At 42.0% G+C, this 144,179-nt stretch overlaps 3 protein-coding genes across 3 annotated transcripts; all 3 read left to right on the top strand.

Moving 5' to 3' along the window:
- Positions 1 to 26,084: 26,084 nt before the first annotated feature.
- On the top strand, positions 26,085 to 34,879 carry CCDC112 (coiled-coil domain containing 112). The gene is made up of 10 exons (XM_082301183.1): positions 26,085 to 26,142; positions 26,487 to 26,602; positions 27,757 to 27,878; positions 29,460 to 29,549; positions 30,866 to 30,941; positions 31,528 to 31,918; positions 32,714 to 33,109; positions 33,796 to 33,888; positions 34,502 to 34,620; positions 34,698 to 34,879. Exons 1-10 carry the CDS (start codon positions 26,095 to 26,097, stop codon positions 34,726 to 34,728), a joined length of 1,482 nt encoding a protein of 493 aa, XP_082157309.1. The 5' UTR covers positions 26,085 to 26,094; the 3' UTR covers positions 34,729 to 34,879.
- Positions 34,880 to 35,094: 215 nt separating this feature from the next.
- PGGT1B (protein geranylgeranyltransferase type I subunit beta) lies at positions 35,095 to 70,928 on the top strand (the record flags this gene model as incomplete). The annotated part of the gene is made up of 9 exons (XM_082302019.1): positions 35,095 to 35,231; positions 40,639 to 40,757; positions 48,950 to 49,017; positions 54,728 to 54,879; positions 56,345 to 56,477; positions 62,022 to 62,067; positions 63,774 to 63,958; positions 64,229 to 64,337; positions 66,536 to 70,928. The coding sequence occupies 9 exons, from the start codon at positions 35,095 to 35,097 to the stop codon at positions 66,718 to 66,720; spliced, it is 1,134 nt and encodes a 377-aa protein (XP_082158145.1). The 3' UTR covers positions 66,721 to 70,928.
- Positions 70,929 to 92,928: 22,000 nt separating this feature from the next.
- On the top strand, positions 92,929 to 118,883 carry TRIM36 (tripartite motif containing 36). Its single transcript, XM_082300922.1, has 10 exons — positions 92,929 to 93,051; positions 93,987 to 94,221; positions 101,454 to 101,779; positions 104,980 to 105,126; positions 106,177 to 106,272; positions 107,176 to 107,429; positions 108,081 to 108,205; positions 109,555 to 109,848; positions 110,120 to 110,417; positions 114,069 to 118,883. Exons 1-10 carry the CDS (start codon positions 93,025 to 93,027, stop codon positions 114,421 to 114,423), a joined length of 2,157 nt encoding a protein of 718 aa, XP_082157048.1. The 5' UTR covers positions 92,929 to 93,024; the 3' UTR covers positions 114,424 to 118,883.
- The last annotated feature ends 25,296 nt before the right edge of the window (positions 118,884 to 144,179 follow it).

The raw sequence follows: 144,179 nt of genomic DNA, 5'->3' as shown, positions 1-144,179 counted from the left end.
CATTTACCTCACTACACATCCTATTTGGGTGTCCTGTAATGACAGTGAAGCCCTGGTGGAAAAGGTCAGCAAATAACTGCCCAACTCAGAAAATTCACACATTATAATCAGCACTTCAACTTCCCTCTTCCTCACGCTGTGCACTGTTCATCGCCAGATAAGAACATTTTCAGCTCGCCGCCTCCTGTTCTCTTCCTGCTGTTCTCAAATCAAGAAAAACAGCCTCCCTTTTAATTAATTAAACTTGGTTCCTGTGATGCTGAGCATATCACATTTTATAGTTATCGACGTTAATTTTCTTAGGAAGAAACCTTCAAACTAAAATCAATGCATTGCTCATGCAAGAAGCAGTAAAGTCTCTTTGGACAGTGGGGTGTTTCTGTCTGCAGCCCACACGTCTTTCCAGCTGTGAAAGCTCATTTGGATGCTGAAGACTCTTGAAGGGGTAGTCAGTGAGGAGTGGGGAGAGAAAGGAAAAAAAAACCTCTGCAGAAAGGGCCCTGGAGTTCCTGGTCAATGACAAGGTGAACATGAGTGAGCAGTGCCCTGGCAGCCAGGAGAGCCACCCGTGTCCTGGGGTGCATCAGGCACAGCATCACCAGCCGGGCAAGGGAGGGGATTGTCCCGCTCTGCTCTGCACTGGGGCAGCCTCACCTCGAGTGCTGGGGGCAGGTCTGAGTCCACCATCAGCAAATTTGCAGATGACACCAAGCTGGGTGGGAGCATTGGTCTGCTGGAGGGTAGGAGAGCTCTGCAGAGGGGCCTGGACAGGCTGGAGACAGGGGCCATATCCAACGATATGAGGATGAACAAGACCAGGTGCTGGGTCTTGCACTTTGGCCACAACAACGCCTGCAGCCCCACAGGCTGGGGACAGAGTGGCTGGACAGTGGCCAGGCAGAAAGGGACCTGTGGGCACTACTGGCAGCAGGCTGAACATGAGCCAGCAGTGTGCTCACATGGCCGTGAAGGCCAATGGCATCCTGGCCTGTGTCAGGAGTAGCGTGGCCAGCAGGACCAGGGAAGTCCTTCTTCCCCTGTGCTTGGCACTGGTGAGGCTGCACCTTGAGCTCTCCGTCCAGTGCTGGGCCCCCCAGTTTGGAAGGATGTTGAGATGCTGGAGTGTGTCCAGAGAAGGGCAGCAAGGCTGGTGAGGGGTCTGGAGCACAAGTCCTATGAGGAACAGCTCAGGGAGCTGGGGTTGTTTAGCCTGGAGAAAAGGAGAGTCAGGGGAGACCTTATCACTCTCTACAAGTGCCTGAAAGGAAAGTGCAGCCAGGTGGGGGTCAGTCTCTTCTCCTGGGCAGCCAGTGACAGGATGAGAGGACACAGTCTTAAACTGTGCCAGGGGAGGTTTAGGCTGGACAGTAGAAAAAAAATCTATATAGAAAGAATGGTTGGGCATTGGAATGAACTGCCCGGGGAGGTGGTGGAGTCACTGTCCCTGGAGGTGTTTAAGAAAAGACTGGACGTGCACTCAGTGCCATGCTGTAGTTGATAAGGAGGTGTTAGGTCAGAGGTTGGAGTTGATGATCTCCAAGGTCTTTTCCAATCTAGTTCATTCTGTGATTCTGTGATCATAAAATACAAGATGAGAAATGTTTCTCTTCTGTTATGTGGATTGCCCATCATCTCAGTTCATGCAACCACAGTGCTTGGCTTTTTACTTGGGAAGGTGAGGAACTGTAGGAAGAGTGTGAGAGCACAGGTGATCATGCTCTGCTGCAAGGGTGGCCTGCAGGCATGTCAGGTGAGAATAGCATTTCCTATCCCTCTCATTCATAATGAAGCAGGGGACTAAATAATGACAGAGTAGTTTTCTTCCCTTTTTCTTAAAAGGAGAAAATAAGTGTATATTTCTACTTGTCAGAGATGTGAGCAAAGCTGGAAAATACAACATAAATGCTGCTCTAAATGTCAAAAAAACCCAACCAACCAACTAAACAAAAAACAGCAACTAAAAAGAATCTAAGCTTTATTTTTATTTCTAGATATTTTTTCTAGCTAATTTTATTATTATTCTGGGTCCTGCAATTTATAAACATCTGGGATCAGCATCAGTCACAACACTATGATACCATTCATTCCCTATGAAGTCCTGTGAAGATACTCATGTCAGGGTGGAAAGTGAGGCAACCCTGTTCACATGAAGCTTCTGTCTCTGCTCACAGGGGTGAGGGGTACCAGTTGAGGCACCAGTTGGGGTACCAGTTGAGGAGAGATGTGTCAAGAAGAATGATGTAGAAGGAATCTTGACTCCCTGGCTTCTTCTCTCCTGCTGCCACAGGGACAGCCTTGAAGCAGTACTGATTCTATGTCTTTGCACGGTGCAAAGTTTCCTGCCAGCACCCGCAGGGGCATTTCTGACTGGTTTCCTTCTTGGCTCCCATGTTCAAGAGCTGACAGACTAGTACTTTGTGGGCTGATGGGCTGCACTTCACACTGGGTTCTCACAGCTACACCATCAGATGTGGCAAATGGTTGAAACAGATAAATGACGACATAGCTGAGACCACCCGTGATTCATTTGCCCTTTCTCCTGGCTACAGAAATTAAAGAAACAGCTGAACTAAGTCAAGAAATATTTGGAAATGCCCTGAAAATGAGGGACATAATCTTCAATAGAGGTGAGGCCTCTTACCATATCTTTTTAAAGTGTTCTGGGACACAGAAAGCCATCCCTCAGTGAAATCACTCATCTGGAGACAAGTGCCAGAATGGTCTGTTCTAAAATGAACTCTTGTTGGCCACATCAGGTTGCACCTGATACTCTTCTCAGAAATGCACGACCTCTTCTCTGCAATACAGTAAACACTAACAGGAATTTCTCAGTCACACCATTCCCTGGGTATTACTGTTTTAAGAGCAGAGCTTGCCCAGGAGGAGAATTGGCCCCAGCACAAGCTATAAAGTACATCTTCACAACAAGTAATTTTTGACTCTTTGGTACAGGGATTAAACCAAGCAAATTCCATGGGGTAACTATTAATTTGTTCCTTTTAATTGCACATTTTGGTGTAGCTGATAGGTGTCAGTGTCCACAGCTGCTGGAGCTGGAGCTGTTTCTGGTCTGAATATTGTCCAAGGAAGTCCTATCTATGCAGTGTGGACCCCTGATTTGTTCTTTTGCAAATAAGTTGAACCTAGCCAAGATCAGCAAAAATCCAATCAGTTAGACCCTCCCCCTCCTAGAATCGTTGGATTCACTTTGAACTCATTAAAATTGCAAAGTTTTAATCTATCTCCTTTTGCATTTGCACACCTCCGTAGATGCTACATTTTCTGTCACACCAGGGACATCCAGAAATTAATTGCTTTAATGTGCAAGCAGAGAGTCAGACTGCTACCTCATCACAGCTGTGGTTTCTCTGTAAGACTGCATCTTTCTTAGCGATCTGCATGACACCTCAGTCTGATGGACTGCACACTGCTCCAGCACCACTGTTAGAGGGTTCTGACTTCCCTCCCACTGAAACACAGTGCAATTTTTATGCCTGTGTAGAGACTACATTTATATTCAGATTCATTTAACCTTGTCTTCTGCTCTCTGCTTGAGGAGTGTACACTTATAGGTGTATACACAGGTATGCGTGTGCATTTAGACTGGCTGGAACTGTCTAGACTGAGGACTGGGCAGCTCTACCCTGTCTGCTTTTCACCTAATACATGATACAACAACAAGTCGTGAGGTATTTGGGCAATTTGGACTTCCAGTAGACTGTAGTCTCTCTCTCTGGGATCTGAAAATCCACGGCAAATGAGAACTCTCCCTCAGGCAGCCCATCAGGCTCAGGAGCGTGTGCATGCCATGGGGAAATACCAAAGTGCAACACTTTAAACCAAGGAATACACCTCTCTCTTGAACTGACTATCATGGAGATCTTATATTTGTTCTTGTTTCCTTTTGTCCCTGACTCTAAAAATAAGCCATGGAAACTTTACACACAGTTTCTGTGCCACATCATGGCCCCTTTCCATTATGCCTGAGGGTTTGTCCGTGTCTGGTTATTCATTGAAACAGCAGCTCTGGATAATGACACTGGCTTTATATCTATATATCTATCTAAAAGCATGTAACAGAACTGAAAAGCATTACATGGCTTTTGCTTGGATACACAAGCAGATCCAAAGGGCCAGTTACCCATACCACTTGCCTAAAAATTTCTTCTCATTTCACTCATATTGTGAGTGCCCTCCTGCAATGGAAAGCTCCAGACAGAACCATTTTTCCTAGCACTTCAGCAGTTCTCATTTCTGGGCAACAGTAGATAAACGGTAGTGAATATATGAGGGGACATTTTCCTTTTGTGGTTCTTTTGAGATTACTGGATAGTATTTTAGTATTTTCCCTACAGTACATCTCAGTTTTTGCTTAATCACCTCATTACTATATCCTTCTTTTTACAGGCAGGCATAAACTAGCAAGCTGTGGGAAAATATGTCCAGTTTCAAGCTGTCTGCAATCAGCATCTCATTTTGATAGAAGATCCAGGGTTTTGAAGACAAAAAATTATCTGTGATTCATCTTTGTGATTTTAATAGGCCAAAATTACACCCACAGATGAAAACCCTGTTAAGAACTAGGGTGCTTGAGACTAGGGTCTATATTTTGCAGTGAGTTCCATTTTGACATTTAAAATATTTTTGCACTGGCTTGTCTGAGCAAGATAGTCCCTTGGACAAGTAAAATGATACAGATAATTTGGTTTAACTTTCACAAGAGGAGTTGCTTATGTGTTTTCTCTGTTTCCTTGGATACTAGAGATTTCATGTCACAGTTCAGCCACACATGCATTTTCTATTCCATTACAGCACCTGGAAGATGCATGAAAAATTCCCATAAATTGTTAAGACATGAACAAGACTGCAGGAGTAACCTCAAGCAGGAACATCCTGGTCAGGATCAGGTAGAAGTGGAAAGGGAAAGCAGAAAGCTTGTTATCTCCACAGGCTTCTTAATGGTGCTCCTGCTTTTCTAAGAAGTCAGGACTTGCATGGGAATATTCTCTTCCCTTCCCATTCTGAAGCTGAAGTTGCTTTTGCTTTGGGAATGCATCTGATTAAGCTCAAAAGATAATGAATTAGACCATGTGCATAGTTTGGACAGAAAGCCAATCCAGTGCATTTTAAAACCAGTTTTCATAAGCCTTTGCACAATCGTGTATGACCCTGATCAAAACCTCCACCCTCAAAGCTACACTTAGGTGCACAGCTCAATTTACTAATCTTAATAACCATTCCACAGACAAATTCAAATTCTTTCCATTCAGTTATGAATATTTGCCTAGCAATTTTAAGCATTTTGCAAGTCATAAATATTTTCATAGGAGTGGACAGATTACTGACTAGCTCCAAGGGCACTGATATTATTAACAGAAAAGCTGGTTTAAATAGTCTTATAAAATCTGACCAGACAACTTTTAATGAGACTCCTTTAGTCTGGATAAAAGGGCAGGGAAGACCTAGAAAAACCTGGTGAGTCACTCTAATTTGTCGTGGTGGTTTCTTTGTGTTTAGTAAACCTAGATGGACTTTTCCCATCAATGTATTGAGTTATTTTGAAAATCCAAATTTTTTTATCATTTACCTAAAAAAAACCCCTTTTCTCATTTACCCCTTGTCTTGGAGCAAGGAGTAATTCAATTTAATTGTCATTTGTGAAGACCCACCTCTTGTGCTTGTCAGGATCTTCCTATGTTTATTTCAGTCAGTGTTCCTGAGGTATTGTGCTGGAAGAGTCCATGAAAAACAGCCATCTCCTTCAAATCACTCAACATTTTACAGTTAATAAAGTTGGGGGGTTTTTAAGGTTTTTTTTCTGTAAAATGAGCACAGTTGGGTTCTGCCCCTTTCCAGTCTGAGGAGTCTTACATTGTTCAAATTTTTTTCATAGGAAAGCTCTTCTCTATCTTCAGAAATTTTGCCTTTTTTCCTGGAATTTCTCAATTCTTTGACTTTTTCTGAACTATTTCAAACAAAATACAGTGTCCAAGATGGAGATATATCGTAGCTAAACATACAGTGGGATAATGGCATTCACTGCTTAGTCCCTTACCATTTTATGAACAACTCGCCTCTTCCCTCCATTTTCTGAACGTTGCTGAGAACCAATATTCCTTGCAGAGCAGATCTGGAGCCACTTTGCAATGGCAACTTTTGCCTAGTGGTGAAAAAAATCAGTATGAATCAAGTCGGTGTAGTGGCAGGCACTGGTAAAACTTCCCACCTGGATTCCTAGGCGTGTCCTTGCCCATGACGTAGGAAGGTGGGCTGGGAGGGACCTACCAGCCACTAGGCCAGGTCTTTTGTTTCCAAAAGGTGTCAAGGTGTTTTAATACCCCAAGGCTTGTGCAGTAGTAATATTCTAGAACTGCATTAGAAATTACATTTTAACTAGGCTTGCAAACTTTATTTTCATCGGATACACCCCAGTAGAAGTCCCAACAAGGATGATGGCCCCCGCTGCAAAAGAAGACTGCAGGCTTGCGACTGGAGAGGGTTCCTGCATTGTGGTGCCTCTTTAAAGGCAGGATCATTAACTCCAATTCCCTCGCAGCAGGGTGGCTTGTTTCATGACTAATGCTCAGCACAGTTAAGTGGCACAGCTAGAGTTCTTGGCAAAGCAACATATGGTGTTTTCAAGCATTGTAGATGTTTCATTGCATATGTTTCCCACTCTGTTACCTCGCGACACTTCAGGGCACTGCTTGTCTCTGCTTATTATTGTTGTGTTAGTCCTTTAGACCTTTGTTTTCAAATGTTAATTATTTAGAGTACTGACAGCAGAAATTCATGATACAAAGATAGATATACCCATATATACACCTTTTTGGGGGTTTCTTGTAATTGAGACTCCAAACTATGCAAAATCTTTTTGATGACAGATTCTGTCTCTGCTTTCCATCAGACTGCGCACTCATAAGCTGGGGACTCTTTGTGCAAAGCACCAAGGCCTTGGTTTTATGCCAACTAGAAACTCAATATGCTGTTTGACTGCTTGCCTGTGTTCTTTGGAACAACAGCATTTTCATTTGCACAAGTAGCCTTTACATAAATAAGCTTGGTTGAGAGGCAGGCAGAAAGATACATACGCACACAGAGCAATAAAGCCCAGGCACACTGAGCGGGACATGGAGCTAGTACACTGTGTTTATTCAGGGAAATCTCTGGAAATGCCATTGTGATGTTTTCTGTAGAGTCTAAAGAGAAAGTCCCAGAACAATCCTTCTGAGTCACCAGTTTCCATTTGCAGAAACCTGGTCTTAAATGAAATGATAGAGAGGCAAATAATGATTAATCCAGGGAAGAGACAAAACCCATCAGATTAAATTAAACAATGATCAAATTCCAATGGAAAATGCCTCCCCCCAGTCCACTAAAAAGAAAAAGGGAAAGTGGATTACTTACTACTAAAACTCTATGTCACAGCTAATTTTCTTACAAATACGCATTGCAACCAATTCAATTAAAAGTGTTAGGATAGATATAGCAGATTAAAGGTGAAATTGCTTGCCTTGTTTTATCTCAAAATCTCACCTGAAAGCAGATCTAATTAGCATAATTGTAGCTCTAAAATCTATGAACTGTACAGGTAGAGGATGGGGATTGTGTGTTGCCTATATGATCTATATAACAGATGCATACTGTAGAGAAGTGAGGCACCAGAACAGGATGCCCAGTAAAGCTGTGGGTACCTCATGCCTGGAATTGTTCAAAGACAGGTTGGATAGAACTCGGAGCAGCCTGGTCTAGTGGAAAGTGTCCCTACCCATCACAGGTGGGTTGAAGAAGATGATCTTTAAGGTCTCTTCCAACCCAAACCATTCTATGCTACTATGATAACTTGTTCACATTCACAGGACTGATGCTAGAGTGAAATTGATTTCTTCAGAGAGGGTCTGTGGGGGGCAAACTGCACTAGCCTGGACTGCTGAGAATGGAGCAGCTTTCTTCACCAAATAAGCCAGGTGGTTGCAACATTGGTTCTCTTCCCAAATCTGCGTCCCATTTATTTCTTGAGTATACACTGAGGAACAAGGAAGGAGGATTTTTTTGCTAGGGAATCCTTGAATTTCTAAACTTTCTGTCCTTGGTACATTTAAGAGACCAGCTTGTCATATAAACCAAACAGGAATCTGCAGCAGCAGTACTAATGTTAAGAGGCATCCTGCCCTGGGAGAAAATGAGGACCTTTGATTTCTTTCAGTAGGCCAAACCACTGAAAAGTGATTCATGCATAGTAAGAAATCTGGCACGAAAAATGTAAATAAATACATGTAGGGCACCACTCTGCACTGTGGCTGCTCCACCCTGGCTCAGCAGTGTCACCAGCAGCAATGTACACCTCTCTGTACACCAGCACCAATGTACAGCTCTCTGTACTGGCACCTTGTCACTGGCTTTGCCTCGACATTCTTGCTCCCTGCAGAGAGAGTTCTTCCCTGAAGTCTTGAAGCTGCTGAAAGAGTCCCCAGATGGCCCTGCTACCATCCGTAATGGACAGAGACCATCAGTCTGATCTACATTGTGGCTGGGGTGAGACCTACCCTGGAATGAGCAGAAAGCAAAATTGGCCCAGCATAATTTTGATCCCAGAGTTTTGCAATGTGTATCCTGGATAGGAAACCTTAAGACCTAAGCACAGAAAACCCAGGAGCCTCATGACCTTTGAGAAGTTGGGATGGTGACTGTCTTAAGTCCTAACACCCAATGGCTGTGGCATGAAAAGAGCTGGGGTTCTTCTCTAAGCTCTGTAAGGGACTGGGTGGACATGATCCCAACCCCACAGAAATCCAGGTGCTTTTCAACCCGTCTTCTGATGACTTTTAAATCCCCTGTGATAAAATAAAGCAAGCAACACTCAAAATTGATCTAAACTAGAAAATAATTTTGTCACATTGCAATGGGTCACCCAAGCCACATATTGATGTCTATGAATGAGAAAACAGCTGAAAGAGTAAACCATAGCCAGCTAAATCAAATGGCACCAAATTCAGTAAGATAGCAATCTTGCAGGTTCAAAATCAAACTGACATGTAACTTTTGACTGCTCAAAAAACTCCATGTAGGCCTCTTCCTCTACACTGCTGACTTTCTTTCCAACAACCACTTTTTTTGAATTTTGACGTATAGAGAACACGTAATCTAGAGTGTTTAGTCACTGCAGTATGTGTTTCTGGAGTTTATTTTTCTTTATTTATGTCTACGTTTGCAATGTTTTGTGAGTCTAAATAATACTGTATCTCTTAATTTGAGTGTGATATGGACTCTGTCAGGTCACCTCACAAGAAATTAAATGTAGATAATTTATTTTGCTTTAAGATGATACGAACAAATCCAGTAACTTACTTGTGTTCCCTGATAACTGACTGCAGTTCATTTTCTGCTTGGGCAACACTTTATGTCAACCACTTGTTTCACTCACTAGATAAGCTTGGTAAATGATATGATATGACCAAAGCAAAGCAAATTGAGCAGTGATGCTGGTGGATGAACATTCTATCTGATAAACATTCTACCTGATGCTTTTGTACTGACGCAAAGCTAATTTTCTGCAAAGCTGGGCTTTGTAGCCTAGTGGTATTTCATTCTCTCACCTGACAAATTGCAGGACTTCTGTCCTGCCTTTTATATGCATAAAAAGGGAATGCATATGGGATGTAAACAAAATCAGGAATCAAGTCAAGAGCATCTTCATTTGTACCCCATGGTCCTCCTCATTTTGGCTTCAGAGTAGGAAGCTTAGAGTAGCAGGTCTGCAGGGAGCATATTGATTAGCTGCATGTGTTCCTATCTTAGACCATAAATGCACCTATGGTTTACTAAATATCAGGTGTTGGAATATTACCCTGTAGTAACAATACCATAGTCCTAATAATGCTACCATATTAATAATAGCACATAGAACAGTAACAGCACATAATGATAGTAATACCACAAAATTAAGAGATCCTGGAAAAAATCAATACAAAGCTGGATCCCCGTGAAAAAGGAACTGACACTGGTTGAATGTGTAACACATACTTGCACACACATATTCACCCCATGTGGGCTTTCCTAGCTGGTCTGTTCATTCTATTAACAACATGACTGACCTTCTCATTAATCATTCAACCCAAACTCCCATCATTCACCCCTAACAATTCTCCCTCTAACAAAACCCTCACAACTGCAAAAAATACCCCTTGAATTTGACCATGAACTTTGACCAATTCACAAGCCCATCCCTCCTAGGAATCCCCCTAATCCTTCTTTCAGTAATATTTCCTGCCCTACTACTTCCCACAACACCGATGACAACTGGTGAACTGCCAAACACCTTGTTACCCTCCAACTGCAATTCTTCTACTTAATTACAAAACAGTAATGATCCCACTATACAAGGGAGGACACATATGATTTTTAATCCTAACATCACTAATAACACTCCTACTGATAATCAACCTTCTAGGCCTACTAGAGTATACATTCACCCAAAGCACTTAATCAGATTTTCCTGTTATGTATTTTACTGTCAAAGTCTACAGCTCTACGGTACACAAATTCCTGCAAGATCCTTCCGTGAGACTCCTAACCACCTTTCCTTTTGCCAGATAAGAACATCAGCCTTTCAATCTGGCCCAAGCCATACTCAGCAACCCCTACACTGTTTCAGAAAAAGTCCTCTTCTGGATGGAGATGTAGGAAAACATGCAAACACTAAATACATGCTTTGGATTTTCTCTTGTGGCAAGCAACCGTGGTTTCCCCATTGGCCGAGGATGTTTCTTTTCTGAGAAAATTAGTTTTTAGTTCTTCCCTTTTGCTGTACAAAACAAATATATCTAGCGATAAGTAAATATGTAGCCACCCTGGGCCTGTGAAATGTTCTTGATGGTGCTGTAAGCCTGTTCAGAACAGGTGTAGGTGAAATTGCAGGGCAGTACCTGACAACTTGCTCTCATGGGCATGACCTGTGGGCTCTCAGAGACAAACTGTGCACTGCCAGCCCTCTGACAGCCATGCAGTCACAACCTCTGGGCACAGCAAACACCCAGCCTGCTCCTACAGCTTCACTACCATTTCAGAATCACCAGAAACTGATGACTCAGGAAATTTCAGAACTTTCAGAAGATGACGTCTTTCTACCTCTGTGACTTTTTCCATGGCAGGCAGTAATTTCACAGTACTTACATGATATTAAAGGTGCATTGGAAACACAGTATATATGTCTTTGATTTTAAGTAGTAAGATGGTGATCCTTTATTATCAAAGAGGCATTCCAGCACAATCTGGAACCTCAGAGGCAGCTCTAACTGGTGAGACCATGTCTGGAGCTTCCCTGTGTGTAATTTCAAAGCTGTGTCATGAAAATGCCGTTCTAAAGAGGTGTCAAGATTCAGAAATGTTGCAAGACTAAAGTTCTAATGCAGTTATACTCCTAGCAATTGCAGATTTATTGTATTTTCAGGTTCATTTTAAAGTGTCTTCCCAATAAGAACGAGAGAGAACTGCATGCTGTTTTGCATTCAGGTCCAGGTATCTGAAAGAAAACTTAATTTATATTTATGTTATCTTCTCCTGTTCTAATAAATGGGATAGCTATACACTTTTTATGAAGAAGTGAAATTTTCTAAGATAAAAAGTATCATGCATGATCAGGAAAGAAATTACTATCATAAGAGTAATTTGCATTTGCAAATACCTTTCATTTCAAGCAGCTTTACAAACCCTAGCTTTTGCTCAGGCTTAGTCTTTATATGGGCAGGTCTAAAGCTGATATTACATATTTCCAGTAAGGCCCCATGAATTTATTTGCACAGAATATGCAAAATCACAGGTACATTTAGTGAGCAGTGAAGTCACAATTGTATAAAGGAAAGCCTCCTATGAGAAAGAAGGGATTATAATATTATTGTTGTTTGTCAAAGTAATGTTTTCAAACACTTTCCAGCTATTACTTGTACCCAAGGCTCTGTTTCAGTAGAGCCATGAAAGGACCATCCCTGAGTTCAGAAGGTGTTGGATTAGGCCTTCCTGTATATTCTCCCATATCACAACATTTGACACCACTTAAAGAGCTTTTTTTGTCTCATTGACATGGCATCTGCCTCTATAATCAGCTCTCTTTGTGGCAGCAGTCTATTCATTCCCCAGAACATTAAACTACCTCTAACTAACCAGAAAGAAAGTAAAATTAGTGTAACCCTTCAGGCTTCAGCAGCTGGGTCTTTACATAGAATTCCTGGCAATCTGTGCTTGTCTGTAGCACATTCTGCTGCAGATGCACTGCTGTAGGTAGAAGAGTCCTTTATTGCACAGTTTCTAGCTGGATTTACTAGATCAACTGTTATAAAGTCAACAGAACACCAGCCAGAAAAGGTGCTGATTAAATCAGAGTTATCCCGCTACACGCAGAAAATGCTGGTAGACAAGAGAAGCTGTATACCCAAAAATTAAAACTCTGATACCGCTTGGTCAAGATGGAGGAAGATACTTGGCACATTTGCAGCTTCCTAAGCCAGCAGAAAGACTGATCTGAAGTAAATAATTTTATGTCTGCTGTGAACTGTACTCAATCAAAAGAAATAAAAATTATCCATATTAAACTAATGACCCTTTTTATTTGCCGTAACAAATTTATACTTTACTTAGGTCAGGTTTGTCCTCTAACATCTAACAGGCTTGTCCTCTGATGGCAAAGTAAAATAGAAAAACACCAAGTAAGATAAAATCTAAATATTTTTCTGTTAAAGAAATAAACCCCCTAAATTTAGAAGATGTCATTCATAGCAAGAGCTATATGATGCAGAGAACAACACTAGAGTCCTTTTCTGGAAATATCTGTCAGATGCCTGACAGGGGACCCCTGGCAAACACGTGCATTTGGGAGGTGTGCAGTCTGTTCACCACCCTTGGAAGCTATTTTGGGACAGCCATGTGTCTCCACGTGGTCACCATCCCAAGAGCAGATTTCCACCACAACTGCAACATTTCAGCCCTTCATCAGCCTCTGGAGGCAGCCACTGGATGTGTCCCAGTGGGAGCCTCCAGGTGATGGTGGGCATCCTGCTGCAGGGGGGTTATTTCCTTGTGAGCTGCGGCTGTGGTTTTCCAGCAGCCTTTGCCTTTCTTGTTTCCTTCCCAGGTTGCCCCTCAGAAGCTCATCCTTTACCACCGAGGAATATGCCACACACCAGAGCAGAAGGCGGGGCTTGTTTCCTCCTATGAACTGCCTCCTGTGACCCTGATGTCATGTTCATTGGGACGCCAACTTCTGGTGTTAACTCATTTAATGCATCTAACATTTAGTGTATGTTTAAATTTATGTTAGTGTACCTTCAAACTGCAAGAGTAAAAACCAAAGAAAAGCTAGAAAACAGAGGTCTGTATATTTATTTAGATCATTTGAGCTCCTGCTCAAGCACTGTGATGTTTGATGCACTTTAGCACACACATAGCAACATATTGATTTTGTCTAGGTATTGCGAGAGGGTGCTAGCATTTTTCTGCAAGATAAATTTCTGGAAGACCTGTAATATACTGACAAAAGACAAGAAAGATGAAAATGCCCTTAAGACTAAAGAAACAGACACCTTGGACAGCAGGTTTAATGTTTCTAATTCACATTGTAGTAGTCCAGGTGTTACATTCTTACTTATCCACAGACAGAACTTTACAAGGTATTTAGAAATCAAACATCTACCATTATCATCAAGAGTCAGAGACCAGTACACTTCTGGATTGTGCATAAAACTTTCAAAAGGTGAGCGTGCATTCTGTAGGAGTAATTCAACATATTGTGTGATGAATTTCTATATCAATATTATCTTTTTTATGTACCAACTTATTTTTTTTCCCCCAAAAGACAGTTAAGACTACTTTTTTTTTTTTTTTTTTTTTTTTTTTTTTTTTTTTTTTTTTTAATGCTAGTGTTTATATTGGATTGGATTGGATTCAAAACATAAACACCACTAACCTCTGGTCTGCTAACAATTTAGGCAATTAAGAAAATAATAGCAGTTCAGCCCTTCAATTCAACAAGCACCAAAAGTGTTTACTGCCTGTTTTCTGGCTATGTCATGAATATTTTCAGACTACGCAGCTTTCTGGAGCAGTTCTGCAAACAATGCACTAAATTTGTAATACTGACCCATCTCTGGCTTTTAGACAACTGGCTTTTGCTCAGCAATTTAAAATGAAAGTGGTAACTGCTTTAAACCAGCTTTTCAACTACATCCACTGGGGTCACTAATGCATATGCAGTGAAATTTATCAATTTACTATTGCTAGTCTTTATAATCAGGGGAACATCTGATTTAGTCCAAGTGGAGAGCATTTGGCTTTGGAACAAAAGAGCCTAAGGTGGGTCTATTCTCCATGGTACAGGTTTCTGTAGAAATGACATCTGATTTAAATGATTTAACCCCGGAGATTTTCAAAAGACTCGTGCATGACAGAGTGTCCAAACCAACTTAGAAACTGTATTTCTGTAAGGATAAGGTATTAATTGTTTAAGAAAAAGAAATTTGATCCTCATACACTATTAGCATAGCACAGCGTATCTGAGACTCAGTGGGCATTGTCTACATTTCTCAAGGAAACAGTGAATACTTCTATTTCAAGTAAAGTACAAGATTTTACTTCCCAATGGTCCTTAATCACCATAATGAAAGCTATTTCAATTTAATTATGTCTTTAAGAAGCAGGCCAGTTTTGTAAAATAATGTAACACACTGAAATGTAGGTGAGTATAATGCACAGAGATGTTTGTAAAGACAGAGGTTACTGCCACTATCTAGGTACATACACAGATACTGTGGGGAAGGGCAGGTTTTTTTGTTGTTTGTTTGTTTGTCTGGGGTTTTCTGGAGGTTTTGGGGGAGGGTTGAGTCCTTTCAACATTCTTTTACAATCTGGTACAGGAAATATGTCTGAACATTCAGGACGTCCATCCCTGGACACCCAGCAGCTGTGTGACCGCACCAGCTGTGCGCAGGGCTGCCCCAAAGCAGGACAGCATGGGGGAACTGCACAGGCACCATTCATGTCTCCCAGTCAACACTCAGCAGATGGCAAACAAGTGTGCAGTTGGAATGAAATTGTCCTCAGAACTGGAGCATGAGAGAAAATGGCATTTACTGTTAACACTTCTTGGTGAGCTCTGACAGCAGCTGCCATCTCAGGTGCATCCCACAGAAAGCTTTCCACACATCAGGAGAAATACTTAGACATCTCAGGCGTAGGTCTGGGGTTTAGTCACTCTTTACAATTTTCTATCACATTTTCTTCTGGACACGATGTTTTAGGCAACATTTTTTTGGTCAGAAGGGGCCTAACTCAGAAAAAGTGCCTATGGAGCACCATGGCCTGACTCACTAAAAAGCACATTATGACTGAAATGTTCAAAGCTTTGCTATTATAAATGAAAAGCACCTGGAAGAATTTGATATATGTGTTTTGGATTAATATTAATTCCTGTGCATTAAGTCTCAGGAGTTGCACTGGGGTTCAAAAGCACCTGTACATTCCCTTGCCATTGTTCTTTCCTCTAATTGCTGATTGTGGTCCTAGCAGTTATCTTTCTTTTCATTTCCTTGCTCTTCTGTGACCTTTACAAAGAGCACTTCAACCGTTCTGGCAAACTAGACATAGCAAAATAAGAAAACATTTTGAAGACATACTTTAAAGAGAGATAAGATAGAGCTGTTAGACAAGGAATACAGCTAATTTTATTTTTAGAAGTTTTTAAAACCAGAACACATATACCTATCAGTAGGTTCCCACAAGAATATGAGGTGAGGCTACCAATCAGTACTGTCATGGGGATTGTGTAACATATTCCTTAGTACCTTGGAATCCGAGACCACAAATATTTGTTTTATGGGAGACCTACTCAACCATGTCAAGTTATCTATGCATGTACCTGGTTACAGGCTTTGGCACTTGGGTGCCAAAGGATTTGACACCAACAGACACTACATGTGAGATGACAGAGCTGACAGGCACAGGCTCAGTCTGAATGGGTGTCTCCACAGCCAAGGAGCCACTCTTATTTCCTGCAGATGGTCCAGCAGCAGTGCTAGAGAGGGCTCTGACAGCATCCACCTCTTCATCCACCCGAGTATAATCTCATTGGATAAAAGCCAAGCTATGTAAAAGCTGTATCAAATGAAAGGGTTAAAATACATTTTGGTCACTTCTCAATTCCATATTCCTGGGAGTAAGTTGAGATATGACATGTAACAGTCAGATTTGAAACGCCCAGCATTTCCTTTTGACTTGATGGCTGTGGACTGTGTCTGTCCCTTCACCCTTGCTGGAACCTGCATAAGTGCAAACACAACAGGAGCAGTTGTGATGTGAAACATAATCTGGCAGTCAGACACTCACATCACATTGACTGCACCCAGAAGGAGATGGAGGGCAGGATGGAAGGGAAAACCACAGATGCTGGTCTGCAGGTAAACCACATAATGTATGGTGGGACTCATTGTCCCAGATCCCCATCAAACTCAGCCCTTTCCAGGTATGTGGCCTCCTATTTCAGAACAAGCTTCAACCCTGGCTGTGGGCCCGGAGCCCTCAGCTGGGGAACAGAATACAAAACACATCAGCTCCTTCCCAGCTGGGACATGGGTGCATTGGGAAAGTCCTTCTGGGCCATTTTAGCCAGCTTTGGAAAATGACACAAAGTGACCTTTAATGCATAGCAGGGTCTGGTGCCATGGGCACAAAAACAGAGTGTCAGAAGCATTGCTTTTGTTTGGAAGAGGTAGTGAAATGCTAGTGTGTATATGCTGATGTGTTAGTAGAAGCCTCTGATACAAAGATCACGCTAAAGCCATGCATCTCACTGCAGTGTAGTTCTCCAAGCATTACATCAGCATTGTCAGAGCAGGAGGGTGCCTCAGCTCATGTCCATGAGTCCTAGCAAATGGTACTCATTTGAGTGCTCTGTGTATTGCTGTGACAAAACCCCGCCAGTTTGCAAACAAAAACCTTAAAAGGTCAACAGAGGCAGAAAAAAAAAAAAAAAAGAATTCCTCTTATGCACAGCAGGGGTCAGATAACTCACAGTACCTTGTCATAAACTTTTATTATCATCAGTGTTGCAGGATACAATTGAGATACTAAAGGTTCTCATTAGAGTGGCATGCTCTGATTTTGTAATCTGACTAGCAGGAATGGTCAGGATCCAGATTTACTCTCCCTAAAAGAAAGCATAATGGAAATAGCTCTTGACAGATGTCAGAATAAGAGACAGAAGGAGAGAGAGAGAATTCCTACTGGAATTCTCCAATAAATAAAATGACACAGGAGGAAAAAAAGAAGGATGAACTTCACTTGGAAATGGAGCAAATTGCCTGAGAAGTTCTGTCAGAGTATATAACATTTTGCTTAATGGTGGAATTTCTCAGTGAAATAGTTTCCAAGGGGAATGTTGAACTTGAGGCATGTTTTCCAGCATTATCATGTACCAATCTAGAATATGCTTCCAAATGGACTGTTGTATGTTCAGGGGTTTAATATCTCTCTCAACACAGCTTCAGCTAAATATCTGTAAAGGGTGCACATCTGTCTTTTCTTTGGGTTTAGTAATAACTGCTATTTGTTTATTTATCTGGCACTGACAGTGTGTATTCATCAATTTACAGAAGTGTGCCTTCTGACAAGGGAAAAGTCCTGGCATCCTCCTGCTCATTTTTGGTTCCCTGTCCTGTGGGTACTGAAGTGACCACTCAGCCAGAAGGCAAGGAGGGAGTGGCAAGGGCAAAAGCATCTTTAAACTATCTTTTGTGCTGCCTTAGCTCTGGGTATAATTCATCTGAGTGGAGCTCAGAAGTATCCTGTGAAGATTTATGTGGGAAGTAGATGGTGCCTGTGATTACTACCCATGGAACACAGGAAAAAGTGGAAACCTGTGGATGTTATTTTTAGCAATGCTACAGAACAGCCTACACTGAAAACCACCCATTTGGCAGCTGGCTTTGTGAACATACTACTCTTACCAGCATTAAAACCACTTGTAATCTCAACCTGACCTTTAGATTTTAGGCAATACACAGCTAAAATCATCTAATTATCCCAGGCTGTCTGCAAATTCCCCTACCAACAGTCAGTAACTATGAAATATACTGTGATACATATTTTTTCCCAATCTGTCAGAAAGTTCTGTAACATACAGTCAAGCCTCTCACCTTCCTCATGCAGGCTATTTTCTCTCACACATGTAATCAGCAGCATTAGTCTTATTAAAGACTTCATTACGGGAAAAAATCTCATTGTATGACTTGCAGCATTTCCTTATCAGTGCCTGCAGCATGGCTCAGCCTGGTACAAGAGCTTGTTTGAGGAGAAATCAAGCAAGTGTCCCTCACTTCCTCTGTGGTGCCCCACAGCGCAGTTTTTTCCAACCAAATATACTTCTGGTCCTTACAGGATTATCTAACTAAAGGCCACTGTGACGTCCAGGCTTGGTGTCCATGTTAGCAAGGATAGCATACTATACCAACACTCTATGTTTGCATGGGGTTTTTTCCTAAATCATGTATTTTACAGTTGTGTCTAGCAGCAGGCCCAGTGCAAATGCAGATGTAATTTTTATTTGGTCTTGTGTGCTGCAGAGTGAATGGTTAAAGAAATGCTGACATGCAATTCTCAACACAGTCATTCCTGTGTGCGTGGTAGTTCCTCAGCACCATCCACACAAGTTCCCAAGCACTGGAGTGCATGTTCCAGTGCAGGGCTGAATGGTGTCTCTGTGACTTGCCTCAGACCCCTGAGCAGCTGTGCTAGGGGCAGGACTGACATCCTCTGAATCCCTGCCACTGCTCCAGACTCACTGTATCACTGTGTCTCCACTGTGAGCTATTTTGCCCCAGCCGTCTCCAGCACCTTGCATATTTGATATCACATTATGCATGTAAAGATTTTCTTCATTTAGACACAAGTGACTGTGTTTCATACATCTTGATAGCCCATTCATTTTCACTGAAAACAGCTTGATATTTTGCAGTTCTGCCAACAGGCAGGAACTAATCAAAAATGCTCCGCTTTCATTTTCTGCTTTAAAAGGGACAAAACCTTGATATCTCAAGAAAAGCAAAAAACATGAATAGGAAAGAATAAAAATTACAAAAATGTACTGACCTCAGTTTGGCTGTGAATTGCTTACTAATTATATAATTTTCAATCCCTGTTAGCACAACCCTTACCTGACACTGAAGGTTTCCAACAGATGATTAAAACTAATGTTCCTTGGATCAATTTTGACTTTTTTGCTCATTTCAAACATTTTCTGATTCCTGTCTACTGCAGATAGGAATCAAAAATGGCTATGCAGATTCTTCTAAAGTAGCTATGCAGGAGTAGCAATACAAGAGAAAAAAAACTCTATGCCACTTCATGCTTCTTGTTGGCTAAATATGTAAGAAGAGATCATTGTCTTGAAACACATCTGCAAATCATCAAAACAGAGTATTTGTCAGGTTGTTATTACAGTGTCAGTTTCCTGGGGCTATGCTAGGAGCCATAAGACTGGTGTCAGGAGTCACCAAGAGGTACTGCTACAGGCACAGTTTTGTGGGAATGGCAGCAGGCTACCAGATCAGTCCCTGCATATGTAAGAGGTGGTCTCTCTCCTTGACCTGTAGCCGATCTGTTTCCACTTTTAAGTTTTTTTAATGGATGGCTTCTTGCTCTAAGTACTGTTTTAAAATCAAGGAAAATTACAGATTAAGACTATAGCTTAAATGAAGGCCTTTAAAGCCTCCTGATCTCTGTTTCCTATCTCACTGCTTGTCAATGCTGCTTCTGTAGTATTTGGGGTTGAAAAACTTATCCAAAACCTTATCAAAAGCATCAAGCACTGTTTGTGTCAACTTGTTCATACAGCAACATTCCTACTGACTTCACTGGGACATTGTCAGGACAGAAACCAGGAGTACTTATCCCAGCATCACATGACTTTCTGAGAATGTATACTCCACAAGGGAAAGACCATGAAAGATCAAGGGAACAGACAATATGATGAGGGTTTTCACTAAATCCCTTCCTCTAAAACAGTACCAAGATCCTATTTAACACCCACAGAATTTTACCATGTCTTTTGCGCAAATATTTACTTGACTTAATATTGGCACAGACTGGTATATTCTTGCACATGTACTATCACATTTTCCAGCAAACTGTTCTGAGGCCAGGTATAAAATTAGAGTCAATATTTAATATGGTCTGGATAGTGCTTCTCTTTGATAAATGAATGGTCAAATAAAACTCAGTAAATGTGAGTAAAACTGGCTATTTTTCATTGCAAGAGTAAATCTGTGAAAATCACAATGTTTAACTCTGTGCTACTGACGTCCAGAATAATCTGTGAAACTGATGTAGCCTTATGGTGGCCATGAAAATAGTAAACGTTGTCCTCATTTCAAGTTTATTTTTCAATCAGCATTTGGGCAATACTAGGGATTTTTTGCTGTAAATGGACTGTGTTTATGTGTTCCCTTTTTAAACTACAAAGGCACATTAAATAGCAGTGACTGTGTCTTGCATCTTTCAGCCATATATCCAGAACAATGGAGGTGAAAACTGTGGCTGTGATGGAGATTTGTGTGTTGCTGTGCTGGTTGGCAGTTACAGTCCCAACTCACACACATGCTCTTTCATCTGCTCAAGCATAAGGACTGAGAGTAACTACAAAGAAAAAATGTAGAAGTACAACATTCTAAATTCCACCTTTTAATTCTGATCACTAATTTAATCACTTAACTCTCATAACTACCATAGCAAGCCGGTAGGGATCAGAACTGAGAAAAAGAAAAGCAATCATAAAAATTAAAGGGTTTAATGTGCCAGTTAGGAATGCAGTGCCAAAACTCTTGAACACTTCCAATTGCAGCAATGCTAGGCTGCACACTTGTGACAGACTAGGTGATTCTCTTTATCTGTGTATGTCAGGTTTGCTTTTTTTCACCAATATCCTTGCACTTGCACCCAGTACAGGTCATCTTTCTAGCCAGCCATTTTCTTCAGGCACCCAGGAACCCTCTCTCTTTTCTGCAGCACACACTTCCCTAGAGAACCTTCATTACATTACATTACATTACATTACCTTCATTGGTAACACATTCTCATTTATTTGCCTCTGATGTATTTGAGGTTTTTGGAGTGCTGCTGAGTGTGGCTTGAGTTAGTCAACTCTTTAGGTCACAGGAGGAAGAAAAACTCGCAACAGCCCAAAGCAGGCAGTCGGTTTTTTGCAGAAGCAACAGAGAAGGGCAACAAAAGGCCGTAAGAAAGTCAATCACACTTGATTGCATTAATGACCAGTTACAGAAAAGCAGTATAGGAGCCGATAAATTAAAAACTTGTGATGAAAAAGTGGCAGAGACAGCTGCTGAGTAAGGTCTTAAAGCCCCAGCATGACTGATGTAATAGTGTGACCTATACAGTCTGCCAGTTCCCAACACAGGCAGCTGCTAAGGTTGTTGATTGAATGTACAAATGTGTACCAGGGACAGCATCCAACTTTTTGCTGTGTTGAGGTTTGGCCAAGATTAAAATCTTCTGTAATTTTGCCAGAGCACATTTCTGTCCTCTGCTTGCCAGATCTAAGAAGGGTGGTATTTTGGAACACTGGGACTTGAACTTAGAACTAACGCCTTCATCACATCCAGAATGATTTTCAAGAAAACCTTCAAGACTTCAGACACATTAGGAATTGTCTGTTTACTGGCATGCCTGCTATCTCTTTTTGTTAGTTTCAAGTACAGTTGTGGGAAATATTTTCTTTCTCCTTTTTGTAACAGGAAAGGAAGATGAAGGAGAAAATTACAAAAGAGGCAAGAATGAGAAATGATGTGAAAATAAATTCAAAATTCTAGAGAATGGGAAAAAAAAGAAGGAAAGAATTGGAGGGGAAAAGGAATGAATAGGATCAATAATTATTCAGTTGTCTTTTACATAGTTATAAAACAGGAGAAAGTGAGTGTCTTGGGGTGACTTTATGATCTTGTATCCCATATCACTGCCCTATGCCCAGAAATTAATTTTGTGGCTTTCTATGCCTTTAAACTGAGCCTGAGAGGGGGGAGAGAAAAAAAAAATGAGCAAACTCTTCAAAGCAGTTTTGCAGTTTGTTTTCATGTTTTGAGGACACACTGAGATACAGACGGCTCTCTGCGTTCAGCAGCGGTGGGAGCGGGAGGAAGCAGCTTGATTTTCAGCCAGCTTTTGGCTACTTTTTCTCTTGAGAGAGACAGAGAGTTGAACCTTTGTTTTCCTGGGACTTTGGTGGGTTGTTTTTTGTGGTTTTTTTTTTTTCCCTTCTTCTTTTTTGGACTGTTTCAACATCAGAACACATCGGGACTTTTTTCACCGAGGTGGAGGCCCTGGAGGAGGGGGCCCATCCCATCCCAGCTCCGAGGGAAAGAGAGGAGAGAGAGATCTACGGAAGGACTCTGAAATTTCCCCAGGTTTCTCTCAGCAGATCGAGAAGTTTTATTATTTAGCATCATTATCCCTTTTCCTGTGTGTTTGTTAAATAAATAGTTTTTATCTCTTTCACTTTCCTCTGAGGAAAATTCATTTTTTCCCGAACCTGGTGGGGGAGGCTTGGCTGTAACCTGCCTTCTATCAGAGGATATATTTCCAAATTTGCCCAAACCGGCACAGTGAGGAACACTGAAATGATGTGCTCCTGTTCACTTGGGACCCATGGAATTTGCCAGGGCTTTTTCTTTTCCCCTTTGGTTTCCATTTCAATTTTACTGTGAAATCTAGATTTCACGGGAGGGGAGGGGAAGGAAGGGGAGGGGAGGGGAGGGACTTTATGTGAAAATGATTTTGCGTGAGTGCAATAGGCATTCATCTGGGGAACAAAAAATGAATCTTCTATAATGCCATTGTCTACTGTGGAGCTCCTTGACTTCGAGGGCAAGTTAGGCACTGGCAGGAGAAGGTACTGGGGGACACTGACACTGGGCTGCAGCTGCAGAGCCACAAACATGTCTGTGTCCAGGCTGTCGGGTCTGCCAGCGCTCCAGGTCAGGACTCACAGGAAAAAGTGATGACCACTCAGTCCTCATCAAACAACTGGGGAGCTGATAGTATCAATGTGGGGCCAGATAATCCCCTACAGAGGGACAGAGACAGGCAAAGCACTGAATGCAGGCGCTGCCATCTACAGACACCAAAAGCTTGCCGTTGGTTTCTTAAAAAAAAAAAAAAAAAAAAAAACAACAACAAAAAAGCCTTAGTAGCTATCATGTGCTTCTCAGATGACACCTGGTGGACAAAAGCTAAAGAGATGAAAGCAGCCCGCCTTCATAGTGCAGAGCCTTGATCCTTGCTCACATTTGCACTACTGCAGGTGCACCTATCAGCTTTCCTCCATACTCTGCTTATCCACCTCACCTCCCCAGCCCATTATTACAGTTGCCCAGAATAAGCACATATCATCCATGTACCTGCAAGAGCTTTCTTTTCAGCACTCACATCCATTTTATTTATTCTTTAATTCTTATACTGACTCATGTCCTGAGTTTGTTTAATTCTGACTTGCATGTCTGAAAATAGGCTAGAGTGGACACACCATTTCCAAAAATAAAAATACAGGGAAAGCCCAGGGTAGCAGCAACAGGGTCCTTTTATGGTGGGATAACTAGACAATTTTATGAATGCCTTCACAAGTAGATAGTTACACTCAGAGGGTTAAAGACTTTGATTTCTTCTGTTTATTAATTTACTCCTCCTCTTTTAAACTAATTCCAGTCAGCTTCTGTTATCGTGTCTGTCTTTTCTGCTTGATACTTTACAACTGCCCTTATGCATTCCTGTTGAGGTCTCAGAAATAAGTCACCGATATAAAAGAAAAAAAAGGGCACTTTGAAGAGAAACACCTACTCAGATAAGTGTTTCTTCTGGGGATGCTTATATCTCATGGTGAAATAGGTGGTTTCCTCAAAGATCTCATGGATAGGAATATTAAGCTCTGGTGCAGTCCTGTTTCTCTATTTGGCTCGAAGGATTTCAGAAAATGTCAGATACTGCTGAACCAATGCTGTGACATATGAGGCTTCTGCCATAAATAAGGTGACCATGATCGATTCTTTGATTGCATCTTCCAGGTTAACAGCTTTTTTTCCTGTTCTATGTATACTCCATTCCTTTAAATGTTAACAGTTTTAATTTTTTCTTGCTGTATTTCCATGCCTTATTTTTGTGCCAAATCTTCAAAGATTTCATGAAGCAAAACACAGAGAGAAGTCAGGGATTCGTTGACTTCAAATACCAAACTAAGCTGAAAACGAATGCAGTAGAGGTTAGAAGGAAATTATGTAATTATCTAGGTTGTTTCTTCTGGATTCAGATTACCTGTTTACCTGTCTGGCAAAGAGGCCATCCAAGAGTTGTGGCATCATATTTGGTCTGGCTGAAATAGAGCGAATATTCCGTGTTGCAGTCTGAAAACAGCTGTGCTTTGTGTTTGTGGCCACAACAGTTGAGACCACTCCAGTGCTGGGCTCCTGCTGGGCCGTGTGGTCATCAGGGCACACTCAGGTGGAATCAGGGCTGTCTTCAACACCTCCCACAAAGGCCAGCAAGCTTGGAGTGTGCAAGAGGTTGGGAGGGGAGAAACAGCTGGGACAGCTGACCAAAGGGACATTCCATACCATGTGATGTTGTAAAAATAAAAGCTAAGGGGTGGTGAATTTTTTTATTAAGGTGTTTGTCTTCTAAAGTAACTGCCAAATGTACTGGGGACGTATTCCCAGAAGTGGCTGGACATTACCTGCTAAGAGCAATTAGAGAATAAATCTTTTTGCTTCCCAGTGTGGCCTTTGCCTTGATGTCAACCAATGAGTTTTTCATCTTATTTTCTTCCCCTATCCTGCACAAGTCCTGAACAAGTGATGGAGCATCTTTGTGGAGTCCTGGTGCCCAGTCAAAATGAACCCACTGCAGGCATATCCTGGCTGAAATGAGTTCTGCTCTGTAGAGGGAATGCAGTAATGTCCTGGCACAGCTGAAACCCAAGGTTCATCTTTATACCAGCATCACAACTTGATGTGCGAATCCCTGGTGCCCAAAGCCAGAAGTAACCAAGCCTAACTATGCTCCAACAGCTGAAATATCCCCGCATATAGTTTCCAGAACAACTGTGTAAAGTCCTCAGGATTTTGAGTAACTCACAAGTAAAGTAAAATAGTCCTAGAGATTCACCATCCAGAAACTGGTGAACTACTGAACACACCTGAGTTACACTATGAGTGGAGACACCTTATTAAAGCACTTTCTGAAAACAGGTGCTTCCTGTGGAGTAGTCCCTGACCAGTGACCAATTTGCTGCTCGTAGTAACAGGGAACTTGGAAGGCCTGACAGTCACCAACAGAAAGCAAATGCTAACACAACTTACTTTTTTCTCTTACATCCAATAGTGAAGGACAAGACAAAAAAGACTTTGAAACACTGCTGTGAAGAGAATACTTCTACAAGCCTTTCAGGTAGCAGTCTGTGAGAACAATCCTCTTTATTTTATGCTGAAGAATATTTTCAGGTTTGAAATGTTCTCCTTTCAATTCCTATTCAGCAAATACAAAGAGAACAAGTATAGTCATAAAATAGAAAGAGGAAAAATGTGTCTGGAAAGTGCTCTTAAAAACATCAATTAGGCAACAAAATGTCTTCAGCATAGTCCTTTGGGCAGCATCTGTGGATGTGTTTGTGTCCAGCAGCTGGCAAAACACCGGTTCCAAAAATCTCTTTAGCAGGAAAGCCACTGCATGAATGTTATTTCTATTCCACAGAAATGCTAAGTGGCAACTCATTTGAAAGTTTGATTCGCACACATGAGTGAGAAACAAGATCTTGAGCCCCCCCCCCCCCCTAAATTTATTGAATAATGTGGAACTCTTTAGATTGTGACAGGATAATGTGGGTATATCCCAGTTTTCCTGAAAGAAGCAATCACTCCAAACCCTTGAATCCCCACATAACTGAAACCAAGGCCAATAAGAAGAGCCCTCCGGCAGCAGATGAAGGGAAGAAAAGAGTTAAATGGAGTCAGCGAGAGGCGCGGCCGCCCTTCCCCTCAGCGGGCCGGCGGCAACATGGCCGCGCTGGCCCCGGCGCTGGCGGCGGCGGCCGGGCGGCTGCAGGTAAAGGCCGCCGGCACCCGGGCCCGGCGGGGCCGAGCCTCCCGGAGGAGCCCCGGGGCTGCGCGGGCGTGTGGGGCTGGCCGCGGGTCCGCAGCCCGCGACACCGCGCCGCTGTGGCGGAACCGGCGTGTCTCTGCTGAGCAGGGCATTTCTGTGTGTGCGCCGGTGCCTCGCTCCAGTTTTCGCTTAAAATTACTTGAATCGCGGCAGTAGAAAAGCGAACTCTGCTCTGTGGTGTTGTTTGCTTGAAAGTAACCAACGAGCATTAAAAAAAAAAAAAAAAAACAAAAAACAAAAAACAAACAAACCTGGTTGTAAATAACAGCTGATTTTGTTATCTACAGAATGAGAGCTGTTCCAGTACTGCAGGTGCTGGCCGACAATTTCAGAGCTGGAAGATGAAAGCTGAACGAGCTAAGAAAGTTGAATTCATAAGAACTGCAGAAAAGCTAAAAGCTCAGTAAGTTAAACACTTCATCATGTTTTCGTTCTGTTCTGGAGGTAACAATAACTCGAGGTTCAAATTAAGAATATATGGTAATGAAGTCTATAGGATAACAGTTTCCTTTTCAGGAGCTCAAATTATTGTGGTTGTTACAGAAGTTCAGGATAGGCTTATGACCTCCAAAATGTCCCGTTGTTCCAATTACCATTTGGACTTAGGCCAGTCATGTTCTTTAGTAAGAACTGATACTCTTAGGTGCAAAGAAAAGGAAGTGTGTGTGTGGCACAATTGAGTTCTCAGTTTTCCTACTTAGCTGTGCTGATCCTCGAAGCACCTAAAGCCCTTAAGACATCCCAACAAAAGGGGAATTGCAGTAGCAGAATATTGAAAGACTTCATCTAAAATATCTAGGCCACTGTTTCGGAAAACAAGGGGTCAAGACAGCTGAGGCACAGAAGTGATTTAAATCTGTTTCCCCACGTCTTGACCAAGTGCTGATTACAACTACACTGGCATGTGAAAGAACAGGGAGATTTCTTCTCAAACAGGTGGGCTTTATGGGGAATAGCTAAGGTAGCCATCTGACTGAAGGAGAGGTTTGCAGTTGTGAATCCTGATTAAACAGGGTACTTAAATCTCACAGCAGTGTTTTACACTATGTGACTGAATCGAATTCATCTTGATTACCCTGGATCCTGGGTTGTGGCTCAAAATTTGACTGCTGGGTAATGTTCTTGATCAGGCAGCTTGAAATGAGGCATCCCATTTAACTGAGGCTCAGCGTCCCTCTCTAGTGTTGTCTGTGCTGGGGCTCCATCTAGGTGTGCCACTGCATTAATACAGCCTGTCTGCCTGCACGTTTCCAGGGAAAATCCTCATAGGCTTCCAGAGAATAAGCATGCACATAGAATTTCAGTGCGTAAACCCCTGCTTGCCAGTGAGGTGATTTCCCTGTTAATTTCTTTCTCTTGTTCAAGTGCTTGAGTGGTGTGTAGTGTTATAGCTGCAGAAAGATTTTCTTTGAAAACAGTTGTAGGAACAAACCATGGATTTGTATAAAATCTAAGATATTCCTGTTAACACAGCCTTGGCTGCACAATAACCTTGGAAAACCTTGGGGCTTTGCTAAGTGTTTGTGCCTTACTCAGTGTGGCACCCTTTCTTCCTAGGCTTGCAAATATAGAAAAAGACAGAAATGGACACCTTTATAATAGGAAGAGTGATTTCAGGGTAGAATACAGATTACTAGAGGAACTGGAACACAGCATGACTGTCAGCAGGAAAACAGAAAGTAAGTGGGGTTTTATTTGGGCTTGTTTGGTTTTTTTTCCCCCCCCCCTTTTATATGGTGTTGTTTTTGTAAATGGTTTAAAAATCGGTAGTACAGAGAGATGAGTTAGGTGGAAGATAGATCCTAGTAAGTGTAGTGTTTCACCATGTGCTTATAAACACACAATTCACTTGCAAAATTCAGGAGCATAAAAATTTTGGGCCCCCTATGTTATTAACTGTTTTCTTTTAATCTTCAATGTAAAATGACTGTGGTGAAAAGGTAGTGTTAAAAAAACTTTGAATCAATTTTGGGTGTATACTGCAAAATATAATGTAGTCCAGCTAAGGTACAATAAAAATATTCTTACCTCAGCATTCACATACTGATTGCTGCCTTTAAATATACTTTTAAACTGTTCTGTGTTTGCAGTTTTTGAGTTTTTGAATATTCCTAGTTCAGACAGTGCTGTGAGATGTTACACAGTCCTACAGTATCTGTTCCACTTACAGATGACAATGTAACTCAAGAAAAAAAAGTTACTCTCTTTACTTACAGTACTTGAATGCTTTCAAAAGTAATCACATAAATCATGCTATGCCATCTGATATAGATCAAAATAAGTTGAAGAAAGGAAAGGAATGTAGAAACAATTAAAAGTATCCTTATCTTACAAATTTGCATGTGTTCTGATGTACATTTTTTATTTAAGGAATCTTAGAATATCCTTTGCATCTTGCAGTCCTTAAGAAATATAAATGTTTCTGAGGAATGACTAAGCTAGTAAGTTCAGAATTTTTTCCATGATTAAGAAGGGAGCATGGAATATGGATGGAGATGATGCTATGAGATAATAAAGAGGACAGTCATGTGAAGTGTCAGGCACTACATGTCAGATGTGAAGGAGTATATCCTAAAAGATGCAAAAGTGTACAACAGCCCCCAATTCCCATTTACTGCATTCAGGTCTTTCAGCATGATCTGTGTGCTTTTAGATTTTCTGTGGTCTCAGCAGGAATGTGTACCTTCCTTATACCTTCCTTAATCCAAATCTTTTAGGATAGAAGATACAGCTCCTTAGTATCTAAGGTGTATCCAGAACTTCATCCTCTTCAGTACTGTATGGTCTCATGAGGAACCAAGTGGTAACAATGCAAATAAGTCCACACATACTTGGAGGACAAGAAAACATTGATTCTTCTCTATTTAACACAACAAATTAATTAATCTTACTGAAGTAGTACATTCATATACACTTTCAAAGTTTGTTTTCTCTTCATAAATGAGTGTTTTGAAGCCTAAGTCAAAGTTTGCCTCAAAACCCTAGAAGCTATCACCTGCATAGGCAATATTCTCCAAGCTTCCCTTTAGCAATCTCCCCTCTAAAATACTAAGCATTTTAACTGTTAACTGCATGGTCAGCTACATGCAGTTACCAGTTAAAATGTTCACTATTATGGCAGTTTCTTATCATCAAACAGAATTTTGTCCCTGCTTAGATCAAACCCCTGGTTTATTTTGGACACTTCATTGCTCTTGTTCTTGTATTGAATTTAATGCAAAAGAAACGTAGAATTATCAGCACTTTATTTTGTTTAACAGAAGCTAAAATCCTGCAGCAGCTATTAAAAATACAGAACAGTGTGAAGAGACTTCAGCAACAATTAAAAGATGTGAAGCCTACACCAGAGTGTAAGTCATGATGTCAGATTTAAAAACATTTTCCTCTACAGACAGATTTCTTGCATAGTTGTCTTTCTCCTGCAGAGTTGGGACACTCCTCCAGTCTTTATGATTTTGCAGGAATCTGGAAAGGGAAGACTAAACCTAGAAATTGCAGAAACCTAAGAAATGGTGAAAGACTTTGCAGTTCTGTGTTATCAGAAACTCACTTTATCTTACAAGTGGTGTGTGTTTGTTCCTTGAGGCTGTTGAAAGCTAGATTTCCGATCTGTAACATTTGCCTTACGTAAAACAAAGTTGGTATTCTACTACCCTGTAACTCCCTTTGATCTGGTAAGAGGTCACAGGGTAGGTTCTTCACGGAACTCATTTCTAGCCACCACATGATTTGAAATGTAAATTGGAATATTCTACAGAAAATATTGCAGCAGTTTGTTCAGTTTGGATGTTTTAAAGCTTTAGGGAAATAGGCTCTGAAAGAACCATTGTCATGTGGTATCTACTATTTTGCAGAGCTCAGGTAGAGGCCTTCCTACTAGCTGAGGGCTTGCTGATGCTGGATAAAATGCATCCCATTTCATTTATTCAGTGTTTTATCTAAAAAAAATCATCTTCTTAAACTGTCAGTGAAGATACTAAGAACTAACAAGGCATGAAAGCTGAAATAAGAGGTTTAGATTATATAACTTTACTAAAATACAGGTTATTTAAACTACACATTCAGTGTGTCCATAGAGATGTTGTGCTGATGTAAAACAGATTCTAATCTAATAATATAATGTAATCTAATGGATGGATTTTCTACCAGTGCAAAATAGATCTTCCCTGGACGGCAGCAGTACCCTCTTAAAGTCAGGACTACAGCACGCTGACAGCACAGGACTAAGTCTTACTTTGATGTTTCTTTGTCAGCTTTGTAAAAGCAGTGGCCTGCAGGTTCAATAGGATTGCTACAGTCTGGTATAAACTAGAGTCGAGTGTGCTTAAGTCACTAACTGTATTGTTATAAAAAACAAACGTGGAACTCTAGGATAAGGCTGTCTTATTCTGGGAATCAGTTGAAGCTCAGTCAAGATGAGACTTCTTTAATGGAAATAAACATTTATATCGGGATTTGCATCCAGTTACCTAAGTCACTTCTTAAACACACCTTTTGAATAAATAAGAGTTTCTCTTTTAAGGCTGTGCGAGATGGAAATGCATGCTTTTTTGTACACTGAAATATGTGTCCTGAAAGTCTCCACATGTCCTGCATTTCTGGATAGTGCTGATAAATACTGTAGACTTCTTAAGTTAAATAATCTTTTCTTCTTTTCCTTTTTTAGTTGTTGACAAGATCAAGGAAATGATGGAAGAAATTGAAAATGCAATCAATGCTTTTAAAGAGGAACAGAGGCAAATGTATGTTTATCTATGCTTCAGCTACTAGAAAAAGTGCTTTCATAAGACACAATGAAAACTTTGCATTAATCTAGCAAACTGTTCTTATGATTTACTCTTTTGGTAGTGATTCCCATGGTATGTATATCAAAGCACAAGCTATCAGCGTTAGAATCTTGGTAAGCTGCCTTTTAGGGAGGCTGTTTATACAGATATTGCAGCATTCCAATGTAACAACAATTTGCCTATGAATAACCTTTCTAGGGAAAGGCTGAAGAAGAGATTAGATTGTAGGGGTTTTGTTGTTGCTGTTGTGTTGTCTAAGCCGGTTTGGGGGGGTTCCTTTTCTCTCCACTGGTGTCAGGAGGGGATTGAGTTAATTGTATGCATGCCATAAATGTGTTCTTTCAGTAAAAGGGTAACTTAATTCTCATTGTGTAGTGCTTTATTATCGGATCATTACAACTGTGCTGTTACCACTTCAGTTCTTAATCTTTGAAGAATAGCTTTTGTGTGGCATTGAACAATTACAAAATTCATTTTTGGTGAATGGACAATGAATACTGGGGGTTTTTTTTCTTACATTTCAGTGCTTGTCTCTTTTCAGATATCAACAGCTTTTGAAAGAGGAAAAAGCTGCCATTAATGAGCTCAGTCTCTTTGAGAGAAAAGTGGAACTGTGGGTATTAGGGAGCTCAACAGCAGAAAAAGTTTTGAAATTACCATCAGCCAGGGTCACAGTTGATAAAACACTGGAAAATCATCTACCCAAAGAAGTAATAGAGTTTGAAAGATTTCTTCAGCGAACAGGAGGGCGGCAAGGAGGCTGGGATGATTATGATCATCAAAATTTTCTGAAGATACGGACAAAATACAGAGGAAGGCTGTCTTACATGGATGAAGCCCTTGAGTATCTCAATGGAAGAACAAAAGAAGATATAGAACAGCATGACAAATGGTATCAAGAATTTGTAATTTTACATGAAAGAAAGAAAGAGGTAAAATAACCCCTCTAGGGCTTTCGGAGATTTAAGGAAAAGTACTTATTTTCAAAATGCATACTGTCTTATTTTTGTATCTGCCTCTCTGGTAGTAGTGCTAGGCAGATTTCTCTTACAGTTGATGGTATATAACTGAGGTCTTTAGCATCCCAAACTTGCCAAAGTATTTGTCTTTAAAATATAATTACAAACAAGGATAGAGCTAACAACACAGAGAAGTGGGATGTGTATTGCCAAAGTATATTATAAATGCTTTTGATGTCAGTGATTAGCAGGTTAGGTGCCAAGCCCAGAGCTGTAAGTGATCCTGTCTTCCTGTTACATTTGTCCCTAAGAATGTCTGTCCCACCTATAAGCAATACACATACAACAGACTGTCATACAGAATTATGATTCCCTCAAGAACTATCCAGTAGTAAAAGATATACTGACATAAGAACTACTATAAAACAGTGGGTTAATTGGAAAAAAAGTAAGAACTGTAATATGTTTGCATTTAAAAAAGCGTATTATATCGACATTCATAACTACCCAGAGTTATTACGATTACTATATCTGAAACAGTTTTAGCAGACATCTGTTAAACCTGCTTGTGTGATCCATAAAATAGAAAAAATAAAGTGAGAAAACAGATATAGGTACTTCTTGGCTTTAAGTTTTGCCTTCAACAGACTTTTAATTCCTCTGCGTAGTGTGTGTCCTTGGAACATAAGTCTTCATCAGACTGAATCAATGTGAATGTGTAAGATTTTCATGGAAACCTTGGATTTTTTTCCTTATGGTCTCTTGTAGTCAATTAAAAAGTGGAAAGAAAAGCAACAGCAAGAAAAAGAAAGAAACTTGAAGGAGAAAGAGAAATCAGAAAAAATGCTCAAGGAAAGATGGCTACAGCGTGAAGAAGCTCAGAAGCAAAAAGCAGAAGAAAGAAAAAGAAAACAAGCAGCAGTTGAAGTCTGGAAGAAACAGCAAGTAGTAGCATTTGCAATGGATCAAGCATCACAACTAAAACTAGAAGAGAAAAAGCAACAAGAGTGCCAAAGCCACTTGAAGTTACTGTTGGAAAGGAATACCTTGCAAAAAAAAGTAAAGGAGGAACTTGAAAAGCTTGAAAATGAGACGAGAGAGGAAACTGAAAAGGAGGAAAGGAAGCAAATTGCTGCACAAGAAATTTCTAAGTTTCAAGGACCTGTGCGTAATTTCATCTCCATTTTTGCATGTTGTTGTTTTAAATTTGTGACTTCCTCCTACAATATAATCAGTTAAACAGGTTTTAAAATCCAAATTTCATTAATGTAAATCCATTATCGATACAAGTAACAGCATCTATTGCAGACAAACAGTATGAAACTTGATTTTAAACAAAGATGCTCATTTTCTTCAATATCTAAATTCTGCAGGATTACTCAAGCTCATATTTCCTTATCTATATAGAAGTGGTTTTATTTCTTCAGTAAATAATTTACTTGGGAAAAACTGCTTGGGCTGTGTTGCCTAAGAAGATGTCAGAGGACCTGAGTGTTGTATTCAGATAGGAGATAGAAAGAGTTGTTTGAATATCCTGCGGGTTTCAGTACCTGTTAGGTAAAGTCAGATCCCATACCAGTGTAAATGCAATTACTGGAGAACTGATATTATTATCTGTATTCACACTAAAGTTTTATAAATAGCTTAAACTGCTGGGGGGTTTTTTCAAGCCATGTAACTATAATGTCTTTGTGCAGGACAAGCTATCACATGTAGCTAGTGAAACTTTACTATTATGATAATTTCAAAACAAGAAAAAAAAAAAAGTTGTAAAAAGGCTGCATGTGTATTTTTGTATCATTTGTTTTACTTCCAAAGAGAAGTTTGCTTTTCCACTCATTATGTTTCAGGATCTACATAAACTGGAACTAAGGGTTTTACAGAAACACGCTAAAGAGACAGAGAAACAAGAAGAAAAAAGATTGGCAAAGTTAAGAGAGAAGGTAACTTTTTCTTTGTTCTAATTGGGGGTGTGTGCAGCTTGGTGATTTAAGCAGACTTTTCTTCTTTCATCTAAAAAGCAGTAGTTTTCAATTATCGAAATGGTTCATAAAGGAAAACAAAAAGTCATGCCCCATTATCAGGAGACTAAATTGCAGCACGCATAGTTGTTCCAGTGTTCAAAAAAATAGGAAAAAATCCTGAGAATTTATGTATCTCATTGCAGTATTTCACTGGGTAAGGCCTACAGGTCATAAAAGCGAGCTGCAGTATGGGTGGTGGCTTTTTTTTTTTTTTTTTCCGAAATTATTTTTACCATTGGTTAAATAAGTAGGCTGGCTCCCAGAAGCATTTTACATACACTGGGTTTTACAAGAGTTTAATCTTTTAAATTATTAAAATTCAACGACAGCAAGCAACTGTTGCCACCCTTAGTTTTCACCCTTCTCCTGTTCCCTGTGGTAGCGTGGAGGGAAGTGTCTCTTTCTGGCTAGCCAGCTGTGTTGTTTACTCTGCACCTGCTTCTACGATGAAGACCCGGTGAGCGTAACAGAACTCCTTTTGTGATGAACGAAAAAGACTGATTAGAGTTTTGGTTGTTTGTTTCACTCTGAGGTCGAGATTCGGGTCACCAGAGACCGATCCAGGTTGAACAGACCTACCAAAGGCTGGGAAGAACGTAGGCAAGAGACGACACCAGCAGCTGCAGAACCGCAGCTGGGCGTTCCTCAGAGGTGAGGAGGGGACCGGTGGATGTGCAGCACGACAGAAGTGCACTTCTGTACTTCATGCCTTTTTGCTTTGTTGTCAGAGCTGTCCCAGCTTGGAGAGGAGGGTTGTAGCCGCGCACCAGCCTGTCCCTATCGCAGGACGAAGCAGCAGCCAGCGCTTCCCGGGAGCCGGCACAGAGTTCCTTGACCCATGACGTGTATTACCTCTGTATTTTGCGAGTGTCGGGTTTGACACGCCGGCTATCAGACCGGCCAGCTGTGATGTCCCTTGGCATTAAAAGCGCATCTTCCCTGCTGCTGGTTGTGATGGCTCCTTAAGCGGACGGTTGCCACCCGCAGTGAACTGAGGCGCCCCTCCCTTTCCCCCTTGCCTTTTCCCGCTCCTTCCCCTTCCCTTTCCCTTCCCTTTCCCCGCCCCGGGGCGGGCGCCGCGGGTGACGCGATCCGGGCGCGCCGGGCGCGGGCAGCAGCGGCGAGATGGAGATGGCGGCGGCGGCCGCGCCGTGCTCGGGGGAGCCGGAGCGGCTGGACTTCCTGCGGGAGCGGCACGTGCGCTTCTTCCAGCGGTGCCTCCAGATCCTGCCCGAGCGCTACTCGTCCTTGGAGACCAGCAGGTAGCAGCGGGCCGGGCTCCTCCGGCGGGCCGCGCGGTGGGAGGCGGGACGGGCGCCGCCGTGTCCGCCCGGCGCCCCCCGGCCGTCCGGGGCCCGGCCGCGCTCCCCTCCCGTCGGGCGGTGGCGGTGACAGGAAACCCCTCCCGGAGCGCTGCCGCCTCCCGCGGCCGGGAGCAGCGCCCCGCGGCCGGAAGGAAGCGGATCCCTATAAATCTGCCCACCAGCAGACGGCTCCCAGAAAATGTGTTAATGTAGGGGTGTAGTCACTGCTCGCGTGAAGTGCTTGACATCCACGAGGGAAGACTTGTTGATCCTTCTAATCTGTTTTAAATCCAGTGCTTCACTCTCTTAATCCACTCTGGAAGCCATTTTAAAATAAATCACTTAAGCTTCACTTCAGCACGCAGAAGACTCTTGTTCATGTAACAAATATTTTTAAGTCTTCATTAGTTAGTATAAGAGAAAATACTAGTGAAGTATGTGCCTCACTTTGAATTAGAGAGGCATTTGTTCCTCTTATGGCTTCAGAATGTACTTATTTGATCCTCTTCAAGTCTTCACCTAAGATAGTTACATCTGAGGTGTAAGAAGACCAGTAATGTGATTATCAAGCTGCACTTGATAAAATGTTGGAGACACGTAGATAGTTTGATAATCTTATTCAGGCAATAAAATAGTAAGATTCTTTCCATTTTGTAATGTCGTGCAGGTCATGCTATGAGGAATGCTCAATGGCTTTGATGCCTTTTCCTGGTCTTAAAATCAAGAGTCATACATAGTTAGAAGGGGAAAAGGGATTTTACCTTGGTATTTATTTTAAGGATCCTTAGGTGCACTACATCCAGGTCAAATGCACCGAAATGCACCCTGTGAAAATGCACCCCCCCAAAAGATCGGGTATAACATTATAGCTTTTCCTAATTAGCATATCTATCAAAGATTCCCCAATGAGAGGCTCAAGTGAGCCCCCCTCCCCAAGGAACCTTCCCCTGGATGGTTCTATCTTGGTTTACAGACTATGTTCTGGAGAGGACCTTGGGGTCTGGGGCACACTGATCCCTAGCTACGAAGCTTCTAAAATGTTTAGTCTCTCAGCTTGACAAACAAGTCCAAGAATGTAGGCAAAAAGCACTAGGAATACAGAAGTTGTAAAAAAAGTATAACGGGTATAAAAGAAAAGGCAAAAAATCTTCATGGCATCACCTTTGGTCAGGTCATCCTGCTTTATTTCATTTGAGAGCACAAACACTTGGGATAAAGATGTAAGGACTAGTACAGATAGTGCTGAGCTGTGTGTAGAATAACACAACTTTATATTAAAAAGGGAAGCTAGAAATGGAACTCCTGGAGAGGGGCCAACAGAGAGCTTCAAGGATGGTTAAGGAACTGGAGTATCTGTCCTGTGAGGAAAGGTTGAGGGAGCTAGGTCTGTTTAGCCTCAAGAAGAGATCACTGAGAGAGGATCTTACCAATGCATTCAAGTATGTTAAAGGGTAGGTGGCAGGAGGATGGGGCCAGACTCTTTAAGTGGTGTCTGTGACAGGGCAAAGGGCAGCAGACACAAACACAAGAAGGTTCATCTCAATATGAGAAAAAACTTTCTTAGATTGGGGGTGACTGATCACTGAAACAGATTGCCCAGAGGGGCTGTGGAATTTCTTCCCTGGAGGTGTTCAAAACCTGCCTGGACATGATCCTGTGCTCGTTCACCGCTCTGGGTGAACCTGTATTAGGAGAGGGGGCTTGTGCTAGATGATCTCCAGGGTCCTTTTCAACCCCAGCTATTCTGTAATTTTGTGAAATTTTGATTGCAGAGCTGTAAACCATTTATTCATTAAAAATTAGCTGTTGTTTCAGTCTACTTTCTCATTTATTTTAGATGACAGCAAGAGGAAGTCTAGGCATCCTATGCTCAACTTTTTATAGGTCTTAAAATTACAACAGCATGCAAATGTATTAGAGTGATAACACAAGTAGCTAACCTTAGCCCCACTGACATCTGAAAATAGCTAAAGAAATGGGATGTTTTCAGCCTAGAGGAGGAGGGGTCTAATCAGTCTTCCAGTAGTGAGAAGTATTACTTCTCACTAAAGAAAGATGGAGGTGTACTCTTTGCAAGGGACCATAGTGACGGGGCAGGAGGCTGTGGGAATGAGGTACTTTGGGGAGAATTGTGTGGCTGTAGGAAAAACGTTTTTCGCTGTTAGAACAGTTAACCATGAAAAGTTTGCCTGTTGAAGTGATGGAGTTACCTTTGAGGACATGGCTTGTCAGGGTCCTGGGTCATCTCCTCTGAGGCCCTGTGTTCTGCAAAAGATGGGATCAGTGAGCTCCAGAGGCCCTTGGCAATGTGGACATGTTCTGCAGGGATGCGCACCTGTCTGTCGACAAATGCGAAGTGGGGGATTGAACCATAAATGCATCTTCTCCAGTTTGACCTCAAGGGTATTAAGTTTGCCTTTTTGCCAAGTTCAAGGTCACAGAGTTCAGCAAACCTTCAGCAAACCTCTGGAGCTTATACAGCTGCAGAAAGAAATGCTGTTACCCTTTTGTTCTTATTTCCCCTGTTCCTGAATTTGAGTGGTTCCATTGTGAGTTAGATGGGGAAACTCAACTAAATTAAAGAAAAATTTGTCAAATAAATAAATAAAGTCGTTTTTCACATTGTTTTTTTCACTGCACTGCAGTAGAAAACTGTATTTGTTGTCACCAGACAAGGGTAGTAGAGAGTGAGATTTTCCTTACTGTGCTGGTGCATTCCAACTTAAGCTGTAGATTGTCAAACAATAATGGAGAATAAAGAGAATTCATTTCATGTTCTCTACTCAACTTCTTTGCTCAAAGCCTTTGTAATTATTTTTATCTGTAGCTATTGCATGCAACAGTAGTTGCAGCAAGAGTAGTTTTTAAGCATTCTGATTGATAGTGTTTCATACACAATGATTGTCAGCACTGAGGTTTTGCAGGAGAATGCAACTCTGCTGGTCTCTGAAGTCTCTAAGATTCAGGTCCTTCATGGTGCTCTTTGTAGTGCACTTAATCAGTTTCTCAATTCATCACTTCAAATGCTTTCTGAATTCTTCAGTGAAATTGTAGTCTTTGTCCACGATTGAAGACAAAGGGGTCTGAATCTGTCATCAGAAGTGTTCTGTTGGCCATCCTGTGTGGAAGTGGCTGTAGATAAAGTTTTTACACTTCTTGGCATGTGTCACCTAAGGTGCTGCTAAGAGTTATTTTTGTTAGGACATATGTCTGTTAATTTTCTGTGAGGCAGGGTAGCATATGAAGTAAGGATTCAGTGCCTAAATGGCTGCGTTGCAACCTCTGTATGACCAGTGGTGCCAGATGTTCTTGCCCACCGTACATAAATTCCAACACAGTACAGGCTGTTCCTTAGTAATGCTGGAGACACAGTCAACTCTGAATAAGTGAACTGAACCCTAACTATATGTAAAACCACTTTTTAAATTCATATATCTGACATATGCATTTTTAACTGTAGATGAGATTTACTGTCTGTATTGTATGTATCGCCTTGTGGTTTTGGGTCTACTTTGTAGCAGTTTCCAGTGCTGATGTTGGCATGCTGTTTGTGCCTCTTTGGAAGTAACTTAGCTGGGTAAAATAGAGTGAAAATGTATTTTAAATAGTTCTGGTAAAAGACTGTCAGTGTTTGTGAATATCAGAATGTACAGGCAATGTTTCAAATAAATAGTTTATTGTAACTGCACAATAAATTCCTTGGGGCTTTTTAATGAAATTAGTGATTTTTTTTTTTTTTAATTAGTTAATTATCCAGGGTCAGATTTTGGGTTAAACAGAGGTCTGATCAATGGTAAAAGTGGATATAAGCCTTGAAGTGTTAATTTTGCACTTTGAAAGACAATTTCTTAGTCATTGGAAGGGTTAAAATTTGCTCTTGTTCCAGATAGAAATACTTCAGTGTGCAACATACTTTTTTGGCTTTCTCTACTCAGATAATTATTGGAAATAGTAATAGTAAAGATACATATTTTACCAGCCCACTGGTAGGAATGTCACTCTAGGAGGTTGTGCCACTTTATTGAGATTAGCATCTGCTGCATTGTCATTTGGCTGCTGTGCTTTAATTAGAGTAATTCTTTTGGTTGTGTGCTTTGGGCTGGATCACATCACCATTTTTCCCATGGTCTTACTGTTTGTGGTTCTGATGCAGAACCTCATGCAGAAATTAAGTGGCTCTGGAGGCTTCTGTCTGCATCTGTCTCTTCAGAGGTGCCAACTACTGGTGGCCAAGGTGGCTCGCCAGTTTGTGAGGTAAACACAAATTACAGCTTCATTTCCTAAGGAAAGCTGGTATTAACTGTTGGTTTTCCTTGGCATGCTGAATTGTAGTTTCTGCATGTGTAGCAGTTGTTTCACAATCCATCATCTTATCTGGTGTAAGGAGAACAAGAATTTCTAGAAAGATCAGCAGACAAGTGTGGGTGGCAAAGTATACATCCAGCTAATTTTAGTCTGAGTCAGAACATCCAAGGTACCATTACATGAGCATTTTCTCTCATAGCAAGTTCTCCCAGGTTCCTAACCCAGTGCAGTTGCTCAGGTGCTCTGTCAGAGTGAGTAATCCCTGTTGGAGGGCCATGCTGTGGGTGGCTGCAATAGTTTAAGTTAAGACAAACCTAGCAAAGAAGGTGTTAGTTAGCAGGTATGATAGCCCATGTTCATGGAAGCAAGCTGTAGGAAAGAAGGACATTCAGCATGCTAGCTACTTCACTGCTCTGTTGGAGACTTGAATGTGACATGCTTAATTTTAGATGTTTAAGTAAGGTAGTCATCTAGCCTGCTTTACACCCAAGGACCAGAAATAAGTACCTCTAGATGTTAATTCATCCTATATGCCTGTTCATACATTGTTTGCTTACAAAATAGGCTTTGCTGTTTGACACTGACATCTAAGCATCCGAAATTGGGTTTGGGACACAATGAGAGGCAGCTTACTATAGTTAAGGGTTGCCTTGCATATGCACTAATGCATGTTTAGGGGATTGTTTGTGTAAGAATTCTTCACAGAGAGCTAGTGCTCGATATGTTAATACCATAACCTAGTTTACTTTGTAGTGGGTTGTTTTGTTGGGGTTTTTTTTTTCAGGCAGACAGGCCCTTAGGTAAATTTTGAATTGACATGTCATTATTATATAAAAGGAGGGGCAGCTTATATGAAAAACCTTGTTGAGACAGAGAAATGTTTTCAGTACAAAGAACATTATTTTGTCCAGTAGATAAATTTCATGTACTCTGAGCTAGGCTCTGTGTTGCACCACTGTCAAAGGCTGAGAATTCATAGAGGTATCTGTTGCTGCAACCATTTGTTAATTTCCCCATGATATGTATGGTGGGAAGTGTAAGTCTTATCTTTTTCTTTTAGGTTGACAATTGCATTTTTCGCACTCTCTGGTCTGGATATGTTGGATTCCTTAGATGTGGTGAACAAAGATGATATAATAGAATGGATTTATTCCCTGCAGGTCCTTCCCACAGAAGACAGTGAGTGAGTTTTTAGTTTTTTTATTGATATTAACATCTTTACTTTTGCTTTTTACTTGGGGAATAGTGGATGGCTCTTGTTTTTATAAAATACAAGGTTGACCTTCCTGAAGTGCTGTCCTGATAATTTCAGGTAGTGATGTTGAGCAGATCTTGGAAATAGCTCCCTTGCAAATAATAAAGCTAGAAAAACCAGAAATTAATTTGAACATAAGCCAGTTTAAAATAGTATAATGAAGTTGCACTTTTAGGCATCTCAGAGGAATGTTTCACCTGGTTCTAAAAGAAATGCATATGTTGTGAAAGTATTACAAGTCTAATAGGAATACTATTAATACTAGGATTATATTGACTTCCACTCCAATGCCAGGAGCTCTGATCTTACGTGTGGTTATTTACAACAGCTTTTGGAGAATTGGAGGTTTAAGAGTAAGAAGCAAAAAAGAAACACAGTCCCTGCTTGAGAAAGAAAGATCTGTTCCTTAGATCTGTGAAGGTTGAATTCACCCAAGGTTTTGAGAAGGAATAGTGCTGCTGCTGAATCCCAGTTTTCCTCGATTGCACAGCAGATTCAAGCTGGTGAGGGAACACACAGGAAACGTCCCTTTCCCGGTGACTTGACAGAAGTTAGGGGGTGCTGTTCTGTAGGCTAGTTGGTGGTGGCGGTTTTCTCTGTGGCAGCCCAGGTGAATGGCTGGTAGCAGTAGAAGGGGTTGGAAGGAGGGAGGGAGATGTGGGCAAGGCACTGCTGCTTTATGACAGAAGGTGCTGGGATGTTAAATGCTGGTGTGGGCATAGCTCCAGGCTGGTGGTCTCCAGAGCAAAGGCAATTCCAGGTGCCTGTCTGTAAAATCGTGAACATGCACTTCGGATGGATGTAGAAAGAAAATTTTGTGTTTCCTTTATATTATCTTGTCTAATTATATACTACAAATTAGGTCTCTAAAATCAGTTTTATGAAGTAAGCATATGGAAATCACGACTGCTGATGCTTTATTTTTACAGTAATAAAAACCCCCTTTTTCTTACTCTGGAGGTTTAGAAACCATCAGATCCACGACAGAAATTAGTTCTAATAGATTTCTTTTTTCTTGTGTTGTATTCCAGGATTGATTCTTGAAAATTTGGATTACATAATTATTCCTGCAAAGTTTATTAATGGTTAGAAGGTTCCTGTGCCTTACTGTTAAAAAATCTTTCCACTGTGTACATGCTTTGTTTTTAGGAGTAGCTCACTTTGTGACTTTTATCACAGTCTTCAGGATTTCATTCCAAAAGAACAGGGAAGTTTGCAAGAAGAGAGATCAGAACAGGCATTTCTGTTTGTTTGTCTTTGACAGTAAGCAGTAATTCTCTGAGGGTTTCTACATGGACAGAGTTCAGAATATTGCTCTTGTCTAGAGCCTCCTAGGGAGGGCAGTCAAAATCTCAGCATGCAGATGTGGAGACTAACGGTTCAGCAGAGATGTACTCCTTCTTTTTCTAGCTATCATCCCCATATTAAACTGAGGGGAGTTTTGGGGAGGGCACTTTTGGCAGTGCACTCTGTGCTTTCTTCTTTTCACTAGAAGACCAAGCTTCCCTTCAGTCTTGCATTTTTGTATCATACTGTAATAACTTGTTCTTCTTACGCTTTTGGTAATAGCACTGCTCTTATCTGGTCGCTTGACTACTGAAACTTTAGCATTATTTGTATTTCATTTTTGCTTTTTCTGTTGGAGGATAGAAAGTGCAAAATGTAAATGATGATGATAGCAGCAGGTTGGAAATTGGGTGACTAAATGTGAAGAAGGAAACACCTACACTCCTGTAATACCTCCTTTCAGTATCCTTGGTGGGTGCAGTGCTTGTTAATTGGCAGCCTCCCAGCAGCAGAGCTCCTGCTCCCTCTTTCGGTCTCTTTGAAGAAGTAACTAAACTGTGGTAGGCTACGGCACTGATGTTTCTGGTTTCGAAGTGCTCCTGCATCTCTAGTTAAAGAGGTGCTTGCTAACTTGATGGGTTGGAATCTGTCCAGGTTAAAAAAAAAAAAACAAGACCAAGAAAGCACAACATTTTACTTTTAAAGAAACATGCTATTGCAGCATTTTTTTCATGCATTCTAATAAATCTTTCTTTCCAGGGAATATTGGTTTTTAAACATTTAAATTAAAATACTTTTTATAATGATGAATTCCACCAGTCTAAAGTAACTCTATTGTACTTGATAGAACTCTTCACTAAGTTTGACTCTGGGACTGAAAACCAGTTTAAAAGCTACATTTTAAATGGGAATATGTTTTTGCAGAATCTTGGCGTTTGTTCTTGATTGCATCAGTGGTTGAATTTCTAAAGTTCGGTATCAGTCAAAAAGAGAATTCCTGAAATACTTATTAGAAAAATAAATTTTTCTGCACTTCACATTTGTCCCTCCAAAGATTCCTTTATGCACAGCACTTAAATTGATTTTTATTTAAAGCATTTTTTCTAAGATGGTAAACTCAAATTATTTTGAGAACTACTGCTGCCTTACAGTCTTTTTTCCAGTGGATGGGAGACAGAACAGTTGATGCTTTGCAAACTTAGTATCTGTTTATTTTTATCAAAAACTGTTATAGTAAGTGTACTGGCTGGGCTGGAATTCCTTTTTTTTTCATAGTAGCCTCTAAGCTGCTGTGTTTTGAGCCTGGTACTGAAAGAGTGTTGGCAACCACCAGTCTTTCAGCTATTGCCGAGCAGTGCCAGTCAAGGCTGGCTCTTTTTGCCTCCTCTGCACTCCTTTTCCCATGGCAGATATATCAGGGGACACAGTCAGGACAGCTGACCCAGGCTAACCTCAGGACTGACTGGAGGGACACTCCACACCATCTGACATCATTTTCAGCAATAAAAGCTTTTGGGAAAAGAGGGAGAAAGGGGGAAGTGTTTGTCACTGGCATTTGTCTTCCTGAGTAACCCTTACACCTGCTGAGACCCTGCTTTCTGGGAAGTGGCTATACACGTGCGTGGCTGATGGGATGTAGTAAATTAATTCCCACTTTGCTTTGCCGGGTGCCCAGAACTTTGGCTTCACTTGTCAAACTGTCTCTATCTCACTCTGTGAGTCTTCTCTCCATCTCTGTTTTCTTGCCTCAGCTGCTGTTTGGAGTCAACCCAACAGCAGTGTTACAGAACTTTCTAGAAAATTTAGAATTTCATGGTTTAGAGCACTTATTAGATGAAGTCTCACAATACGCTGTGATAGTTTCAGGTGCCATGTTCGTATTAATGATAGATGTAATATATCTGATGGCTAATGATAGCTTCACTTCAGAGGTTTGTAGCCTTTGAAATTTTATGTGAAACTAAAGTTCACTGATACTTAAGTGGTGAGATCTTGATCTGCTGAGTAAGAAAGCAAATAAATGGTCTGTCAGCCTAATCAAAATGCACTTAAGGAAACTGAAGATTAAGGTCTGTCAGGATAGACTGTATTCTTCTGTGGGTTTATTGTAGCTGTGATACAAACAAATAATGTCCTTTAGGTACCATAATTTTAGCTCAAGTCTTCCAGAGACTGGCTCAATACCATTTCTTATTCGGAGGGAATGGCATGTCGCATGTGCAAACTGACCCTCAAATGGAAACATATTTTTAGCTGAATGCTTCAACTTACTGCTGCCTTCTGCTTGTTTGAAGGGCCCCTGTCGTCTGTAACTCACACTAAATAGTTTGGCTTTATCTTGCATAGACTTTGGCCACTGTTACCTTTCCTTCCCTTTTAGTAAATGCTTTGCTTACGTGCATAACTAATATGTGTTTCGGTTTTATTTGTGTGCTCACTGCAAGAAGACCTCATTCTGTTTCCTTTTAGAAAGAAGTTGAAATCTTAAAAAGTGCTTTTTTTCTTTCTCTTTTTGAGGAGGGTGTTCTTTTACAAGCCTTACCAGAAATGATATGTTTTTAGATTAAAATGTATTTTTTGAAGTGTTAGTGAAATCGGAAAAGGGTTGACAAAAGACCCTCTTTTAACTAGTTGCTTGTTCTTAAGATCCTTACCATATCACTATTTTGCTGTTTTTCCTCTCATAGTGCAGCTTCTTGACAGAATTTCAAGTTTAACTACCTAAAGTGCAACTCGTAGCAATTTAAGGAAGATGTATTCCAGTTTCTTGCAAGTCACATTCAAAGCCAGTTCAGCACTTTTAAAAGAGAGTGAATCCAGAGCTTTGTACTCAAGTAATCTAAATTACACAGTGGAAGCACACTGCTTGGCCATATTCATCCACCATCCTCCCCCATAGGAACAGTGGCATTTGTTTGACCCTGCTTGAGAGCTTGCTGAAGTGGCAGAAAAACATGCATTTATTTTTCTGACAGAAGGTTAGCTTTGTGTTGCATTGGTGAACTGTGTTGATTAGGAGTCCCAGTGCCAGCCCACTGAGGGAGAGGGAAGAAAATTGTACTTTTTGACAGCTGAATGCTTCACTAGCTTGATGTACTAGGAAATGGAACCAAAAGGAACACTGAAACATATTTTATTTGTTGGTCTGAATCCCCAGGACCCATGGATAACAGACTGAAAACCAATATGTTACACGACAGACTTAAAACTTAGTTCTAGCAAAGTCTAAATTTAGATTTGTATTAATGATTCTTTTTTCTTATGTGGCAGTACAAAAAAAAAAGTATAAAATGACATTGACTTTTTTCAAATCATTGATACATCTGAGCTTTCTGATCCTGAGTTTCTTGAGCAAAAATACAAATTTTCCTCCAACATAACTTTCTTTAGTGGCTACATTTGAAGTATTTATCTGGATGTATAATAGACTTCCATTTCAGAGAATGCAACTTTGCATTTGGTGACATACTGTAGTGCTTTGATTTACAGGAACAATTACAAGCTCTAGTTCAGTGAGAAGAGCTTATGCTTACTTTTATCTGGATGTACTGACTGAATCAGCCTATGTTAAAGCTATGATTTTTTAATATATTATAAGATTTTAATAATGTATGTAAACTCCTGTACTTAGCAAAAGGAGAGAACCCTTGCAGCCAGAGGAATGCATGGATAATCTGAATGTGAAAAAGTAGTGGTAAAAGTTCTATCAATCCTTCCCTGCAAGAGAAATCATGAAATATAAATAACGAAAACACTCTGTCTGTAAAAAAAGAGCTCTTAGGATAAGTTTTCTGTGGTCATCACTTGAAGCTCTTTTACATATCTTAAGGACTTTCTGGCTTAAGGACACATAAGTAACCTCTTTTTCTTCACAGGAAAGTTGCAGTTCTTGATTTAAGCATGAAGTCTTTTGGTTTTGGAAAGGGTCGGTTTTCTTTAGTTGTCAAATGAGAAGAGTTTTTCCAGATGTGTTTTGTTCAGCTTGCAGTAGTTACACAGCAGTTTATGAAATACTTATTACTTTTTGCTCTGTCTTAAGCTCCTGCAGAAAGTGGCTGAGTAAGGTTAATGGTGGAAGTGAACAGCAGGTGGTACCATTTCATAGCTGCAGTTGAACTGATGCACAGCAAACTGCTGGAGCTGAACTGGCCACTCTAGCAGGTTTTTCCCAGGGGACATAAGCTGTGATCATATCCTTTTAATTTGAGTGTATTTCATTTTTAATTCTATTTCTGATTCTGACAGCCCATTTTTGTTTCAAGAAAGTAAAGAGTTGATTTAGCAATACTAAACTATTACATAAAATGAGAAGTATGAGTGCTTTGCAATAAAATAGTAAAACCAACTTCAAAGAAAATTATATTTCACGTTATCAGGTTTCTTTCATAAACTGAAAGACAGTAATTTCCTGTAACTCTCCTTTGGTTCCCATTTGATTTTGAGCTTGTATGTTCACAGGATGCTAAAAAACCATTTTGAGACACAACATCAGTGTTGTAGAGTCATGTGGTGAAAACAAGCTGTTTTCACTTCCTGTTTTAATGCTTCCTTTATCCACTAAGAATTCTATTTTTTACTGCATGTATTGTGACTATAGATTTAGCAACTCACTTGTAATACCAAATGTCTAGGAAGCATCTATTGCAGGCAGATTAATGCATTTGAGGACAGGATAAAATTCCATGCAAAGTTTGCCCTAAAGTTTGCCCTAAAGGGCATGCTGGTCTTCTGTTTTTCTTAGGAGCCAGTGTGAGAAGTTTAGAATGGGAGACCAGAAGTACTGACAGAAAGAGTCAAAATAGATTTTAAATTGATAGCAATGCAGTTAAAACTCCAACATTTTAAAATTTCAAATGCTGTTTTCTAGTTGATAGAAGTTTAGTAGCACAAAAAAGATTTTCAAATACTACATGAAAATTTAACATCTAAAGGGAGTAATAGGGCATGATGTCACTAATGTACTTCATTTTTAATCTATTTGTATATTATCTGTGAATTCAGAAGACAATCAAAGCGACCCACTGACAGCATACAAAACACTAGTAGCATGAAACTTGGGGTTCACGCTGTCATTTCTACTATGATAATAACTATATGCTACACTCCAAAAGGCCAGTGATGGGGATCAGTATTTCTGGGATGAATCCTTCCATCTAGCAACTATCAGCTGAGTTCTGTTCAACTGCAGAGCTGTCTTGGTTGCAGCATGTTTCCCTTTGCAGCAGGCCTGGATAGCTGTGTGTTAGTAGCATAGCAGCTCTGTTCTGGATGAAGGGTTTCTGCACTAGTATCATTTCAAAGTGAGTGTTCTAGTTTGTTTAAGTACTTAAGACGCAGATTCATTTTTACTGAAAATGAAAGTGAATGGTGATTTTTTTTCCCATGATGTCACCTAGGAAATCTGGGAATTACCAGGCAGAAATTCTAGGTCTTCTCTTACTGATTCATTCACATTGTGGCATTTTTGAAATTGTGATTTTTTTGGGGCAGTGTCCTTCAAGACCTTAGATTAGTCTTTAAAACTCATTCAATTTTTTTGTGCTTCCAGAGGCTGATGCAACATGAAATGCAAGTTTTTTACTCTGGGATTGAACAGACAAATGTTCTTTGCTGAGAATGTTTAGATTATAATAAAATAAAACAGTTGTGAAAATTTTTTTTGTCTACAAATACAGATACTCTTTCCTCTTTGTGGATCTGACTATGGCACACCAGCTTTTCAGCAGGCTGAAGTTGCTTTTGTTATGTGTGTAGCGTCATTTAAAAGTACTTTTGACTGAACTGTGGAGGAAGTGGAGAATTGTAGGTGTTTTGCTCCATGTCAGTTAGATCCAAAGACTTGTCTTGCAGAGAAAGTTGCGTACTTTAGGCCAAGTAGAAATTCTTAGGCTAATAAAACCTTTCTAGTTTAAAGTTTGCGTAAATACAGACTATATTTAGAATTAGAAGGTAATATGCTGCTAAGTTATACCAGAGCTTGTAGGCCATATTGCATAGTGATGTTACTTAGAGTTTCAGCTTTATAACTATTAATTCTTATTTATTCTGGTGCAATTTTCCCTAATATCCGTGAGGATTTTTTAGATTAATGGCTGTATAACTTAGAAAACATGGAGAGGATTTAAGAACAGCCAGCTGCTGTTTAACTGTGGCATTCATTAGGTTTTTGCTTTCAGACACCGAGCAGTAAACAACTGAGGTTTTGCCATGCAAAAGCAAGTTTGAGCCCTGCAAAGCTGTACTTAACTGTTGACAGTGTGTGGTTCACACTTCTATGTGCTACATGTTCAGGTATTGTGACACATTTGAAACAAATTACACTGAATCACTGACTGAAATGTTTGATAGCTACAATGTGCTTAAAACTGCGAATTGTTTGTCCTTGAACATGTTGCGAAGTATCTTGAAACAGTTCTGCTTGGGAACAGACGGTATTACCAGGCAGGAATCCAGAGAGGAATAAAAAAATATGTTAACTCTGGCCATTTTCCCAGGGGAGCAGTCCTTTTCTTCTTTTTTTCTTGTGAGCATAGAAGACAAGTCTGTGGTGATACAAACTGTGTTTCCAACAAATTAAAAGAAAATCTGATGCTTTGTGTTTTGTCACTACAGCAGTAAGTAAGTTAAGTTTGCTTGTGATTTTATTTGTTTAATTTTTTGTTAATCAGAGAGATAACAAACTAAGGTTGAGAACTGCGAAACACATGCACACTGTATTAAAGCTGTGGATAGTGTTGAACTAACAGATCTTGATCTCATTAGAGAATTATGGTTTATAATGATTGTTTCAACAAAACAAGTTAGTTGAGTGTTGTTTAATCTTTTCCAGGATCAAACATGAATCGCTGTGGATTCAGAGGCTCTTCATATTTAGGGATGCCATTCAATCCCTCCAAGGTCAGTTAAGAATGTGTACGTGAAATGTTTTAAATCAGGCAATAAATGATCTTGTGTCTTTTTTATAATATTAACTGCATGATTACAGAATGTCTGGAAGGCAGGGAATTTTGTACTGTTAATACTGAAATGTTTGCAGAACTTTTAAGAAATGTGCCTGAGAAACATACGAAAATGATACCTAGAACTTCAGTTCTCACAGCAGTGAAGAAATTGACATACAAATTGTGGCTTATCTCAGTGCAGTTTCCTCCTTTTCTGGTCTTTTACTAATGAATGAAAACTTCCCTAGCTGAGGAGCTGTCATGAGGTAGAGAAGGGCAGAATAGCCCTACATAAGTGGTGCAGAATGTGCTGTTCTTTGGTATCATAGAATGGTTCAGGCTGGAAGGGGCCCTTAAGATCATCTAGCTCCTATCCCCTTGCCACAGGCAGGGACACCTTCCACTAGACCAGATTGCTCAGGACCTCATCCAGCTTTGCCTTGGACAATTCCAGGGGTGTGGATTCCACAGCTCTGGACAATCTAATCCAATGTCTTGCCATCCTCACAGTAAAGAGTTTCTTTCTAATACATAATCTAAACCTGCCCTCTTTCAGTTTGAAGCCATTCCCCCTTGTCCTGTCAGTACATGCTCTTGTCAAAAGTCTCTCTCTATCTTTCTTGTAGGGTCCCTTCAGGAACTGGAAGGCCACAAAGGTCACCTCAAAGCCTTCTCTTTTCCAGGCTGACAAATCCCAACTCTTGTAGCCTTTTCTTATAGGAGAGGTGCTCCAGCCCTCTGGTGAACTTAGTGGCCTCCTCTGGATGTGTTCCAACAAGTTCCCATCCTTCCTGTGCTGAGGACCCCAGGGCAGACACAGCATTCCATATGGGGTCTCAGCAGGGAGGAGCAGAGGGGCAGAATCCCCTCCCTCCCCTGCTGCCCACGCTGCTTTGGATGCAGCCCAGGACATGTTTGGCTTTCTGGGCAGAGTGCACATGGCTGGGTCACATCCAGCCTCTCATCCACCAACACCTCCCCAGTCCTTTGCTCTCAATGGCTTCTCTTCTTCTCACACTCTGGGGTTGTCCTATGCCAGCTGTAGCACCTTGCACTTGGTCTTGCTAAATCTCATGAGGTTCCCACGACCCACTTCCAGAGCTTGTCCAGGTCCTTTGAGAAGGGTGAATCCCATCTGATGCCAATGTGTCTGGTGCCATGTAGGCCATCCCATTGTCAAAAAAACACCTAAAATCTTGGCAGTGACATGAGCCAGGGAGCCATGTATTAATAGGCTGGGCCTGACTGTTTCTTCCGAAGTCAGTGCTGCAAGTGCGACTGGTATTTCTCTTCCTGTGTTGAATCATGTGTATTTGATTGCACCTGGTACCCCCCGAGACTTAGGCAAGGCTCTGTTCATCCCTCTTTGTCATGACCGTAAGAGAGGATGCTTTGAAGCCCAATGAACTGAGGTTCAAGAGAGTTAAACTTCCATATGAAAAGAAAGTGCCTTTAATAAAAGAGAGGAAGGAGGTTAGCAGAGGCTAGTTTAGTGCTCTCATGGATTTTTCATCCAATTTTCAGTGAGATTTGATTCTTCACTCTCAAACACAGGACAGAGCTACTGTACTTTTGCAGTCCTTCCTGCACACTGGACTCTACATTTCTTTTCCAGCTGTATCCCACCTTTAGCAGCTCTACAGTGTAGTACATTATATCAGTGCATACTTTTGGAAACCTTTTTCACATCCTCCCCACTGTATGATGCTAGAAGGGTTTATTCTGGATATAGTTCTGAGATCTTGTAATGGGCCATGAAAACAGAAAGTGTGTAATATTGGCAAAGCATTGTTTTCCCCTCCCAACACTTGGTGGTGTTTTAATTCTCAACTTCCTATAGTATATGCTTCATACTGAAATACTATCTTTACTGGAAATATGTTGCAATCCATTAGTGTCTTAGAATGTGTTGGCCAATATACAGTTGGGATAAAGGGATGGAATCGTGTAACCTGTGGAAATTAGCTACAAGGCCACTATCTCTAGAAAGCTGTTTGCATGTGGATGTGGTTTTTATTTAAGCATTGCAGTGCTTTTTTCATTGTATCTGCATTTGAAGGATTGCATCCGCTTGATTTATTGGCCAAGAAAGGTTTAAAGCATTTCCTGTACTGTTGCCTGAAATGTTCTGAAATAACTCAGAAAAAAAGGCTTGGAAATTCACTGCTATGACTCTGAGATTTGTTTACAGTCACATCATTTTTCTTTATTCATTATTTAAAAACATTCTGTTAAATCTGCCTTGAAAAATATTTTTTGAAAAGCCTGTAAGTATTTTGGATTTGCATTGACATTTGCTGTTTATTACATGCTTCTAGAGTGATTTCGTTCTTGAACTCTGAGTCAGTGGTATCAGAGATAGCCAAATCTATTTGGTCAGTAGGGACCTTTCAAAACAGTAGAAAAGAGCAAGGGTTATGTTGGAATATCCAGCTTTACTAAAGGATAGGTTGTTTGGGTTTGGTTTGGGAGTTGAGGTGTTATGGCTGTTGCATTTGTGGTGTTTGATGGTAATGTCTTTTCAGCTTTTTTGGGACAGAAGCAAAAGTAAAATTAAAGCATATCCACTTCACCAACTCAGAACACAGCCCTCACAAACTGTAACAGTCTTAAGTGTGAATGAGGGCTACGAGTGACTCCTCTGTCATCACATTTAAAACATGATTAATTTTAGAATTAGAAAATAATTATATACTGAAGTGGCTCCAGATTTTGCAGTCTCTCTGATTTGGTGTTACTGAAGTTTAAACTAGCTTTTTAATTTAGGGGTGAACAGTCTCCTCAAAGGTTCAGATGGGCCTACGTCTTTTCAGTCTGTTTAAAGTGTTGTGAATCAGTTTTAGAGCTAAATTGAAAGCCAATAGCTGCAACTTTTATATAAGATTGTGGTAATTAACATAGCTTTCACTTGGGGAAAAAATATTTCTTTTGTATTCCTCACACAACATTGTAAGGCAGCAACACTCATACTGGTGAGAGATGAATAGTTAAAAATATTTTGCAGAGTGAATCACAGAGAAGATAACAATAAGTAGAATACAAAAGTAAATTTAAGACAAAAATAAATACTATAAAGACCCTGGTAAGCCTGGGCTAAAATATCTCTGTATTATGTATTTTTTTTATTTTAAGCAGACATCTCTATAATATGTTTTGAGGAGTCCTGTACTACATGGTCTACGAAAAAGTGTCTCTGCCTATGGCAGGGGAGTTACAGCTAGATGACCTTAAGGTCCCTTACAACCCAGGCCATTCTGTGGTTCTATGAAGTGAGAAATGGCAAGATCTTGCAGAATAGTTTTGAAACAAGTAAAGAGATCACAAAAGCAGAGACATCTTGAATTAGCGACTAGTCACTGCGTTTGGCAATGTACCATAAATTTTACTCAAATTAGCTAAATCAGCTAAAATCGTGTGCTTTAAATGAACTCAAATCATCATAATGTGAAAAACGCACCTCTAAGGCTTAGGCTACCCAGCTCCAAGTGAAGACCCCTACCCACTGAACATCTGCAATAAACATAAAATATATTGTACCTTTACATCAAAGCATGCAAAAAATTGTCCAACAACTATTAAGTAGGCATGTATTTAGAAATTAGATAACTGCATACTTACATATTCTGAAAGTATAATCAATGCTTCTTGGCTGTAACCAGGTGTGTTGGCTTTGTGTACTTAGCACCCAGCACACACCTCTGTGCAAACATGTCAAATCTAATAAACTCCATGTGTGGATTGGCACCCTGGGTGAAAGAATCCTGTCTTGGGACAACAGTGCCAGGTGTGAGAAGAAAGTTTCTTGAAAGTGGGACTGCGCCAGTGCAAGTGTATGTTCAGTAGCATTCTTTATTAGTGTTTGACGAGATCTTGCCCATGCTTCTACAGTAGAGAGAGTTTCTTAGCTCTCTCTGCAGTGGACAGTGGGAATTCGTGGTGGCTGTGAGTTACATTTTAATAGCTGTTCTAAATTATTTAGTGGGGAACACTGTCACATCGATGAGCCAAGTGTTTGAAAGCTTCCCCTCACCTTACATCTTTAAGTGTTAATTCTTTTAAAGAAGGCTGAGATTGTGGAGAACACGATGGTAATGCCAGTAGAGTAGAACTCTTTACTCCATCTCTGAGATTCAAGTAAATCTGTTTCCTGTGGGACCTACAGAGTAGTTACCACAAAAGGCAGAGTGCATAGAGAAGAGGCCCTGGCCATACTTCCTTTATTGTCTTTTCAGAGTATGTCTGCACCAGTGCATTAGCTCAGGTCAGTCAGAGAATTTGTAAATTCCTTACAAAAGGAATTTAATGTGCCCTATATGTCTGTTTAACATTAAGGGTAGGAGGCAGTGATGGGGGCACTGGCAGCACAGGGGTGGGAGTGGGAGCTGTTGAGATTTGTGTCCCCTTCTCAAGAGAGGGTCCAGGACCAGGAATAAGGGAGAGGAGGTGCAGGTCTCAGCACTCCCTCTCCTCTTCTCCTTCTCTGTTACATAGCTTTTTCAGTGCTGCTGAAGCCATTTCACCTTGTTTTCTGCCTCCCTTTCCCAACCGTCTTTGATTCCCTTGTGCGAGAGCAGTCTCTTGCTGTCTGGTGGCTAGTAACAATTTTTCTCCCAGTTCCTTACTAGAAACAAAACCTTTTGGCTTTGGAAATAATAACTTGCCTGAAAAATGCCAGTTACACATAACATAATATTAAATTTTGGTTTTATGCTGGTTTTTTCTTGTGTTTTTAGGATGAATTGCAAAATAAGAATGACAACTGATTAGACAATAATGCTAGTAAAATATCATTTGAAAATCTATCTCTACTACTCAGCATTGAAATAGCTTTTGTTCTGTTGAAATAGTTACCTTGCAGTTGCTCCCAACTGAACCATCCCAAGTATCCAAAGTCATCTTGTTACATGTGGTCTCTGTTTTCATGAAGTGGTACAGTCCAGGATGGGCCTATAAAATACCATAAGGAAAAATAATAATTTTAGCACAGCTGTATCAATCCCTTGCTCATTTCTGTTATTTGTATTGTGGGACTAGTCAGCATTTAGCTATCATTTTAGATTCTCAGTTGACATTCAGTGATCTTTGTGAGTTCCTTCCAACTCAGGATATTTTATGTTTTTGTGATTATTTGGTGTAAAAATACTTTGTTTTAACTCTGATTATTATTTTAAAATAGATGAAAGTAGATAAGTGGCTAATTTGGTATTGCTTCAGTTGACAGAGAGATTATTAATAATCTCTCACACTGCTTTCTCCTTGTAGATCATTGTGTTGTAAAATCTTTGCTGGAGGGAGGGGCCCTCCAGAGGTTTGACTGTTTTAAGAGTGCTTACCCAGCTGCCAGGAAGCTAGTGCCCAGTGGTGTGTCAGGACAAACTTAGGCACAGTTGAAGAGATCTTTTTGCTTAACTGTTGCACAAATATAGCTCTTGGCAAAGCTTTTTTCCAAAGCTTCCTGCTGACCAAGTATTTAGAAGGTTAGCAGAGTTATGCAGTAGCTCAGTTTGAAGAGGAAAGCTGAGCAGGATGCCTTCAGTTTAACCGTAATGAGTGAAGGGAAAAGTCATTTGTTTGCCTCTTGACTTAAAAAAAAAAAAAAAAAAAAATTGCTGTAGTATAAGATCTTGTGATGTTTCAGTATTTCTATTTTTTTCCTCTTTTTTTAGGGTCCAGGTATATCTCATCCCTATGATAGTGGACACATAGCAATGACTTACACAGGACTATCATGTCTGGTTATTCTTGGGGATGATTTAAGTCGAGTAAATAAAGATGCCATACTGGCAGGACTGAGAGCTCTCCAGCTGGAGGATGGAAGGTAAAAGATATTTTATATTCTGCAGCTTTCACAACCCACATGTGGAATGAAGCATAAGAAACATGTTATTTTAAAAAGTAGCTATAATCTTTTTGTCCTATAAGCAAACAGTTTGGTTGGCAACTCTATCAGTCATAGAACATATGCCAATATGTATGCTGGCTTCTTGCAATTTGTTAAGTCATCAGAGGATACTGACTGACTAGTTCTTTGAACCAAATGGAGGCTTGCCAAGCAGAAGAAACAATTAAAGGTTTATTTATTGTCACAGGTAATTCAACCTTTTACCTATTTTTGTATATCTTAGAATCATCTAGGTTGAAAAAGACCCTAAGATCATGAAGTCCAGCTATTAACCCAGCACTGCCAAGTCCAGCACTAAACCATGTCCCTAAACACCACATCTACATGTCTTTTAAATACCTCCAGCCATGGTAATTCCACCATTTCCCTGGGCAGCCACTTCCAGTGCTAGACAACCCTTCTGATGAAGAAATTTTTCCTAATACCTAGTCTAAACCTCCCCTGGTGCAACTTGAGGCCACTTCCTCTGTCCCACTTGGGAGAGGAGACCAACCCTTCCCACAGCCTCCTTTCAAGTAGTTGTAGAGGGTGATAAGGTGTTCTCTCAGTGTTCTTTTCTCCAGGCTGAACACTCCAAAGGTGCCTCAGCTGCTCCTCATCAGACTTGTGCTTCAGACCCTTTCCCAGCTCCACTGCCCTTCCCTGGACATGCTCCAGCACCTCAGTGTCTTCTTTGTTGGAAGGGGCCCAAACTGAACACAGCACTCGAGGTGTGGCTTCACCAGTGCCTGATACAGGGGGATGGTCACTGCCCTGGTCCTGGTGGCCACTTTCTGATACAAGCATCCAAATCAGGGCATCCTTCATCATCTTAGGAGTATCTGAGATTGTGCCAAAATAGCCCAGGTGCAATAATTTTAAAATGTTCATAGAGTTTGGTGAGATTGTGACAATAAGAAATGAAACACTCATTTACCATTTGTATTAGAAATGGTAGGATTAGCAATTACTTTTATACATACCTGGGAAACTGGTCCTGAAGTTGCAGTAAGGAAGGAAAGCCTTGTGAGCTATTAGGATTTCTAGAAAGTCAAAGAGTTCTGCCCAAAAGAGTAAATGGTAAAATGCTGAGTCATATATCTGTATCTACACTAATAGGAGAAAAACCGTAAGCATAAACATCTTGGAATAAATAAACACCAGTGTCATTACATTGCTGGAAATAGTTACCCAGGCCCCTAAATGTTAATAGTTCTATTCATTTTCCTTGGCTTAGAATCACATCTTCTATGAAGAAAATCTAGTGTAGCTTTGGGTTATATTTATGAGACTACTGGAAGCTAATCTTCAAAGAAAACACTGCGCAATTCCTTGAACTGCATTTCATATTTTCTGGTGTAACAGCCGAAACAGTGTCTAAAGACAGAAATGTTTCTTTCAGTTTCTGTGCAGTGCTGGAAGGAAGTGAGAATGATATGAGGTTTGTGTACTGTGCTTCCTGCATCTGCTACATGCTTGATAACTGGTCAGGCATGGATATGAAGAAAGCAATAGACTACATTAGAAGAAGTATGGTGAGTGTTCACAAAATGTTATTTCTTTCTATGCTTTAAGGCTTATAGCTTTTCTTCTTAACTATGGCTAAAATAATCTCTGTCCAAACTGAAGTATTCTGGTAATTTCTTTATTTTTCCTTCCTGCTCTAGCAAATTGAGAATTACAAAGTACATTGGTTTTTTGCATATGTATTTTCATGAAATGTGCGTGCTAGCAAGATAATTTTATTTGCTGTGTTTGTTCACTGCAAATTAAATTTAAAATCCTCTTTATTTTAAATAATTAAAAAATCAAAAGCAAGTTTTTGGAAACTGAGGTGTGACGTTTGCATAACTTAGAGAAAGTGCGTAAAGCACTGTATCAGTAAAATCCTCATGTTTCATTGAGCTGTAGTTCTGCTTTTTAAAAGATGTACTGATTCAAATAAGCTAATTATTGACACCAGTTCATGCTTAAGTGTTTCCAGTCATGCACTTCATTATTTATTTATTAGATAACTTGGAGTGAAGAAAAATATTCATGAGTATGTGCACATCTTTTTTTCTGTGTCTGTGCAAGTTGTCTTCATATTTGGTTGGAGTAAAGGAGCTTTCCATTTTTTTTAATGTTGTTTCATTAGTTTGAGTTACATTTTCCAACATTGAAATACAATTTTTTAAAGAAGCTGAGCAAGCTTGAAAATTGCAGTTCCCTGAGTGTCAGTAAACATAGGGTAAAGAAGACCCAAATTTATGATGGCACACAACTTCTGTTGTAAATGATTATTTTCAGTAGTTGCTGCCAGCAGCAAGATTGTAAAATATATGTGAGAAACAAGCTTAAAAAAAGACTTTAAAATCTCCTGCTTCAGACCAATTTGTTTTTTATTTGTTGTTTATTTTTAAAGGAGGTAGTTGGATGCCTTAGTATTTCTTACTGTTCACCTCAGGAAGCTTTCTGGCACACTGCCATGGTCCTGGACAGACAAAGGTGATCAAGGCCAGGACTCAGTCATACAAGGATATGGCCCTGCAGTCTGCTCACACCCTAGTGACACCTTTTATCCCCTTTTCCCCCTCTGTTTTCACTTACTTGTTCTTCCCCAGTCTGTTTTGATTTTCTCTTTCTTACCATTGGTCCTTTCCCTAGCCATGCCATAGTAAGTCATGCACACCCCTACATTCCCCAGAAAACAGTCCATAACAAGGGAGTTTTCTGTACAATCCTTGAATCTTCCTCCCCTGCATCCCATAAGAGCCCTTCTCCTGTAGTTGGTAGCTCACGTTACCCAGCACGGGTTCTCAGGATGAGAATATCCCTACTGAATCCTCTCAGTGGGTTTCACCCAAGGACAGTGATTTATCCATTCTCTTTTCACAGTCTGAGGGAGGAGCTTAGGCAGACTGCTTGCTCAAACTGATTAGGTCAGGAGAATTCTTCCTCCTCTGACCCTTTCTGGACCTTTGTGTTTACTGAGATCAGTCTTTAGTCAGATAGCTTAGCAGAGATACAAAAGGAGAATCAAGTATTACAAAAGAATACAAAACAAAACACAGGAGCAAAATCCTCATTGTAGTTCTGTACATCACTGTTTGTTAGTTAACCTTGTGAACATCTGAGTGCAGTTTTCGTCCCAAAGGAAATGGTGGAACTAGGAAGGGGCAAAGAAAGTTGAGTTGAATGGTGAAAGGTACGAACCAGATTGTGTAAAAGGAGTATTTAATGTACTAGGAGTCTTTGTTCTGGACATGAGATTGTTAAGTAGAGTGTGACAGAGGTGTGTAAGGTAACAAGTAGCACTGAAAAAATAAAGGGAGCAAGAAGCAACTATTTCTTTCTAAGACAGAACTAGAGAGCATCAGGTGAGGCCTTTAATAGCGCAGGCAAGTGGAGATTTTTAAAGTTTAGATCTTTGAAATGATACTGGAGATTTATTGTGTAGTGTGATCTTGAACCAGATTTATACTTCGCTTCTAGATCTTAGCATTAATTGTTGTACCTGCAAATTCCAATCATTATGCTCTTATTGGAAAAATTGATACCACTTAAAAAAAAATGAATAATTGAAGCCTGAACAGGGCAAGACATCTTGGAAGGCCTCATATTAATATTTCAGTTCACTAGTAAAGTAGACCTGGAGTCATGGCATGGTCAAAGTTTGGAAGACACTGATCACAAAGATTGTGTATTTTCCTGGCTAGCTCAGAGAGTAACTTAGACCCTATAAGCAGTGTTCTGCAGGCAGCAGTCATCCTAGCATTTAGAAATGTGCAGCAAGACATGCTGTATTTTTGTCCAGGTTTACTGTGAATTTGTAGGTTAACTATACACTCTGTTCAGTAGAACTTCTTTAAACCACTAGTGTGCTTTGAATTCACTGCAGAGTTGGCATGCACATGTACACTAGTTCTGTCTGTGTTTTCTGGGTTTGCACTCCTTGGTCAGACCAGTATTTCTGTGAATTAACTCAGTTGCAAGGTGTCTGGCAATTCTAGGAAAAGACACAAAACCTTTGCATCTGGCTTGGTCACATTTAGAGCTGCAGATGTGTCTGAAGAAGTCTCAGACATTCAGGGACTAGCCCATTGTGAAAATCATTTCACAGCAGTGCTTATTCCTTCCTTTCATTCATCTCTTCACCACTTTCCTTGAGATGTATTTCGGTTCAATTACCTATCACAGGAGCCAAGTATTTCTTAAAGTGTATCTCATAAATAAATACAATGGATGTGACATGTGACATCCAAGAGTGTTAGCTTGATTTCTCCCATTAAGATTTTGTAGATGGTGCTAAAACTAACCTATAAAATGGAACAATACAAAGTAAATTCTGTTTGAGATTATTTTGTTACTCCTTGTGTAACTAATTATACAATGAATATAGCTATAGGCTTTATTGTAAATGCTTATTCCTGTTTTGCTACAATGTCTCCTCATTCTGGCACTTTTGTTATGGAATTATTATTGTTACTGTGGAACAAAAGAGATTGCACTGCTCAGTACTAAACTGCTTTGACAGAAAGGTGTGTTTTTGATTTGCTGTTGTCTGTCACTCATTTGCACCTAGATGAAGCATGTGGCAGTTAACAGAACTCTTCTCAGTTTTTCAAATTGGCATACATGTGAAGTGCAACTAATCTGGATTGAGAGTAGCATGGTTAAACACAGCAATCTTTGTAATAAGATTGTGGATTTTTTAGTTTATTCTTTGGAATTTGTTGCCTTTAGTGATACAGTGTAAGAATTGTGACATACAATTCAGTACAGATGAATGGGAGAGTGCATTTGTGTAGTTGGGCGTGTCAAGGACAGCAGAAGATTGGAACATGAACAACGTTTAAAATGTTAAAAGGAATTGAATCTTCATACAGAATAAATAGCCCTGTTGTTGTCATTGGACTAAAAAGTGTTTATACAATGCTGATCACAAAAATAGTGCTGGGCCACTTTTATGCTCAGTAAAATACACACGATTTTTATCAGTGTAGGTTGATTCTTGTCTTTCAAAACTCAGATATATCACTAATCAAAAGGCAACTAGGATGCTGAGATTTTGAATGACTTCCAGAGACTCAGTAACACTGCTTTTTACAACAATGCTTGGTTTTCTTAAAGTAGAGAAATTGCAAGAAGCTTTAAAAATATCATCTGCTTTTTCTAGTATAGTCTTCTTCAAATGCAGTTATACTGGTCTGTTGATATATTTAAGCTGGTTGTAAAACTTGTAGACTGTGAAGATTTTACTCAACTGGGTTTACACATTTCCTGAGGATAGTATTTAATTATGCAGTTCTCATGTTGCAGTAATCAAGAGCTCCTTTTGCATACGATTTCTTGAGTCTTTTTAAAAGGACAAAGAAATAAAAGTATTCCCTAGTTCTTTAGTGCACACAAGTCCCCAAAGAGCATCTGCTGTCTGTAAATAAATAGGCATCAGTTAGCCAAGGGTCAGCTACTATCTATAAGAATTTGAAGCTAATTGTACAGCCCAACATAGTAGTGTCTGGGATGCACACTTAACAGCTTTTCTCCAGAGCTAATTACTTTGTCATACATAAAGCAAGCCACCTCCTTTTACAATTGCTGTTTGTAGAGTTAATTAGCTTTGCCAGCATAGCTTTGCTAATCAGCTTGCCTTTTCTTAGCAATTAATGCGTCTGTGGAGTGTGGCAGCACATTTGTATTGCATTCTCAAAAGGCAGTGCAAAAGGAAGAGCTCACACTGTGTGCTTTAACATTCAGAAATTCATAGACATTACTTAAAATTTACTAGTTCAAGCTTGAGAAATCAAGCTGTAGCTTGAAGTGTGTGTATCAGATATTAGTCTTTTTAGTTGCTTCAGCTTGCAGCAACAACTCAAAACGAGGAATACAGTTTTAATGTAGCTTCTGTGTCTACTTCTGCTTACTTTTTTCTTAATGTCAGCTTTAAAAGCAGATGCACAAAGTAATCCTTAGGTAACTTCTAAAGACAGGATAGTCCTGTAGCCATTCTTTGGTAAGGACTGTGGGAATCATTAGTGGTTTGTCAAGGTGTCCTGTATCTACTAGCCACTGCTTTAGAGAAAACATGAGAAATTCATAGTCAGCACCTGAAGGATTGGGGGGGGAAGATTTTTGCTGCTTTTTAACTGCCTGATCAGATATTGATCCAATCATTAATTGAGCAGTTGATTTAGAATATGTAAGACCTATGTAATTTAACTTCAAAAGTTATACCTCATTGCTCCTACTAAACAATTTGGTATTTGTTCAGAGATAATTTATTAAGTATTCTATGAACTCTAGTAAAATAAACATTTTCCACTTTATGAATAACTTCTGATATGATCCTTTGTTTCTTTTGAAGTAAAATGATTTAATGGATTTTTAGGGAAGAAAGATTATTGTTCTTACATATACATCTGTTCCTAGATTACTCATGACAGACGTGAACTGTCATATTCTTGGTGCTTTGTCAGACTTGAGTTTCTCCTTATGTTGCACGTAACAGAGTGATTTTTCAGCACTGTAACGGTTCTTTTTAACAGTAATATTTTATAGGCAAATTTAAGTTTATTCCAATGTATGTTATAATTTTCTTCTTGCTTCTAGTTCCCTTCTCATTTTTTTAAAAGCCTGATGTACATGCTTCTTAGTAAAGTGTTGCTTGGATTTGAGTATTCTACAGCAGTAGTACCTTGCATTTTGCCTTTTTTAATGTTAAACTGCTCTTAGATTAGAGAGAGATTAAATTATCTATTTAATTTTGTTTTGTTTTGATTACACATCCTTTTTTTTTTTTATACCTGCATTACATGCTTTTTTTTTTTTTTTTGCAAAGATATGTTTTTCCACTTTCAAGTTTCTAACACATGTCACAACTAAAATTAATTCCATGAAAGGCATAAAAACTGCCTGCATTGAAACAGGGCTGATTTGTTAACTGTTTTGTGCCAAGAACTTTTGGAGGTTCAGAATTTAATGAGATTAAATTGTGGATATGATCTGATGATAATTTTGTTAGTAAAGTAAGAAATTGTAATGTCTGTCAAAGTGACGTGGTTCTAAAGTAACTGGTTTGTGGGATTTTTTTTCTTCAGTCATATGATAATGGCCTGGCACAGGGAGCTGGACTGGAATCTCATGGTAAGAATGTTAAAGTGTTCTACACCTTTCAGACCGGTATTGGAAAATGCTGTAGAGGTGCAGGGTATGCCATACCTTTCCTTCTTTTCCGATTTTTATGTAAGTGATGTGAGGAGGAGCACATCCAAAACATGCCTCTAAATATCACTTCTTCTTCTTCCTTTAGCTAGCTTAATATCTGAACAGATGGGCTCTTCATATATCACCTCCATTAATCTTACCTCACGAGTGTTTTGTTGAAAGGTGTAGGCTGTAGATCTCAGCTGTTGCTGACAGAGCAAACTTTTTCCACACGTGTCATTGTTACTCTGACGGTTTTATCTGCAAGAGATTTTGTGCAATGCAACTGATTATTTCCAATTTCAACAGCTTTGGTAAAACCTAGAAAGATTTCCTGTGATAGATACAGCGTCTGTTGTGGGCTCAAATCTTGAAGCAACAATTAATTTTTGTAAAAAGTTGGTAGATCTGAAGACAGGAATCCCTAAGAGACTTAAAATACTAAGAAGGTATTTTTCAGCAAAATGTTTCTATGTTACGAAGCAGCAGTTTGCTTGTGACAGAGGAACTATTGACTTTCATGTGACTGATACTAAATCTAATGCTGTGGTCTATTTGACAAGATGGTGATTGGTCAAAAGTTGGACTCAATGATCTTGGATGTCTTTTCCAACCTAAATGATTCTATGATTCTACAAAATATTTACTATCTTTATCCTTAGTATTGAGCTTTAATAGGATTTTGTGCGTTTCCTTCCTGCTGGATCAATAAAGCTGGAAAATTTAAATTACACCCCTTGGTACTAAAACAATTGGTTAATTAACTTTCTGTAGAGTGTCAGTGATAACAGATAGCAGTACTCCACAGCCTTTTTGTACTGCATTTCAGCATCAGAGTGAAAATAACCTTACAGCTCCAGAGGTCTTCCAGCACCAGGGTATTGTAAGGAACTCTGGGGCCAAAGTCATGTGTTAGCAGCTTTCTTATGGTCTTTCCCAGCCTCTAATTTTATCATATCAAAGTATTAGTATTAGACTCAAAATAAATTTTGATGGGCTTTAAAAAGTGATGGCCGGCCTACACAAAGAACATGAGTTTATGTTCTAATTTACCATGCAGTTTCCTTGACAGCAAAAAATTCCTTGGAAGCACAGTTTGTATATATTACGACCATGAGAGTCCAGGAGTCTTTTCACTGTTAACTGTGATTTTTTTTTTAAGTTTTATTTTTAATTTTTTTTCTCCTTCTGTTCACCAGACACTTCTGTCTGTTTAAATCCTCTGAGGGATGGTGTCTGAGACTGGCTTTGGCATCTCTGCTTCAGTCTGATTGCTGGCATCCCAACGGCTTTCTTTTTTAAGTTACAAATGAAGAAATGTTTCTGTTCCAATGCCATTTACTTATTTCTGGACTGCTGTGTAATGTAAATTGCAAACCATTGAGAGAAAAAACAGCTTTAAGAAAATGATCTGGTTTATTTCTACAAGAGCTAGGCTGAGGGTTTTTTTCCCCCCTTTTGACATACCTGCTGAACTAGAGTCTTCTTACTTACTTGGATTTTAGACTTGAAGTTAACTTTTTCATACTTCTAAAAGTCCACTGATTTAATTGCTAATAACTTGGTTAAAGTTCTGACTGAGATCATACAGTCTTCAGTGAAAATCTCTGCATCAAAGCATTGCAAACCCTGCTCTCCCTTCACAGGTGGCTCTACATTTTGTGGTATTGCATCTCTGTGTTTGATGGGCAAACTGGAGGAAGTTTTTTCAGAAAAAGAACTGAACAGAATAAGAAGATGGTGTATAATGAGACAACAGAATGGCTACCATGGACGTCCCAACAAACCTGTAGACACTTGCTATTCCTTCTGGGTGGGAGCAACATTGAAGGTAGTGTACAGAACAGCTATTAAGTATAGTTATTCACTTGTTTTGATTTCTTTAAGCACCATTTTCTCTGCTTGAAAGAGTTAGATATTTGACACAAGTGCACCAATATGCGCCAATGTCTTTCATCTTGCAAAAATGCAGGAAATGGAGGTTTACCAGATTAGTGCTGTCTGTGCTGTCGCTGCTTATCTCAAAAATAGGCACTAAATTCTAGTATTAAAAATATGCTAAGACTTAGTATATTACTGTAACAATCTAATTTCTTTTCAGCTCTTGAACGTATTCCAGTATACAAATTTTGAGAAAAACCGAAATTACATCCTGTCAACTCAGGATCGCCTTGTTGGTGGATTTGCCAAGTGGCCAGATAGCCATCCAGGTAATACAACTTTTCAAAATTACTGTGAGTGTGTTCTAAGTAAGAAATGCATTCCAGCAGTCAGACATGTGAGAGGTGTAAGGGAAATCATACCCTTCCATAAAAAAAAAAAAAGATAAAAAAAGCCCTCAAAGTATAATAAGGTTTTCATTTTTGAAGTAGAAAGAGGGAGATGAAGTTTTTCCCTGTTCAGCCACAGAGGAAGTGAACTGTTGTTGTTTAGATTACTATTAAAAGAGTATCACTGTCTATTTAGTATGTGTTTAACTGTTCTGCTTAAAGGGAATATTGTGCTGTAGGTATCTCTGTAAATTGAGTTTAATATATTAAGACATTTGTTTCTTTAGTAAATTAATCATTTCAGCTTATTGAGAAGTCATTGATATATGTAAAAACAGTCAAAATTTACATAGTTCCGTACTGTCATTTGCAGATTGTGGTTGTATGTATACATCTGAAACTTAATTATTATGCTTTTGGAAGTGGATAATTTGAAGGGGAAATTCAAAAGGATGTTAAAATCTCTTCATTTTAAAAGTTGTTGGAATTCAGTTTGGGTATTGCAAACTTGTGAAAACAAAGCTTGTGCCAGTAGTCTTGCCCATGGGATTTTGTACAGGGAAGATAAACTGACCAAATAAGACAAAAATTTAGTCATGATAAAGGAGGAGTCTGTTCAGAATCTGTGCCCTGTTATTTAATCCTTTCATAATTTCATTTTGAACAACAGTTCAGAATTTTTTGAGGTGAAACCACACTGACAACACTGTGCTTGTGATAGGTTTGCTTCTGCCACTTGCCTGAAAATCAGTTTAGGATTTCAGAGGAATTTCGGAGGAATTTTTGGAGGGAGTGTTTTGGTTTATCTTAATGAAACATTTACCTTGTGAGTTGGAGATCAGAAAAGTCTGTTTCAAACGCCTGTTGTGTGTGAAGTGCCTTATCCTGTCTTAAACTTAATTTCCTTTTATGACAAGGTTGCCTGCCTAGTTGACCAAGGGAAGCCAGTTGTGACCTAAGGCTTTCAATACTGTCCCTTCCAGGATCCTTCTGGACAAACTGTCCAGCACATGGCTGGGTAAACACATCATGTGATGGGTGACCAACTGGCTCATGCATTGGGCAAAAAGGGTTTAGTGACACCAGACTGGTGACCTGTGGGGTCTGTCTAGTGGGGTTCTGCAGGGGTCTGTCCTCAGTTATGTGCTCTTCAACGTTTTCATTAATGCCTTGGACACAGGACTGGAAGGAATACTAAGTAAGTTCACAAACAACACTAAATTGGGAGTAGCTGTTGGCTACTCAAGGGCAGAGAAGTCTTGCAGAGACACCTTGACAAATTGGAGATGAGCAATCACCAATCGTATGAAGTTGAACAAGGGCAAGTCCAGGGTGTGCATCTGGATAGACTGGGAAACAAGAGGCTGGAGAGCACCATTGCAAAAAGGCCTTGGGTCTGGGTGTTCTGGTCAACGGAAAGTTGAACACGAGTGAGCAGTGCCCTGGCAGCCAGGAGAGCCACCCGTGTCCTGGGGTGCATCAGGCCCAGCATCACCAGCCGGGCAAGGGAGGGGATTGTCCCGCTCTGCTCTGCACTGGGGCAGCCTCACCTCGAGTGCTGGGGGCAGGTCTGGGTGCCACATGTAACCCTGGTGTAAGGTGGACGTCAGGAGCAGCATGGGATAGGAGAGTAAGAGTATCCCATTTTGGTAGCAGTCATCTCTTGATCAAGCTGCATGAATTCCTATCCTTAGGGTATCTCTCAGGAAGGAGGGAAGCTAGGAAAAGTAACAGCTTCTTCAATTTCTCTAAGTCTTGCTGTTGGCAGCTATTGGCACGAATTTTGTTGTTTCAGTAGTTAGCTGCTCATGGAGTAACCAGCCAAAAAATGCTTGCAAGAAAAAAAATTTGCTTTCTGGACTGGTTATTTTCAGATGCTTAAATCCTTTTGCTTTTTGGCTGTGGCACTCAGAAAAAATAAAGTAGTGCACAAGTTGTTACAGAAGAAATCTGGACTTTAGTTCATGCTGGTAGCTTTGGGCAGAAGTGTTTTCCTTCCATCAAAACTCAAGTTTAAAATAGCAGTTGATTATTTGTTTTCCTTGGCTATAATTACTTGGGGGTGTTTGAGTATAGGAACACTTGGCTGTTACAGACTGAAATTTTATCTTTTTTTTTCTTTTCTGTCCTTCTTTCAGATGCTCTACATGCCTACTTTGGGATCTGTGGTTTGTCATTAATTGGAGAAGCTGGTATTTGCAAAGTTCATCCCGCCCTGAATGTAAGCACAAGAGCATCAGAGCGTCTTCAGCACCTTCATCAGATCTGGAACACACGGACTTTAAACAGCGTTCAGACGACACACACCTCTCTACATGACTGATTTAGACTTGAATTTAGTTCTGGTAGCATAATTGTAGCCCAGGGTTAAAAGCCATGTATAACCAATGTGCTCTTTTAAGTGCTGGAGTCATACAATCAGATCTGTGTTGCTGGCATCACTTTGATAGGGACTTGCCTTCAGCAGGTTATTCTGCATTGTGAAAAGGGAAATGATTATATAGAAGTTTGTCACCGCAGACTGTAAATGGCTTTTCAGATGGCTTTACTTATAAGAAATCCCTTGAGGCATTTAAACTTCATTTTAATTTTATTTTTTTAAATTTGTGCATACTGTGTCAAAATATATAATGGGGAAGTATTTTCAAAATTGTTTACATATCATACAGTATAGCACAGAACGTTGAAGTTCTTTATAATCTTACTGTTTGACATATTTTTGGGTAGAGAATCTCCCATATTAAGTCTCAGTTAAAAGTTACCTATTATCATCAGCTTTCAGATTCCATAAACTTTGTTTTTCACAAACAAATTAATTAAATACAAATAAAATTATTTTATTCAATATACTGGACTTTTAAAGTTGTGTGGCCTTACTAAATGGATTTCATAATTCTTCTGAGTAGGTTTTACACAGATGCAGTGGGTTGTTAGCCAGATAAAGAGTTTTCATCTGAAATAGTTTCTTCATGTGAAGCTTGCTAGGAGTGAAAGGATATTGATGTGTGTCAATAAGAGATACTCAACCCAGTCTTTTGGAAGCATACCTGTGTGCAAGAGTAGCATTAGAACCTGCTTCCAAAGACAAACCTTTGCAATACATTGAAGTTGTTCAGCTTAGAGTAATGATGAACATTCTCAGCTTCTTTAGTGCTTTACTAGTGCCTTAATTTGTATGCTTGAAGTGCTGTTCAGAGTTGAAGCAAGTAACTTCGCAGCTGGTGTATTTGTGGCTGGTCAGTTTGTGCATTCACTAGATACCACGACATCTTTCTACTTGCCAGTCATTACCAGCACTTTTTTTTTCTAAAGGTTCCAAAGACAGCTGAAGACTTCTTAAAACAGATTAAGTGCACCATTTGCCACTGCTGAGCCCAAAGAGACAGGATCGTAGACCATTTTGGTCAGCAAAAAGAGCTTTGGGGATAAACACGATTCCTGTTTTGCAATGCAGGGCAAGAGAAAAGGGTAGTGTAGTTGTACCCCTAGCACACATGTTGTAGAGATCCAATAGGTATCTTTAGGCTACCAGAACAATCTCAGTGTCCAAACCTGTAGAAGCCTTCTTACCTAAATAAATAGTTTTTATTTCTATAGCAGATTAATTTACATGGCAGCATTGGGAGCATAACTAGCGATAGTGATCTGCTTGGAAAAGCAGAAGAGGAGCAGGGGACAGTAAGATGTATGATGTAGACACGTCCCAGGAGACACTTTATTTGGAGGAGGAGAGACTAAATAGTTGGAAAAACTAGGAAGTCTGGAGGGGTGGAACCAAGAGAACTGTAGGGCTGTTACTGGGGAGGGGGAATGAGGTACTTGAGTAGGACTGTTGTAGAGTAAGAGAACTGGAAACTGGGAGATACTGAGGCTGGAAGCAAGAGCAAAGAATGTGGAGTAATAATGGACCCAAACTGGTTGAAAGGATCTGAGCTGCCTAGGGTAAGATTGGGGCGTGAAAGAAAGGTAATGACTCAAGGAACATGAGGGAGTTCAAGAGAGGAAGACAGAGCTTGGGAATTAGTTTTGCTGCTCACATGCTGAGATGACCAGAAATCCAGCCACAAGTAAAAAGAACTAGTGAGATACCTAAAAGAGAGGATCTCCCAGGCAGGGGGCTCACTACAGCAGTTCCTGTGGGAATCCCATTTTCCTGGAGGGGCTTAACCAGATATTGGTCAGCAAAGGCTGAAGTAGCTTCCCTGAGCAGAAGTCTCTTGGGTCATGGGGGTCTACCTAGATGAAAACCCGTTTAAAACCAAACAAGAAAAATCTTGAAGTCAAAATTGTTGAAAATAGCACAGTATTTGCTTGTCTTTGCATCAGATGGTGGCCACAAGTTGACTCATGGTAGGGTAGGATGGATTTCTGGAACACGGTGTAGTTACAATGAAGATGAGATGTAACTGTAGCTACCCATCCCCACTACTGCTCTGCCTTGCTGGTGAACTATCTTTGAGATTTTTAGCATTTACTACATGACCTAGTAGAGGGAGTAGCTTTGAATTTCAGAAGAGTTGAATAAGGTGTTCTTAGTCTCTGCTGGGAAACAGCCTAAATATTTGTTCTTACTTAGCTTCATAAAAAATGATGTACTTGATTATCGTGAGGCAAATCCATGCTTGCAAAATCCTAAACTATGGTTCCTGAGTTGCCCTACGTGTGACCAGGTTCTCATCTGTGAGGGACATCTGGATCCCTCAGCAGAAAATAAGGGGGTAACGGTGAAAAATCGTATTATGTGAACAAGAATTTAAATTCTCATGGCAAGTAATTTAACAGTTTTCTGCCTCAAAAAGCAGATAACATTTCTTGCTTTGCTTTCTGTATCTGTAAGCTACCCTGGGTTCTTTATATGGATTTTACATTTCATGTCTCCTTGGCCCCCAGTTATTCTACATCTTTTCAGGCTGCATGTTGGCTAGCAGAGCTAGCCTTTCCTAAAGGTTGCATGAGGTGTATTTGTTTCTTATTAACTCCCTAAGTTTGATGAAGGCAGCAAAATATGTATGCCTTCACCTCAAGCTGAGTGTCTAATTACTCTAATTGGTTTGAAATCTTTAATCTTTTTTAAGTTGACAAAAATCTGTATTAATAACCAACTCTGCATTCATGATTAGCCATTCTAAATGCCCCAATTGATGTCAGGCAAACAAATGATGAATATTGAATGTTCCTGTATAGCAGACATCTGGATTCTGACTGTATTGAATTGCTTCTCTGATTTTTGTGGGTTTTTGTATCTTCTGACTGGAAAAATGTTAAATGAGAAAACAATGGACAAGAGTTTCACAGAAGTCCATAACCTAAAATCACTTTTAAAGGGGATACATCAAAATACAGCTAAAATTTAAATGTGAACTGTGAAGTTTAAATGTAGCTAGAAAAAGCAAACCATGTGATTATTACCTACCTCTAATAATTTTGTGTTAACCACAACTTTACATTGCTGAAACTGAACTTACATAAGAAATTAATGCATTAAATCGCTTTACCATGTGCTTGAGGATGTAAAACCTCTTGGCTATCAGGCTGACAAACGTGTGTGCCTCTATCCTATCTGAAACACTCCCAAACTCTATGTGTGGCCCAAGTTTCTCTTCCAGAAAAACGGGTTTAAAATGGTATGTTGAACAAAGGAAGTCAAATGTGTGTTTTTCATAGGATCTGAGGATTGGGGATTTAAACATTGTCACTAGGGCTTTCAGGGCCGCTTGATTTGTACATAGCTGCTGGCAGATATGATAACACCATTTTGGAAGGCTGCTGCTAAGTATGTTTGTATTTATGAATTTTCATCTTGAGAACTGTTTTTTCTAAATGGAACAATCATTATCACTGAAAAAAAACTAGCAAGTAAGTTGGGCATTGCAGAAATATGTATTCTGAAGCACATAGTAAGAGTACCTTGCTCCATGCTCTAATGCCCAAGGTAAAAAAACAACCTGAGAGGAGCAGAAGAAGCTACATCAAATGTGCTTTCTCTATGGATGGCAGTATAAAAATTAAATACTTTGTAGAAACTGTTGTGTTCCCTGAAAAATACATTTCAACTTTGTACCGAGTAAGCCATTCAGTATGGGGTTGCCTAGTGTAGAAGGGGAGAAACAGTGATTTCCAAAGTCAAAGCCTTTGTGGACAGCCCATCTCCTGGCATTTTGGAGAAACCTTGCTATCAGTGTCCCTGTGGGGGTGAAAGAGATGTCAGGACATGCATGAGAAGCAGAGAGAGCCTAGGTAAGAAGATGCTATTGCTGCAACCAAAATTCGAGACATCTCCAAAATTTGTCAGTTGAATGAGATTATTGGTCTGTTTAGGTTAATGTTTAATATTGTGGTGGTTCTGAAAAGCTCTTTTTTTGCTGTTGCAAGAAAAGGCTACTTAGCAAGTTTTCCTCATTTCAGACAGTATTGGGTGAAAAGAAGAAAGTCTCAACATCTTTATACTAAATGGTTATTAAATTACTCCACTGAGTGGTTACAGTGTGTTGTAGATTTACACTTTCCATTCACCATTTTAAAGCTTTTGTGTTCCTGGTCTCTATTTGCCTGATTGGTTTCTGAGTTTAATAAAATTCAATGAACTGTTGGGAAACCAACGGAAAACTCTGTAATTTCTTTTGAACTGTAGCTCTTGTCATGTCGTTTTTTCCAAATTACATGTTCTGGGTGAGGAGCTGTCTTCCTGAGGGCACAGAGAATGATAACCTCCAAAGGTTTTCAAGCTGAACCCACTAAAGGCAGCAAACCCTGACACTACTACTTTATTTTTGAGGCTCTGGAAAAGTGCCTTATTTGATAACTACATTGTAAGGACATAGAATCGTAGAGTGGTTTGGGTTGGAAGGGACCTTAAAGATGATTCGTTCCAACCCCCCTGCCATGGGCAAGGAGACCTCCCACCAGATCAGGTTGCTCAGAGCCTAGTCCAGCCTGGGTTTGAAGACTTCCAGGGATGGGGCATTCATAACTTCTCTGGGCAAACCAGTTCCCAGTGCCTCACCACCCTCACAGTGAAGAATTTCTTCCTCATGTCTAATCTAAATCTACTCTCTCAGTTTTAAGCCATTCCCCCTTGTCCTGTCATTACATGCCCTTGCAAAAAGTCCCTCTCTAATGTTTTTGTAGGGTCCCTTCAGATACTGGAAGGTGCTAGAAGGTATCTCTGGAGCCTTCTCCTTCCCAGGTTGAACAACCTCCTCTCAGCCTGTTTCCATAGGAGGGATTTTCCAGCCCTCTGATCATCTTCATGGCCTCCTCTGGATGCACTCCAAAAGGTCCATGTCCTACTTACGTTGAGGATCCCAGAGCCGGACACAGCAATCCACATAGGATCTCACCAGAGCAGAGCAGAGGGGCAGAAGCTGCCCACGCTGCTTTGGATGCAGCCCAGGACACGTTTGGCTTTCTGGGCTGTGGGTGAGTGCTCATGGCTGAGTGATGTCCAGACTCTCACCCACCAGCACTCCCAAGGCCTTCTCACAGGGCTGCTCTCAATCCAGTCATTGCCCAGCCTGTACTCATGTCTGCAGGACCTTGCACTTGGCTGTACTAAACTTCATGAGGTTTGCACAAGGCCCCTTCTCAAGCGTGTCCAGGTCCCTCTGGATGCCATTCCTTCCTTCCAGTGTGTGGACAGCACCACGCAGCTCGGTGTCATTGGCACGCTTGCTGAGGGTGCACTCAGTCCCACTCCCTGCTGCCCACAAGGATGTGGAGCAGTGCCAGTCCCAGTACCAGCCCCTGAGTAAGGCTGCTCATCACTGGTCCCTGCTTGGATGTTTAGTGTTGACCACAACCCTTTTGAGTGAGACCATTCCTTATCCATCAAATGGTCCACCCTCTCCAGTTTAGAGCAAGGATGTCATATGGGACAGTGTCAAAGGCTTTACACAGGTCCACATATATGGTGTCAGTTTCCCTTTCTACATCCATCAATGTAAGCCCATTGTCAGGTGCAATTTGCCCTTACTGAAGCCATGCTGGCTGTCACAAATCACCTACTTATTTTCCACATGCCTTAGCATAGTTTCTAGGAGAATTTGCTCCTTGGTCTTGCTTTTCACCAAGGTAAGACTGGCATCTGTTAAAATGTCTATCTGCAGGTACAGGCTCTGTACTTGGGAATAGGACTGGACAGGCCACTATCACTGGAGAACAAGTAGAATTCTGAGGAAGAATATGGTCCTGACTTGAAGTAAAAAGAGAAAGTTCATAGAGGAAGAGAAAATCTGTGTGATAACAATCTGTATGCTCTCACTTTGAGAATTAAAAATGTTAAGGAAAGAGCTTTCAACTTGCCAGGTAAGTTGTTTATATTAAATTCACAAATGCAAGGAGGGAGATGTGAATGTGCTAGCTGTGTTTTGACAATTTTAGCCTGCTTGTGAAGGTGGCTTCCATGTTAACTCGTAACAGTGATGATAACCAGGCCGTAGTTTGAGGACCAGGAGCTACCCTGTTGTATTGAGTCTGTCTGAGTTCATTTTCCCCTAGCAGCCCTCACAGTGCTGTGCTTTGCCCTGGTAGCTGCAAAGGTGCTCATAACTGGTGCTCTGGTTGCTGCTGGGCAGTGCTGGCACAGCATCAGCACTGTCCCCCCAGCATTCTTGCTCACCCCATCAGTAGGCTGGGTCTGGGCAAGATTCTGGGAGAGGACACAACCAAGTCAACTGACCCAGGGGATATTCCATAGCATATGACATCCGCTCAGATACAAAAGCTAAGAAAAGGATGAGGAAGGGGACATTTTTTATTTACAATGTTTGCCTTCTGGAGGAACCACTCCAGGTGCTGAAGCCCTGTTCCCAGGAAGTTGCTGAACATCGTTTGCCAATGTGAAGTAGAGAATAAACCTGTTACAGTGCGGATACTGCAACACGTGTATCAGACAAGGAGTCCTGTGGAAAATAAATCTATATGGACAGATTCTTGGTAGATGTTTCAGAGATGTTTATTTCCCCAGCCACATGGCCGGGGCTCTGCTGAGGAACTGCTCAATCCCGGGACCCGAGGGTCCTTCTGCCCACACAGGGGAACACAAAACAACCAATGGGGAACGAGGCTGACCAGGGCCAGGGAAACACCGTGCCTCCCCCAGGGCCCCTCTCCCAGGACCACATGGCAGGGGGAGGGACCCAACATAAACCTATTTTTTTCTCTTTGCTTGTGCATGTGCAAACTTTCACTTTTGCTTTAGTAAACTGTCTTATATGAACCTATGAGTCCTTTTCAATCTTATTTTCTCTCTCCTGTCCAGCTGGGAAGGAGAGTGATAGAGCAGCTCGGTAGGCACCTGGTGCCCAGCCCAGATCAACCACCACATCTGTGCACCAGTTAAGCAGCTGCTTTGGATGCTCAGTCTGGGAGAGCATGGAGGCTTTTGCGGGGTTGTATCTGCAAGATCCACCCTAGGCTTCCATCCAGAGCTCTCTCGATGTTTCCTTTGCTCCAGCACATGAGACAAAGGCTCTGCCTCACCCTGGGAGGGAGGATCCCACCTTTATGTGAAAGCTGCAAAAGGAAAATTTGAAGTAAAAATGACAAAAGTCAAAACAAGTTTTTCTGTAGTTTATCACCCTTACTGAGTGCTTGTGGGACAGGAGTGGTGCCTATGCTGCCTAGAAAGCTAAATATTCAAGACTGCTATTGAAATTGCATGCTGCCTTTGGTTAATTTAAAGGTTACCCTAAGCAGAGAGGTATATTTATTTGCTGTTGTGCTGTCCAGCAGTCTATATTTAACAACCTTCTTTAAATTACAGCCAAGCCTTACTAAAATAAGCTCACTTGACCAAATTGCATTTTAATCTTTGTCCCAACATCCATTCTGTTTATTTTATTATTAAAGCCTCCTTTGAATTCAGACTCATTTTGGAGAAGTATTGTGTGGAAAGGCATCATCTGTGTAAACCTGCTGCCCAGGGAGCATTTGTCAGGGGTGCTCTTTCACAGCAGCTTAAGAACTGTTGGGCATGGTGTAGGGACAGTTCATCCTGCCTTGGGGCACTTTGGTGGGCTCTTAAGGACCCTCCTGGACTATTTCTTAAAGTTCTTTAGTTCCACTTCAATATTTTTTTTAACACCACCCCCACTTCCCCCAAAACCCCAGCCTGTGAATTTTTAAACCAATGAGAGTTTTACTCTGGTTTATCCTACAGCCAGCCTGTGAGGTACATAGATGGGAAGGCGGGGCGAGGGGAAGGTTTCTATAAATAGCCCAAAAACACTTCAGAGGAAATCAGAAATCTTAGATAGACTGGGCATACATGCACTCTGGTCTTGTACTTTACACATCAGCTGTCCTTGGGAGGTACTCGCTGTCCAGCATCCTTCCAAAATATCCTCTGAAATATGCAGTTCTCTGGTGAGGCCAAGGACAGGAGTCTGCTCAAGAGAAGTTCTGATGAGACTTTCCAACACAGGCACAGGGCTCTTCTATATTTTTGTGTATGGCTCTATATATAACCCCGTGTATGTGGCCAGAATGAGACCTGCAGGGTGGTGATAACGTGCCCTCTGTGACTTCCCAGTTGCTATAGATAGCTTCCTGTGCACACCATGCAAACTGCTACTACCACCAATTTTTTCTGATGGCTCCCTGCCTTGACATCTGTTTTCGGCCTAAAAAACCTCCAGCCTCAAACAACTTCCTTCTACAGAATGAGGAGCTGCTGGTACAAGTAGGACTGGGATGGTGGGCATCTAAAGAAAAGGTGTTAACTGTGTTAACAAGGTGAGCTTCCCTGGCCGTAAGACAAGTCCTGTCCCCTTCCCTTCTGCCAGCGCTGGTTTATCCTAGTTTTTATTAAACACAGGAGTGAGGGAACAGCAGAGGCACACGTTTCCTCTGCCCAGGATGCACACTCCTCCTGCTGAGGGGCATTGCCAGCTTTGAGCACCACTTGGGAATGACAGCTATTAGTGGGAAAGCTGTTCCCCAGCCCTGTGACAGCTGCGGGCATGTTCCTGAGCTCAGTGGCCACCAGCACAAACCCAGGCAGGCACCCGAGCCCGTACTCTGCCCCATGGGGCCCCTTGCATAGCAGCAGGTAGGCTTCTGGCACATTTCTCCTTCTGCCCCTGGACGGTCCTAACACTGCATTTCCCTTACCATCTGCCTGTAACCTCTCAGGACTTTCTCATCTCCTGTAACTCCAAGTCATGGTCCAGAAGCCACGGAAAAGGGATGCTTCACAGGTCCCTGCATAAAACAAACACAAGCACACTGTTTTTAGCTGTGGCAGAAACCTGAGCAAACACGCAGGCATTTGAGATGTTACATAGCGTCTGTTCCCCAGGGAGGGCAGTTTTTTAAGCCAAAAGTTCCACCGACTGCAGAGAGCCACAGTTCCCACAGTTTCCCTTCTATAAAAGGAAATTAAACTCTGCAGCAGCTGTTGATCTGATAGCCAGTCTGGACTGGACACCCCTCCCATTCCCTTACTGGCTGCCCCAGCCTACTCCAGCTACCCACAGACCACTTGTCCTGTCAAAACGAACTGAGCTTTCCAGTGCTTTTTGATGCTAGCCAGATTTGGAGTGAACAGGGACGTAAAGAAAACCCTTTTTTTGTTTTTTTAGTAAGTAAATATCAGTCACTCCAGTGAAGTTCTGTGCTCTGGAAACACTGGCAAATGAAGATTCAGGCACTTTAGATGTGGTTTTTTTATGGGTTGAGACAGCTCTAGCCTAAACACTTCTGCTCATCTACTGCTGTCAGTCAGGAACAGATTATTCTTCTTTGTTTTAAACTAATGGTAAAAAAAAGGCCCTAAAAAAACCAGGCTAAAATGTCCATTTTGCCAACATTTTACACACCTCAGTTCAACATAAATGCAGTAAAAATGTAATAAATAGTGCAATATTCCAAACTAGTAGGAGTTAGTCTATCTTTAGCCTCTTTGAAATCCTTGTCTGACAAGTTATTGGGGGAGGACACTGAGGGGGGTCACCCTTGACACACTAACATGCATTTGACTTTCCTCTCCACAGCAGGGCAAAGTGAGTGTGCCTCTGTGGATTTAGTGTCTGTAACTGAATTGGAGGGAAGTCTGTTCCACTCAGGCTGCTGCATCAGGGAGGCCTTTTCAAGTATGCTGATGACAACTGCTGAAGTTGTGGTCTGTAGAAGCCAAAGGAATGAAAAGAACTTTGCATGGGAATCCAGGGAGATTTCATTTTCTAGAAGCTCCAGAATAGTGCCGAAGTGCTTGTGGGCCCATGGCAGAGACCCCGTGCTTCTACCTGTGACCCATGAAATGAAGGCGACCAAGCTCACCCACCCAGGCTGGCAACAGCTTACTTTGCACTGTGGTGTCTGTGGGACAACACTCAGAGCTGTGGCTCTCTGCTTCTGCACCCTGTGGTTCTGCACCCCGTGGTGCTCTGGTTCCCCTGCACTGCAACACACAGGGGGAGCCAGGCAGAGCCATGATTTGGGGGTTTGGACCCCAAGTACTGCTGGCCAGCTGTGGTGATGCGATACCTTTACTGTATTTTTATATAAGTTTTCTGTACCCCAATGGTTCATCCCTACCTTCCCCACTCCTATTCCCAGTTGGTTTGCCCCAGACCCAAGCCGCTCCCCCGGTGCTCCCTACATGGTTGTTCTCCTCCTCTTGTTCTAGCTCTTTCCCTATCAATCACCCAAACCCCTCCTGTTGTTCCCGAAGGTTCAGTGTCCATCATCTGAAACCTCCCAGTTTACCCTAATATGGTCCCCATCAATCCCCCGAGACCCTACCCCTCTAGATACCTCCCCCTTTGGAAATCCCCTAAACCTCTACGTTCCATTGGGGCATGTGATCCCTTTCCCCTCCTCCCCTTGAGACTATTGGCCCAAGGAAATGTCTATCCTCGTCCATATCCCTCCCTCAGAGATTTCTATTGGTCCCCAGTTAAGCCATGCCCATTGTAACACCTCCCTTTATAAGAGGTTCCCTGGAGCTGCTCAAGGCTTGTCTCCTCGGAGTTGCTCCCAGTAAACTTGGATTATCCCGTGTGGAAGTCTCCTTGCTACTTTTGATCCTCTCCCTCGTCGGGACTGCTGACAGCTGCTGTGCCTGGAGCTTCAGCTCCCCTGGGCAGAGCTGAACTCCTGAGGAGCAGCTTTAAAGCCAAGAGCCTCCAGCTGCTGCCCACTCCTGTCGCACACCGCAGGGGCTAGCCTGGACAGTGGTCAGTGGTGGTCATTGCGACAGCCAGCCTTAGCATCCATCTCAGATCCAGGACAAATTTATGCCCCAGATCCTCTCCACACTCCACACAACAGGACCAAGGAGCAGGAGTGTCATGGTGCTCCACCCTTGGATCTTTACTAACACTACAAGGAACAATTGGCTGTGTAGTGATTTCAGACAAACTGCTTTAAGTGACATTTCTGGCCTTTTGCTCTGTGGTGCACATCCCTTTATATACATAAGCCAACTTTGTTTGAGCCAGTTGTTCTTTGACAGGTCACCAGCGCCTTTGTCATCCTTCTGAGGAGCAAGGAGGCACAGGAACTCTCATCAGTGCCGTGCTCCCTTCCAGGAGGCTGCAAAGTCAGTGCTCCTGCAGGCAGGTGACAGATGTCATGACTTGTGCAGCAGCATGACGGATGCCTAAATGCTGATCCCAGCTGGATACTGGTGTTAAATGGAGTTACTGGTGTGGAGGTTCTGGAGAGCCTCAGATGCCCAGTGGACACACGGGTAAAGGGGCAGGCTCGTTCTGGTGCTGTGAGACACGGGGAGGGTCAGCCCTTGGGCACAGCAGGGTCTGCATCCACCTTGCTCTGTGCAAAGCCAATCTGCAGGGAGCTAAATCCACTTTCAGAGGGGATTAAAGACTTCATTAACCCATGGGTAAATGCAGGGGATGAATTTCATTGCAGGAGCACAGCATGCCATTTTGAAAAAGGAAAGTTAAGTCAAATGTAATCCTGGTATAGTTAAGCTGAAAGAAGAGTACCGGAGCCCAGCTGACGCATTTAAACCTTGAAGGTGTGAATTGGACAGGCTTTGTAGAAGGGCGTAACAGTCTCTGAAGGCCAGCTGAGCCTAAAAAGCTTTCATGTCTATGCTTCATTCTTCAGAGCCTTCACAGTTACAGACCTGCCCCTTTTGCAAAACACACAAAATTACTAAAACATACATGACAACATTTGCATGCAGATCTCAGCAGTGCTCGTCTTTCCCTTATCTTTCTCTGATTTGCATGTCTCTGATTTCTTCATTAGACACATTCTTTTAAGTAACTGAATAGAATCAGTAAATTAATAGACACAAGCTTTCTGTGTTTTGCTCAATTAATAATTGTTAAAACTAGATACCCCAAATTTTCTTTGTATTGTCAAGCTTGATTAACTGTAGTTGCAACAAAAAATGGCAATTACATGATATATTCATGGTATGCATAATTATGTACTTTAGCTTATTCCTCATAAATATCTAATAACATACTCAATACATTAAATATTAATAGTAGTCTACATACTTAACCCATATTTTTTAAATGAGCTTGTTCCCAGGGGCTTGTGATACTCTGCTAGTGTCATATGGGACAGGCTAGGAGGAAATCATACATAAAGATAATTTTTCAAACAGTGCAGATGCAGTTTTCTCTCTGAACTTTCTTTTGTGTGTTTGCGTCTCAAAAATACTGAATACATGTATTAATGGAACTTGAACAGAGGTCCTTAAAGGGTGCAAGACAAAAAGTCCAGAGATAGGTATCTCAAGTGTCAAAAAGGTCTCAGCACATCTGGCTCCAATATATTGTAGATTTGGAGTTCACTTTTTAATTCTCTTTTTTTGCTTGTGCCCGAGGAGTTACAGCCAGAAGTAAGGGAAGCAAGAAGTACAGGGAAAGGGTGAGAATCTTTCATCTGGCCATTAGCAGCCAAGTATCTTGTGTTAGCCATAGAGCAGCAGAAGAACTGCTTCAGTATCTCCTGTTGTTTATTTGCCATATTAAGTCTTGTATGTTCAGTGGCCTTCATGTTTTTGCCAGTTTCTATTAGGATAAAGTATATAAAAATAAATAAAACCCTGTTTCAGTCTGTGGTGATGGTGGGTAAAAATTAGATCACTAAGGAAGTTTAGAGACATTGAAAGGGTAAAAATCAAATTCTCCAGCAGAAAGTGAAGATGTGATTTGGCAGCTGCATCATGAGAGAGATCTCGGGATCCCGGGCTAAGGCTGAATCCCGAGTGGAATTTATTAACATGGCTGTCAGGGGGAAGGTACAGGAGTTGGCCATTTTGAGAAGGATCTCAGTTAAAATGTGGAAGAGAAACAGAAGCAGATGGTTTTCTAACTGCTTGTGAAGAGAGTCCAGAGACTTTTGCTCCTCTGTTTACCCCAGAGCAGCACAGGCGGGGAAAAAAATGGGGGGAAAAATGCCCCTGTGGTGCCTAGAAAAACTATAGAGATGGGGTTTATTGCAGGGAGAGGTTTAGGTCTGCATGCAGGTACTGTGATCTCTGGAATAGTTTGGTCTCATTTGTCCTGCTTGCAACACCTTTCCAGCCATCAGAAGATCTTCTGTTTCATGGCAATTTTTATTCTGCCAGTGACAGTTCACATCTACATCACTCCCTGTGGAAGGAAGGAGTTTATACAAAATTCATAAAGTATTCACATGGATTCTCTTTCATATTACTCGAGCTGGATGCAGGCCTGTGAATGCTGATCAGAGAATAAAAGCAGGTCACAGTCTTTACCAGAGGCATGCACACTGACATTTCAGAGGTGGTTTTTTTTCATTATTTCAAATGTTTGCTCATGTGTACAATTCAAGAGTGAAGCATTTCATGCTGAATACCAGCACAGTTTTCTACTATCTTTAAAATCACCTTTCTTGCATCTCCATTGCTCAATGATAGAGTTGTCTGAGATGCAAGTACATCTGCACAGATCCATTTGCCCCCCGGCATACTATAAAATGGAAATGCTCTTTCTCTCCTCTGTACTGAATTATTTGTGCTCGCCCTTAACCATATCACTCCCTGCCACTAGATTCAAACACTCTTTAAGTATATTTCCTCAGGTGATGATGGCCAACGAGTTTAAGTGTGGTGTTCAGGAGCACAGTGGGAGAAGACCCGCATCACCATGGTGCTAGACAGCTGCTGAGGGTGTGTGCTTGACTGGATTCCCTGTGCAATGGGAATGGGAAAATATCTCACAGTCCTAGGGGAACAGAAAGACAAAAACATCTGAATAGGCTTCACTGCTCAGATTTAGTTTAGAAGTCAACTAAGACAGAGAAGGAGATCAAAGAGAAAATCTAGAGCTGTCATCGTTGTCCTAGGAGAATCAACATAATTCAGAGGTCAGGGAACACAAATTTCCTTTGTGTTTTTATTTGTCTACCAGCGTGCCCACAACAGAATCCTGTGTTTCATGACATCTCAGGATTGCAATACAGGACCCATTTTTCCACTGATATAAAATTATACCAATTAGCTTATATAACCTGGTAATCTGACTGAGATCCTTATTTTTTTGGAGACCTGCTTCAAGTTTAAGTAACAGAAAACAAATATGATGCTATAAATTTCATTTTAATGTAATATGACGTACTCTTAGATGATTTCATGACAACAGAAGGTTTGAATTGATTTTCGGACTTCCTGGTTCCTCAGAAAGAAACTGACGTAGAGGTGAAACAAAAGAAGGAAAAGTATGAAAAGTAATTTCATATCTTGAATTTATGTGGAACAAGTGAGGAGCTCCCAGCTATTTCTGACATGCAGCCCACCTCAGTAAAGGTTGTGTAAAACACAGCCATCAGTTACCAAGAGGGGTGAAAGTCCCTGGGCCACCAGCTGCAGAGTGAAGCTTCTCCATCTGTCTGCAGCCTTCCAAGTACACATTGCACTGTCAGCCTTCCGCCTCTCAAGACAAAGGCTAGCACAAACTGTCTACTATCCACAAGGAAGTAAACAGGACCCCTCAGAATGGCTACAGGAATTGGTATCTTCTGCAGAGGATAGTCCCAAATTCCTAGCTAGTTGGGATATATGGAGAGAGCTTGTGTTAATTATGCTGAGCTGTCCACAAGGCTCTGCTCAGGCTTGCTGGACTTGCAGAAACACACTTTCCTGCAGGGCTGATGGCAGAGAGCACTGTCATACATGGGCCAGGATCATTCTAGCTAGAGCTGCTTGGGAGGATGCCATTGCTGAAGCTGTGAAATCAATGCAAAAGTGGTCTGTGGCTTCCTTATGCTTAACTATCACTGGCAGCCATCTGAACCTGGAGTGCTAACAGATCTAATCCTGAAACAAAACCACTCCAGGAAGAGATCATGAAAGAACCATCAGCTTCTTCCATCTTCTCCTGTATCCTTCTTGCACTGGCTGATTTCATGACTTGAGCTACATTTACATCTCTTTACATTTACATTTACATTTATCAATTTATGGAAGTGGGACATGAGGAGTTGAAGGAAGAGGAACAAGGAATCATCCTTTTTTGTCCTAAGTAATTGCAGCTCAGGCTGGCCATAACCTACAACTTTTGGCAGAAAACAGAAGTAAAAAACCAAACCCACAACCTAAATCCAGCTAACTGTTGAAGATGACAAAAAAAAAAAAAAAAAGAGATAGCAGCCAGAAATTCAGAGCCTGTAATACAAAATACTGGTGTGGTTTGTGACTGAAGAACACAAGACAAAACTCTGATTTGAGCAGATCCACAGTGCATGCACCAGAGGAGACTCTTTGTCTCACAGATTTTGGCAGATGGCTGTTGGGAGTTGCCTAACATACACGTGACAAAGCTGTGGTGATATCCAGGTGCAGGCCTGCCTTCTGCTGAAAGGGTTCCAGTGGAGTACACAGCTTGCACTGTGAAGCACAGAGGGTTGTAAATTCCCCAGCTGTTCATACAGCCTGTCATTACAGAGTCGTAGGGTCAAAGGTATGTTTGCTCTTGGTGCTGGTTATCATCTGGAGATTCACACTGATATCATGGTACAACCTTCCTTGATGCAGGAGTGCTGCTGTTGCTGAGGCCACCACCAGCATGGTCTCCTGCAGATGACTGCTGGACTTGAGCAGCTTGGGAGAAGCAAAGGATTCCTTCAAGCAGACCCTCATCGCAGCCTCAGCCAGCCTTGCTCTCTGCCAGCACGCAACACTGACACAAAGAAATTACAGTAGTGAAAATTTCCTACATGACTGCCATTTGGTGAGCTGAAATCGCACCAGGAAGCAAAATACCTCACACTGAGTTAAATTATATATGGAAGACTTCTCAGCTGTGTGGGTAATGACATCTGACTGTCCCCAGTGCCACTGCCCATTGTATATTCCTGGGCTGCTTGCACAAAAGCAAGAAGTGGAGCACTGAAAGACTGTCTATATCATAATAATGAGCTATTTGATTAATGAGTCATTTGATACATATAATTGTACAATATCTAGTAACAGAAAAGTCTCGAGCTATTCATGAGTCCCCTTTCCTGAGAAAGGAAGGATATACTGTTTCAGTGAGTAACCTGGAGAGAGAATTTGAGATAACATTACTACTATATCAATATCTTAGGAAATGCAGCCTCTGAGGGGATACATTATACTGTTATAAAATACTCTTTGCTGTGTTTTCACCACACAGGGGTGATGTGCTCCGTGGGCTACCTGATAGCTACGGCGTAAGAAGGGCTTGTCACCTTCCACCTCTCCGTTTGGAACAGAACTGAGAGGTGGAGCAGTGTCCCCCGCCCCCAGGTCTTGGAGGCAGCTGGGACCTTTGGGTTTGGGGAAGTTTGACTCCAAAATAGGAAGAAATGAGCCAGATGCTGGCTGAAGTGAACTCCAGTTCCTCTACCAGAAGCAAGCTATATATAAGGCTTGGAGTGGGGATAGGCATGGAGCAGAAATGTGATGTCTGCCACGCCTCAAACACCATTCCCCAGCCATCCTGTGGAACCCCGTTGCCCACAGTGTCTGGGTGCAGTGCCTCACCTGATAACTGGTCTTCCTGCCTGGTGTCAGCATTTCAGTGGGACTGAGCGTTGCCTTCATCAAGCAGAGGAGAGTACATGAGTGGCTGGGACCAGTTTTTCTGCCACAGATGTATACAGGCATGTTGTATCCATCTCATCCCTAGAGGGATGAAGAAAAAGAGATGATAGGAAGATTTCCTCCTGTTTGAGTTGCCCCACAAACATACCACCACTCAAGTGCAAACACGTGAAACAGATCATACATGCAATTATGTACATTAGTAGGTGTTCTCTGTTTGGACACAATTTTTCATCTAAACAACAGCTTAGAATTTAAGAAAACCAGATGGAGCCTGGGAACAAATGCATCATGCTGTTCCTCAGCATACATCCACTACAAGCTGTGCTTTGAAAAGAGGCATGCCCACCTTGGGTGTTGCCTTGGTGGACATGCACCAGCATCAGCCCAGTCCCATGGCTCAGTGATTGATACAGTACCACCCAGATTTGACGAGACCACCAGTAGGTATAACTTTGTCAGCTTTAACAGGCTCTCGCCGCTGCAGCATCTGCGCAGAGGAGGTGCTCCTGGGCACCTGCAGGTGCCTGGCAGTCCTGCCGCGACCCTGCAGGATGAGAGGTTTTCACGAGCATCCTGTGTCCCGTGAGCGGGTGGGCGGGCAGAGCGTCTGTCGCGCCAGGACGGCCCTCCCTCGGAGCGCACCGGGACCGGGGCTGTGCCGCGGGCGCGACGGGAGCGCAGGGCTGGCGTGATCCCGCCGGGAGCGCAGGGCATGGAGGGGGCCGCGGATAGCGCCCGGTTCGGCTACATCTTGGAGCTGCTCAAGCGGGACAAGGTAGGCACGGCCCGGGGACGGCACCCCCCGGACACGGCGGGGCGGGGAGGCAGCCCCGCGGGGAGAGACGGCTCCCTTCGCGAATGGTTTGTCGGGCTCCTTTAGGGGAACCTGAGGGCAGGAGCGGCTCGTCTTTACCGCTAATGTACACTGGAGATTCGATTCTTATTTGCCGCGCACTTCCGAGGCTACGAGGTGAAAAAGTTAAAAAGCTAATTTCTGTGCGAAGTGTCCCTCAGCCCAGCACAGCTGGGCGGGCGCCTGTCGCCCTTGCAGCCCTGCTCCTGCTCCGTGTGCGGCGGAATGCCCCGCTCCAGCGGGCCGGGATGCGCCCTGCCGCTAGCCACCGGCTGCGGGCAGCGCTGGAGAGGGAAGTGTCTCCCCCAGGAACTGATTCAGAGTTGGCAAGTATTTTGAGGAAAACTTGCGTGCGCGCTTCGTAGAGAAAAAAAAAAAAAAAAGGGAAACTCAACTTCTTGTGCTGTTGAGCTACTGATACCTATGAAAACCAGGTAGCATCAAAGATTCAGATGTCGTGTTTTTCCGAAAAAATGAAACAGCCACAATATTTTTAAACTTAAAAATAAGTGTGGCAAATAATGGTGCTATTGGAAATATTGTTTGTTCCAGACTCATCCGGATGACTTTCCCGCATATGTCCAAAGGCTGCCTTCACAACCAGCTCTTTGGATGCATCTTTTTACCCCTCCCTCTCCTCCACTCCCTCTTCTAAAAGTTCTGGAAGAACCTTTAGAGCAGGTGAGTGAGGAGTTTCCTGGGTGATTTTCTGCTTCTCCTTGCTTGGGAGTAATCATGCCGGGGCTTTAAAGGAAAATTCAGTCTTGTTCTGTCCATTTTATACAACAAACAAAATCATAAAGTGTTTCAGGCCAGAAACTCCTTCTGGCTGGGATGTCCCTGCAATGGGGTGTTACATCCATCCCTTATCCCACAGTTAAGCAGTTGATCTGACACCCTCTGCAAGAGCATATGGCTTGTGCAGAGCTGGCACAGTACTGTGAAATATGCATGTTTATTACAAACAGTGCTGTTGTTTATACATAGACCGTGACACTGCCAAGTCCCATCATCACAGATGCTTGATGTACATGAGGAAAAGGGGAGCAGCATCAGTTGTGTGACCGCCACAGACTTTCCACAGTGGTGATCACTGCTCTACAGCGCCCAGCTCCGAGACCTCTTGCTCTCCACATTTTCCTTTTGCATTTTTTTGAACCTTCAGACCAGGGTTTTAGATTACAGCCTCTTTGTAATTTATTGATGTTATCCAGCAGCTTGGAGGTGTTTTGCTGGGATAATTAAACTGCTTTCTCAGATGACATAAATCATGCCAGCAAAAGGACTCTTCTGCAAGGTAAACTGTATTTGCTTGGGGTCAGGGTATTGCTGCTTAGAGGTTCCAGCACTCCAGTTTTGCCTTTCCCATTTCCCCCCATCAATAAAGCTTTTGCAATAAAGCCTGGAAGCATTAACATTCTCTGAGTTAACTGCCAAGCATCTGGCTTTCACTGAACAAAGAACTATTAGAAAATCAGGATGCAATAAGAATACTTGACACTTGCACACTCAGCTCTCAATATGTAGGGTCCCTGCAAGTACGATGCATCAGCCCTTGGACCCTGGGCACATGACCCCTTTTGGCAAGCATGCTGTTTTTCCACTTAGCTGGCAACCTCCATCAGACCTCTCAAACAGGGCAAATCATTATATATCACTTTTCCCCGGGGGAATGTCACTTCAAAAACCTGTTATCTCTTTTAATGATCTGTACTCATTATTCTCTGTGACTCCCCTTCACACACACAACTTGCACATCATACCTAGAACAGAAAGATGCATGTAGCACTTTTAGTTCCAATAAGACAGTCCTTGTGTAACCCATATATCCACAACATCTGTTTAGGCTCACTACAATACTCTCTGAGATATTCTGGGCCTCCATGGCACCTGTCACAAATGTCACAGCAGCATCTGAGAATTCCAAAATACCCGAGAGACAGATTAACAACTAACTGCATTTTTTATCAGAGGCACTGGCACAGGAGATTGTATGACCTTCTTTCAGGATTCTGAAATCTCAGTTCATACCACAGCAAGGACACTCGTTTGTCTCAAAATGATATATTATTCCAGAACCAGTCTCAGGCTTCTTCCCTGTAAGTTTACTTTTGCAGTAGTCAAAACACACACATTCCTACCCCAGTAATTCACCCAAACTCCAGTTCAAACTGTTTTACTTGCATGGGTGTTTTTTGAAATGCGTATGATTCTCTTGTAGTATTAACTTCAAAGAATTTTTAAATGCTGTAAAGAAACAATCGTATCTGATGGGCTAAACAATACCAATACTTGCCATCTGTTTCAAAAAAACATTTTTGAGCATTCTTCTCTAAGCAGAATAAAATCAATAAGCTGATACAAATCAATGTGAGTCTCAGAGGGAAGCTAACAACACCAACACTGTCCCTGTGACCCCCTTATTTAATTGAAATAGGGATCTTGGCATGCTCTATTTTTTAATCAAGGCCCTGACCCTCTCTTTTTTCCCTCACTTGTTCGCTTTGTTTTACCATCTATTCCTACACTCCACATATTTTGCAGAAACCAACAGTTTGTGGTTCATAAGGAACAGCTTTTAAAGCTATTCTTCAGAAAAAAAGCATTTAGAGAAATAGATATTACTGAAAACAAGCCCCAAAACCCATATGATATAAACATGAGAAATATATAAAAGTAATTTTAAGAGCATTTCAGGTTCTACATGCTCTCCACCTGGAACCTGCAGGGGGACACTGATTTCTGTCCCTGTCTTCTGCTTGATCTCATGTAATGACTAATGTAAAATTCTCTTGTGGTAGCACTTTAGCTTTTGTCCAGGTGACAGTGAGGGATAGAGCTATACAGGGTTTCAAACCAAAATCACAGTGAGGAGCTGGAGAGGGGAAATGCAGCAGTCACGTCTGTGGTGGCTGGCAGGTGACTCTGGGCTGCCTGACTCAGCCGAACTGGAGCTCTGCTCCTCACACTAAAGAAGATAAGGCTTTACATATTTCTTGCTTATGTGCAGAAAACTGCTTCTTTGGGCTTGGGGTCCCTAAGAGGAGAATAGTCCTCTAAGAACAATTTTCTTCCATTTGCAGAGTATTCAAAAGCATGCCATGTGTATATTGCGAGGGGCATTTGCACAAAGAAGTTACTCTGGTTGAAAGAGTATGTAAAAGTAATTTGGAGTTCAGTGTCAGGTAACAGCATTAAGTTAGGTACTACAGAGAGGTCTGAGTTTGAAATCTAGCAGTCAAGAGCAGTTAAAATCCAATTTGCCTGTCTTTGCAGCTTTTACGCAGTTACTTGGCTGGGTTAGCCAGCCTGTGTGACAGAGGTGTGTTTCCACATCTTAGACATGTCCTCATCACTCCAGCAGTGGTTTCCCTGAAGCACCTAGCAGCACATGGGATGTGACACGGCAAGGGTGAGCTGCCAGCTTTGTCCTCTGTGACAGGGGTATCTACAGCCTGAAGCGAAGGAGAGAAGGCTCCGCATGTGTTCCACGTGTACTGTACTATTTTTTGTGTCATATCTTTATGGTGTCAGAAACTGAGCCTGTGACTGATTTCCTTGCAAACATGATTTAAAAATTTTTTTAATGTAAATTGTTTCTATTCTAAATCCTTTTTAAAACAGCCTTACATCTTCTTTCTACTAAACAGTAATAATTTCTTTAGAGGTAGGACTCTCTCCTAATTCAGAGCTGGAAGATATTTTGATTTGAGTGTCATGTATTTTTGTGAAACTTTTTCATTTTAATTCTTTCATTTGCTGGCTAGTGATTACAGGGTATGGAAGGAAAGAGCAAAGTCCTCTATGTGGGCTATTGCCTGTAGCTGCTCCTTGGATTCTCTGCTGCTTTTCAGGTGTCCTGGAACTGAAGCAGAGTATTTGTACCTGTGGCTATAAGCTAAAAACTAAAGATACACTGAGCCAATTCAGCACATTTTGAGACATGCTATCTACAAATCCTACCCAAATCTGATTGCAGACCCAATACTCTGGCAGTTCAGTGAATGTAGTCTTTATTGACTCAGCACTCAGCAGTGGCATGTGGGATCTTCCGAACTTGTCCAGTCCAGCTGATTAGGTTATGGGATCTGTTTGTAAACCCCTCCAGCCTTGAGGATTATGGGCCTGTAGCACACCTCTGCAGAGAAGACAAACAACTCTGAACCAAGGGATTAGGGACTGATATTTTTGTTTTATGACGAGATCCTCAAGCCATAGTTACGTTCATTTTGAAACATCCAAGGCCTACAGATCCGTGACGGCTCTTCAGGGTCACACAGTTGAAGGGCAACCATTGTGAAGAAAAAGTTGAGCCTCTCTTCCTGAGCCAAAACAGGCACATTTCTCTCAGGCAGCATAAATTCCTGCCTTATTGCTGAGGGCACAGTATATCTTTCAGCCTGCATGACTGGGAAAATCCTGTTGATAGAAGTCATCTTCATTAGGTTCAATTTTCAGGACTAAGTAGAGAAGCAAATTGCATCACTGGCAATTTAGAGAGAGCAGGATGTGGGCTAACACCCCTCTGAATTCATCCTGGAAGAAAACACATTGCGCAGGGAGAAGAGTGTCTGTGTGATAGCTCAGTCCCCACATCAGTCATACTAGCTCAGGAAAAAGTCTGTTTTCATCCTGCGTATCTCCAGCGTGATGCATTGGCTCTAATACTGTCAGTCAGATGAAGGCAGACCAGCAGGAAACTGACTCAGTCTCAAACCATGGTTGCAAAAGCAGCATGAAAATAAATGTCTTGAAAAGCTTTGGTCTGAAGACCTACTGAAGGCAGAGGAGGTGTTGGCAGAACTGTCCTGGTGCTTTGGGACAGTCTCATGTTTTTTCATGCAGTAGGAGTGCAGCTGCGCTGTTTAACAAGTGTAGGATTTTTACAGCTTGTTGGAAAGCAGTGCTGCATCCTTCTTGAAACTATATAGATAGTTAATGCAAATGAGCACCTGGAAGATTTCTGCATATCAATTATTAAATTAATAGGCACATTTAACCTGAGGTAAGGGGGAAATAGGATGGCAACACTCACCCATCCCAATTTCTGTCTTCTGCTGCTGTCTTGGGAGTGCAGGCCATGCTGTAACTCCTAGTCAGACCCTGTCTGCTGAGGTGAATTTTGAAGGATGTGTAGAACTACTTAGACCCTACTCAGCTATTACTCCATGCAAAAGGAGGGCCTTGTGAGCAGAATGATGCACGTCTTTGGCTGGAAACAAAGCAGAAGGGTAGGTCTGACTTCTGTAGTCATGCTGATCTTGCTGACCCCATTTTCGGAAGCTAAGGACAGGAGCCTTTTCTGACACTGGTTTGTGCTCTTATCTTTTTAATGTATCAGTCATTCCTAGCTGTTGCTTTTTCCTCCCAGTACCTAAAACTAATGAGAATTTTGGCACTGCAAATTTAGTAGTCCTGGGCTGGGGGAGGATCAAAAGGCTAGTAAAAAGGTATGTGTGCAGAAGAGGGAGTTTTGCCCTTTGGAGACCTTCAAGGACATTTTCTTCCATGTAACATCTTAATGTGCTGGAGGTGGTAATTAAAATCTTGCTCTAAAGTACTCTGAAGCCAGAGCAAACAGGTACACAAACAAGATAATACCTTAATGAACTATTAGGGGATTGAACAAAGAATCATTCACAAGTCCTGGCAGTAACAGTAGTTGGCACTGTGGTCCATGTGAAGAATGCAGGAGGACAGGGGAAAATGTGTGCTCCAGGTTTGTCCGCACTAGCAACACCCACCTGCTGCTGTCATCTACACCTCTGCCATGAAGTGCAGAATCATTTTCCTTGCTGTGCCACCAAAGACAAAATTTCTTCCCACTGTTTCAAAGGCAGTTGTAGAGCCAAGGGGTCTTTGTTCCAGTCTGAGGCTGATAGCTTATTTGGCCCTGTCTCAACCACAGTCCAGTGTCATGGTAGGTAGTGTGCTATTGAAGACAAGTGCTTAATAAAAGCTGCCTGCCTGTAATGTCATGAAATCTGGGAATAGTAGAGATGGTTAAGAGATAATATACTTATTCAGAGGCTTGCAAATCAAAACATATTCAAAACATAGTTGGAAGGCTGACAACACATGACCTTACCAACCTGTTCTCCCCCCTGCCCAGGTAAGTGACATGTTTCAGTTTGAATACACATACTGTACGTTTACTGGCACTATCAAGCACAGTAGTCTGTATTTTTATGAGATTGGTTACTAAAGTAAATGTTAAATAATATCTTTGTAAGTGTTCTGTAGAAAATTCTTTGTTGTACTGGACATGTTTTCTGAGGGTAAATTTCCATTCAAGTTTCATATCCAGGCCACTGGAACCCAGGTGTAAATAATGCCCAAGTAAGACATTTCAACTATGTTTGTTTTATTGACTCATACGGAAAGTAGTTTTGAGGGGAAAAGGGAACTTTTTATCCTGATGTTTTTCTTCAAATAGGCAAGTAGGTCAAATTTAGGATTTGTCAAACAGACAACGTTTCATCATTCGCATAACCCAGGCTTCATGTACTTTAATTAAGTAAATCTCCTTCAGCTGTGTAATGTGAGGACAGTGTATGCTTTCACTCCAAGCTTGCTAACTGGTGTTTTTTCTCCCTTAGCCTAGTGCTATGTTAAGTATTGCTACTGCAATGGTTGTGTCTGCACCCTTGCTAAAACCTGAGGATGCTGGAAATTTAAAAGTATTTTTGTGTGTTCTGGTGGATGGTGGAAGGAGTATTTGCTACCCCTTTTCCAAGAGAAACATGGTGTAAGGGGAGGGTAGGAGGTGCTGGCTGTCATAACCACTTCCTCACCTCTTTTTCATCCTAGCTGCCACAAAAGCTGCCTGGTGCACGCCTCCTGCATGATACTGGAGAACTCACAGCAGTCAGGCAAAGTCCCCAGTGACTAGAAAAGGGGAAACAACATGCCAATTTTTAACAAAGGGATGAAGGAATGTCTGGAGAATTACAGATTTGTGAGCCTTATTCAAGGCTTCAGTAAGGGCAAATTGTGCTTCACCAAACTGATCACCTTCTGTGATGGGGTGGCTGCAACAGTTGACACAGGAAGACCAAGAGATGACTTCTGTAAGGCCTTTGACATGGTCCCACATGACATCCTTATCTCCAAATTGGAGAGACATGGATTTGATGGATGGAGTATTCAGCAGATAAGGAATTGGCCAGAGAGTTGTGGTCAATGGCTCTGTGTCCAGGTGAAGGCCGGTGATGAGTGGTGTCCCTCAGGGGTCTCTCTTGGGACTGGTGTTTTTCAGTATCTTTAAAAATGATGCGGACAGCGAGATCCAGGGCCCTCAGCAAATCTGCAGATGGCACAAATCTGAGCAGTGCAGCTGGACACACCAGAAGGAAGGGATGCCATCCAGGGAGACCTGGACAAGCCTGAGAACTGGGCCCATGAGAACATCACGAAGTTCAGCAAGTGCAAGTGCAAGGAGCTGCACCTGGGTTGGAGCAATTCCAGATGTGAGTACAGACTGGAAAAAAAAGTCATTGAGAGCAGCCCTGAGGAGAAGGACTTGGGGTTTCTCATGGATGAAAAGTTGGATATGAGCCAACAGTGTGCACTTGCAGCCAGTTGTATCCTGGGTTGCATCAAAAGTGTGGCCAACAGCTTTTGTGACACCTCACCTGGAGTACTGCATCCAGCTCTGCAATTCTCAACAAAAGACAGACACAGACCAGTTGGAGTGAGCCCAAAAGAGAGCTACAAAAGTGATCAGAGGGCTGTAGCACCTCTCCTGTGAAGACAGGCTGAGAGAGTTGGGACTGTTGAGCATGGAGAAGAGAAGGTTCCATGGAGACCTTATTGTGGCCTTTCAGTACTTAAAGGGGACTTAAGAAAAAAGAGGGAGAGGAGTTTTAAAATGGCCAGGTAGTATAAAAAGGGGAATGAGTTTAAACTTAAAGAGGGCAGGTTTATATTGAATATTAGGAAGAAATTCTTCACTGAGAGGGTGGTGAGACACTGGCACAGGTTGCCCAGAGAAGCTGTGGATGTTCCATCCCTGGAGCAAGGCCAGGCTGAATGGGGGCTTGAGCAGTCTGGTCTCATGGAAGGTGTCCCTGGCCACAGTAGGGGGATTGGAGTTAGATGTTTAGGATGACATAAGACAATCTTAAGCTGTGTTGGGGGAAATTTAGGTTGGACATAAGAAAGAATTTCTTCAAAGCCCAGGGAGGTGGTGGAAGTATTTAAGGAAAGACTGGAAGCAGCACTTAGTGCCAAGGTCCAATTGACAATATCGCTCCAGGACACAGGTTGGACTCGAAGGTCTCAGAGGTCTTTTCCAACCTGATTGATTCTGTGATTCTGTCGTCTTCAACATCCCTTCCAACCCAAACCGTTCAACAATTCAGCGATTTTCTGTCACCACGGGAGGTGATCAATTGCAGGGTCTGAGCGCGAAAGCACTCAATACTGCCGGCCGCCGGGACGGGCGGTATTTCCGGTAGCGCTTGGCGAGAAAAAGGACCGAGACAATAGCAGCGAAAGAGCCGGTGTCCCGCGGGGCGCGGCGGGGGCAGCTGGACAGCTCCGCTGTGCGGCTGCTGCCGCGGGCGCGCACGCCCCGCCCCGCCCGCGCTGCCCCGCGCCCGCCCGCCCGCCGCTCGCCCTCTCGCTCGCCCTCTCGCTCGCCATTTTGCGCCGGGCGCCGCCGCGGGCGCTGCACCGTCCGCGTCCCGGCCGCCCGCCCGGGCTGACGGCGCCCCGGCGCAGGAGGAGGAGGAGGTGGAGGAGGAGGCGGCGGGATGGAGAACGAGCGGCTGGAGAGCCCGGTGAGCACGGGGGAACCGGCGGGGCGCGGCCGCCGGGGCGGGGTGCGTCGTCCCTCCGCTTGTGATGCGGGGGGCTGTAGGGTGTCTGCCTGCCTGCTTGCCTGCCTGCCTGCCTGTCTGTCTGTCAGTCCCCCCGGTGCGCGCCGACAGGTTCGTCCGTGCCCGGCCGGTAGTGCAGCCGGGACGGCGGGCAGGGCTCGCAGGGAGCTCCGACGGGCGCGGTGCGCGCAGGGGAAGCGCTCCCGGAGGGCGCCGGGCGGAGCGGGCGCTGCGCTGCCGCCGCCTGCGCCCCCCCGACGCTGGTGCTCGGCGGGGCGCGGTGCCAGGGGCGGCCGCGGGGGTCACGGAATTACCGAACAGCCGCACCGATCCACAGGCGGCTCTTTGTGCGACAGATATAAGACGTAAATAAACGTATAAATAAATAAATAAATAGTGTTTCTGACTCGAAACTATTACCCTAATGAATTCAAGACAGTTGCAGCCCTTAAACGTGAATTATACGTCAGGAAAGCCTGTTGTTTAACCAGTCTGACACTTAATTTCTTTTTTCCCCTCTTCCTCTTCGTAAGCCAGCGAGCAAGCTAAACATACGGACTCCTATTGTTAAGAAGTATGGTTGCATTCGTTTCACTAGGTCCTTGAGTGGAATTAAGACTACTCCCCTCCTTTCCTCCCCTGCAATGCAGACATGACCTAAAGATGAACTGAGTTTGCCTAGTGGCAATGCTTACTTCAGTTGAAATGAATGGTGTCAGTGCTTTCATAAATGTTAATTGAGATTTGTTTTAGTCAGAGAAGTGCCTCAAACCAGATAAAACTGTGTGCATTTATTCTACAGAGCTGGGGTTTGGTGACATAGATCAGTGCCATAACTCTTGGTGGCTTGTGTTTTCCTGCGCTTACACTTGTTTCTCCCTCTTTCTATCATGAAGGTTGCCATTAAGGGTATTGAAAGAGAGCTTATCTGCCCAGCATGCAAGGAATTGTTTACCCATCCACTGATCCTTCCCTGCCAGCACAATGTCTGTCACAAATGTGTGAAAGAAATACTTTTTGCGTTTGAAGACTCCTTTGCTGATGGAGGCTCTGAATCCTCTAATCAGAGTAGCCCTCGAATTAGAATCTCTGCTTCTAGCATGGACAGAATTGACAGGATTAATAGATCAGGTATGTATCAGAATTTGTGCATGTTTTCCTGATTTTATTATTAGACTGGCTTGAGCTGAATGGTATCTGCATTGGTAAAATGTCTTCCTGGTACTCCTGATACGGTTACAGAGATGACTTAGGGATAGTGCTACTCTTGTTCATTTTGTGTCAAGAACAATGGGAATATTTTTAAGGACAATGCACTCTGTTTCATTTATAATAAATGTCTTTGTGGCATTTTGTAAATCTTTATAACCATTGTGTTTGTTTATTTCTGTATTTCATTTACATGGAGATGCAATAGCATCGTGTTCAGTAGCGTGGAGATGTAGATTTTGGCAGTTTTCATTGCCTGTCAGTGGTTTGCTCTGGTTTCAGCCAGCCCCAGTGCAGTAGTTCTGACTTCCTTCTGAGCCTGTGCCGACTTTGCAAGTTAGAGTTTTGTCCTGCCCACTTCATTATGCATACAGTAAATAATTTTCCATTGGTTATGATTATTGCATGATTGCAGATTTGAAGGACAGATGACTATAAGCAGACAGCCCTAACAGCCTCCTTCATTGTGGTCTGCTCGAAGGTTTACGGAGTGCTTGGCTGTAGGACTCCTCATGCTCTTTGTGGTATCATGCTAGGAAGATTCTTGCAGTCAGTGTAATCCACGGATGAGTTGATCTGCTTTTATACAGATGCATTGAAAGTGATTTGTGCATGCTTTACTTCTTGAAAGATACCTCATCTTGGCTTTTAGGCTTTCTTCTGACGTAATTATCCACTTTAAAACCACATTCCCCCGTGCTCTGGAAGAGCTACTAACAAGACAAACTCTAAAGCTCTCTCTTGTATTTTGTGTTACTAAAGTTCATCCTTCCCAGTTTTCACAGATCAAATGTGCAAACAACTAGTGAATTGTTAGTACTGGTACTCTTTCAAATGAGTCTGATAAGCAAAAAACCACCAGTTTTTGGTACTCCCCCTGCCACCACCACCCTGTCCTGAGATACATGTACACAAGTTGTTCCAGGAGTTGTAATCTTTAAATCCACTGGAGTCTGCCACCACCTCAGCAAACTGATTGGAATATATCTCCTCATCTGACCTGCTAGTAGAGAGGTGATTGCTTTCCTAAAGACCTGTTTGATGAGTAGCAAGAGAAAGTTGAGACTTGGAAATAATGAGCTTCCCCCCTCTTACCTCAAAGAGCATTGGGCAGATGCACATCACAGGAAAATTATCATCTCAGACAGTTCAAATTTGCAGAATGAAAAGCATATGGAAATGGCAGCATTAAAGAATAAATTTGTAAATTCAGGTTGTACTGTCTTTGCTTCTAATGTAACAGGCGTTGTAGCTCCATTGCTATATCAAGTGTGAGATTTGCTCTCAGACAGTTTGGTACCAGCAGTGGTCGCCAGCTTGCAATTCACATTTGCACAGTTGTCTTGCATCTGGAGTACTCATATTGTGCATTGCCTTGCTAAATTGGGTTTGTGATCTGTAGGGGAATTTGCAAGAAAACAGCTCCGTAAGAGAGAAAATGCTAAGAAAATATCCAAAGTAGGGTCTCACATGCATAACAAAAACCTACTAGAACTTCCGGGAGGCTCGTGCAGGGCATGTCAGTGTCAAGATATTAGTGTCACATTTCAAAAGGCATATGACACCTTCCCACTATGGTTTTTTTTGGGTCTTTTTTTCCCCCACTTAAGGAATCCCTGATGTCTCCATAAGGAATATAATCTATTTTAAATGGGTTTGGCATTTAAATTCTTGGTATGCCAGAAGGAGCTGGTCTGTATTTGGTCCTGTTCTGTATTTGTTGTGCACACACAGCTTGCATTTACAAGTACAATTTATCTTAATGTAAAAAGGACAGAGCTCATTGAAATGGAGTGTATGTGCTGCTTAAAATCCAGTGTGTTGGTTTAAAAATACTCCTCTTTATATTGTATTTAAAATCATGTTTAATTAAAAAAATGATGCGGTATATAACATGAAAATGAAGGCTATTTCTCATTGTTGTTCCATTACCTTTAATGTTACTGTAATTATAGCGTTGGTGTAATTAAAGTGTGTAATGTGGTTATGTTGACACTTGTGAGAATGTTGGAAATCTCTCTCCCTGTCCCCCTCCCTCCCAATGCCTTCTTTCTCCCTTTTCCTGTTCTGCTTAAATATTACAGTTGTTTGATATGCTAGGAAATTAAACATTCTTGCCTTTCAACCCTGCAGGAGTTTAACAGCCACAGGAGAGAAAGGAGTTGATGCTTTTCATTTGAACCATTGTAAACCAATGGTATATCTCATTTCTTGATGTCTAAACAGCTCTCTGTTCATTGTTCGCAGCCTCACAGAGGAGGTCTTTTGGGTGCAGAGGTAGAAATGCTTCACTTCTTGTGTTGGCTAGAGATAGTCTAGCATTTAGATCTCGAGTTAACTATTGTTGGTTAGCATATAGCTTTTTGTCAGTGGTCAAGTCCACAAAAAGGCTTTTGCAGTGAGCAAAGGTACAGCAAAGAAGTTCTGTAAGGACAGCTTTTCATTCTGTGCAAGACTGATTTAAAGGTCAACTGGACTGGAATTCAGTTAAGGGTTGGATTAGATTTTTTTCCTTGTGTGTGTACACGACTGAATATATATTGGTGGGTGCAAAAATGCAGAACCCCAGCAACAACCACACCACCTCCTCCACCCCCTGCTTTTTAATTTTCAGGAGTTTACATGCTTATGTTTCAGTGCAACTGCTGTCTTACTGGTAATGAAGAGTGATTATTGGATTGATCTTCCTAATGTTTACATGTCATGTTTGGCCATCACTTTTAAAAGGAATGTGATATTGGTTCTTCATTGTATCTAAGCCTGCTTCATTTGATGAAGAACAGATTGAAATTTACACCATGTTGATGTGAGTAGGTAGATCTGAATCTCACAGTTTATCACAGCACATGAATATGTGAGGAAAATGAAACATTTTGCATTTACAGACTTGTAATATTTGGTGTGTCTAATGACACAATCAGATTGAAGGATAGTCAGTGCTTTAATTATATCTCATTTCCAAAATTGAAAAGCTCAGTCACTGTGTGGACTTTTTAAATACCGATTTCTTATTTTTTTATGTAACGGTCGGTCAAAAATGAGAGAAAAAGTCCCCAAATTCCTTGTTGCCACGGTATTGGCAGACACATGAGCAATCCATAGGAATATAGGTGTCCTTCAAGAAAGATGTGAACTGAGCTAAACACAAATCTGAATTTCACACTCAGTGGAGGACAAGGCAGCTGATCGGAAGAGGGAGTTTAAATTGCCTCAGTTGAAGGCTGAATGTGTCACAAAACAGAGATACCACACGATACTGTCAGACCTCTTGGAAAGCTGTCCGTATCTGTTCTTTTGGCAGAAAGCACTTTCAGTTTGTGAAAACTAAAGTGTCTGAAAGTAACATCTGAGCTCTGCTGGCTTCTCTCATGAGGCCTTTCCCCTCTCCGTGCTTCCTCTCCCTTTCTCTTCCCCTTCCCTCTTTATCCCGTCCCCTTGCTAACCCTGTCCCCTTCCCCCCTCTCCTTTTTCCTTCCCCCTAAAAGTCCATACAAAAGCATCACCTGAGATATGGGGTGGCAATATATATTTATATTTTAAAAAAACCCCAACCTTTCAAGAGAATCCAGTTGACTTTTAAATCTTTTTTTTTTTAAACTTTCACACATTTAATGTCCGTGTCTTCCACAACCATAAAATTCTGGTAATACTGTTTACTTGGAAAACACAACTTTATCTTTAAGATGTCTTATCCCTTTGCAAACCATTCACTGCAGCTTGGACTTTTCAACATTTTAAGTGTTGGTACCTCTCCTTGGGAAGATGACATTTAAACATTGTCTTTAAAGGACATACTTAAGATTGCTCTTCGACCCAAGTCATTGCAATCTGTATGGTAATATTTCTGAGTCTGAGCATGAGTGTATGTTGTGATAATTTTTTGTAACTGATTGAGCAACTTACTGTAAGTGGAGCAATCAGTTTACAAATCACAGTGGAAAATTTCATGTGATGATTTCTAATATTTCACAAAATACATATTTGCCTGTTGTAAACTGAATTGGCAAAGGAAAGAGAATGTGGGTAGGACCTAAGTTTCCCTGAGCTGCACGTCTATGTATGTCTACAAAATCCAGGGGGTTTGTTGCTCTGGTTTTTTTGTGTGTGCTTTTTCTTTGTTAGGATCTTTTTTTGTGTATAACCAGAATTCAGTTTTAGCAAACTGGACACAAGACAGATAGAAAGACAGTGTCCAAAGTAATTTGTTACTTCATCACTGCATTCTTCTTAAAACACGAGTGTAGAAATCCTTTAAGCAGAAAGCAAACTAGAGTGTTCATATTTTAACACTCTCTAGGCAGAAAGAGAATGTGTTTCCTTACTTTTGAGTGTCAAAGTGGCAGAACACTCCAAGAAGGTTTGCAAATAAATTTCCAAGATTTAAAATAGGAAAAAAACCCCAGCCTAGACTCTCGAAGTGCTGTCAGTGAAAAGGGATGAGACATCTGAAGGTGTGCAGGACTTCCTTGATACTGGATTGCTTTCCGTAAACAATGTCACCAGTCTTTGCAGAGCATCGCTCATGATGACAGTCTCATTTTGGTCCACCATGGGCAGAATGAAAGGCCTCCATTGGGATGGATATGAGTTTCAGATTGTATTTTTAAACTTGACCACTGCACCATGTTTTTTTTTTTCTTTGTTATCTTGCTTTGTCATTATTTGCTCTCTGCTGTAGCCTACTACTTGTAGGCAGTCCTGATATGTGCCACACTGTATGATTATTTTCTTAGTTTCAGCAAATGTATGTATTCTAGATCACTTTTTGTAGCTACTGTCTGCATGGCACTGCATGTGAAGTCATATTTTTGTCTAAGACGTAGTAGAAGTCTATGTAGAAGATTTCTCTGTGTTGACGTGTGCAGTGCTGGCTTGGAGCATACACTGGAAATACAGTTTGTGTTTCACTGCTGTTGCTGTGCCTTGCATGCGTGTGTTGCTGTGTATGCCAAGTTATAGGTACTGCAGGATGTGCAGTAATTAATTCACTTCAAGTAAGTACTGAAAAAATATGAAATCTGAAAAAAAAATCTCTGCTCCCTTAGCCAGAGAGTTGTATACCTGTCTTGTGTCACCCATCCTGTTCTGTAACTGCAGCCTAGTTCTGCTCAGAATTTACAGAAAGGCATGAGACCAGCTGGGTGGGAGACTGTCAGTGCATGCACACTTATCCATGCTCCAATTGTGACTTCTTAGCTGACAGTCATGCATAACTACCACGGGTCAAATTTCAAAGATATTTAAAGGAACTAATTCCTTGTAGGAGTGTTGGTTTGGTGTTTCATTTGAAGAGACTGGAAAGGGCATGACAGGAATGGAGGGTTTGGATTTTAAAGTGAAGGGGCAACAGCAGAGCAGCCCAAGGCAAGTGTATTTTGGGTAGCATCACAGGACACTTCAGAAAGAAAAAAAGCATTATTATTATTATTATTTTTATTATTATTATTGTTATTATATTAGCATTTTTGATGGGAAAATACTGATTAAATACAGAGAAGAACGAATTTCCCTTTCTGAAGAACCAATTTCCACACTAAGAATTCAGCTTTAGGTCATACCTCCGTTTACAAATTTGTTAGTGTCCTGGTTTCAGCTGGAATAGAGTTAATTATATACTGGAGTATATACTGGAGGGATAACAATAATTTAAAAAAATAGCAATGCAAAAGAGAAAGAGGAATAAAATCCAAGAGAAACAAGTGATGCACAATACAATTGTTCACTCACTGCCCTGTGCCCAGCCTGTCCCAGCTGACTGCCCCTAGTTTATGTTCTGGACATGACATTCTATGGTATGGAATATCCCTTTGGCCAGTTTGGGTCAGCTGTCCTGGCTGTTCTCCCTCCTGGCTTTTCATGCACCTGTTCACTGGTGAAGTGTGGAAAACTGAAAAGTCTTGGATTTAGGGTAAGGACTACTTAGCAACAGCCAAAACATCAGTGTGTAATAACAACATTATTCTCACACTGAATCCACTGTACCAGCTACTGAGAAGAAAATTGTCTCTAACCCAAATGAAATCAGGACATTTAGTTATACCGACATGCAGTGCTCTCAAAGAGATCTTAAAACAATGTACCAGCACTACCGAAGGTGGGTTTTTGTAAGGGGAAGCTGAGAGGATACAAGTTAAGCCTAAAGACTGGCTTAGCCTGCTTTTGAAATACATACAGGATTCTTTCTGGTAGTTGCATCCTGTGGGCTCATGAGTGAGATGGGATGCACTCCTGGTTTGATAACCTCAGGAGCATCACCTTGTGAGTAACCTCTGAGTCTGTATGAGCCAGTCCCCTAACAGACTCAAAAGGCTCCTTAGGTTAGTGGCTTTTCTTGAGCCTGTGATTTTATTTTGGAGAGGGGGGGAAATTTGTGTGTAGCTGTTTGGTAGGAGTGCAGCTTCTCTGCAGTTCCTCCTTTAGAAATTAATAAAGATAGAGGTACCCTGTGGAGATCTGTGGTTCCTCAGTTCAGGGTGGAGGAATCTCTCCCATATAACTACCTCAGACTCCCTTTGGTGTGCAGGACTTATTTCGCAGTTCTCCTTTATTGAGGTCTTTCAGCAGGGGCCAAATCAGCCTCTGCATTTTTTGACTAAATGATTTGGCTGAGATACCATACTGTTCCCTCATTTTCCTGGCTTTTTAATGATGTCTCTTAGGATGAGTAAAGTAAGTTTGAACTCAGCCAAAGCAAGCTTCAGGGAGCTCAAAGTTGGCTATATTTTTCTGTTGCTCTGGGAGTAAGCGTCTTTCACTTTAATATCTTAGGAAGCTGTTGCTCTCTATATGGGCAGCCAGTTAGTCTAAAACCACCTGGCTTCCACGAGGTTTTGTGTTTATTGTTTCAAAAGGCTACAGCCTGAGTGTATCCAAAACTAGATAAAGAAGATAGAATTGGAACAGCTAAATTTATCTTAACATAAAATTAAGTTCTAGAAGAGTAGTTTGTAATGTCCCTTGGAGTCAGAAATTACAGTACCTTGTCAGGGCAATTGTATTGTTTTTGGCTTGGCAGACTGCATCTGAATTGGTGTTGTACTGGTTTCGATGATGTGCTACAGTCTGGAATTGATTCATAGATTCCTGTGCTGCTTTTAAAATCTAAACCAGTTTGGTTTGTGCTCATTCTAAATTGGGCTTTGGTGTCTACACAGGCAGAAAACGCAATTCACTGACTCCTAGATCGACTCTGTTTCCTTGTCCTGGTTGCCAGCGGGATATTGATCTTGGAGAGCGTGGCATCAATGGCTTATTTCGCAACTTCACTTTGGAAACCATTGTGGAAAGATACAGACAGGCAGCCAGGGCAGCCATTGCTATTATGTGTGATTTCTGCAAACCTCCGCCTCAGGAGTCCACAAAGAGCTGCATGGACTGCAGTGCAAGCTATTGCAATGAATGTTTCAAAATACACCATCCTTGGGGAACCGTGAAAGCCCAGCATGAGTATGTAGGACCAACCACCAACTTCAGACCCAAGGTAAGTGTACTGTACCCTACAGAATTTGGGTTGCAGGATTCTCGTGTAGCTTCAGATGTATCTGTGCAATGGTGGTTGCTTTTTAGGACCGTTATTGCTTTATTGACTATTGCTGTTATTTATTGAGTGAACCACAAGATTTTTTTCTTGCTGATGGTCAAGTGGTTGTCATTGAAGGGGACAATGAGAACATTCTTGAAGGGTACTATAAAAAGAGGGATTTTTACTTTGTGGAATGGATTGTGTTACTTGTGATTTGAGTCTTTCTTTCAGTTTTTTTTTTTTAAGACAATGATCACAGATCACAGAAAATTCTGAGCTGAAAGGGACCCACAAGGATCATCAAGTCCAGCTCTTAAGTGAATGGTTCACACAGGGATTGAATCCACACCCTTGGTGTTATTGGCACTATGCTCTTGAGCATCTAGAATGGGACTGCCTCAGAAGGATGCCTGTGTGTGATAAACTTAAAAACCTCAACACACCTGGCCTCTTCCATACCCCCTTTAGGCACATCCCCTTTGGATGCTTTGTGCCTGAACTTGATCCATCAGAAAGCATCTTCTTTCTCTCCTTAATGCATCTAACTGGAGCAAAAGGTGGAGTTAAGGTCTCCATTGCTATTACACCATTATTTTTTTATCTGCACCATAAGAGATAAAATTTAATGGCAAAATTTCTGCTTCATACACTGGTGCTGCTGGTGCTGCATTCAGACAAAACAGAGTGATAACAAAATGCTGCTACCTTTGTGTCTCACGCTAAGCATGGTGCAGTACATGGCAGTGCCTTATTGAATTTAAGTTACATCACAGATGTGACATGTCACAGATGCCACCTTGCTAACCAGGGACCACAAAAGGCCTTAATGTCCCACCACGTGCTGTGTGCCTTCTGCCTCCTTGCTGGAGGTCACACAGATACTGGAAATGCTGATGGTCAACAAGTCCTGATTAATTATGGTTCAATTAAGTAAATTTGATTAATGTGCAGTGTGTAAGAAGCTCTTGACTGCTGGTGTATCTTCCTTCTGAGACTGGAAAGATTTGAGCCTCTAAAGTTAGCAAGCTGGCAAATAGTGAGCATCCAGTAGTCCACTTATTTCCCGTTAAAAGTGAGCTTTTTTCCCGTTAAAAGTGAGCACATGCTTCGTATGCTTACAAATGTCTTGCACATGTTGAAATGTCCTTCTGTTGGATAAAAGAGAAGGGTGAAGGTTTGCATAGTATCTTCTAGCTCTTGCTTTAAAATGCTATACAGCTCCTTAAAAACTTCTCTTCTATGGTATCTAAACCCTCACAGCTGCAATGCTGCTACTTGAAAATACCAAAGACATCTTGTGATCCCTGTGCACTCTTAAAGGTGCCCTATGGTGTTATACTACATGCAGACTGAATTCAGGATTAAAAGTCAGTAGTTGACTTGAAGCAGAGCAAAGTGGGGTGAAGTGGTTTAGATTATTCTGACACAGATGCATTGAGTATGTGTGCACCTGTGGGATTTAGCATTTCTAATTTTATGTGAAGTCAGAAAGCAGGGAAAAAAGGAGAAAAGCATAGTGTAGTTAACTTTAGATGCATCTGCTTTTTTGAAAAACTTCCCAACAGCAGTAATCTGATCTTTACTGTGCTCTTACAGAAACTTTTCTGAGGACTGCTTGAGCTTAGTATAAAGAAGAAAAATGCATTTTTCATTTTTCTGCATTTTTAAGACCTGAGCTGAAAGCATGAAGTATTTGTTGGTTTCCTAACAATGTTTTCAGTCATCACTATAATTTACAACCAGGCTGGAGAGCACTTCGAAGTGTGTGTGGTGGGGATGGGAGAAGTACATACTGGGCTGATTGTTTGTGAGTTTTGAGAGAAGATAATAAGGCAGTCTGCTGACCTCTACTGTCTCTCACTTGCAGCCTGTAATTCTTGCTTATATGAGGAGATAAATAAAAATATGTGTTTTTTGCTAGGTGTGACTCTACACTGCTGTGGAAAAATTACTTCCACAGCCTAACTGATTGACTGTAGTTTTTGGAGATGTTTGCCTGCACAGCTGATTTTTTTGGCAGCTTCCTTTTTCCCCCTTTTTATTTCCTTCCAAGTCCCGTAGTCAATGCTAATTGCATATTTGGGTTAATGATAATTTTAATGTTCTAAGGTGCTGGTGAGACTAGTAACTTTGGGCTTTTCAGCATAGCCTAAGATAACATTTGGGACTTGAATGTTGGTTTCAGGTTTTAACTTATTGTGTCCATATTTGTGCTGCTCACAATTTTCTATTTTTATGCCCTTTTCTGACCTTTCTTGTGTGGGGGCATATTGAAACTGAAAAGCTTCCTCAAAAGCTTCTCTTTGGTAACTTCTGTGGAATAGATGACCCAAATGTTGTCTTTCAGTGCTCTAGAACGAGGCAAAGCATTGTTTGTTTTTTAAAGCAACACACACAGACACATAACACACACACACACGTTTTACATGGTTTAATCTGTTGCCTGAGCTTGGACTTGAGCAGCACTTTTTTTAACTCTTTGAGCATTTATTTACCCATGTTCAGTTCTTGAAAAATTATTTTCAGCAAACACCAGCTTTCTTGCAATGCTGTTTGAGCTAATCGTGGAAGGAGCACTCAGTGTGAGCAGCTTGTAACTGGAGTCAGATGGAAAGACTGAAACACTGGAGTCTTTTGTATTTAAAATTACTGTAGCTGGTGGTGGCTGCACTTTGTTGCTCCAAGAGCAATGGCTATGTGGCTTATCAAAATCTAGCTTAGACTTAAATTGCTACAGTGTTATGTCAGCTCTTGCTTTAAGAAACACTTCATAGCTGTTGCAAGAGATGCTGGCATGAGCATGGTTAACTTTGACAGGCTGGGTGTGTTATATATTGCATTTACAGCTCTGAGCAGGAGTGTATAGTGCTGAAGGCATCACAAGCAACATGGGCAGGGGTTAGCAAAAGGTTGTTTGCTATATGGAGTCTACACAGACACTGCTAGAGGTTTACATACTGTAAACCTTGTGAAACTGTGTGTGTTCATCTGCTGGCTTTCACTGGCATTGACAAATACTAAAGGTAGAAGATAAACTGGCTATAAAAAATTCACTGATGAAATCACATGCTGCTTTGGGTTGATTGGGTGTTTTGATTATTTGTTGGAAGTACACCTGTATTGTCTCTTTCCTTTTCTTTTTTCCCCCCCCCCCACAGATTTTGATGTGTCCGGAACATGAAATGGAGAGGGTAAACATGTACTGTGAAATCTGCAGAAGGCCTGTTTGTCATCTTTGTAAACTGGGTGGAGGTCATGCAAACCATAGAGTAACAACCATGAGCACTGCCTACAAAACCCTTAAGGTAAAAGAAAATATCATTGGACCTGACCTTAAGAAGGGGAGGAGTACTTCTGATGTGAGGGCAAACTCCCTCTGGCTGGAAGCCAGGATTTGTGTTTAGGAGACCCTGAACTAGTCTTGAGGCCTGTTGTTGTGCAGCATTGGTTAATGTGTATATTAGTATGATGTAGGGCATGTTTTAGAAACTAAATTGCCATTTGCTGTGATGCTTGAAACGTAACCCCTTAAAAGTGCTTTCACCTTATTTCAACTAATTGTACAGCAGTACTGACAATGCAGAAGGTTTAAGCAGTTAATACTTTATGATCAACTTTTTTAAATATAAGTGTTCGGGTAGCTTGTGGTAGCTGGTACTTGAGAAGCACTTCTGAAAATTTTGCATCAGAAGTACGTGTTGACACCTTAGTATGTATCTTTGTGTGTTTTGGAAGCTGTATAGCTGTTAATGTCCTAAGCAAAGCACAACAGAGAAGACTTGCAAACATCAATTTTTTATTAAAGACTGCACCTACTTCTTCTTCTTCCTTTTCTTCCTCTCTTGCTCACAGGAGGAAAAAAAAAGAAGGAAAAAAAAAGAGACCAGACTAGCCTGCCTTTTGCTCTTTGGCCTCCTCACTAGTTTGAAAGGCTTTTCCTGTACAATTGCTTGCTCTTGCAGCTAAGGAAGCACAGGGACACTCATAAACCTGTGATGTGAACTACTCCTTTTTCTAGCAACTCTTACTACAAATGAGTTAATAGCTAATAACTCCTTTCTGTAAGTTTAATGTCCTGAAGCATAATGTTCCTAACCTAAGAGAGGGTGACTCCTGGGTGATTGGGAGCCAGCTGACACTGTTACCTCTTGTCCTTAGGGGCTGTGCCACCAGTCTTGCTCACAGTTGCTTTGTAGTCTCTGCAGGTCACCAAACAATTCTCCACAGGATTGCTTCTCATAACTGGTGTCAGGCTGTTGCCCTTGTGGCTAGGTAAACTGAGGACTAGCTGGATGACCTGTCTGTGCTGGTTGTCACTTTGTGTGAGATACCCTATTGCTGTTTTACTCCAACAGGAGAAGCTTTCAAAAGATATCGAGTACCTCATCAGTAAGGAGAGCCAGGTGAAAGCTCACATCACACAGCTGGATCTGCTGCTGAAAGAAACAGAGGTGAGAGTGCCTTGCAGGTTTTCTGGAGTTGGCCTTTGTAGAGAGACAGGAAGGACTGTGTCTTCACTGTTTTCAGTGAAGTTTCAAACTTTGGGCTTTTCAGTTAAGGAGTGAAATAAATTTTTGAACACTTTATGCTAGTACTGAATCACACATGGCAAGACCTAGTCCTGCCAGTGTGGGAAGCATACAGAGGGAAGTTCATTTTTGGATGCTGCGGTAAATTTAAATGAAATAAAGCTTGCTTGATACCTTAACCAAAGTGGGTTAAACATTGGGTATTTGTGCTTTTATGATGGTGCATTATTTACGCTGCCTGTTTACCTTGAGAGAGTCAGAATTAAGGGCAAAATCTCCCTGAAGGGTCACGGCTGGAAACTCACATACAAGCTGACAAACCTGAAGGCAGAAATTGCAGAAGCTCCTCGTACTGGTGTGTCTTGATTACAGATTGCCTTTGTGCTTTGCAGTTCCTTTTATCCAGGGCAGTAGTCAGAGGTGGCACTACAGTTCAGAGGGTGTACTTGAGAAGCTGGGCTTGGGTGTTCAGTTTAGGGTGATTGGGGAAGGTGGAAGAGCATCTAGCTCTTGGGCATGAAGACTTCAGAGACAGACATGCTTTCACAGTGCTTCTTCATGAGCTATCTAGACAAATGTAATGCATAACTCGAGACATAATCAGAGGAATACTTTCCTTCATTCTCTTAAAGACAGCAAATGCTGACTAGCTTGGGTGGTATGCTGATCTCATTTTCAGTGCTGAATAGCATAGCAAAGCTCATTAGTCTTGTGTGTGAAATGGATGACTAGATTACTGTGATGTCTTGAACAACCTTAAGTATGTTTCTGTACAGAGCCCCAGTGATACAGAATCTGTCTAAAATGTCTTTTATTTTCTCCTAGTGCAACAGTGAAAGAGCTAAACAAGAAGCATCTCAGAGTTTTGAGAAATTATATCATGTCCTGGAAGAGAAGAAATCTGCGGCTCTTAGGGCAATTGAAACTTCTAAGAATATAAGGCTGGAAAAATTGCAAACACAAGTGGAAGAATACCAAGGGCTCCTGGAAAATAATGGCCTTGTAGGATATGCTCAAGAAGTGCTTAAAGAAACTGATCCCTCCTGTTTTGTTCAAACAGCAAAACAACTTCATGTCAGGTATCTTAAATATCTTCTGTTTGAAGTGCAGGTACTGTTCCAGGATGTCTCTGCTGTTGTATTCTTTAGAAAGCTGATAGCAAAATACTGACTGCAGTACCTTGTACTGCAGAGGCTTGGGAGATAGTCCTGGTGGTGTTCCAGCATTAGAGTTGGAATTCTTGCATTAGAGTGTGCATTAGGAAACACCACTCAGGAGAGGAGGGCTCTTGTCCTGCCTCAATGCCTAGCCTTGTTCAGTGGCACTGCAGAGGAAGGGTAGTCTGTTTAGCTCCCTGACAAATTCCTTTTCTCAGAGATTTTATCAGGTGTTTGCAAGTTAATATAGCAGGCCTCTTCTGGCTCTTTGATTTTTGTGTTCTCTACTAGCACCTCACATCAGTTTTGTTCTTTGCACATAATGCTCCAAATTAATTGAATGCTTTGCCAACGGAATATATCCTGTTCATTATCTTTACACTGATGTACAAAAGGCCTTTAATTTTGTATTTGAGAATCTTTCTAGATAGACAAAAATTTCTGGGAGACATCAGTAAGTACATGAAAGCAGAACTTTTTTTAAAGCAAAACCTAGCATTTTTACTTTATGGAATGTTCACCTTGAATTGTCTTTTTTTCTCTTGTGCTAGTCTGCTTCTTCTGTGTTTCCAGAATCCAAAAAGCTACTGAGTCTCTGAAGAGCTTTAGGCCAGCAGCTGAAACTACTTTTGAAGACTTTGTGGTGGACACTGCTAAGCAAGAAGACATCCTTGGTGACTTGTCCTTCCATTCCAATGGTAAATTCTGAGAGCATCAGGTCTTTCTCAAGTTACAGCTTTAAGGGCTTCTCTGGAGAAAGGCAGAACTTGCACAGGGCAGCAGTTGCAGGGCTCAGTCTTGTGACTCGCACTGTGCCTTCTGTCTCCACGATTTAGAAGGCATTACCTGGCAGCAGTGTAAGCTTCAGCTTTCATAAAGAAGCTAAAATGACATTGCCTTTGGTACCAGTTTGCACTGGCTTCTAAAATATTGTAGTTACATCACACTCAGTCTTTCTAAAAGATTTTATTGCATGACAGAAAGTAATAGTTTTTAAAGCTGCCAGAAAAAAAAATGGCTCAAGCCTCTCAAAGTAAAAATAGAAAACAGGGGATTTATTTAAGTGTATGAACAGAGAACCATCCTCATCTGCTCCGTTTAACTCAGAGAGTTAGATTCCCTCCTTTAACAGAGATATAGCTCAAAAAAGGAGCTGGGTCTTGGTTTAAGACAATTCTAAGAGGTGGACGCTTTAAAATGAGTTTCCTCCCAATATAATTTTAACCAATCCCTTTCCACCAATAAGGAAAAATTAATAGGAGTAGGTAAAAGTGAAAAAATAACAGTTTACTACTAAAACAAAAAAAACAATGGGCCAAAAATAACAGTAATAGTCCCTAGTTACAAAGTGGCTGAAATCTCCCAGTGTGGGGTATGCCCAGCCACTGCTGGGAGATGTCTGCTGAGATAAAAGATTTCGCAATCGCCCAGCAGGACTCCTTGGAAAGGCAACGACTTTTGGGTCATGGTGAGGAAAGGTAGACCCACAGTCCTTTGGGAGACACTATGCAGATCATTCTGTAACCCACTGGTCTGTCCCAGACCCTCTGTAATCCATTGGTCCCCTTGCTGATCCCCTGTATCCCTAAAAAGGCAAGCTCCCTTGAGCCCCTCAAGAGAGAGCTCGTCCCAGGCCTCCCTTCGCCGGAGGGGACCCACAATAAAGCTCCCTTCGTGTGGAACCAGCCACACGAGCCTCTTGTCTCTCTCTCTGGTCTGGCTTGGCCTGGAGGCTGCCCTGCAGAGCTGAGCTGGAATCACGAGCTGATATCACTAAAGAGCTGACAGTCTCTGCAAGGGCCCCTCTGCCAGCAGCTGAGGGAAGACACCGGGCCTTGGGAAGGCGATTCCTTTCGGGACCATCTCCCTGGACCGGTCACCTCTTCCTGGGTCACAGCCTCGGACCCCACCACCAGTTTTAATATCCCAGGGGCACAGATAGATGTGGAATACACTAACATTTTGGGTTACCCAGGACAGGTTGTATGGTTAACTCCAAAACAACATGTATATAAATTTCAATGGTTTTTTTTCTCATGTGTTCCAGGTCTAGAAATACCAGAAATCAATGAAGAGCAGAGCAGAATGTACAACAAAGCTCTGATCTGTTGGGAATGCCCTGGGAAGACAGATTCAGCTGATATCTATGTTCTTGAGTACCATAAGCTTAATAGAGAAGATGAGAGTGTGACATGGCAGAAGACTGAAGTTTGTGGCAAGAGCAAAGTATTATCTGATCTTGATGACGACAGCAGCTATGCCTTTAGAGTTCGAGGATACAAAGGGTCCATCTGTAGCCCTTGGAGCCGAGAAGTTATTTTGCGTACTCCTCCAGCTCCAGGTATGGGGTTTTCTTATGTCTGGCAGTGTTAAGAGCTGAAAGTAGTTTCCAGTAGCTCCCAGATGTCTCCTACACTGTTACCAGTTGCATAAATGTTTAGAATCACTGTTAAAGGTTAAGTAGGTAACATACAGAGACTGTTAGCTTGCATGACATTCCTAGCAGCCTTTAAAAGTGAGAAATTCTAATGTCAGTATGACTTCAAATGTAGTTTATAAGCACAGAAGGCCAAATACATAAATAAGAATTTTTCTGGGATACTGTTTTTCAGTTTTCAGTTTTCTTTTTGATGACAAATGTGGGTACAACAATGAACATCTCCAGCTGAACCCAAGAAGAACCTCTGTGGAAAGCAGGGCAGGATTTCCTCTCCTACTGGGATCTGAACGCTTGCAGGTTGGATGCTACACAACCCTGGATTACATCATTGGCGACACTGGGATTGCCAAAGGGAAGCATTTCTGGGCTTTTCGTGTGGAAGCCTATTCATACCTGGTGAAAGTGGGAGTTGTTCCTAGCAACAAGATACAGAAATTGTTCCACAATACCCATGATGTGACCAGTCCAAGGTAAATTGCAGACTCTTGCTTAATGCATGTTTTACATAAGGAGATGGCTTTTTAAAAAAGTAAATTAAGAGCAAGTCTGGTCTCACTACCTGAGGTGAACCTAACCACCAGTGAGAAGTTTGAACTATATGGTATAAGCAGGTTGTCCTGTTCATCCCCTCCTGTTAGCAGAAAGATGTCCTGATTATCCAGAGTCCTATTTTCTTTCTTTTTGGGAAAGAAGCCAGGTTCCTATAGATGCCAAGGAATGTCAGTTAAAGCAAGAAGGTTAAAAATAAGTGTAAATTGTAAGATAGAAGCAATGCTTAATTATCAATAGCGAGACTCTGCCTTAATTCCCTCAGCATATAAGGTTTGGCAGCCTTTCAGAAAGCTGTGTTCACTGTACATATTTGTATTTTTCTGCAGTAGCTTGTGCCACAGTGGATCCCAAGGCACTGGCTTACCCCAGGCTCCATGCTTACATGCTGTATTGGAGTGCCACTGAGCACAAGCCAAAGTGCAGTGGACAAACCAGTAAAAATATTTCCATCTCTCAATTACAGTTGTAGCAAGCCTGGGTGTGTGTAGGAACTGCAGGCAGGGAGGCTATCTCCTGGGGACTCTTTCTCAGAAATTTAACAAATGTTTGGCTTCCTCCTGTATAACACGTGGAAAATGTGTCAGCACAATCTCGAGCTGCTTAAAACCAGATGGAGCAATTTGCAAAGTGAGAAATTAGATCTAAATTTCCTGATTTCTCATTCCTTCTCCACATAGATATCTGCAAAACTTTAGCTGACACAGAAACAACTGCCCCCACAAGCACGCCAAAACTGAAATCCTAGGTAGAGAATGTCTGTACTGAAAAATGTGTGCTTCTCCATGTGTCTCTGTCTGGGACAGAGGTGAGGGGAAAAGCATGCAGACTGACCAAATATATCTGCACACTCTTCAGTAACCATTTGGGAAACTGTTCAGGGAAGTCTTCAGAGAGCGCACCTTAAAAAAGCCCCAAAGCTTAAACCATTAAAACACTACCTTTAGATTTTTGAATTTTAAAGACACTGTAACACAGCAGTGTCATGGAGAACTCACAGGACATGTTCCTGTCTGTAAGGATTGGTCATATTTGCTAAGTTACTTCTCACATTAACTAATTTACTATACTTGTAGGTTCACTAATGATTGCCTAGCCTAAGTACATTTAGATACATCCACTCTGTAGTATACCTGTCTGTGGTCTTGTCCTTACTGGAGTTCAGCTGTTACTAATGGTTTGAAGTGACTGAAGTGAGTCTTCTCCACCTACTAAATGCATCTTCTTTCCTGGCTTAGGTGTGTACCACTGGTGTAAGCAAAGCCCGGTGGGATGAGTCCTGTGATGGGAGTGCCCTGCGACAGGCAGGACAGATGAGGTGGGGGTGGCATTGTGTGTAACAATGTCTGGAATGTATGGAGCCTGCAGTTGGCAGTGCCACAGCTTAGAACCTCTGGATAAGGATTAAGGGACAAAGAAAGTGGATGTCATTGTGGGAATGTACTATAGGCCACCCAGCCTGACATGATTATGACACTGATGAATTATTCTTTAAGAAACTAAGGAATATCTCTGCATCAACCACGTGTGTCCTTGTGGGGCACTTCAGCTTGCCAGAGAGCACGACACAGATGGTACAAGCAGGTCCAGAAGAGTCCTAAAATATCTGGATGATAACTTCTTGGTATGGGTACTAGGGGAGCCAGCTGAGAAAAGTGCCCTCTTTGATTTGTTCCTTGTCAACAGAGAGGATCTCGTGAGCAAAGTGGAGATGAGTGGCCCTCTTGGCCACAGCAACCACAAAGTGATCGAGTTTAAAATTTCCGTTGTCAGGAGGAAAAGTGCCAGCAAAACCTCAGCTCTTGACATGAGGAGAACAAACTTCAGGTTGCTCAGGGTGCTAGTCAGTAAAGTCCTCTGGGAGATCACTGTTGAAGGTGCTGAGGTCCATCAGTGCTGGTCACTTTTTAAGCATCACCTCCTAAGGGCACAGGAGCAGGCACTTCCAAAATGTTGTTAAGTCAAACAGGCGAGACAGAAGGCTGGCTTGGCTGAGCAGAGATCTTCTAGAGCTCTGGCATAATGTACCCAGCATTTGCTTTGATGGGCGGTGCAGCAGTGCATCTTGAGGAAGCTGTCACAGCCAAGTACAGGGAGTACCACGACGACATCTAGTGCAGTAATCTCTTCCCGTTGCTGTTCTGAGATGAAAAATGAAAGTGGAAGAGTTCTACCTTAGTTTTCAGTCCTGATAAATTATATTCTACCTGCGTGTTGCTCACAAGCCTCTGGCATGTGATTTTTTAAAATAGATGGTCCAGGCACTTCCTGAACCAGAGGAATTCTCATGCCTTTCTTGCGATCTGTGCAATGCTGTTCTCTACAGACTTCTTTTCCCGGGGGAAGCAGGGAAGAAGTCTGACTAGCAACCAAAATTTACTCTTCAGGACTAGCACACAGCTGGATAAACACATCATGTGTTAGGTGAGCAACTGGCTCATGTTTCAGGCATGAAGGGTAGTGGTGAATGGGGTAACACCAGACTGGTGACCTGTCACTTGGGGGGTTCCACAGGGCTCCATCCTCAACCCTGAGCTCTTCAGCATCTTCATAAATGGCTTGGACACAGGACTGGAAGGGATACTAAGTGACTTCACAGACAATACAAAACTGGGAGGAGCTGTTGACTCCCTTGAGATCAGGGAGGCCCTGCAGACAGACCTTGACAAGAGAGAGGACTGGGCAGGCACCAACTGTATGAAATCCAGCAAGGAAAAGTGCCGGATTCTGCACCTGGGATGGGGCAACTCTGGATGTACAGACAGACTGGGGAAGGAGAGGCTGGAAAGCAGAAATGAGTGCAGGAAAGGGACCTGGCTGTCCTTGTCAATGACAAGGTGAACATGAGTGAGCAGTGCCCTGGCAGCCAGGAGAGCCACCCGTGTCCTGGGGTGCATCAGGCCCAGCATCACCAGCCGGGCAAGGGAGGGGATTGTCCCGCTCTGCTCTGCACTGGGGCAGCCTCACCTCGAGTGCTGGGGGCAGGTCTGGGTGCCACAACACAGAAAAGCCATTGAGCTGTTAGAGAGTGTCCAAAGGAGGGCACGAGGATGGGGAAGGGCCTTGAGGGGAAGCCCCAGAAGGAGCGACAGAAGTCACTGGGCTTGTGCAGTCTGGTGGAGACTGAGGGGAAGCAGAGAGGCAGACACTGATCCTTTCTCTGTGGTGACCATTGACAGGACCCAAGGGAATGACATAAAATTTTGTCATGGGAGGCTTAGGCTGGATATTAGGAAAAGTTTCTTCACCCAGAGGGGAGCAGGTTCCTCAGGGAAGTGGTCACAGCACCAAGCCTGACAGAGCTCAAGAGGCATTTGGACAATGCTCTCAGACACATGGTGTGTCTGTCTCTTGGGGTTCTCCTGTGCAGGGCCAGGACTTGGACTTTGATGTTTTTTGTGGTTTCCTTCTAATTCAGGATATTCTATGATTCTGTGATTTTTTTTTACCACAAAAGTTTTTTTTGGGTGATCATGTGGTGTTGCCTATCTTACAAAAATGTTTTCTCCAGTTCACATCACTGATCCCACTTAATAATTTGACAAAAGCACATGTTTTTTTTTCCGTTCCAGATATGAGCAAGACAGCGGTCATGACAGTGGGAGTGAAGACACCTTCTTTGACTCATCGCAGCCTTGCACACTGGTCACCTTAGGCATGAAGAAGTTCTTTATCCCTGCTACACCTGCTGCTCCCAAGGATCCAGCAAGCAGAATCCTTCCCCTGCCGTCATGCTTGGGCATTTGCCTTGACTGTGACAAAGGCAGGGTAGGGTTTTACGATGCAGGCCATATGAAGTGCCTGTATGAATGTGAGGTGGATTGCTCTGGCATAATGTACCCAGCATTTGCTTTGATGGGCGGTGCAGCAGTGCATCTTGAAGAAGCTGTCACAGCCAAGTACAGGGAGTACCACGATGACATCTAGTGCAGTAATCTCTTCCCATTGCTGTTCCGAGATGAAAAATGAAAGCAGAAGAGTTCTACCTTAGTTTCAGTCCTGATAAATTATATTCTACCTGCGTGTTGCTCACAAGCCTCTGGCATGTGATTTTTTAAAATAGATGGTCCAGGCACTTCCTGAACCAGAGGAATTCTCATGCCTTTCTTGCGATCTGTGCAATGCTGTTCTCTACAGACTTCTTTTCCTGGGGGAAGCAGGGAAGAAGTCTGACTAGCAACCAAAATTTACTCTTCAGGACTAGCAACCAAAATTTACTCTTCGGGGTAGAAATCTGCCTTGTATTTAACTTAAATCCTTACACAGTCAGCTTTGTATTTAATGAAGTCAAAGCTGACAGTGGGGGATTGCCATTCTCCTTTTAAGAAATCTGCCTGAATGCCTCTACGGGGTCAAATGCTTTCCAGTTAACCCCTGACCACCAGTTGGGCCTTTCAGCACAAAACAGCATTTAAGAAAATATAATATAAAAGAGGAAGAAACTAGAAATGGTGTTTGAACGTTTAAGTTATACTTGGAATGATGAGGGTAAACTTGAATCTGATTGCATGTTGTATACCCTTAATGTGATTGTAAGTTAAAACTCAAGTTCTGACACTCAGTGTCATATAGTTGGTGGCATAATGGTAAGTATCTTTATTCTTCAGGCTTTTACTATAAGCTATCAAAAAGAAAGTGCAATTGTACCTTAAATGTCAGATTTTGGAGTCAAAAATCAGAAATGTTTGCATGTGTGATTAATAGTACCTGGTATTTAGGCAAAAGCAAATGAGTTACTGACATGAGTAATCATATGTGAATTTCAAAAAAAAATCAGGTATTTCTTTTAATACTTGCTTTTATAGGTTAATTTTTTTTATCTAGTAGCAGCTTAGATTTTTCTTAGTAAGAATGTTAAAAATGCACTGGTTAAGTTTTGAGACCTAATTTCTGCCTTAAAGGATGTCTCCCTTCAAATTTCAGTTCCTCTAATGCTAAAAACTGTATCACATAGTAGTTTTTCACAGAATCATAGAACCACAGAACAGCTTGAGTTGGAAGGGACCTTTAAAGACCATCCATTTCAAAACCCCCTTGTCATGGGAAGGGACCCCTTCCACTAGACCAGGTTGCTCAAAGCTGCATCGAACCTGACCTTGAACACTTCCAGGTATGGGGCATCGACAGCTTCTCTGGGAAACCTTCTCCAGTGTCTGACCACTCTTACTGTTAGAAATTTCTTCCTTGTATCCAATCTAAATCTAACTTATTTTAGTTTAAAATCACTGCCCTTTGTCCTGTCTCTCCAGGCCTTGGTCAAAAGTCTCTCTCTCCCCATCTTTCTTTTAAATCCTTTTCATGTATTAAAAGGCCATAATAAGGCCTCTCTGGAACCTTTCTTCTCCAGGCTGAACAACTCCATCTCTCACAACATGTCTTCACAGGAGAGGTGTTCCAGCCCTCTGACAGTTTTTGTGCCTCTCCTCTGTACTGGGGGCCCCAGAGCTGAACACAGTATTCCAGGTGGGGTCTTGATAGAGCAGAGTGGGAGAATCATCTCCCTTGCCCTGGTGGCCATTGGGCAGCTCAGGATGCTTTCTGTGCTGCAAATACGCACTGCTGGTTCATGGCCAATTTTTCATTCACCAGGATGCCCAAGTCCTTCTCTGCAGAACTGCTCTCCATCCCCCAGTCTGTATTGATAGTGGGGATTACTTTGATCCAGGTACAGGACCTTGTGCTCAGTCTTGGGGAACCTCATGAGATCCACATCAACAGTGGTACCAGTACAGACCCTTGAGGGACACCACTCATTACTGGTTTCTTCTTGGACATTGAGCTGTTGACTGTGATTCTTTGGGTGTAGCTATCCAGCCAATTCCTTATTCACTGAACAGTCCATCCAATTCAGCCCTTCTCTTTCAAGTTGAGAGGTAAGAATGCTGTGGGGGATCCTGTAAAAGGCCTTACAGAAGTCCATGTACATGGTATCTCTTTACCTCTTCGCTTATCTACTGGTGCAGTCACTTGGTTGCAGAAGACCACTAGGTGAGTCAGGCAGTGTTTGCCCTTGGTGAGCTCATTTGGCTGTCCCTGATCACTTTCTTGTCTTCCGTAAGTTTTGACCTATCTTCCAGGAGGATCTGTTACATGATCTTCCTGGGAATGGAAGTGGACTGCCTCTCTTTACAGAAACCTGTGTATAAAAAAAAAGTAGGGTGCGTACACTGTTGACTTGTGGAAAAATAAGAATCTAAAGTGAAGGATGTTTCTAATGAGTACTTGGTGCTTTCTAATTTGGGGATATGCTTTCTAATTTGGGGATATGCTTTCTAATTTGGGGATAGTGTTGCATCTTGATGAATGTGTGTGAAGTATGCTTACTAAGTACATGTAAACAGCTGTAGAGCTGTGAAATGGGACCTGAAAATCACAATAACAGTTAAGTGAATGTAGGTCATAATGCAAAACTTTTGTGGGCTTTGCTGTCTGAACTGTTGTACTGATCTGACCTGGAGTCCACCCCTCCCAGTGTCTTCTCTCCTAAGCCTCTGACTGTACCACTGTTGGAAAAAATGGTCTAAAATGGTTGTCTGTGCCAGCGTGAATATGACTGCCCTTTTGGGGCTAGAAAGGCCCAGCAAGAGCAACTTCTTGTCTGGATCTCACCTGCAAATGTTTCTGTCTTGATAAGGCTGTGTGGAGGTGCACTCCACAGATTCAGTGTGAGTTGTGTGAGAAACACTTTGATGTCCCAGCAGCAGGTGTGAAGTAGGGGGTATCTTTGGCCTTTTCTCCTGCAGGAGTAAAGGCAAATTGTCCCTTAATAGTTAGCCTTTTGCTAATTTATTCTCTCTTAGATGGTTATCATCATAGTCTTTCATTTCTATCATTTCCTCCCTTTCATCTTCCCTCTTGCTGGATTGAAGCCATTGCTCTCTTCTCTCCTGTTGAGGCTGACTGAACAGTCTGTCCATAAGACACCGTTGTTGCTGTGAAGGATGACAGAGTTTTGGGTTCTCCTTCTTTCTGTAGTCCTAAAGCCATATTTGCCTTTTTTTATTTGACACCCAATACTAGGGTGATGATGAAGCTTCTTCTGCAGTGTTTCATGCAGTCCTGATGGCTACCTGTGCACGTAGGGTTTTCCCCACCTGTGTGCTGTTTTGCATTTGTTTATGTTGATAATGCTTGTTTACCTAGTCACTAAGTTCTAAGGGCCTTCTTCAGCTCTTCAGTCACTTCTAGACTTGTATATTCCTGAGTAGCTTCATTGGTAACATGAACATGACCTTTTTTTTGTTTGCTTTTCCAGGTCTTGGAGCTAACTAAGTTGTAGTGAGACTCAGCAGTTCCCTCTGCTATTAAGATTTTTTTGTTCCTTCTACTTTTTTCCCCCTGTCCAATATTTATTAAACCACAAGTCAAGCACTGAAAACTCTTACATCAGTATACTGTGTTGAGTAGGTGAGTCATGCTCTTGCTTGTGTCAGCACAGCAGTCAGACAGACCCAGGAGAAAGGATTCTCACTTCAGTAGCTGTGACTTCTCCCCTTCTATAACTGGCAATGGTCAGTTCATCTACCAAACCAAGTACCAGCTTAAAGCTGTAGATTGTAGGGCTGAACTTTGCGGGTTTTTTTCCAGACCAAATCTCCTTCCGTAGACAAATGTTTCATTTTTGATGAAACAAAAACTGGTTTGTTTCAGAAACTGGTCTAGATTAGAGGGTTTATGTCATGGTTAGCACTCCACGTTTCCACATTTAGATTTTTTATAAGCATCTGTACTGGTATCACCAGACCTTTTGTTACTTTATGGAAATATTTGTAAATGGAAAACTCTGTTGCAGATATGAAGACAGTGTCTCAAGACTCATTAATCTAGAAAGATTATTGGTTTGAGACTACAGAAATTAAAAATTTAGGGGCTTTTTTCTACTAGAGTTTCAAATTCATTTAAGATGTGTTCTGCTATGCAATTACTTACTCTACTGGACAGAAACTGATGCTACTTTAAACATTTATCTACCTTTTGATAGATTTGCTTGTATTTATCTCATTCTGAGTTTAAAAATTTATTTGGCTTTTGGTGTTACTTGAATACTTAGTATGCATTCCAGACAGTACTCTTTGGTGCTTACTTCAGCTTATTAAATAAAAAACACACTGTCAAGAGGCACTGACAACACGCTGTGATATTTTTTCCGCTACCATGGAAGCGTCAACTTTCAGAGATACAGTTCAGCAGTACTTGCCTATCCAGATAATTATTTTTTCAAGTTTCTCCCTATGAAACAGCACTTTACAATGTAGACTAAGCTAAAAATGGTGTGGTATTGTGTGGATCTTTGTGCAATATAGCTGTTTGGTGACTATGGTGTGACTTGCAAAGCTTCATGCAGGTGTGAATCATGTAGACACTTTTTAGATACCTAAAGCTTTAACAGAAAGGCCTTGTTTGAAAATATTCTGAAATGTAAAAGTGATGTCTTGTTTTTTCTTAATAAAAGCTGAAATACTATATCTTAGTCCTTCACATTATTACATCCCAGCTCTGGAGGACCCTGGTTGAAATAATTTTTCATACTATACATGAAAATAGGTGACTTGTGAGGAGAAAGCACTGCTTTGGTTCTCAAGTGTGCACGTATACCAGTACCAGTGATTTTAGGAGTAGTTTGGACTGATTGCCAGGCATTTAATTAAGATGCTGGTGTTAGGAACTTGACTGCCTGAGCCTCCCTCCCTAGTCAGGGAAGGAAAATGTGCATCCAGAATGAACTTGGCTCTTGGGCATTTTCAAGGGAAACTATCTGTTCTGTAACAGAGGAAGCAGATGGTGCTCTCCAACCTGAACAGCTCTACTGGAGGACCTCAGGCTGGGTGGACCTGCTTTACTCTGCAGTTCTGAAAATTGGTGCTACTGCTTGAATCTGCATTCCTTTGTTTCATTCAATGTTTACATTTGCTGATGCTTTTGTTGGCAGGACGCTTTAAAGTTCCAGCTTCTGGTGGCTGCTGCCTTCAGGCCAGCTGTGTGTGCACCTGCAAGCAACAGAGGCTGTATTCACAGGGAATCCCCTGTGGGCTGTGCCAGTGCAGTTAAAGCACCCAATATATATGGACGTGTACGCTTTAGGAGAGGCAGGCTGACACTCCTGGGAAAGCAGGAGTATTGACACCAAGAGCAATATTCTGCTGAATTTTCACAGAATCACAGAATAGCTAAGGTGGGAAGGGACCTCTGGAGATCATCTAGTCCAACACTCCTACCAAGGCAGGGTCACAGTTTAGGAACCGTATTCCTACGGAAAAACACGTACTTGTGCTGCTTTCTCCCTTCCTTCCCCACTGTTGCAGGATGGAGAGGAGAACTGGAGGCACAAAGAGGTAAAGATCACGGGTTGAGATACAGAGAATTTACTAGAAACAGCAATGAAATAAGAAAATGACAACAACAGCAATACTAATAACAGAGTGTACCAGACAGGTGAATAATTGACATAGGATTGCTCAGCACATGGAACCCAGCGCCACCTGAGGGCACACCCTGTACACCTTGGTGAAAAATCCTGTGCCCCTCTGTGCAGGGTGTGAGCTGGTATAGAATAACCTGGCTGTGCACCTTCTGGCTGCTGCAGAACTTAACTCTGCCCTGGGCAGAACCAGGACATTCACCTAGAGGCAGGGAAAACGGGAGTGTATCCAGGTGGGTTTTAAATGTGTCCAGTGATGGAAACTCCACAACCTCCCTTGGCAGCATTGTTCCACTGCTTTTCCATGCTCAAGTTCTTCCTCATGTTGACATGGAACTTCTTGTTTGATTTTATGGCCATTATTCCTTGTCCTGTCACAGGGCCCCACTGAAAAGAGTCTGGGACCATCCTCTTGGCATTCACATTTGAGATACTTGTATTTATGAGGTCCCCTCTCAGTCTTCTCTACTCTGAACTAAATAGGCCCAGCTCCCGCAGTCTCTCCTTGTGAGAGAAATGCTCCAGACCCTTCATCATCTTTGTGGCTTCTGCTGCACCCTCTCCATTAGCTCCTTGTCTTGTACTGAGGAGCCTAGAACTGGACACAGCATTCCAGATGTGGCCTGACTAGGGCCGAGTAGAGGGGCAGGATCACCTCCCTATCGACCTGCTGGCACTGCTCTTCCAGATGCAGCCCAGGATCCCGTTAGCTCTCCAGGCCACAAGGGCACTGCTGGCTCATGGTCAGCTTGTCAGACACAAAGATTCCCAGATCCTTCTCCACAGAGCTGCTCTCCAGTAGGTCAGCCCTTGACCTGTACTGGTACCTGGGGTGTATTGGGTTGAACCTGAGTTGATGGATAGTCTTTTAGACTAATGACGCTTCTCACAATTTACATATTTAAACCGCACAGAAAGGCGGGATTTTCCTTTTTGTCGGAGCTCGCTTGCTGGGAGATCGGGGGGCTCCGGAGCCTCCCGGCCCCGCCGGGCCGGGCCGGGGCCACTGCCCCTTTCCCCCTTTCCCAACGCTGCGGCACGAACCCTGGGTGGCTGAGGGGAACTGTCCCAGAGCCACAGGCAGCTAAAACCAGCCATGGACTGCTCACAGCTAAACCAGCCATGGACTGCTCACAGCTAAACCCAGCCATGGACTGCTCACAGCTAAACCAGCCATGGACTGCCACAGCTAAACCCAGCCATGGACTGCTCACAGCTAAACCAGCCATGGACTGCTCACAGCTAAACCCAGCCATGGACTGCTCACAGCTAAACCCATCCAGCGCGGCTTCTGGGGACCGGCGGGTCCCTCTCCTCTCCACGCGGGGCCGGCGGAGTCAACGGGAGCCAGCAGAGCCTCCTGTCTGCAGCCAGCACACTTCGTGCTGAACTGAAGAAGACACCACACAGCCAGCAGCACAAAGGGAGCGAGGCTTTCCCCACCGTAAAGCCCGAACAAGAACACCCTTCAGCATGGCGGCTTCAGAGTCAGAGAGAAAGAGAAGTGAGTTCCGTGGGACAGAGCTGGAAATGGCGACGGGAGAAAAGAGGGCGGTGCCGCGATTCTGGCGCGCAGCTTAAAAGAAACCTTCTTGCATGCCGTGGTAAGAAACTGTAATACCACAAACTGTTTGTCTCTTTAATCCATTTGAAGTACAAGGGGGGATGGAGAATCTGCGTGTGGCCTGTGAAGATTGTGAAGAATGCCGATGCCAGGCTATATAGAAGCAGTGAGAAGCTTTTAGAGACTTGTGGCGAAGAATGCCTTTGTGTGCAGGCCAAAACAACTCATCCTTAAAAAGATGAATAACCCCATGTGATGGCCCATGTTTTGCAGTGTGAAGGAACTGTGAGATTTTTTTCATGGAAGAGATGTTTTACACACAGCAGATTGATTGTTTCCGGGCGGGTCTGCTGTTGGTGGCAGTTTAGGAACCATGTGCAGCTGAAGAAAACCCTTTTTTTCCTTAAGCATAAGAGAGAGACTTTTCAAGAACTGGAACACTGACTAACATCCCATGTTCTGTTATCCTTTGTGTGAGCTGGGTAAAGGGAGAGAAGTGCTGGAAAGGGAGGGAGGGGGATTTGCTTTAATTTCTTGTTATTTCTCTTTACTTTTAATTCTATTAGTAATAAAACTCTTTCATTGTACTGCGACTGTTTAAGATTTGTGCCTGCTTTGCTTTCTCCTAATTCTTATCTCACAGAAGGAAAATAAGTAAGTAATGAATATTTTGAACCAAAACCACTACATGGTGTTATTCCTCCCCAGCTGCAGAACCCTACATTTGCCCTTGCTCAACCTCACTAGGTTTCTCTCCACCCAATTCTCCAGCCTGCCAAGGACTTACTGAATGGGAGAACAGCCTTCTGATGTATCAGCCCCAGTTTCATATCATCAGCAAACTTGTTGAGGGTGCATTCTTTGTCCAGATCATTGATAAATAAGTTGAACAAGGCTGGATCCAGTACTGACTCCTGCGGAATGCTACTGATCACAAGCCTCCAACTGGAACTGGAGGAGAAACTCTGCTGGCCATCAGCTCTGCCATTCAGCCAGTCCCTGGTCCAGTTCACTGTCCATTCCCCTCATGCACATTTCCTGAACTTACCTACAAGGATGTTATGGGAGACAGTGTCAAAAGCCTTGAAGCCAAGGTAGACAACATCCACTGCTCTCCCCTCATCAGCCCATCTTGCCATGCCATCACAGAAGGCTATCAGACTAGTCGAGCATGATTTCCCCCTGGTGAATCCAAGCTGACTACCCTTGACCACCTTCTTTTCTTTTACATGCTTGGTGATGATTTCTGGAATGATCTGTTCCATCCCTTTTTCAGGGAGGGAGGTGAAGCTGACAGGCTACCAGTTTCCCGTGTACTCCCTTTTTGAAGATGGGGGTAACATTGGCCTTCCTCCAGTTATTAGGCACCACTCCTGTTCTCCATGATTTTTCAAAGATGATGGAGAGTGTCTTAGCAACGGTATCTGCCAGCTCCCTCAGCTCCCAACCCTCTTTGTCCATGGGGAAAGCTTCCTCTTCCCAGCCTTCCTCTCTTAACCCTGAGGTCTGGGGTTCCTGAGAGCCAGAAATAAAGCAGTAAAGACTGAGGAAAAGACGGCATCCTTGTATTTTCTGTCACCAGGACACCCATCTTGTTCAGCAGCACCCCCACATTTTCCATAATGTTCCTATTGCTCCTGATGTACTTGCAGAAACCTTCCTCTTGTCCTTGATATCCCTTGCCAGACTCAATTCCAAGTGGACCTTGGCTTTCCTTGTTGCATCCCTGCATACTCTGATGATGTTCCTGTAGTTCTCCTGTGTGGCCTGTCCCTTTTTCCACATCCCATAAATTGTTTGAGGTTTTACTAGAAGCTTCCTGCTCATCCATTCAGGTCTCTTGCCCACTTTGCTTGAATTCTTTATCATGGGGATACACTGGTCTTGAGCTTGGAGGAAATTATGCTTGAATGTTGACCAGCTCTCTTGAACCCCCTTATCTTATAGAGCCCCCAACCCATGCTCCTTTTTGAAGAGGCTGAAGTTAGCTCTCTGGAAGCTCTGGGTTCTAGTCCTTGATGCTTTTCTTCCTCCACATAGGATCCTGAGTTCCACCATCTCATGGTCACTACAGCCAAGACTGCACCCAGCCTTCTTATCTTTGGCCAGTCTCTCCGGATTGTTAGTAAAAGGTCCAGCAACCCCTTTCCTTGTTGGCTCCTCCTCCACTTCCATCAAAAAGTTACCATCAATGATCAACTTCCTGGACTGGGTGTGCTGAGCCATATTGTCCCTCCCACAGTATCAGCGTAGTTGAATTTCCACAGGATAAGCAGGGTCTGTGACCCTGAGGCTGCTTCCAGCTGTCCACAGAGAGCCTCATCAACTTCCTTTTCCTGATCAGGTGGCCTGCAGCAAACACCCAAACCAGTGTCACCCATATTATCCTGTCCCTTAATTCTTAGCCGTAATCTCTTAACTCGTTCATCTGCCCCTGGACAGAGCTCGATACATTCCCAGTGCTCTCTCACTTAAAGTGCAGTGCCACCACATTGCCTCGCTGACCTGTCCTTTCTGTAAAGTACACAGCCATCCATGACAACATCCCAGTCATGTGAGCAGTGAGATCACAGCCCTGTGACCACACACAAGGTTCTAGTTCTTTTTTATTCCCCATGCTGTGTGCATTTGTGTACAGGCATTTCAGAGAATTCGTCAAGCATCAAGGTTCCATGGAAGGGGCGTAAGAGGATTTACCATAGCCATACACACCCTTGACGCGGTTAGCCCTATGATTCTCATCCTGAGAGGCAGCCAAGGGACATCTGTTGCTGCACTGGTTGACATGACCAACACCCCAGGAGGAAGCAGTGGCAGGAGCATTGCCACTTTGAACACAACACATCCCCTCCCCCCAGTCCTTCTGTTTAAAGCCCGTCTCACCAAACTGGCCAACCTGATGCTCAGGCTTCTCTTGTCTTTTTTAGACAGGTGGCACCCATTCCTCCTTAATAGGTTACCATCTTTAAAGCACAGCCCATTGTCATAAAAGCCAATGTCATGAAGCCAAATCTTTATCTGCACTATGTGTCTGCTTCTAGCTGCCTCTATTTCTCCAGCTGATAATATAGATGGGAAGAGGACTTGGGCACTGATATTTTCCACCTGCCTCACCAGGGCTTTATGGTCGTTTTTCATTTTTTTGGCTTGCAGTGTCATTTACACCCACATGAGAAAGTAGTAGCAGGTACTATGACCGCCACTGACCACTGTCCAGGCTAGCCCCTGCAGTGTGCGACAGGAGTGGGCAGCAGCTGGAGGCTCTTGGCTTTAAAGCTGCTCCTCAGGAGCTCAGCTCTGCCCAGGGGAGCTGAAGCTCCAGGCACAGCGGCTGTCAGCAGTCCCGACGAGGGAGAGGATAAAAAGTAGCAAGGAGACTTCCACACGGAATAACCCAAGTTTACTGGAGGCAACTCCGAGGAGACAAGCCTTGAGCAGCTCCAGGGAACCTCTTATAAAGGGAGGTGTTACAATGGGGATGGCTTAACTGGGGACCAATAGAAATCTCTGAGGGAGGGATATGGACGAGGATAGACATTTCCTTGGGCCAATAGCCTCAAGGGGAGGAGGGAAAGGGATCACATGCCCCAATGGAACGTAGAGGTTTAGGGGATTTCCAAAGGGGGAGGGAGGTATCTAGAGGGGTAGGGTCTCGGGGGATTGATGGGGACCATATAAGGGTAAACTGGGAGGTTTCAGATGATGGACACTGGACCTTCGGGAACAACAGGAGGGGTTTGGGTGATTGATAGGGAAAGAGCTAGAACAAGGGGAGGAGAACAACCATGTAGGGAGCACCGGGGGAGCGGCTTGGGTGTGGGGCAAACCAGCTGGGAATAGGAGTGGGGAAGGTAGGGATGAACCATTGGGGTACAGAAAACTTACATAAAAATACAGTAAAGGTATCGCATCACCACAGGAAGAGGACTTGGGCACTGATATTTTCCACCTGCCTCACCAGGGCTTTACGGTCGTTTTTGATCCTGCCCATTTTTTGGCTTGCAGTGTCATTTGCACCCACATGAGAAAGTAGTAGCGGGTACTAGCCCGTGCTCTTGGCAAGCTGGGGTGCTTTCTTGGCAAGATCATGCATCTTAGCCCCCAGCAGGCAGCACGGATCTCCTGCCTCTCTACCCGGCTGGCAGATGGGGGACACAGTGCCCCGTAATAGAGGGTTGTCCTCTATAAGTAAGCTTTTGATTTGGCTGCCATTCCCTAGTATGTTGTTCAAAGATTTAAATGACAGGCTTGTTTTTTGATTGGAATATAGTAAAACAGACAGAAGGGTGTCTGGGGAAGCACTTGAAAAGAGCTGTGAAGAATATTCTGAATACCCCACCAGCACATGAATGCAGGGCTGTCTGGTGCTTCCCCGGGTGTTTACCATCAGGGGAAACCTGAGATGGTTCGTGGTCTTTGGCTCAGCTCCTGCTCAGCACCAAGTGTCTGAAAGCCTATTTTGAGGTTCAGAAAAACAAATGGTGCATCTGTGTGAGAGAAAATTTCAGTTTGCACTGGAGTCTCAAATTAGAAAGAAGTGGCTTTGAGTTGGCCTGAAGGATATTTCTAGCTCCTTGGCAAAATAGTAAGCCTTTATGTGTATTTATTGCCCAACTATAGACATTGCTCTGAGCAAAAGCAATTTAGCCTGAAAAGATCCATTTGTTTAGCAAGCCTGCCTGGTTTGACAGGCTTAGTCCTTGTTCTTAACCCTTTTATTCCTCCTGTCTCCCATAAGATATTTGCATGGGAGAAGTGGGGGGCTCAAACACTACAAAAATACTTCTCTCAGAAATTAATTTTTTCTTGTCTGTTAATTAAATTCTTCCTCTCTTTTGCTCTATCATACCCATGTCAGCTCAACTTTTGTGCAGCTAGTGGGTTGCCTGCCCTTTTCTCAGACCTGAAAACAACTACAGCTGCAGTATCCTCTGCTCCTCTGTTCACTGATGAAGAAAGGAAGAAAAAAAATATACAGAGCTACATTTAAACTATCAGATGAAGGTGAAGAGAAGGTGCTCTAGGTAGAACAGAAAACTTTCAACTTGGTAGGGAAAAAAAAAAAGGAAAAAAAGGAAAAATAATTTCAGAAGACAGGGAAAAATAACTATTTTCTTCCTTGAACTATATGAGTGACCATTCTGCATGGGTGGTTGAGCAGGGAAGGGAACCAGGCAGGCAGAGCAGGCTCCCACCAGTGCTGCTAAGCATGGACAACCCACAGAACAACGTGGTATATTGTCCAGAACTGTTTCTGGGGTTGGTAACCCACTGTGGCCTGGTGGGCTAAAACAGGGGAGCGTTCAGTTTCTTCCTATATGGTATAATTTGCAAATGACTTTGTTTCTGTCTGAACTTGAATAAAAAGATTATATGTTATATTTAGACTCTGTCTTAGTTGATTTAAAATACGTTCATCTCCAACAAAATGCTGTCTCCATAGCTATCCATCCTTTCTTAAAAAGAGAACTGTGGTATAACTTTTAAGGGTAGAGTTTACAGCAATGTAATTTAAGTGAGTCATCATACTTTGCTATATAGAATGCCACAAAAACACCATAACTAAACTGGTGGAAGAAAAAAGCTTCTTTTGAGAAATAATCTCTCAAAAATACTCCTTCAAAACCAAGGTAAGCAATGAATGATGATTAGAAAATGAGAAGTCATTTGAGAAGTCATTTCATAACAGAATTGCAGGGATTTGAACTAACTGCTTGGCTAGGGAAAACATTTAATTTCATTGCTCACAAAACCTACCTATATATAGACATCTTGGGTATACCTATTTATATTTGTGCTTAAGTGCATGTATCTTCTTCTCTGGAAAGTCACTTGACTAATCATGACATGTTTAGGAAGGTCAGAAGACAGTGGGACTTATTAAGATAATTCTGATAATTGTTCTTAGGACTGTCTTACTCAGGACTGTGCATATTGCTGGGTTAACTGTGCTCACTGCAGACAGGTATTTAGATTATGAAGGTGACAGAGGTCCTTTCCTATGCTCCTGGGAGGGTACAGAGTGAAGGGACTGTTTATTGAGACAGAAGGACCTAGGTCAGTGCTGGTGGTGCATCCTCTCTACCTGTGAACATTAAGCCAGAAGAAGATGTGAAGATGTGGCATTGTACCCCAGTGGAGCTGACAGGATTACATTTCCTCAGTTTTTTCCTCACCAAACCTGTAGACAACACAGACATTTTCAGCTCCTCCCTGCCATTTCTTGGGACTTAAAATAGACTCTAGAGTTATGGGAATGATGTTAGGGAGCACCTTTCAAGCCCAATTCCTGTATCTCTACCCTGGCAGAAATTCTCTGTGGCCCTGTCCACATGATGCCCATTCAGGGTCTGGAAGAAGCTTTCTTTGTGGACTGCCCAAGAGCTAACTAGCACAGGAAGCAGGTTTTCCACAGGCATTCCAGACCTGAGCTGAATTTGTCACTTCTTTCCCTATTTAGAAGATGCTATAAATCAGCTACCTCCTGATACTCCAGGGTATTTACGCAGGTGTGAATTCATTCATGCTGGTTTTATTATGACTTTTTACTGCCTCACAGGGAAACAGGCAAACCCTTACACAAAGTAAATGTAACCTGAAGTGTTGATTTATCTTTTTTTAAAATGACAATAGAGTCATTTTAGAGAGCTATTGAGACAAAAAAATAAGGATGAAGAAGGGCAAAACTGGGACTTATTATGAGAAAAAAATCATGTATAGCAGGTTTGTACTATTTTAATTTTATTTCGGAGCACTTTGGTTTTTCCCAGACATAAAAAAGGATGAGAAATGTATTTTTAAGACCCTAGAGAGAAAAGGATGTACTGGTAAGATTTTTCTATGTAAATTCTATTTGCTCTCCAAATACCTCAATTCCCTTGAAAATTCTTTTTTTTTTTTTTTTTTTTAACCTTATGCAGTTTGTATTTTGTCAGGCTGCACAGAGGCAGGCTGGCCAGCTCTAAGCCCCTTCCAGTTCCCCATGCACTAGCCAGGCACAGCACCAACAATGGTGCCTTACTGCTGCAGTCGAAGGGCAGCAACACACAGCAGACAGATTCGTGGGGTAAATGCATTCAAGACTGAGTGTGAGTTTATCTTTCAGCACCCCTTTTGTGACTTGCTGTGAGAGCCTTTCCGTGGGGCCCTGCCATGGCTTTTTTTGTTGGGTCTCAGATGCTGGTTTTGGAGCAGAGGGAGCAGATGCCCTGGCCTCTTATCCTGGTTGCTCATGCTCAGCTGTTGTCCATGTGGGCGGATGGCCACTGTCCCTCAGAGTTTCAGCTCTCCCTGCACAGGGGTCTGGGACCCCTCTGTCTGCACTAATGTTGAGGTTTTGCCAGTTTATGAAAGCTCCCCAAGGCGCCCTGGTGTGACCCTCACCTCCAGGACATGCCTCCCAGGGCTAGCTCCAGGGTCATCCTAATAAAGCCAGCTGTGTGTATTGGTGAGCCTGGAACACATAATTGGGCAGCAAGGAAGAAGTGTTGAAATATTTCTAAGAACACATGGTCAAAACTTACTGATGGATAAGTAGAAACAAAAATAGTTAGGAGAGATGGGCTATCTGGTTTCACAGCAGCCATCGGCAGTATTTCCTGGGAGACAGGCTGAGCCTTCTTTGTTCTGCTTTAGGTACAGTGTGTGCTTGGCTTTGTACAATCTGCAATCTGACAAGTACCCATTCACTTCTCAAGGGAGAGGCGAAAGATTTAGAGTTGTGTGAAGTGCTCTTTGACTTGGGACCAAACCAGGCTCGTGTATTTTCCAGTGCTGCTGCTAGCACTGGGTTGTCCTCAACAGACCACACAAGAAATGCAAAGGCACAAGGGCTGGCTGCCTTGTCGTATATCTGGGAAATTGTTCTTCTCCTTTGAAATGCAAACCCAATGGCAAAGCCATTGCTCCGGTGACTGCCTTTCTGCTCCCTTTGATATGGCACATACAATGCAAATGTATGCTACAGAGTGACAATCAAAAGGCTTTGAGAAGCAAAGGACCAGAGAAATAATGTTCTTATTTTCCACAGCTGTTATACTAAGCAGTACACAGCCTGTTGAAACAGAGTTCAACAAGTAGGTTTGCAGACACCAACTTGTTGAAAATTAAGATAAAATCTTGCCCCTCCCCAGAGTGACTCAGTGGATGATTATACTGTGTTTCACTGTTCATATCAATATTGTTCATATTTGCAATGTTTTTGCTATAAGAAATTTAGGTTTAGCTTTGTCAGCTTCTACACTGAGAAATCTGCTCGAAGTTCTTAAGCTGTCACTAGGGAATTTGAGAATAATGTTCTTTATCAATACAAGACCGATTTCTTAGTCACTGAGTTGATTTCTTAGTTGCCATTTGTTTCTGTTGTGGAATTAGCAAAAAGTGGATTTTTTACACTAGAATTTTTTTTTTTTAAATGATACAGAACTTTTTTATCCCTGCCATTTGTTGAAGAGATCAAAAGGAAGAGAAGGTTCTACTGAGAAAAAAACAAATGAACAAACCTACAATTTTTTCTAATTTCAAAACAAAATTATATTTTATTTTAAAAAAAGACAAAACTCTATGCGATCTAGGAATTTCTTCCTGAACTAAGAAAGTAGGTATCTGATGCAGACATAATTATTTCTCCTTTTCAGTGCAGACAGGATTTTAACCATGTTCTTTAACCCAGCATATCTATCTTTATGGCCTGAATTTACCCAGTTTCCAAAGCAAGTTAGGTTTCATTCACACATTTGCTGATGACAAACCATAACGCCACAAAGAAAAATTGGACCACATTATGTGAAGGCCAAGGAATATGTATTTGTACTTGGAGTGCCATGAAAAGCAAGGAGGCTGGGATAAGAAAGGGGAAAGCTGGAAATAGGATATCTGCTTAGATGTAAAACCTACAGCTGAAATTAATATTCTCTGCTCGAAGTCAGTTATGGGATTGGTGCAGGTGGAAGAGATACAGGTGTATTAATTTGTGCTGTACGGATAGAAGCTCTCTGTTAGGGTGTTTTGCAGTGCAGACAAATATAAATTCACTTCTATAAAGGCAAAGCATTTCTAAATGTCAGTAAGGAAAGAAAGAAAAAAGTACTTAGAAGGTCAAAACCCAACTATCTGTGCCAAGGAATGTCTGATCTCAAGCACCCACAGTACCAACCAGTTAAAAACTCTGTTGCTTTAGAGCATAAGATATTTGCTTCAACTTCAGTGTGTCTGGCCATCCATTTGGATGAGACATGTGGGGTTTTAGGAATGTGACCTTTCCAGTGACCTTGGAAGGAGTCATGTGAACAAAGCTTGTGGCCCAAAATGGCTCTTGCTGAGGAGCACACCCGAAATGAAATCCTACCATAACCAGGGCCAGCTGTTCCAAATTGTAACTCAAAGGACCCGGTCAAAACCCAGGAATGCCCAGTGGCAAGTCTGTAAGTGAAGTGGGAGCTGCTGTCTAGCAGCAGCAAGGGGTGGCAGCCGTATCTATTGTCTCAACCCCTGTGCCCAAAAAACTCCCACCAACCAAACCACAGCATGAAACAAAAGGAACCAAACCAAACCAAACCAGCAAACCCCCCAAACAACAAACACGGCCCAGAACACAAACAAGCAAACCAAACCAAGCCGAAGCCAGCGAGCCCGAAGCCAGCGAGCCCGAAGCAGACGGGCGGCGCTGCCGGCAGAGGGCAGATGCGCACCGAGCCCCGGCCTGGGCGCGCCCCGCGCTCTCCCGGGCGGCTCTGCCGGCGGCAAGTGGGCGCCTCCGCTTCCCGGGAATACCGCCGGGACACCCCAGCGGCTGCGCCCGCGGAGCAGCGGCTGCGCTGGCGAGCGGCAGCGCAGGCACTGGCTTGCCGAGTCTCACCCGTGCGCTCGCTGGTTGCCTTGGCCGGATGCCCGGGGAGATCCCCGGCCCTGACAGTCCTGCAGCCCCTCCAAGAGCTGAGAAGTGGAAGAGAAATACTTTGCCGGCAGGTTCCCACACAGAGAGGAAGACAGCAAAGGAAAAGTTGACACCGGATTGCCAAAGAGCTGCTGAGTCTTTGCTTACCCATGTTCCCCATGCAGAAGTGTGACAGGTGAATCTGTGATCTGTGTCGCTGGCAGAGCTAGGCACTGTCCTGGTGTGGTCATCTGTGGCCATCTAGGTGTGACAGGAGATGCAGCATTACCATCCCTGCACTGGTGCTAAGACGACTGCTGCAAAGTGCAAGAACAAATTGCAGGATGTATGCACTATGTATGCATTAGGTACTAGGCAAGATCTACACATTAGGCATGCATTTTACAGGGGTAAAAATCTTCTGTGCCCTGCTAGTTGATGTAATTAAGAGAGGTTTCAAAGGCTAGCCAACAGGCAAAAATGTAAGGCAGATGTAGTGAAATATAATTGAGGAAAAAGCATATGTGTTCACTTGGCAGTGCTGAGGATCAGGCCTATGTATACAGAAAATAGATTTCTACATGCATTTGGTTAATGCATCTACCAAACATGCTTCAGGCTTACAGTTCTCTTTAGAAATGCCAGAAGCACTCAGCTTTGTGTCACCATCACAGGAACAACTGGAATGGAGTGCTGTACTGCGCACTACGTCTGTTTTCTTGACTGCTGGATCAGCAGCTGGTCGGGGGTTGCTTGTGTGAGTACATGAGCCAACCAAAAAGATTACACACCTTTTCTCTTCCTGAAAGAGTGCTGAGTTCCAGGCATGCTTTTGAAGCACCAATTTTTTTTCACTCAAGGTTAAATTTGAACAGATGCCGACTACCTTGCCTTCTGCATCCTTCCCACACTTGTAGTTGAGAGATGGTGTCCTGTTCAGAGTGCCTGTGCAACGCCTACGCACTGCCTTTGTTCCCCTGGCCCTGTACAGTGGGACAGTATGGTCTGTGGGCAGCAAGTTGCCCCAGGTGAGATGAAGCAGAGCCTTCCTCTGGCTGAGCTCTGGTTGTCTCAGCTGGAGGCTGTTCTTGGCATATGTTCACTACATTCCCAGAAGGACATACAGCTTTGCAGGCACTGTGCATCCGAGACTATAAATAATTGTAAAACCAAAGGACTTGGAGAAGATCACACTATCATTTCTTAATCTGGTAATGAAACCATAGGTGGAAGAGGACATAACACCCATTTACATAACAGGCTTCTCAGTCTAGAGGACATTTTAAAAAATTTGTTGTCTAGATGATGCTGTAGCCATCTAAAGCAGTTTCTTGGGTATCTGAATATCTGAATCTCCTACTAAGCTATGCAACTATTCAGCTTTTGGAAAGCTGTCTATGGACAAGTATATATCAGCAAGACTATCTTTGATTTTTTTACTTTCCTTTATGCAACACATAGGAGATTTTTTTTTTCCCCATCGTCAGCTCAGTAAATAATTCCTTCATAATAAAGAGCCAAATACCTGAATAATTGATGCAGAAGGGTCTCAGCCATGGTGTGAGGTGACCACTGATGGCTATGTCCTGACATATAGTAACCTAACATGTCCTTAACCATTCCCCACATGGGAGTTTCCACAGATTCTCAAGACAGTACTGGTAGTGTCCCCCTCTCCTGCAGCAGCATGGCTTGCCTGATTGAACTTTATGTATGATGGAGTTCAACAAATCACCATCTTCCCTTCACAGAGGTTTCCTGAATTTTTAAAGATCCTTATTACATGCCTTCCTTTTTTATCCTTTCTTTTTAAGTACAACCCTCTCCGCCAGATTCTTTAATCTGTCTCTAAAGGTCATGCTTTCTAGCTTGCTGATTGCTTCCCCCACTGTCACCATGCTTCTGGTCCCTCTCAAGTGGCTCCTATTTTTATGGAAAGACAGCCCCAAAACTGAACCCAGAGCCAGGGAGAGCAGGCAAGTGCTGCACATCTCATATTTGCAAGCATGTCGTGTAGAGTCTGAATTACATACGTCTGTTTTCTCACACTTTAAGTAGTTCCTTGCCTGTAAGTTTCAGCAGATTTTTTTTTTTTTTTCTCAAAGAAGAAATAAAAGTAATTTAAGAAGGACACTTTCTCTGGGGGCAGTCCAAAAACCTTCTAACTAATTAGACACATAGAAGTTATAAAACTGTTGTTTCTGAAGGTGTTGACCAGAAGACTGTTTGTTCACCCGGCATTACTAAGCCAGTCTCACAACATCTAGGACTTGCTACCTGCTGGTTTCATAAACTGTGCTTGAAGATGGCCCTGGGAGAGGAATGGATTGTTTTGGCAAGTTCAGCTGTTGCAATGTGCCTGAGTATTTCATGGCTCACATTACCAAGGGATCCGGCATGCTGGCTCTATTTGTTCATGTGTTTTAACTGCTTTTTTTGTCTTTGTGCTTTTTTTTTCACAGCCTATTACCTCAGGCCTGCTTAGTAGCACCACGAATTTATCCTACACTTAGCCCAAAAATTGTGGTCATTTTTCACTCTCTGACACATGCACACTGGTTTCTCTGAATCATCTGTGCCCTGTTTAAGGATTGTACCGTCAATGCTGTGTCATGATTAGGTGAAGAAGGGATCTGTTTCAGGCCAAGGCTGCTAAGTCACATTTTCTGTAAAGAGCGGTGATGTAATTCCGTACTACAGTTTTAAGCAGCAAAGCTGATTTAAGATGCTTCTGAGCACATTGCCACCAGCTGCCTGACTGCTTTTTTCACACCCCCAGTCAACATTTTTTAAAGGAGAGTGACTGATACTGCATGGGTGAGAATGAACAACATGCAGTGGGAAAGGGTGAACAACTTTGGCAATTAAACCACATTATGAAAATGTAACATACAATAATGAACTAGATACTCTGTAATCAAGTACCAGAAGAGGCATATAGTGATTTCTTCTTTCTCTTTTTTTTTTTTCTTGTATGATTTATTTTTATTCTGATCTCTTCTGGTTGTCTTTGACTACAAGCAATGCTGTCAGGTTTGTGGAATTCTCCCCATTATTATGCTGTAATTCAATTAGATAAGCAATTTTCTGATAGTCACACTAGGAAGCCTACCGGGAGCCTGAGCACCAGCGATCAGCACTGACTTTCAGAGTAGAGCCGTCTCTAAAGTTTGGAAGCCTTATTTTATTAAAAATAGGTATTTATATATTAGTCAGTATACTGGGCATGATTTTTTTCCCAAAACTGGTTCTACAGGTGCTTTGAAAGTTTCCTCTGGCAGTGATTTTTAGAAATGTGCTTGCTTACTGTTTTGATCTGCTGATGGAGCCCATCAAATAGTGGAGAGCTTGGTTACAGTTTTATGCCTGCTTCTGAATCAGGGTGTAGGAGAGGATTTCCTTCACAGATGGCTGAGTAGTTATTTTGTGTTGGGAAGTGCAACTAAAATAATCCTGATAGGGTGGCAAGAGAGCACACAAGCCTCTGCAGGCTCCTACATAAGGAATCCTGCCTATCCATGCAAATAATGGTCATGTGAGGCAGTTGGTTGCTGGGAGCAGCGGCAGTGGAGTGGCTGCATGAGTGGTGGCTGGCCAAGGGTGGCTGCAGGAGGCCACCCTGTCAGGAAGGAGTGCCTGAGCACAAGGCAGTGACAGTCATGTCAAAAAAAGGGCTCTGGGGAACCCGTCAGTGACAGTCAATGTCATATAGCAGAGGTTTTTCACTTTCCATAAAGAGGAAGGTTCATTTAGTGTGCATGTATGTGATGGAAGGGTAAACAACAGAAAAATCCAGTAAGCTTGACCTCTAACATCCCAGTCCGTGACTTTGCATAGAAATTTGGGGTTTGTTTTTCATGTCGGTTCTGAGATCCACATATTTTCACATGCATGAATCACACAAATGGTACCTTGCAGCCAGAAAACATCAGGAAACAGCAAAATGCTGGTCAGGTTTGAAATTTGCTTACACATTTACAGAGATTGTACATAAATGTAGATGTTTAATATATACTTTTGTGTGAGGGAAAGAGTTATTAATACCTCTTATTCTGTGAGGTGTATTTTTTCTTAGACGTTTATAAAAATACCTTCATAATGGTCCTTTTTAAATAAATTCCTTCCTTTAGTAATTAGGGCTATTTGCTATCATTCACTTAACTTTGGAAAATTCTAATTCCAGGCTGATAGGCAAAGAAAACTTAAAAAATGTTGCATTATTTCTCTGCTTCAGGAGTTGATTTTATCACAGTTACTGCTCAGTGAAGGTAGCAGATAAAAGGAATAAAAATGGATATTTTTTTAAAAAGTTCTTGCATCATGGAACTTTGGTTTTTCTTTGAATTGCAATGAAGTGTCTCAACATCAGTTGTTTCTGAAAAAATGATTTTGTGACGATGTTGCTGTTTTTGAAGGATGAACACACAACTGGTTCCAATCAGTTTCTTAATGAGTATATTCACAGTTCAAACACAAGAGACTGTATTTCAGGTTAAACAAATACTAGGTTGTAATCCCATGGTCAAATACCTGTGTGCCAGGCACTGACTGTTCTCAGAAATAGGTTGGTGCAGTGCTTTTCAATCACTGTATCTTAGCTGCTTAGTGTTTTGTTGATGAACTTAGCAAGGTATCTGTTGGCACCTTTTTAGTAAGGTGAATGGTTTATGGATAGAGCAAGATGCATGGAACGGGGATGCTTGCTCTATTAAGCTGTCTTTTAAGTATTTAGTGTCCTGGCATGATTTTTCTTTGTAAAAAAATTCTGGAGGCTGAAATGCTTCTTCATCTTGCTGTACTTCCAGCTTGGATAATAACTGTATAAGCTTCTCTGACAGTCATGGCCCTAACTAATGCCTTCTCTATGAGGGGTGATGGAAAAAATTGTTGTACTTTCATGGTCAGGCTTGTTCCCTTATTTCCCTACCTTGGAGGGTCATGTGATATCATTCTGCAGTAGGTTTCTCCTGGCAGTAGAAGCGATACAAACCCTCCCTTCTTTGTTGCTAGTAGCTAGCCATGCTGTAATGCAGTGCCTACTCAGGTCTTTGTGCAGCTCCACTAAAGACTTTCTCAGACTTAAGGCTGATATACAAAGCTTTCTGTAATGTTCAGGATATGCCTAAAATTCAGTACCTGCAGTCATAATGGCCAAATTCAGCCATGGATGGAGCCGCCAACTCACCTGAGTTTTTTTACTGCTAACTATGGGGGAAATTCTCCCATAGAAGTAGAGAGTACTTAGTGAGGAAGGGGAGTGCTCCCTGTTGCTCTTGATGTAGTCCATGAGTTCCAGGGAGCTCAGGGCATTCCTGGTCCAGCAGTACGCCTGTCAACCAGAAGTGGTTAGTCTAGGGATGAGACCAAAGGATTTGGGTCAACAGTCCCATTAGAGGAGGCAGAGTCTTCTAGTTCACAGAGCTGAGTCACCCTCTCCATTTGAGTGAAGATACCTGATTTGTTTACTTTGATTACTCTCTGAAAAATGACTTGAGCACACAAAGAGTGCTTGGGGCAATGGTGGTTTTGTAAGCTGGGTGTTTGTGCCGTGCCACTGAGAAGAAGTAGTGTTTACTTTGATGGTTAAAAGAACAGTAATTCCATGACAAACAAAGAGCTGTGTCCACTGACAAAAACAGTGACCTTGTCCCTGTTTTATTGATGACTGTGCACCTCTGCCTGGCAGATCTTCAGTCTGGGTGCTGATTTTCTCTTTAGATTTGTCAGTGCTCTGGGGCTCTTTTTAAGTGCAGAAAAAAATGAGGTTCTTCTCTTACTCCCAGTTCTGCCTGATGTGAAATTTCATGCTGATGTCTCCTATTTCCTAGTTCAGGGTCTAGGTCAATCCATTATCAGCAAATGGCATTTCCCTCAAACAATCTTGTCAGAATTCAACTGGCCTAGACAAGCATGTCTGAACAGCCAACCTGACCAACTTCAATACTTTGGGTCCTCAGCTTTCTTCCTGGCACAGCCTGGGTATGCAAAATTCATTATCCTGGCACTCCATACATTCCCTTGATGATTGAAAACACAGGAATGATTATTAATTAAGCAAGGAGAAGGCCTCCTGCAGCTAGGATCACAACCATTAAGTTAGCAGACAGAACCAGTCACTGGTGTTTTACCTTTCGGGTCTCCTTATATTGTTAGGATTGCTCTTAAAGATGGATGGAAGGTGGAAATTGATCTTTTTCAAAACACAGTCCTGCTGCACACTTGGCCAATGTCCTACAAATGAGATGAACAACATAGTAGCCTAGTAGATAAACTAAAAAGAAGTTAAAAATCAATGTTCAGCCATTCAGATCACTTGAAGAGAGAACCTCTCCAGTCTGAAAGGCTGCCTGTACCATGATATTTATATAGATGTTTAGAGCAGTATAGTCAATACTGTTCATGTCTTTAAACAGAGATTGAAAATTAAATAATAATAAAACCATTGAACCAGTTGCCATGTGTGAAGGGTGCCATTGACTAAGATGCTGCAGCATGGAGGAGAATGTGCTGAGCAGGCAGCAAGCAACGACTCACCATGAAGAATACATTTTATCTGCACTACCAGATACTGATAATAAACAGGAAATTTGGGCCTTAAAGGCCTCAGCAGAGAGTATCCCCTCTCACTTTACTGTGACTGAGATGCTCCTCACTGTTCTCCCTTTGGCCTTACTGGGTGAAATGAGACATACCCCACCATGGCCTTGGGACCTTGGTGCCAGGCTTAATTCATGTCTTAGCATGTCTTTGCTGGAAATGCTGCATGGCTTTGTGTAGTTTTGTTTTCATGTTATGTAACAAAGTGAGTCTGACTTGTGAAACACCCTCTGAACATGTCAGTAACATGCTCAGTTTCCTGGACTGTCTTGGAAGTTAGAGATAAGTCTAACATGAGAAATCACTGCATAGGGAAACATAGCAGCTAGGCCTACCTGAATATATCTAGGTCTCTTGCTTTCAGTCACTTTCATTTAATGGCTGAGATTTTGAAGCCTTCTGACATGCATTTTATTGTAATTGCTAGTTGTTTTATAGGGACTAGCTGCCAGCCCAGTTCGTTTTTCACTTCCCAATACCCTTTCTGATACACTAGATTTTTTTACTATTAATGCTGTCATCACTGTTAAATCTGGAGAAAGGACAGTTTTGATGACTGTGGCTGTTGAGGTATTTATAATGAAGAAGGCTCTTTTGAAAGCAATGAGATGTCATTCAAAATCAAGCGAAGACAAAGCCCAGAGTCCTGAAAGGAAAATTAACTTAGAAGAAGTTAGAAATTTAGGACTACTTTAGCCAGAAGGAAGATGTGTGGAGAGGGGTGAATCCAAGAACAAACAGCCTGATAATGCTATAAGAGGTTAAGATTCAAGCGTTGGTTTGGAAGAGTAATATGATGTAAGCAGTGTATAATCCAGAGTCATGGCAAATTATATTTGAGAGGGACTTGCTTGTTTTACTCAGTGGTATTACATTTCCCCTAATTCACAGCACATCCTAAGGGACAAATGCTCTTCCCACTGCTGGATATATTGACTCACACTGCTTTCCTGACATTCGTGCACTTCTTCACGGGGACAAGTGACAAGACTGAGGAATTTTGCAGAAGTGCAGGTTGTGAGTTTCTTAGCATAGGACTGACTGCACCCTTAATATGCATTAAGATTTTGAGGAGAGAGTGGCCAAGTGGGGTGTGTGAGAATAGTACGGATGAGGTACCACCTCCATCTACATCTGACGGCACAGGTTGGAGGTCAGAGTTCCACCAGTCTCTTCCATCCTTTTGACTCCAAAGAGGGTACCAAGATGACAAGAAAATGCTTGTATTTGTAGTAGACATATCTGAGCTGTGTCTACAATTTCTTGTGAAGTTATAACTGCATATGTTCCAAGAGACTAGGGAGAGTATGAAAGTCATGGCAATATTTTTAGAAAGGTAAGTGAAATGACCTGAGTAATTTTAGGTCAATCTTGCATTGATTTGTGGCCAAAAGATGGAATGTTTAAAAGATTGAAGCAGAATTAATGACAGTCAATAGGGCTTAAAATAAAATAGGGTATGTCAAATGTACTTAATTTAATTGCTTGAGATCATGGGTTTGATTGATTAGAAGCATACTGGTTTTCTTGGACTTCAGTTTTTTGGAGACATGACAGGCTGCTATGTTGCTTCCACAGCCTTGACCGTTGTCTGCTTTAGGATTTCATGGAGATTTCAGGTATTGTCTGTAGTTTGGTAGCCTTCATGTGCAGCTGTGTGGGCCTTGGCATGCAGCTGACAGGGCAGCCTTGCCTGTAAGTCAGAGATGCCTTCCCTGAGAAACCCATCTGGCTGAGTGGCCCTTTGGAGTACAGCAAATCACAGCAAACTTTTCTTTAGCAACTATTGGTCATGAAATTGCAGTGTATTCTTCTGTCATCTAGTGTGGATGCAGTTACTCTTATAGGTTGTCCTGGTGACTCAGGTTACACTGAATTTAGGTGCTCTCACAATGAAATGGGTGGTGGAAATGTGTGAGGTTAGGAAAGCCCCATGAGAACGTTTTGGAGTCTGATCAATGGCCCTACCAAGGGAGATTTATCAGCTTGGTGTCTAGCTTACTTTCAGGGTATAAAAATCCTTACTGGGGTATTGTATCTAGCTCTTTAAGTTCTTATAGTCTGTTAATTAAAATCAATGAGAGAGGGTAAAAGTCAAAGTGAGAAAATGCATGCCTTGAGTAATCCTGTCAAGAGTTAAGGTAAATAAATGGTCAGTATTTGATAAAGAGTATGCCAGTTGGCTGGTGTCTTTCTGCAGGTTATATGTAGACTGGCCTCAATTTTTAGGTTTCTGGCAGAAGATACTTGGTGTCCTTTCATAGCTTCTGCTGTTTTTGACTTCAAAACATTTATGAACTGATCAAACCTACAGCAGTAAACATCCATCAATAATTACAGAAGTACTCATCTTCTCAGGTCTGATTATTGACTGAGATGCCTAAGCTCATGCTAAGATATGGATTATGTTAGATCCTCAGCTGTTAAGGTTTTATTTAGCATCATTAGCTTATCTGGGGCTACAGTCATTAACACCAGTTTGATTTTCCTTATGAGATGCCAGTTCATGTCATTTCAAGTCAAGCATTTGAAATTCACATTTCTCTGGTATCTGTACTGAGCATCAAATGGAAATTTTTTATTAAAGCAGATATGTCATCTCTGGAGAACCAAAAGACTCCTTGCCTTCCCTCTAACTTCAGTAAACTATTCACTTGCTGTTTCATAACATGACTGACTAGATTTATTTGTCATGTGCCCCTGTAATTCAGTGTTCAAATCCAAACATGTCAAAAGGGAAATAAGTAATGGACCCTTTCTTATGCCCTAAACCTCCAAAGCAGTACTTTTTTTTAAACCAGTATTTTGACTATACCTAATGCTTGAGTACAGAATAGAAACAAAATACATGAGGGCAGTCAGCTGTTCTGTCAGCTCTACAAGGCCAGTATTTGACACAGACAGAAGGGTACAAACACACAGAAAATGCAACTATTTGAAAGGATAATCCTTTTGGAAGTGCAGCTTTCAGCATCTATCTAGGCTGTGAAAAGTGCTGTATTCCAGTGAGATTCTGATAGAGATACTGAGCTGATATATTGACTACAGTTTTTAAGGCAGTAAGAAATCAGCATATCCCTAAAAGTTTTGCTGACTATGAATTTATTTGAAAACTTACCTGAATAGAATTAGGCAACTAAATCAAGGCCCTGTAAGGTTTTTGCTAGTACTACGTCCATAGCAAAATATTATGTGAAAAATCCCATGACATATTATAATTCTGTCCTCTGTTCAGCATCTCTAAATCCTTTCTAATTTTTACCCCGATGTCTCATGCTGCAGTAACAAAGAACAGATAACTGAATCTGTTTAGTAAATTATAGTCTGGATGTTTTTACCTACATTGAGTAGATATGCAAAATACATATTCATTTCTCTAAACAAAAAGAAAATCAGATATAGAAAATTCTGTGTAACTACACTATCATAAAATTTTGTAGTAGTTTGCTTAAAGAAGATAAAATTATACACTTTTAAGATCTTCACATGTATTATCACTAGTCAATCTTGTAAGATGCATCTTCATTCATTGTACTTGGGAGAGTGCCTGATTTCATTATGATAACTTTCTAACTCAGGACGTATTTTGTATCTGAGCACGTTTTGTGAATAGTTATAATATCTACTTATTCAAATAAGTGGCTGTGTTTACAGAGAGAAGAGGACACCACAAATAGCAGAGATTTATCATTTAGTACCCCACAGAGTGATTGTACATGACTTCTGTACTCTTTTCTCTTGAAAAACACTTGCCTGCTTGTCATGGCTGGCAGTTCTGGTGTTTCAGCCAGTGAGCTCAATGCTTAATTCAGAGGCATGTTTTATTTCTTCAAAGTTGTTAAAAGAACTTGCAGTACTCAGTGATCTACATCTGTATCGAAGTCAGGTTCCTGATGGACAGCTCAGAGAAAAAAAAGCCACTGGGAAGAACTGAACTCAGAAGTCTGTGGATTGAATCTTCAGTGAGAGGAATGGCAAGAAAAGAGAAATGGCATCCTAGTTCTAATTTTGAGTGAAGAAAGCAGGTTACTAGGTCATGCTAGTCAGCTATCTAATGGGAATTGCTCTTTCATGCTTTCTGGAGTTTCATACAGCTTTTTATCTAGGGTGTATGCACAATTCATGAGCAGCTGAAACAAGTAAAGACAAAATTTAACAAAATAAAAAGAACATCCAAGTATAAGGGACTATAACACAGTAATAAGTGAAATATAATAGATTAATACTATAATAGCAGAGGCAGTCATTCACTGCTATTATTCATGGCTGTAGTTATGAATATTAATAAACTCAAATAGCTGCATCTGTAAGTCAGACTATTTTTTTAGAAAGGGATTTCTGTCGTCAGAGACTAAATCAATATTCAGAGATAGTAGGGTGGAATCAGTGAGACAATAACCAATGAACCCTTTTCAGAGTTCCTGAATTTGTACCTGATGATTGTGAAACATGAATTGGGGTTTGTCAGAACTTGGCTTATAAAAGTGAGAAGAAGGAGAAAAACAACAGGCTGTGAAAACCTGAGCTCTCAAAAATATTCCATTACAGCAGAACGAGGGAGGAAGGAGGGGATGGGACAGGACTGTGGGTTTTGAGATACCCCCATAAAGATTGCTGCAGAGCTCAGAGTCCTCTGGGAGATTTGGCAGCCAAAAAAATTGCTCCACTCTCCTCAGCAGAGGCCATGTCAGTGTGTGTCTGTGTGGAGCAGCTCAGGCAAGCAGCAGTCTGCCTGCAGTTGTGCCTAAAACATACATGTGACAAATCATAGCAGAACTGTGGGAAATAATGCAGCAGTGCTCTACAGACAGCCCAGTTCTGCAAGCATATCAGGATTTGAATTATTACAGATCCAAAACCAGCCCAACCTCATCCCATTGCCTGCTATAGGTTTGTATTTGTGGTTAGATTTAACTCATTTAACTCATAATTCGATGGGCATCAAATAGGTCCTTTGGAACAGAACTCTCCTTTCAAAGAGTGAGCCTTTTTAGCTGGGAAAAAGAAAAACCTAAAGAAAAAACATGAGCTGAAGAAATCTCCCTGGCTCTCCCCAGAACTGGAACAATTGTAGCAAAAGATGTCAGATGCTACATCCATCTCAATAGACCAGAACTGCAACCTAAAAATGAACATTTAAATCTTTGTACTATAAGCCAACCACTTCAATGAGAGAGTCTCATTCATCTCCAGGCAAAAGTTTTCCAGATCCTAGAACCTCTATTTCTTTCCCCAAACAACTGCTCCTTTACAGCTGTTACTTATCAAAAGAGATATCTGCCAGGAGCTGCCTGTCAAAAATGGGGGTACAGAGCAAAGCAGGAGTAATTGAACAGAAATGCAGTGCTGTGAGCTGAAGAACTGAGGTGATGAGCACTGCCTGATGTCTCTGCCAGCCCAGGACAGGTCAGGGTCCCTGCTCCTGCCGTAGTTACCTGAATTTACTTGATGGACTTCGTACACAGCTTTTGATTTTTATCTTACTGTTAATTTTTGGGGTAGGGTTAATTTTTGCAGTAGCCAGAAGAGGGCATGGCCAGGACGTGGAGGTTATTCTATACCACCTAACATCATTGCCAGGGGCAGGGGAAATGGAGTGTGTTCCTACCAGCAGAGTGAACGTGGCTGCAGTTGGGTGGCAGGCGGGCTCTGAAGGGAGAATTTTGTATGTGAATCACTCTCTCTTTTGTCTAAAGCTTTTGTTATTGATATTGTTGCTGTTAGCATTCGTTTCCTCATCTCACTGCTGTTTCCAGTAAGCTGTTCTTATCTCAGCCCGTGATCCTCACCTTTTGTGCCTTCAGTTCTCCTCTTCAGCCACCCGCAGGGGGAGAGGAAGGGGGAGGGGGAGTAAATGGGCGGCTTCATGGTTTTAGTGGGAGCATGAAATCGGAGAATACCATTCCTAAACCACAACGCTTCTAACAAGCTAAATGTGTCAGGAATATGCCTAGTAAATGACACATGAAAGTTTGAGCGTTTACCTTGCCAACTATTATATTCAAACTGTGACTGATTTTTCCAGAGTAATTTGTTTTTTAGGTATTTTCCTCCTCCACAAATAAACAATAAATTTGTTGTTATCATTCACATTGTTTTCCCCAAGCACAGGACACTAAAACAGTATATAAACATTAACATTTGCATATGACATGCTACAATATGGTACTGTGAAACATAGCCAACCACAGAAACATTTCAGGCCTGACCCCTCAGTCTTGAAAAAATGT

Source organism: Coloeus monedula, assembly GCF_965178545.1.
Source record: "Coloeus monedula genome assembly, chromosome: Z".
NCBI lineage: Eukaryota > Metazoa > Chordata > Aves > Passeriformes > Corvidae > Coloeus > Coloeus monedula.
This window is presented reverse-complemented; position numbering and strand designations above follow the sequence as displayed.

What these genes read in the sequence shown, in the direction of transcription:
- CCDC112 (XM_082301183.1), top strand. Translation starts at nt 26,095, where the DNA reads ATGGCCGCGCTGGCCCCGGCGCTGGCGGCGGCGGCCGGGCGGCTGCAG. An exon ending in TGTGAAGCCTACACCAGAGT is followed by an intron (nt 29,550 to 30,865) that starts GTAAGTCATGAT and finishes TTCCTTTTTTAG; the next exon opens with TTGTTGACAAGATCAAGGAA. An exon ending in CAGCTGGGCGTTCCTCAGAG is followed by an intron (nt 34,621 to 34,697) that starts GTGAGGAGGGGA and finishes CTTTGTTGTCAG; the next exon opens with AGCTGTCCCAGCTTGGAGAG.
- TRIM36 (XM_082300922.1), top strand. Translation starts at nt 93,025, where the DNA reads ATGGAGAACGAGCGGCTGGAGAGCCCG. An exon ending in ACGAGCGGCTGGAGAGCCCG is followed by an intron (nt 93,052 to 93,986) that starts GTGAGCACGGGG and finishes TCTATCATGAAG; the next exon opens with GTTGCCATTAAGGGTATTGA. An exon ending in TGACAGGATTAATAGATCAG is followed by an intron (nt 94,222 to 101,453) that starts GTATGTATCAGA and finishes GTGTCTACACAG; the next exon opens with GCAGAAAACGCAATTCACTG.